This window comes from Patella vulgata, chromosome 3, assembly GCF_932274485.2.
Source record: "Patella vulgata chromosome 3, xgPatVulg1.2, whole genome shotgun sequence".
In the NCBI taxonomy this organism is placed as follows: Eukaryota; Metazoa; Mollusca; class Gastropoda; family Patellidae; genus Patella; species Patella vulgata.
Genome location: NC_065881.2, coordinates 13,928,618 through 14,072,796, shown reverse-complemented (window position 1 = coordinate 14,072,796; position 144,179 = coordinate 13,928,618). Strand labels below are relative to the sequence as shown.

The 144,179-nt window shown below is 38.7% G+C and overlaps 1 protein-coding gene across 1 annotated transcript; it reads right to left on the bottom strand.

The window, feature by feature from the left end:
* Window positions 1–38,286: 38,286 nt before the first annotated feature.
* On the bottom strand, window positions 38,287–139,971 carry LOC126816195 (octopamine receptor beta-2R). The gene is made up of 3 exons (XM_050542462.2): window positions 139,116–139,971; window positions 94,903–94,960; window positions 38,287–41,430 (listed from the first exon to the last, which is right to left on the bottom strand). The coding sequence occupies exon 3, from the start codon at window positions 41,291–41,293 to the stop codon at window positions 40,157–40,159; it is 1,137 nt and encodes a 378-aa protein (XP_050398419.1). The 5' UTR covers window positions 41,294–41,430; window positions 94,903–94,960; window positions 139,116–139,971; the 3' UTR covers window positions 38,287–40,156.
* Between the last annotated feature and the right edge of the window lie 4,208 nt (window positions 139,972–144,179).

Below are 144,179 nucleotides of genomic sequence, written 5' to 3'. Positions count from 1 at the left end.
TTCCCCGAGAAATGATTGCGGATCTTGGACTACCAAGAATTATAGCTAATTAGGATATCAATTAGCATGATTGAGCTCATCAACGAAACCTTTGCACAAATATCCATCACATTCTCAGTATTAAACCCTTTGTACAAGCAATGATGCATAAATCTCCTTCGGCTCCTGGGCTATCAATTTGATTAAACATACATTATGCAAGAGCTAAATCTGCCAATTGCAGGTCTTTCTTTAGGGCTGAAATGTTATATAAACGATTTAGACATTAATTAACTTATTCAGACCATAATCAACTGTCGATGGCATCGCCAGCCTACAATATTTACTGGATTAGAACCTGTTCTGCTGCTTCTGATTAAATCAAAAAATGGATAATCGAGACTGTGTATTTTTTTTTATCGTACCGACTTTAGTAATGATGACCGAGGCTAGGTCCAAAATCTATCGCTAAATACTCGGTTCGGTTCAGGGTTGATCAATTTGACTGAAATTTTCAGCAAATTCCCTTTACATTATCTAGTTTTTAACTATTATAGTGAGAACTACCAGCTTTTATCTAATTTCCCACAATGTATCTGTAATATAAAGATCTATACCTCGTTTCGTTTTTTTATACTTTCGATGGCCTACACTACATGAAGATTTGACCGGTTGTACTGGGAGGTCGCGTCATGGATAGTACAAGTGGATTTTGAGCCGAAGACGTCAGACATTGATTAATCAATCAGTTTTGGCGTTTCCAGTAGTTTACCCACAGTTCCGTGCATCGCACGTCACGAACTCGCCGTAACAGACCGTTTCATTGGCTAATCACTCACTTCAACCAGAACTCCGGTAATATAACAACTCTTTCAGATCCTAGTGGAGTAAAGACAAGTAAAACGAAATTGTGAACTATAAAAAACGAAACGAATTAAGATCTGTGTTCTAATCAGATCGGATAATTACAAGACTACTTGATTTATGTAACGTTTGGACCATGGATTCAACCTCCACTGTTTTCGGTTAAATGTAAGATCAAGATTGGTTATGTTGAAGGTTAGTTGGTCCTGCAGCCTGGGTTAGTGTAGTTGGGTCGAGATTGGTTATGTTAAAGGTAACTTGACTCTGCAGTCGAGGTTAATTGGTTATGTGAAAGGTAAGGTGGGCTGTCCCTGCAGCCTGGGTTAGGGTAGTATGACTGAGATCGGTTATTTTAAAGGTGAGTCGGCCCCACAGTGTGGGTCAGGGTAGTTGGGTCGAAGTGCTAAAGGTGAGTCGAGCCTGCATTCTTGAGTATGCCAGGTATATCAGATATCAGTACGATATCAAAATCAGAGAAGCAATTTAATCAAATCATTCTAGAAAAGGACTTACTAAATGGATCAAAGCAATTTTTTGTGAACAGTATGTTAACACATAAGTGATTAATTCAAGACAATGCGAGAAGGTTTAGAGCCTGTACACAGTCTATACATCAGTATCTGGTGTGTCCACCGCCGGTGTCTGTGCTTGGGGTGGACCAGACGATTGGTGAACGCCATTGGCGCATTCCATCGTTTGTGTTTGGTCTCGGTATGACGTTATTAAATCTCCTCTGAATTTCATCACAAAGCTGTTCAATCGGGTTTAAGTCCGGACTTAGGGCTGGCCAGTGCATAACGTTGACACCGTTCTGCTGTAGAAAGTCCCGAGTAACTCTGGCGATGTGGGCACGGATGTTGTCATGCTGGAAAACGTTGTTTCGATGAAGTGCGAAATGTGGTATGACGTTCGGTCTTAAGAGCTTGATCGATGTAGCACACTGCTGTGATGCCGCCTCCTCTCCCTGGACCAAGATTTTGGAACACCACAGGACTTACTCTCTGGTTCAGGCCGATTCCACCCCATCCCGTTATGCTTGGACCTCCCCAAGTGTCTCGTTCCATGTCACATTGGTCAGAATAACGCCGGCCACGTCGACGCCATATTCTGGTCCTGTCATCTGCAGTTGATACGCAATACCGACTCTCATCTGTGAACAAAACAGTTCTCCATTGCATGTGTCGCCAGTTCTGGTGTTGTTGGGCAATGGACAAACTGTAGACGTTCACGTCGATGGCGAGGGTGCGGATTGGTCCACGGTAAGATCTACGGCAATGGATGTTCTCTCTGGTGAGACGTCGGCGCACTGTATGGGTACTGATGGGTCTTCCGTGTGTTCCCACTGTCTGACGTGCTGTCTGAGATGCCTGTGTGAAGGGATTCTGTAGATGGTCCGAACACTGACCTGGCAGTGATTGGCAACGGCTTGGGCAGTATGGCCAGCGTCGAGTCTTACAAGCACCTGGTTCCTCTGAGCTGTCATGAGTCGTGGCATGCTGCTGACGTTATAGTGTGAATGATTCAACCAGGTATGGGAGGGGGTGCTTTTTATAGGGCTATAGTCCCGGTGAACAGCACGTGCAGCACGAGTTACATGAAAATCATGGAGAACACATTACCATCTCAGAAGGCTGGTTGCGTTTTTGAGAACATTTCCTGGGTTCAATTCTGTGTTTGGGAAGGAGCCTTATTGCTCAGGTAAAGTTGGAGATGTGGTCACACATATACAATAAAAACATTTGGCAAGTTTTATGCAACGCGTCTATTCACAGTAACATACCAACCTGGCGTTTCTTTTGCTGCTTAGTAAATAAACTAAAGGTATTTAGGTAGGTAGCCGAAATGAAATGAAATGAAATGGGGTTTAACGTCCTACTGTTCTGCTCCTATACTGGGCTAATGAAGACGGGCATACGCCATACAGTGTGCTATGAGGGAAATTTTGCCCGGACAGCGGCACTACGGCCTACTCTTATATCGAATTCCAACTGTCAAGGGATCTTTTACGTGCATTCCAATGTATACACGGGACCTCTGTTTTTCGTCCCATCCGAACGACTAGACAGCTGTCCTTGTCAGGCCCTCCGTCCTGCATCACTGACAAGGGGAAACCACGCCGGAAATCTGGATGAACTTTCTCGGCCACTAATGGTATTTAGGTAGGTAGCCAACTAATTTAAAGAACACATAAAACGACCATAAAAAGGTGCTATGTACTTAAACGTAACGCGCCAATCAATCAGATTAAGTCCTTAATCGGAAACTGAAAGAGTATATTTGAGCGTCTGACGCATAAATTCTAATAATATATCGAATAGTCGAATAATTTTGATAAGGATTTTATGTAAAGTGTATGTAGAAAATATTAGTTTCAAGTACATACAACTTTTATATGGTTATTTTATGTGCTCTTTAAGGAAATGAAATGAAATGAAGTTTAGCGTCATACTTTTCTGCACCGAATAGGCTAATGAAGACGGGCATAGGCTTATCTGCTTTTAGAGAATTTATCACGGACACCCATGTTTCCACATACTTGCACGCCGGGTTCGCTCTCGGTGTTGGCCGAGAAAGTTCTTGGGATTTTCCTGGTGTAATTTCCTCTTGTCAGTGGTGGTAGGCAGAGAGCCTGACAGCGGTCTAGTCGTTTGGATGGGACGTTTATTTGAGAAGTGAAATGGGATTTAACGTTCTAAACTACTGCTCCGACTGAGCTAACCAAGACGGGCATACGAAACACAGTTTGCTATGAGACACCGATTATATATTATATTTTTACTTTTTAAAAAAAAAAAAAAACGATTATTACTGTGTTCTCGTCAATTTTATCAGTTCTTGTATAAAATGTGTAGATTATTCATTTCTATTAAATTATCGAAGTCTGTCTTGTATCTGTTATGGTATATATGGCTTATTTTTGTCACTTGTGTAATATTACTGTCACTTAATGATATAATGTTATGTTCGACTTCTACACATAATTAACATAAATATTTATATATGTATGGCAAATAACAGATCAGTCTGTTTATAGGCGATGGATTGTCCTCATTTATTAAGCTCAGTTATGAAAACTCTTAGCATTGCTTGGGGACTGGGATTTCTGTTAATAAATTGATATATATTCTTACCAAAGGTGTTTTTTTCATACCCTTATTTCTTTTTATTTGCGTGTTTGTCAGATCAAATAACTATTCCATTTATTATATATAAACGGATAATGAAGATAGGCGTTCGCCAGGCAGTGTATTACGGGAGGACACTGTATCGGAATACCACTCTTCGTCGAATTCCTAGTGTCCAGATTTCTTTAACATAGACGTCTTCCATACCATCCGAATGACTATACATTGTTCCTTACCAGAGAGGACTCACGGTGGCCAAGTGAGTAAGACACTGACTCGCTAGCCTGGAGGACCCGACTTCGATCCCGGTGTTGGTCGAGAAGGTTCATTTCCGGTCTGGGTTCGCCTTGTCAGTGGTGCAGAACAGAGGGCCTGACAATGACAGCTGTCTGGTCGTTCGGATGGGACAAAAAACCGAGGACCCGTGTAAACATTGACGTGCACGTAAAAGATCCCTTGACAGTTGGAATTCGATATAAGGGTAGGCCGTAGTGGCGATGTCCAGGCCAAATTTCCTTCATAGGTCACTGTATAGCGTATATTCGTCTTCACGAAAAGAGAGAGAGAGGTGGGGTTTAACGTTCACTCGACTCAAACTAGGTCATTTCGGGACTAACATATGGTTCAATTTTATGTCTATAATTCGCTTGCGCGTAGGGGTCTTTAGCAGTGGGAGGAACCCGAAGAAAACCCACGAGGATGGACAGGTGACCCTACTCCTTGTCACGTACGACCGGGGAATCGAAAAGATGCCAGTTGACTAAATGACAGACCCCAAAAATTTGAAACGCACTAACAATAGCATTTTACTATTACACGCAGTTTAAGATGCTAGCAATCACGATATAAATTGTTAAAATATGCACATAAGAAAACAATAAGTAAATAAAAACAAATAGGCATATAAAATAATAATAATGCCAGCTATGATTTTTACAAGGTGCGAATTGCATATTACTTATTACATAACGTTACGTCATGACTCGCGGAAATTAATACGCCCAATTAATCAGGATATAGAGGAATATTGCAGAACATGTAATTGCGTGACAGGCGAGGCTATCAAAACGGCTACAATGTAAACAATACTGTTTGGAGACGAACAGTACTTTCACCGTTTTTAATACCTTAAATCACTGTCCAAAATTTTAGGGAAAATCCCAGATTAAACAAAGAGCTGTCAATTTGTTGTACTTGATTAAACGAGAAGAATAGGCACACTCTCTCAAAAGCTCAAGTATCAGAAGTCAATCAAGCAATGGCCAAGAGAGATTCATCAGGAGGTTGCTTCAGGAATATGTAGATACCATCATAAAACACTGTATGGCGTATGCCCGTCTTCATTAATTGGTGAATAAATGTTGGACGTTAAACACCATTCTATTTCATTTCAGGTTATTATAATGACATGTACTAGTTCCCAATTATATCAAATATTATCTCTTCTGACATGCTTGCCTCTGGATGTTCCGGAGTGGTTCCCTGCATTATCGGTGTTGCATTTTGTTGTGAGATCAGATAATTAATATATTGGTTTTGGCAGATGCTTCTTGGGTTCGCATTAGTGTCAAATAATTCCACCACAAGGTGGCATATTTTTCTCCTGTCAGACATGTTGTCGGATCAGTATCAATGTCACATACTACTATGACAAGCTTGATTGATATCTACATCAGCATGGAAAGCGCAACATATCGCAAATATTTTTCCTGTATCCTTGATTGATTTCAACGTGTACATGTGTTTCAAATAACAAAACGTTATCGCCTGTGGTGCACAACGGTTAGTGCTAAATGATAAGGCCAGCTCAATTTTTCATCATAGACCACGAGATGTAAACAGGGCTAGCGCTAATCCCAACCCTAACCCTGGACTTAGCCCAAGGCTTACCCTAACCCTAATCTACAATCTCGCTAACAATTACGTGCCCTAACCTTATTTACATCTCAGCGACCTTGACAAAAATTGAGTTAGCCTTAACAAATAGATTTAGCCGGTGCGAAGCACATAATGTACTACCAATAAGTGTGATTGTTAGTGGAGGTTAACGTACGTTTCTACACACGGTGATATCACAGAAGAGCCAGTCATGCTTGAAGGACATGTCTCGCTTGGGGTAGAACTGGAAGGATGAAATGGGAAATTCGCAACACTCTTCCCCGTATTTAAAGGCGCAATCATGCCTTTTGCTATGCACTGTCAGAACCAGTATTTGGCATTGTCAGGATCCGTTAATGCTCATTGTATATTATATGTATTTCCCGTTATTTATGCTTATAGATGAGTAATTGTATGATTTAGATTCAGTCAAATTATTTCATTCTGAGCGGAGTTATCGCCGTCTGAAGAACAGTGTAGTCTCGATTGATATTGCTACCGTTGTTACGATAATAAACAAAGTCTCGATTATCCATTTTTAAATTAAATCGTATTTAAATCTGTTGAAAATCAAAACCAGGTATCGAAACCACGACAGGGGTGACCGGCTAGCTGGAGCTCAAAGTGCGACACTCTAGATCATTAGGCCATCATATCCTCCTAAGAGGACACACTATGAGTAATCTTATATACACACGTACACCAATTATACAAACTCTTCGGATTAATACCGTGAACTACGATTTGATTTAAAACATGGAGCGACTGGATAATCCGGATCAATTATCTCCAAAGTAATGACCAGTAAGTCTGGATAATCTAGATCAATCATGTCCCATGTGACCTAAGTTTGTCTGGTTTATTTTCCTTCCGATAACTTTATAGGAGTGCTTATTATTGATTAATAAAGCTTAATCTGATTGGTGAGCAGAATCTAATGGTGGATTCATAACAACTAATCTGATTGGTTCCACTAGGGATTTACGTGATAAATGTTGCCGTCAAAAGACCGAAAGAATTACACTTAGATTCTCCTTAAGTCCACGAGGCTAGGGTTGGTTTAAATTTTATAGTAAGAGTGCGGACAAGGACACTCGAGCATGTTTGAGTATGTTATAATATCGGTTATTATAAGGATCTGTACTATACTCTTCAAAAAAGTAGGGGATATTCAGAAACAATACAAAACTGCGGAAATGCACTGCTGTTTTTATTAGAGGTAACCAGTGTATGTTAATAATAGGCCAATTGTCTACACATGAACATAAGCAGTTCATATGGGCGACTTATCTGACGGCTCCATTTCACTCGCAAAGAGATACACTGTGAAAAGTGAAAATGGACGTTTTTGATTTTTGTCTTAATAATGAGTAATTGCTCCACTTATCCTCAGACATTCAAAAATTCGTCGTGGCATGCTCCTAATCAACCGTCCAATCACAATTTGGGGCAATCTAACCACTGCCCTTGCAGTGCCACGGCAAATTCTTGCAGTGTTGTCGGTTGAATTCGACGAACACGTCTCCCGATCAAATTAAACGTAACCCACTAAAGCAAAGATACGCTAAACAGTAAATCTTATGCAAGAACAGGTAGGAAAGCAAACATGGATAGGATAAACCAGCAAGCGGCAGTTTTCATCAACCCTTCCTTCCTTGAAGTGTCAAATTTGACAATGAACCCCTCCCATGTGTATGGCGCTATTGCGTGTCGCACATGCAGCTCAGTAGTTCTGTTAGGGCGATAAGTTCTTCATCTGTGAACATACTCTCAAAGCATGTCAAGTGTCCATGACTATTTATCATATCACAACCTACATAGCTATTTGCATTTCAATATCCTCTACTTTTTTTGAAGAGTATATATTAAAGATACGTTATGTAAGAGCTAAATTTGCCAATTGCACATTTTTGTTTCGGTCCCAAACTTTATATAAATTATTAATTAGACATTTATTAACATGACAAGATCATAATCAACCCACTTGACTATCGGATGCTAGCAATTTTCAGTTATTGTCCATAATATCATATTTAATGTATTGGAGGTTAAATCTTTAATAAACAACAAACAGCAACCGGGAGGTAACATAGGTCTGCTGACGATGACCTATGCTACTTCCGGTTTATGGCTATACCAGTGCTACCCTGGGTCACCGCTAGGGTATAATATGATGAATTATGATTACATCAAATTATTGTCATAGATATATCGGTGTTAAGAAAAATTTGAACAACAATGTATACAGTAGATTTTCAGACATTCACAAATTCATGTTACAAATTCCCTCATAGCACGCTGGATTACTCCCTATTGTTTTCCTTATTATGTCTGCTGACCACAATAAATCTTAATTTTGTTATGGACACTCTCAAAGTAATCTGTTCCTACGCTTTTCGGTTTTTTTTTCGTTTTCGCAAAATAAACATGATATTTGCTATTGAGCTCTCTCAAAATAAACTACATGACAATTTATAATTGAGTAATATCGTTCTATTTTAAAATTGACTGTGGTTTGTATCACTGTAAATACACAAACGAACAGAACAAATTCACTTTTTAAATAAACCAACTGAACTGAAGCCGAAAAAAAAAACGTTCAAAAACTGTGTCCTAATGGATTCGTTTACAGTTGGTTAAATTAATTTACAAACTAAATCGAGAAATACAATCAAAGAAACTACAAGCACCTGTTTATCTGTTTTTATGTTATCCAGTTTTTCTTGTCATCCCTTGAGTCATCTCGCTTAATGATCATCTCGCGAGTAGCATGGATATAACTGCTTTCAAGATCAAAGGGAGGCAATCAAGCAGGAAATTCGATTATAATTCACATCAATGACTGCAACATTTCTGTTAGAATTACAATATGTCATGTTCTACGGCTTTAGTACATCAGAAGACAATCAAAAGCTAGAGGAAGACACAAAAGAGTTTTTCCTTGTTTTGCAATCGTCGTTTCCTTTACCACAAATTATTCATTTGTATTTCACGTTCCAGATGATTTCATCTCAGGAACAAAATAGCTTTATTTTTTATTTGCTCGTTTATGGAAACCATATTATTCTTCAAACGACATATTTGTTTGTTGCCGTTTCGGATGATTAACTTTTAAAAAAAAACACTTCAATTGTTGAAACACATTTTATTATTGTTTTAACGTTTTCGTGTTTCTACTATTAATATAAAGAATTTTAGCACCACGCTATTTATTTAAAGCGAGAATTTCATATTTTCTAAGAAAGTCAAAACATAATTATTTCTATGTCTTTTGCTCAATAGGTTATCAACTCACTATTATACGATCATAGGTGTCATTCTCACACTTAAATCTCAATTACACAGGAAATAACAACACAATTACCTCCCTTGTTTTCCTATTGAAAACAATGGTCAGCCATTTCCTCAACGTTGGAATTTGAAGTTGAAAATGATATTTTTGCCAATTTCTCAGCTGGCAATAGTGAATTATAGGATTAATAGGATTATTCTTTAACAAGGTCGGACTGTTTATTGATACCAACTATTTTAAGTCTTTATTTTAATAAATTTTAAAAATATAACTTAAAAATTTTAAATTTCCGCTTTAAAGGGTGCTCAAAGGGAGCTTTCAATGAACAAATGGTAAACTTGAGACACAACTGATAAATAAGGCACAACTATTCGAACACATCTGATCAATCAAACACAACTAATAAATCGAACACTAGTGATCAATACAAAACCACTGATCAATCGGGCACAACTATTCAATCGGGTACAACTATTAAATCAAACACAACTAAGTAATCGAACATAACTGATCAATCGAACACATCTAATCAATCGAACAAAACGAATCAATCGATCATACATAATCAATCGAACACGACTAATCAATCCGATCTAACTAATCGAACGGAACTAATCAATCAAGCACGACTGACCAATCGAGGCCGATTAATCAATCGAACATAACTAATCAATGCGCACGACTAACCAATCCGAAATAACTAATCGAACAAACTTGATCTGTGGAACACGACTAATCAATCCGATCTAACTAATCGAACGGAACTAATCAATCAAGCACGACTGACCAATCGAGGCCGATTAATCATTCGAACATAACTAATCAATGCGCACGACTAACCAATCCGAAATAACTAATCCAACAAACTTGATCTGTGGAACACGACTGGTCAATCGAACAGAATCAATCGGCCACAGCAGGACTACAAATGACAAAGTTATAAAAATAATGCGGGATTTTACTATCCCTAAGAAATACCCTAAACGCTGAAGCGCTGTACCGCATTAAAGGACTTTTAACTAACTTTAAGCCATATGGAACTTATTGGAAGAACAGGTTTTAATATGTAAAATAATTCACGGGTCCAGCTATGCGGTAAATTTACCGCGAGCATTTCGCTTTTCCACCTAAAGCAAGCGGATTCTTTTTCCTCGCTGTTTTTTTTCTATCCGCACTGATGACGCCAAACATCAGTCAGATGATCCGCCCTCTTTACTAACGACAGTTATTTTACAAGTGTGTTTTAAGGTTTCTTTTTGATATACAATGACGTTTTTATTTTGTATTTTACCAATTTTCAACTCCTTAAACATACATTATGCAAGAGCTAAATCTGCCTTTTGCAGGTACTTTCATTAGGCCTGAAATGTTATCTAAATTATTAATAAGACATTAATTAACTTATCCAGACCATAATGAACTCTTGATGGCATCGCTATCCTGCGATGTTTATTGGATTACGTTCCGATTTGCTGTTCGACTTCCATTCATAATTAAATCAAAAATGGATAATCGAGACTATGTTTTTTATCCTACCGACTTTAGTAATGATGATCGAGGCTAGTCCCAATATTCAGTCGCTAAAATCTCGGTTCAAAGTGGATCAATTTGACTGAAACTTTCAGCAAATTGCCTTCACATTATCTAGTTTTTAACTATTATAGTGAGAATTGCCAGCCAGATCTTTAACTAATGTCCCATAATGTATCTTTAAGTATAAATAATTCAGTTAAATCAACCTGCCCATAATGTCATATTTATTGTATTGAACAACAACATTTCTATCCTCACTGATGACACCAAACATCAATCAGCTTGGCCGCATGTTTTAACTTGTTTTTATCAAGACAAAATTAAGGGAGGGAGAAGATAACCCTCCCTCTCTTCTCACCGAGAGAATTTTATCACTTTGTTTTAAAGTGACATTCTGAACGTTTTACTATTTTCACTCATTTTCTTTTCATTATAATACGCCTTGATAATGTAAATAACTTAATTAAAGGAGCTAAGTCGCTAATATTTGGGACCTAGAAATTGACACAAATGGGTCGCAACGCATACAATAATGTAATATGAATGTATATACATTGATTTACATTCAAACCTTTATGTTTTTACTGTAATTTTTAATCAGTTAGGTTTGGCGAAATATGCCAGTATTCTCCATCGAATTTCAATCTCTAGCGTCTGGTTATTCCAGTCTACACCAATATTATTTATTGGGCTTGCTCTCAAGATAAGAATATAGCGTCACCGTTTGACATGACTTGTGGAATATGCCTAGCCTCGTTTTTCGAGCCCCTTATTACAAATAGCGCTGAAACGCATTATGGTACACGATTCGTGTACCAATTGTAAAATGTTTATTTTGTTTTAAATATTGGATATCAGAAGGCCATCTTTTCCCGGTAAGATCACAACATCAATGTTGATTTAAATTGATAAATAATTCGTTTTTTCAATGTCGAAGATTTTGGATGATATTGAGTTAGAGACTTAGCTACTTTAAATCAACCTGTCCATAACATCATGTATAAGATATTGGTCGTTAAATTTGTAATAAACAATAACAAACAACCACAATAACCAAATAAGGTGGCTTTTGAATGGTTTGCAAATGTGTACACAATTTCTCAATACACCTGTGTGATGTAGAACACGGAGCTACGAGTACGTGGTCATCGTTAGAAACTAATTACATTGCTACTGTGACCGCCATCCATTAAAAGCCATAGTATTCGAACTCCCCTTTATCTGAAACTGTTTAAAAAACTCATCCATTATTGATCGAAAATGACAAACTAGGTTCTTGATAAAAAAACCCAGAACAATCTGTACTTCTTTTAACACTAGGAAACCTTAACGGAGTGTAAACACGCCATTTTGTAAGACACCGTCATAAGATTAGATAGGCTTGGTTAATAATTAATCAATGAAAGAAACCCTAATAATTCACTTTCATACCACATGTATATCTATAAACCTTAAAATCATCGATTTTTTCAACCACGCGAATAACTCATAAAACAGACTATCAAGTGATGGAGCATGCGACGTTATTTGTTAATCGAGATTCATCCCCGCTTTTCCATTTCTAAATTACATCATTGAATGGCGACCTATTTTAATCAGTTTACATCTGTGCCACCGATGGTCTAGAGAGTTGATTATGGGGATTTTCAGTTGAATAATTGTTTAAATGATAGTTTATATAAGAATTGAGACCAAAATAAAGATCTGGATAGGCAGGTTTCGCTCTTACATATTCTGGGTTCCAATATTTTACTGTCTGATTCATACTTGCGACAGGGCTAATAAAATAAAGACGGGCATATGTCAGGCAAAGTGCTATGGTGGGCATATGTCAGGCAATGTGCTATGGGACAGCGGTTCTGTGGCCTACTCTTTATTTCAAATTCCGAAAGTTCATTTTCGGGCGTGGTTTCCCCTTGGTGCACATTGGCGTGCATGTAACAGATCCGTTAGCAGCTAGAATTCAATATAAGAGTAGGCCGTAGTGCTGTCTAGTCGTTCGGATGGGACGAAAAACCGAGGTCCCGTGTATACGCATTGGCGTGCACGTAAAAATATCCTTTGACAGTTGCAACTCGATATAAGAGTAGGCCGCAGTGCCGCTGTCCGGGTAAAATTTCCCTCATAGCACACTGCATGGCGTGTGCCCGTCTTCATTAGCCAAATCGGAGCCGAAAATTGGGACGTTAAACCCTCATTTCATTTCATTTATTTCAAATTCAAACTATCGAGGGTTCTTTTGAAACACGTCTGATACAGGCGAACCAAGCCAGAAAATCCCAACTTTCTCTGCCAACCCCGCTAGAGCCAAAACCAACAAGCCAGCGTTTTCCTCATTTAGACAACGCGGCTCCAAATATCTGAACATACAACAGCCCAATCCGAACAACTACAGCCTTCGTTGTCACTGCCATACCTTGCGTCCGGCACCATGGACAAGGGTCAGCCATGTTGGAAAATCACGATGAAATTTCTCGCCAGCACCTGTAGGTAAAGCCTGGCTCACAACCCGCCGCACGTGTTTGGACACGCACAGGTCGTAGGGTTTGGTAGCTCGCAAATCAGCCGCAAGAAACCGGGTGAATATTTTGTATGCGTAGGACCAAAAGTCTATAAGGCCAGTCTGCAAGTGACACGTAGGTCTCACGGACGGGTTTACTAAAGTTTTCAATGTAGACTGCCCACGCACGGGTCGTAGGGTTTCGTAGCTCACAGACCAGCCGCAAGAAACCAGGTGAAAATTTTGTATGCGCAGAACCAAAAAGTCTCTAAGGCCAGTCTGCGATCTTCTGCGGTGCCAGAGACAAGCAAGTGACGCGTACGTCTCAAGCACGGGTTTACTAAAATCCCCCACAGGCAGCCGATAGCATCACGTACGGCGGATGTGATCTAGGCTTTAGCAAGCCAACGTCGTACCCACAGAGCCACCGCAATCCCCCTTTCTGATGGATGTCGGTCATCTCGAAGAAGCAGTGCCCAGCAATAACCGTATGATCATCTAAAAATGACCTAAAGTCTAACGGCAACTAGACGAAAAAAATCCATTTCACTTGGTTCCATTTCGTGACTATCACCAGAATTGGTAGATTTCTCTTTATTGCATCAATGTTACAACTAAAATTCCTCAAGTGCTTTCCACACAATCAACAAGTAGAAAGAATTGCTGGAAGGTATTTGAAGAATCAAATTTAGCAGCACTTACAGCGATTAGAAATTTTTACAGATTCTTTGATCATGTCGGACAAACAACTCGTAGACATAATACTGTCTCGCTATGATACAGTTTTATTTAATCAATGAGATTTAAGGGTCACAAAGACCGCGTTATTTTCTAGTCCGTGCAGTAGTAGAGTAATGAGCCACAATGGCGTTCAATTTGAGGCTTATTATTTGAGTCTAAACGATAATTTCGTACTTGAAAATCTCTTCTTGAAGATAAAACAAACAATAGACGACATAAGAAATGAAATGAAATGTGCTTTGATGTTCTACTGTTCTGCTCCGACTGGGCTAGTCAAGACGGGGATCACGGTGACTAGGTGGGTAAGACGCTGGCTCGCTAGCCTGCAGGTCGGGGTACTCGATCCCTGGATTGGTCGAGAAAGTTCATCCAGATTTTCCGGCGTGGTTCCTTCTGGTCAGTCATGCAGGACGGAGGACCTGATAAGGACAGCCGTCTAGTTGTTCGGATGTGACGAAAAACCGACGTCCCGTGTACACATTGGCGTGCACGTAAAAGATCCCTTGACAGTTGGAATTCGATGTAAGAGTAGGCCGTAGTGCCGCTGTCCGGGCAAAATTTCCCTCATAGCACACTGTATGGCGTATGCCCGTCTTCATTAGCCTAGTTCGGAGCCAAACAGTAGGACGTTAAAACCCATTTGATTTGATTTCATTTGATGTCGCTAATGAAGACGGACATACGCCATACAGTCTACTGAGACGGAAATTTTGCCCCAAACATCGATGTTACGAAGAGTAACAGCTGTCAAGTGGTTTTTCTTTCGTGTACGCCAATCTATACAAGGGACCCAGGTTATTTGTTTCATTCTAACGACTATACGTCGTCCCTTGCCACGCCTTCAATCCTACACCACTGACAAGGAGAAACCACGCGGTGAGTAGTGAAGGGTATACTAATACCGGATACCACGTCACACTTATATTAACACGTACATCAATTATACAAAATGAAAAAAAAAACGCCACACAATTAACAGTAGGCCGCACTGCCGCTGTAGGATGTTAAACCTCCTGTCCTACTTTTAACATGAACATATTATAACAAGGAATTTTTAAATTGCATGTAGGGTAGAGGGAGTAAGTGTGTAAATTACCTGGTTATTCAAACTGAGCGATGGCATTCGTAATGGTCGTAGCGATATTAGCCGGGCAATATTGCTCTCATATCATACTGCATGGTGTATCCCCGTCTTCATTAGCCTTGTAGGTAGAAAACTGCGTGGACGTTAAACACCATTTCATTTAATTACTTTTAACATAGCATCTTTAAAGTACTTGCACAGAGAGAGAAAGAGAGAGAGGGATGGGGTTTAACGTACACTCGACCAGGTCATTTCGGGACTAACACATGGTTCAATTTTATTTCAATAATTCGTTTGCACGTATGGGTCTTTAGCCGTAGGAGGGACCCGAAGAAAATCCACGAGGTTGGACAGGCGACTCACGCACAACCGAGGAATTGAAACCCTATCAGGCGAATGGTGTAACAAGGTCTGCTATGGAGTCAAGTGACGTGGTTTCGATTCTCCGCTTGCATTTGACAAGGAGTAAGGTCGCCTGTCTAAGTTCCAACAGATAAAAGACCCGTACATAGTTGTATCGAGTGGACGTGAAACTCCATTTCTCTTTTCTTATGTCGATCAGTTGACCTTTCTAGGTTAACAATTCTAGACCTGGAAAGAAGATAAATGTCCATTGTTCTACAATAATATTATACGCTCATTTGTCCTTCAATGGGAAACCGCATATTTTGAAATGGATATGTCTTCGTCACCGAGACATTAATGCGACTGTTGTGCTATTACGGATTGATTGCGTCCACGTCTAAAGGGGTGAATTAGTCGCCGTTGGGTCTTCATCAACTTGCTAGAATTGTTGAGATTAATTATTGACACTAAGATGATTATAGGGTCGTTAAAGGCTAGCTTGTTGAACAGTGGTGTAAGGTAGTAGTGGCATGGAAAGGAACTGAAATGGGTTTATCGTCTTACTGTTCGCCACCAACCAGGACACCAACATGTACTCGCGAGATCAGTTCTTGGCGCCAACCGAACCACAAGACACGGTTCCTTGTGGGTCCACCTTTCTCGAGATGCACGGGTCTATCAATGAGTGTCGAGCCCACCCTTTTACACTAGAAGACGTATGATCGCATGATGCTTTCTCCGGTTTCCTCCCATATCCTAAGACCCCAACGCGGAAACGAATTATACAACTAAAATTGAACCATATGTTCATCATGAAATCACTGAGTTTGTGTGAGTGGACGATAAACTTCATTTCTTCTCTCGGGCTGTGTTCGGACAGACTAGTACCCGGAATCAACATTAACGCGTTTTACGACCTTTACTTAAAATATATAATTTGATTATGATCTGATTCAAGGGTTCACGAATCTGTGACGACCTCTCTCAATCTACTGACCGATTTCCTACAATTAATGAAATAACTAGGAAATAACGTCCGCTTCCAACGTGGTAAAAACATATTACCTGTTACATATATACAAAACTTATCAATCCCATGTCTATTGATCAGACAGCTAGTCTAATTCGCCGGTGATGGCGTCGGTGTCAAGATTGTCTGATCCGCATAAAAGACATATGTCACAGTTTGTAATTGTATTAACGCGATTTATAGGTTCCTAATTCTAAATCGCCTGATTTATTCTTCGCTGCGGATTAAACGTTCTTTCAGTCATGTTATTACGATGTAGAATTGACTCAACTAAGGTTCAGAGAAAGAGAGAGAGAGCGATAGAGAGATAATGAAATGGAGTTTAACGGCCTACCTACGGTTCTGCAAAGACAATGCTAATGAATATGGCCATATTCTATTCAGTGTGTTATGAGACACACTGTGCTCCGACATCGTCACTACGGCCTACTCTTACATCGAATTCCAACTGAACCTCATTTTTTGTCAGGGAGTGAGTGGGGGGGGGGAGAGGGCAGTGGGAAGAGAGAGAGATAGTTGTTTTAGAGTTTACCCGTTACTCGGCACAAATCAAATTCAAATACAGGAAAGGATTGTATTGTCTCTAAAGGAGTATTAGAATGGAATGGGATTTATCGTATCGGCCATGAAATATTTCGGCCATATTGAGACTAACCGACTAAGAGAAGAGAAATTTGCCCGCCATCTGTTCGTTGAATTCCAACAGTGACGGATTCATTTGGACACACCAAAACAGAACCTAATATAAATCTGAAAGGTTCGAACCCGGGACATTCAACTCATGAATCCAGTTCTATTACAGAGGTGTAAGATGATAACTGGGTGACGATGTAATGACGTTTGAACCACGTGTCGCCTGTCCAACCTTGTGGGTTTTCTCCGGGCCGTCCTGTTTCCTCCCACTGCTAAAGACCCCTACGCGCAAGTTTGTGTCGAGTGGACGTTAAGCCCCATTTCTCTCTCTCTCTCTCTCTGTATCTCTCTATATCTCTCTTGAAACACGTGGGCTAAGATCACAGAGGTTAAGTATGCACTAAGTGGTGCTAATAAGAGCCATGGTTTTAATGTCGCTGGCCGTAAATATTGTCGGTGTTTAGGTACCTTATTTTACAGTTTAGTATCGTCGCAAAATTGATGTGCCTGTTATATATTATATATTTGGGAGCAGCATACTCGTTTTAGTTTCTGGGCCCTCTATTTCAGTGCTGAGCTTTTCTCTGATTTACATTATGTATCAGGTGGAGAACGCTAGATCGGCGACGGTCCTACACATTTTAGCACAAATTTCGTCAAAGTCTCGAGATGGAAACAGGGCTAGCGCTAATCCTAACCCTGGGCAAAGCCTAACTCTTACCCTAACGAAGAATCCACATATGACGTCATATGTGCAGGACCGTATCCGATCTAGCCTTCTCCGTATCAGGTAGCACCATGATCGTTTCATAGCTTAGGTCCTCTAAAGGTCACAAATCCGGCCCTGGGGCATAATCGTCAACAAAGGCGGGTAATATAGATATATTTAAGGATAGTAGGAACGCGTAACATCACAGAGTTATCTGCAGTTGGGATCTTAATACAGTTACAAGACGATTAGTGTCAAGTAGAATTCAATATGGTAGATATCATCTCGTGTAACCTTTTAATATGATCGTATCCACAATGGACTGGGTATTATTATGAAATGTGTTAGCTCCTAATTATATCAGATATAATCCCCATTGACGTGCTTACCTTTGTATATTACAATTTGGTTTGTCCCCTCCTTGGCAGTGGTGCAGAGGGAAATGAAATGAAATGGGGTTTAACGTCCTACTGTTCTGCTCCGAACTGAACTAATAAAGACGGGCATACGCCATACAGTGTGCTATGAGTGAAATTTTGCCCGGACAGCGGCGCTACGACCTACTCTTATATCGAATTCCAAGTCCAAGGGATCTTTTACGTGCACGCCAATCTGTACACGGGACCTCGGTCTTTCGTCACATCCGAACGACAAGACAGCTGTGCTTGTCAGGCCCTCGGTCCTGCATCACTTACAAGGGGGAACCACGCCGGAAAATCTGGATGAACTTGTTCCGCTATATTATAATGCAGGGATCGAACACCCGGCCTCCAGGCTAGCGAGCCAGCGTCTTACCCACTTAGCCACCGTGACTCTCTGGTGCAGAGGGTCTGAGAAGAACAGTTTTCTGGTTGTTTGGATGGGACGATGGAATTCGTAATTTCCGCAACAGCACTGTCCGGGCAAAATGAATCTCATACCACACTGGTGCGAGACAATGTATAGTCCTTCAGATGGGACGAAAAACTGTACACAATGGCGTGCACGTTAAAGATCCCTTGACAGTTGGAAGTCGATATAACAGTAGGTCGTAAAGCCGCTGTAGGATGTTAAACCTCCTGTCCTTCTTTTAACATGAACATATTATAACAAGGATTGTTTAAATTGCAATGTAAGTGTGTAAATTGATTGGTTATTCGGATTGGGCGATGGAATTCGTAATGGTCGTAGCGATATTAGCCGGGCAATATTGCTCTCATATCATACTGCATGGTGTATCCCCGTCTTCATTAGCCTTGTAGGTAGAAAACCCGTGGACGTTAAACACCATTTCATTTAATTACTTTTAACATAGCATCTTTAAAGTACTTGCACAGTCGTAACTCTCTAAGGCCCGTTTTCCATGGTTGTGTTTCCGGGGTCGGACCAATGCAAATGTAATGGAACCGTTTCCATGTAACCGGACAGAACGTGTGCGTAAACGCGTACATGGAAAACGGAACTAACTCGGACATGTGTTTCCTTTGAAGCCATGAAAAATTCACTTCCGGTATGACAATATATTAATCACTTCCGGTATGACAATATATTTATCCCACACCTTCTTGTTCAAATGTCTTTTCGGTCATCTTGTTATCGCATGAACGGATTCATAATCCTGGAATTTCATTAGTCCTTACTCATTCCAGTAATCAATGGCGTAACAAATCGGGATTGATTAAGAAAACCCTTTTTCTGGTGGGAAATTTGCAAATATGTGTTTTAATTGTAACAATCCCTTAGGACCCCATTTTGGCTCGATCGCTACACCCCGGCTCTCATCATTTGATTGGATACATACAAGTATATATAACACATCACGGTGTATATTACAGCTCATAATAGATTAGTTTAATGTATTGTAATACACCAGAGAAATTTAAATTCATTTACTGGACAGTTCTGACCTTCTTGTGACCTTCTTGTGACCTCTATAAAGCAACAAATTACATAGTAGATGGGGCTCATCACTAGGGAGAGACTGGTCAGTCGAGATACGAGGATAATAATGGAGTCTTGTCACTAGGGAAAGATTGGTCAATCGGGATAGGAGTATAAATATAGGACACAGCTCACCAAATATTCCTAATATTCCTACGCCGTCACGAATGTAGGGCGAAAGTTATATTTAATCCTTCTCTCCCTTTCCCTTTTCCCATGGCGATTTTTATTGCCTTTTGGTGTAGAATCGAAGAAAAGGGTTTGAAAATACATATTCTGTCAGGTTTTGGTGAATATCCATGATTTTGAGGCGGAACGATACAAGAGTTGAGGGGTTGGTTAGGTTGAAATGTAGGGTTGAAAATTGCATGTTTACTTGTCTATTTCCAGCATGTGTATCTCAAGTTTTTCATGAAGAACCTCATACGTGCTTTTAGGCAAGAGGTTGTCACATGTTGCTCCATCTGTGGTAGAAAGCGTTCTACTCAATAAACTTTGGGAAAAAGTTAGAGCCGGTCTAATTTTTCTAACATTAAAGTCAATGGAGAAATGTTAGTGATCTGTGACCATGTAAAAGTAATTCCTATGCTGTTTACATCAGCAAACCCTGATGAATACCAGCCACGTTCAAATGTCGAACTTCACTTGTTTGATAGAGTAACGCGTCTATCGTCGAAATGATCTCTGTGTTAAAATTATTTTTGGAAGGTGTTAAACCAGTTCTATCAAATATGTGGTGATGACTGACACCACACCAACATTGTCCTTTAACAAGCTTCCGGCGTGGTTCCCCCTTGTCAGTGATGCAGGACGGAGGGCCTGGCAAGAACAGCTGTCTAGTCCTTCGGCTGATACGAAAAACCGAGGTCGTGTATACATTGGAATGCACGTAAAAGATCCCTTGGCAATTGGAATTCGATATAAGAGTAGGCGATAGTGCCGCTGCTCGGGCAAAATTTCCCTCATAGCACACTGTATGGCGTATGCCCGTCTTCATTAGCCCAGTTTAGAAGCAGAACAGTAGGACGTTAAACCCCATTTCATTTCATTTCCTTTAACAAGCTTGGGATCAAATCAACGTCACTTGACTAACTTACAGACCTTGTGGTCTAATCCACATGCTTTAGTCCACTCGACCCAATCTCCTTAAAATTTACAGTTGGACACATTATCACTTGGTCTGGGATAGATTTTTGCAGTTTAGTCATGAATGTAATCGAAACCGGAAATAACATATTTATATCAATATTAACCGAACATGCCCGAGACATTATAATACCATGTATAAAAGCAGACGATATTGTTACAGTCCTAAAGACAGATAAAACACGTTCTATGTATCTGATCAAATGACAAAGTCGTCTAGTGCACGATTGCATAATTTTTAAGACAGTAAGTGACAGCGAAAACACCCTAGATTACAGAATAGACAATGACAGAAAAAATATCCGATTCCTTAAAGCCCCAAGATAATAATGCCCGCCTGGGTAGGATGGCGGGAATTCTGCTTAGGGTCATTCGATTTTTTAAATCCAACGTTAGACCTTCACGGAGCTGTAGATGGATACCCTTTTCGTAGTTTTATGTTATATAGGAATGTTGTACACATGACAATCTTGATTGTATTCTCATCCCGGCACGTCGCATCCTTAACATCCTTTATTGTCATCTACGAACGCCGTACACCTAACTAACAATCTTTGTTTTTAATCTATGAACGTCGTACACGTGACATTGTTTATTGTCAATTAGGAAGCTGTACACCTAATGGTCTTTATTATCACCTATAGAAACGTCGTACTCCTACTAAAGACCTTCAGGTGCCACGATGAAGTTGGCCCACTAACCTCGAGATGGGTGTAAAACTATCCTCGATAGTTGTAATTGGTGTGTGTGTGTGTGTGTGTGGGGGGGGGGGGGTGTCTAGTGGTTTAACGCTACAAGGAGTGGGTTCGCCTGTCCATCCTTGTGGGTATTAACTCCCGAGTTTTCTGGTTTTCTCCCACCGCTAAAGATGCATACGCGTGGGCAAGTAATTGAAATTGCATTGAACCATGTGTTAATCCCGAAATGACATAGTTTGTGTCGAATGAACGTTAAATCTCTCTCTCTCATTCTCTCTCTCTCTCTCTCTCTCTCTCCGTGTATGTGAAGAGTATTTCGGGGCAAACGAAGGGATTAAACAAACATTCCCTTTCATTTTGTATAATTTTGTAATGAGTCTGTGTTGGTAATATTTATAAGTGAAGCCAAACAAAGTGACTAGTTGTAGTTTCATTGATACCCAACCACTGAGTGATTACATTGCAGGAATTGTCAATAGTGTGGTGTGGTTTTGTTAGTTAGTTAGTGGGTGGCCATTACTGTCGACTATAGATCTATTATCAATGTTATAAGCGACCTTGTTATTCTAATCTCCACATGCCGACGGTCGGTCTCTTATCAATGTTCGACACACCAGACGGAATTATCGCATGTAAATTGTGATTTTGTCTTGAGCTGGAAACTAGTTAAGTTTCTGGCATGTCATCTGTGTTATATACAGCGATGTTTTTAATAGTATGCACAGGAGGACCGCACTTCACACAAAAAAAAACGAAAAGAAGACAAGCGTGCGGACAAGACACACACTAATCAGATATGGCAAGCAATAAACAACAAATATCAGATCAAGTTAATGGAAATGAAATGAAATGAAATGGAGTTTAACGTCCTACTGTTCTGTTTCGACTAGGGTAATGAAGACGGGCTTACGCCATACAGTGTGCTATGAGGGAAATTTTATCCGGGTAGCAGCGCTACGACCTACTCTTATATCGAATTTCAAATGCCATGGGATCTTTTACGGGCACGCCCACGTGTACACGTGAATCTCGTCTTTGTCCAATACCAACGACTATACGTTGTCCCTTGCCAGGCGGGGGGGGGGGGGGGATGGCCGAATAGTTAGCATGTACGCGCTGTATAATAAGGTCTGTCATCGAGTCGACTGGTGTGGTTTCGATTCCCCGGTTGTACATGACAAGGAGTAGGATCGCCTAGTCTGTGTCGAGTGGACGTTAACCCCCCATCCCCCCCCCCTTGCCTGGCCCACATTCGATGAACTTTCTCGGCCAACCGTGAATCCCTGCAAGCAATAAGCATCAAATATCTAATCGCCCTGTACAGTCCCTGGCCAGTAATGATACAGGTTTCACTCAGAATAAAAATAAACCCAACAAAACACTGGCACGTGTATTCCAATGTCTTTTCACGTAATAATCAGTATTTGTTAATATTAAAATATGATTAAGATATGAAATGGAGTTATAAATCCTACTTTGCTGCACCAAATGGAATAATGAATAAAATGCCATGCTTTGTTCTATGAGGAACATTTTGAATGGACAAAGAAAGCTCGCGAGGGTTCGTTTCCGTGCTCGCCAACGTGTACACAGTGCAGAGAGGTTGGGGGGTGTTTCTGGAAACAGCACACTCTGTCCCTTGAGTTCCGGGGTTGCCAATTAACGCTTTCGTAGATGCCTCTACTACAATCTAATCCTTGGGAGGTATTTAGGGATTGAGCACATCAAAAAACACAACACAATTTATATGGAAAACAATCACTGGTTTATACACATATAGCACGACGTTTCGACAAGCATCTTCTAAAACTGCATAGAACCATGTAATCCTTGAGTGACATTTAGTGATTTTGTGATTTAGCACATTAAAAAACATACCACAATTTATATGGAATACAATCAATGGTTTATACACATATAGCACGACGTTTCGACACGATACTTGAAAACGATAAGAGAATACTTGTGCTATATGTGTATAAGCCAGTGATTGTTTTCCATATAAATTGTGTTGTCTTTTTTTCCTACTACAATCATTAGCTCATACTAAATTTACGCTGCCTACAGTTAGCTCCGCTTGAGAACAGGTGCTAGGCTAGTTCACCGACATTTAAAGTCCTAAATCGACGATTTTACTCGAAAACACTAAGTACACGTCAAGAATTTTTTTTAAGTATTTATTCTGCTCCTCTTTAATAAAATTGACAAAAAATATTTAGTCTTTGTGTGTATGACAGATGTGAAACGGGGATGAACCGCATTACAAAACAGTATACTATTTTGTGGATATGGCGACCATTTCGAGCAGAGATCTATTCTCGAAGTATGTTGTAGATGGATCTCTATGCGCAGAATATCATTACCTCTGGGATTTAGCTGCCAATGCACTCAGTCCAATCGCCGCTAAAGAACCGAAGATTAATAAACGCTTTATTCTTTTTGATCTGGGACACTATTATCTTTTCTGCGAATTGTCCTAATCGCCAAACATTCCACATCAACACATGGCGGTCGTTGATGCGGTTTTTCCACTCACCTCTGTCTGCCCCTGTGTTAATTATTGAGTGATCTAAAAGCTTTAATACCAACAGCTATATATTACTCCCGTTTATGGCTAGGACTTGGATCGCACTCTAAGTCTGTGTTTACTTTTTGTAAAAGTTTCCAATTGATTGAATGTTTTCACTCACACCGGAAATGGACGTAAGAAGATTGTGTCTCGAGTAGGCCATTATCGGGAGAGTAAAGTTTCTGGGAGGATATTGCATTCAACATCTTAAACACACGAACCATGAGGACAACGCTAGATAGGAGACGGTCTAGCACATATAACGTCACATGTGGATTGTGGGTTAGGGTTAGAGCTGGGGTTAGCGCTGGCCCTATTTACATCCCGAGACCTTGACGAAATCTGCAAGCCTTAACACAGCAACTTATAATTCCATTTTCGAAAAATAAAAATCTGAAAGACATCTTTGTGCACAGTAAATTAAACTAAAAATAAGAATCAACTAGATATCAGAATCCCTAGCCCTAACCCGGGAATAATGGAAAAAAAAAATTATTAGGAAACACACTAATGTGGCTCTTACCTAAGATTCTTAAATTTATTCTTTTTTCTTCAGAAACAAAAATACTAAAAAAAACACTAGCACTACCCAAGGAAGGCCATAGGCGTCACCAGCACCTAAAACAGAGAAACCAACTTTGTATATAAATTTATGTATTTATGTAGTTTTATAAAAACTAGGAAATATCAAGAACTACATTTTCGTCATCCTAGGTCAGTGCTTATGTGGATAACTACCCCCCCCCCCCAAATTCTTAAACCTAACTCACAATCCACATATGACGTAATATGTGCTAGACCGTCTCAAATGTCTGGCTTCATAGGGTCAAAAGCCGCTCGTATGACCTCTGACGGGACCTTCCCCTACAACTGGCCAGATAGATCTGTATTTTAATCAGACTGACGTTGTCCCTTGTCAGATCCCCTGCCATGCACCACTGTAAACAGAGCGGTAGCTAACATTTCTCGGAGTCCTCCAACTACTGATATAATTGGACTATAACTGAGAGCGGAAGTCTCTCTTTCTCCCCCCCCCCTCTCTTCTCTTAGTTACCCGTGGGAATCAGGCTCTCCAGTGACGACTATCCCGTGAACCACATATGAATATCTCTCTCCCTCTCTCCCTTCCTCTCTCTCTTAGATACCCGTGGGAATCAGGCATTACAGTGACCACTATCCCGTGAACCACAGATGAATATACCTCTCCCTCTCTCTCTCTCTCTCCCTCTCTCTCTTAGATACCCGTGGGAATCAGGCTTTACAGTGACCACTATCCCGTGAACCACATATGAATATCTCTCTCCCTCTCTCCCTCCCTCTCTCTCTTAGATACCCGTGGGAATCAGGCTTTACAGTGACCACTATCCCGTGAACCACAGATGAATATCTATCAATATTTTAAGATATACCAAATTGCCCATGGGCATCTTAAGGACTAATTGATCTTAAGTGGTTTCTATTTATAATTAGGTGATAATTTTATTAAGAATGCGCAAAACAATATCCAGGTCTATAGGCTACAGGAAAAGAACTCGGTCAAAACTCACAATAATTCGGTCATTTTTATATATATGATACGTAAACATGTATACCAATACGGATTTCATATATACACCATAGAAAATAGGGTTTAACTTCCTACTTGTCTGTTCACCGACTTGGCTCATGAAGACGGACATACGCCATATAGTGTGTTATATTGGCGTGCACGTAAAGAGAACCATTGGCAGAATATACCGTAGCCTCGCTTTTCTGGAAAACGTTCCCTCGTCACACACTGTATGCCCTGCCTTGATTAACCCAGTGCAGATCAGTGGGACGTCAAACCACATTAAAATTTCACTTCATTTTTCAATTGTTAGCTAAACGGATCTGGCTAGTATTCTAGAGAGAGAGAGAGAGAGAGAGAGAGAGAGAAACTGGGTCATTTTGGGACTAATCTATGGTTCAATTTTATTTCAATATTTCGCCATGTCACTCGATTCAATGAAAGACCTTATGATGCACGAGTTAACCATTCGGCCACTCAACCCCACTAGTATTCTAGAAATTTGAATAAAACCAAGATTCAAACACATGCCAACACCGTGATCGAACACGGGACCTCAACAACGTCTTACTCATTGAGTCATTAAGATTTAAAACATATTCATCAGTCCATTATCTATTAACAATTATTACCACCAAAAAACAATGAGGAACCACCATTAATTATCGCTTCGTTGCATCAGTGTGATAAATAGAGGGCGGTGAAGCGATTGCATTCAATGTAAAAACGTATATTTCTACCATTTCTAATCATTATTTCAGTGGATATGTCAATCTAACGGTATTGTAGTTGACACTATGTCTCTCATACGGAATTTTAGTTGACACTGTATCCCTCTAATGGTATTTTAATTGACACTATGTCAATTTAACGGTATTTTAGTTGATAATATGTCACTTTATCGGTATTGTAGTTGATACTATGCCACTCTAAGGGTATTTTAGTTGATACTTTCCCACTTTAATGGTACTTTAGTGCTCTCTAATGATATTTTAATTGACACTATGTCAATTTAACGGTATTTTAATTGACATTATGTCACTTTAACGGTATTGTAGTTGATACTATGCCACGCTAAGGGTATTTTAGTTGATATTATGTCACTTTAGTGGTATTTTAGTTGGCACTATGACACTTTAACGGTATTTTAGTTGACACTGTATCCCTCTAACGGTATTGTAGTTGACACTATGTCTCTTTAATGGTATTTTAGTTGACACTATGTCTCTCTAACCTAACGACACTATGTCACTCTAACGGTATTGTAGTTGACACCATGTCTTTCTAACCTACTGTAGTTGACACTGTGTCCCTGTAATGGTATTTTAATTGACATTATTGCAATTTAACGGTATTTTAGTTGATAATATGTCACTTTAACGGTATTGTAGTTGATACTATGCCACTCTAAGGGTATTTTAGTTGATACTATGTCACTCTAACGGTATTTTAGTTGACACTATGTCTCTTTAACGGCACTTTAACTGACACTGTGTCCCTCTAAGGGTATTTCTGTTCATATTATGTCTCTGTAACGGTATTTTAGTAGATACTATGTCTTTCTGATGATGTTTTATTTAATAATATGTCGCTTTAATGGTATTTTAGCAGCTGATAGGTCTCTTTAATAGTATTTTGCGTGTTAATAGGTCTCTTTAACGGTATTTTAGTTGTTGGTAGGTCTCTTTAACGGTATTTTAGTTGTTGATAGGTCTCTTTAACGGTATGTAGTTGCTGATGTGGCTATTCAGTGGTATTTTAGTTGACAAAGTTGATAATATGTCAGTTTAATGAGATCAATATCAACGAATAATCAATAAGTTTAACAAAAGTGTCTATATATAGAGGAGGAAATATCATTATAAACTCACTAGAGATAAACGATTCATATAACTTTTTACAAGCTGCATCACATGAAAGAGATAATGCCATTCGATCTAATTGAGACTCCATGATGAAACAGAATCAAAGCATGGAAATCAAGGTGTGGTGTTCTAGCAAATACAATACATATGTGATGTCATCCTTTGGTGGTGTTGCGTCAAGTCGTATGGTTTCGATCCTACAGTTGTACATGACAAGGTGTGGGGTGCGCGTGATATCAGAAGGTCCGTCATTGAGTCAAGTGGCGAGGTTTCGATTCCCCGCTTGTACGTGACAAGGAGTAGTAGGGTCGTCAGTCTAACCTCGTATGTTTTTGTCTGGGTCAGTGATTCTCAACCAGTGTGATCGACTTACCATGTTTTTATTTTGCAAAATTCAGATATTTTTCGTATATATTTAACCAGGTATGCCCCTAATTTTTCATGTGTTCCAAGGTGTGCCGTTGGCAAAAAAAGGTTGAGAACCACTGGTCTGGATCCTCCGGTTTCACCCCACAGCTAAAGATATTGAACCGTGTGTTAGTAGCCATAATGACCCGGTTTCTCTCCCCTTTGACGTTGCCATGCATGACAATCACACAATATTTAAATATTGCAATGCACGTGCCTGTATTTTGTATGGTTTAATGGTCGAGAGCAAGACATTGAGTAATATATTGATACTGCACGAGGCGTTAACCGAGTGTTGTTTCAATATATTACGCAATGTCTTTAGCTCGAGACTATTAAACAACGTAAAATACAGACACGTGCTTTTCAATGAAATACGTCGCGCGAGTCCAATATTTTACCTAGTATAGATAATGTACTATTCACAAGTTGCCTGTACATTATTGGAAATAATAGTAAGCCAACATCAAAGAATGACGTCACATCTCCATTTTAAAAGTTGTTTAATGGTCTCGACCAAGACACTGCGTAATATATTGAAGCAGCACTCGGGACTAATGTTATCATCCCAATTTGGTGACGATCAGCAATAGTTCTATTCAACCATTCCTTGTAATGTTTTAAAGAAAAGAAGCCGACCTTAAGTGTAATCCGACCAGAATAACACCACTGAAAAACAAAAATGCCATCAACAAATATCCTTGAAAATATAAGAAATACAAGGAAACCATTAACATACTGGGCTACAATATCGATCCACAGCTCGTGTTTACAATTTATAGAAATATGCATTTGATACAGCATAGATTTTCATCGGAGGCCTGCGCAAATGAAAATGAAATGAGCCTGAATTACTCCTCTTCATCGAAAAGGTGCTTTCCCCTCCAACAGCAATCGCGAAACAGAGACATCGATTTTAGCGAGCCAGCGTCTTACTCATTATCAACGGCGGCTCCCATAGTCTACTTAACTCTGCACAGGCGATATTTATTGCGCTTTGGCGATTTTGTAGAGTTGAGCTAATTTTTCGTCTCATCCGAATGACCACGTATACTCTAATGGTGTTACTACATTCTTCACACGTAGAACTCGCTACTTTGAGAATTGATCGCGGCCTTGACTGGTTGAAATATTGAAAAATCAGTATCATCTTTTTGTAATGGTGTTCCAATCCGGTTTTATTTTCTTTGAAAAAATAAAACATCTTAGATTTTATCAAACGGAAGCAGAATAAACTCGTCTCAAAATAATGTTTTCGGCTAAAATCTTTGATAAAAGAATTAAAATGTCGGTCGATTAGCTTCATGTCTGTTATCAAGCGGTGCTAATTGTAGACAGCCATCGTAACCTTAGTATGGTATTACTTTTGACAAGGTGGTAACCAGACTTGATAATTCGTTTCGACCAACGTCAGAATTGTATATGGATAGTAAAAATATTTGATGTGGAGTACAAGATGTAGCTTATAACAGGCTAACGTGTTACACAACCATTACTATAAATATTGTACAACATCAAAAACACTACATTATTATTATAACATTTACCTATAATATACAATGACCCCAGGGGGTTAAAGGTCAGATAACGCGCACCTGTAATTAGCCTAGTGACCTTTTACTTGACTACCTGTTACAGACTAGTTAATATAAAGCATGTGTTACCATACAACGTATTGTTAACATATTGTACTGTTAACATCGATATTTAACTCCGTATCTGTTAACGGGACCATTACTGTTATTAAGTGCAGGAGGACCACGCAAACTGACAATACAAACCTGGGAACATGACACACAAATTACTGACATTGATACAGGACGACGGGCCTGGTGTGTTTGAAATAGCTTTATTTAACGTCCGCTTCAACCGAATGGGACGTAGTGCCTGTGACCGAGCCTAATTCCTCTCATAGCACGATATATAGCGTGTGCCCGTCCTCGTTAGTCCAGTTGGTGAAGAAAAGTAGTACGTTAAACCCCATTTCATTTCATTTTTATACGCCCACATTGAAATGTGGTCGTATATTGTCACTCAGTCCGGCGTTCGCGATTATTTGTATACGTTCTAGATGCTAAAGTTAATATCCGATTCATTTTAAATTTATACACAGTGTTTAAGGTCATCAGACGAAGAGGTCTTTGATTTTCAACGATTTCACATAATTACTGCCAGAGTTATGGCCCTTGATCGCTTTGCAAAATATTGTGGATGCTTGAGAGACCATTCATCTGATTTATATTTATACATGTTTACGTTAATATATAATCGTTTCGATTGACTTTAGGTTGATACACGGAGTTTAAGATCTTGAGACGAACAAGTACATTGATTTTCAATGATTTTTGATAACTTGAACAGCTAAATCCATGATATAAAATGTTTTGTGTACTAAACGTTAGCATGGGATACATTCTAATGATTTTCTGACAATTATTTAATGAGTTGTTACTCTTAAACAGATTTTAGTCTATTATAAATGTTTCATTACCAACAAAAGCAAAAATATGCGACAACTTTTGTTGGTGAAGGGACGATTTAGATGCTGTGAGGGTATGTTTCGTTTTCTGGCAACCTATCTTTAACTTAGATGAGAGTCTTTCTCTTACAATATATTATATTCCAATCTGATTCGTTTTTATAGTTCAAAATTTCGTTTTACTTGTCTTTACTACACTAGGATCTGGAAGTGTTGTTATCATTGACGTGTTCTGGATGGTGTGAGGGATTAGCCAATGAAACGATCTGTTACGGCGAGCTTTGGGCGTGTTTTGCACGGAACTGTGGGTAATCCACTAGTAACATCAATGCTGATGTGTTAATCAAATGTCTGACGTCATGGGGTCAAAAACCTCTGACGCGACCTATCGCCACAACCTGTCAGATCTTCATGTAGTGTAGGCCATCAAAAGTATAAAAAAACGAAACGAAATGTAGATCTGTATTTTAACCCGATTGATTATATTCCTTCATATGCTATGATATATTTCAAATTATTGACGAATAAATATTACTCCGATGCACGACGTAATAATAAAATTGAATATGCAACCATTGTCCAATCAAAACAAAAAGGAAAGAAAAAAAAATGTCAACTTATCCATTTTTTTCGTCACGTAAAGTCTGTTTTTATTTGAAACTTTTGATAATATTGTGAAACATTCGAATCGATAGGGTGATACATATGGCGTTGATCGTTTGTTGTATAGAGATTGTCACCACTACCAGTAGACAATGTGTCGTTTGCTACCCGACATATGACGACGCTAAGACATAAAATTTATATTAAAGCCACCACAGCGCTTAAAATGTCAATATCGTGTTTATTAAATTTCTTTGAGTGACGGATTTGTCGATGGTGTTCCACCACATATACACGGATTTATTATTAGTATTCATACAACAAGTGAAACGCCTAAGATATTTTTGTTGCTAATCACCGATAAAAAACCGACCAGGCGTGGATTTAAGGTAGGCGGAGGGAGAGGTGGGGTGGGGGCGTACCTCTCATGTAAGCGCACCTAAGGTTAAAAAAAAAATATAAAAAAAATAACCAAATCAATGACAATCATAATAAAATATGACAAGAACTTTATGTCAACTTGAATGAAACTGCTTCCTGTCGAACAATTTTATAGGCGGTACGATCTATCTTCTACCAGGGCGATCAGTGTTATATGTTGACATCGATTGTGGGGTTGGATTTGGAGCCGCCCCCTCCCTATTCACAGCTTCTAGTTCCAGCACCGTATAGCAATAAAAATTAAATGAAATCGTGGTTTAACGTCCTGTTGTTCTGCTCCGACTGGGCCAATGATGACAAGCATACGCCATACAGCGGGATTTTCCGGCGTGGACTCCCCTTGTCAGCAGTTCAGGACGAAGGGCCCGACAAGAACAGCTGTCTAGTCATTCGGATGGGACGAAACCCCGCGGTTCCGTTCACACATTGACGTGCACGTAAAAGATCCCTTGGCAGTTGGAACTCGATTAGCCGTAGCACTATTAGCCGTAGCACTTTTGTCCGGGCAAAATTCACTCATAGCACACTGTATGGCGTATGTCCGTCTTCATTAGCCCATTAGGAATATAACAGTAGGACGTTAAACTCCATTTCATTTCATTTCATTTCTTCCGTGCACTCTTTGTAAGCCAAGCGGAAAAGAGTTCTTGACACCTGCCAGTTGAGTAGGCGGATATTGCAAGGTGTGTGTTACATGGTGAAGGTTCATTATGCTATTAGCAACGAACAAGAAAACAGGATACACTTCGGGTATAATAGTTTTATTATTAGGAACATAGATATAGGTATATCACTTCCTCCTCGGTGCCTCAGTGAGTAAGACGTTGGCTCGCTCACCTGGAGGTTCCTTGTTCGATCCCTGCGTTCAACGCGATTTTCCGGCGTGGTTTTCTCAGCTGTGGGTCGAAAGGCCTGGCAAGAGACAGCGTATAGTCCAATGGGATGAAGAACCGAGGTCCCTTATACAGGTGCGAAACTGCCAGGTCTTGAGAGACGGTCTACGGAGTCCAAAAACGTAGTTTCGAGTCCCGGCGTTTACGCAACAAGGAGTGGGATGACCTGTTAAACCTCGTAGGGTGGGTAAGACGCTGGCTTGCTAGCCTGGAGGTCGGGTGTTCGATCCCTGCATTGGCCGAGAAAGTTCATCCAGATTTTCTGGCGTGGTTTCCCCTTGCCAGTGATGCAGGACAGAGGGCCTGACAAGGGTAGCTGTCTAGTCGTTCGGATGGGACGAAACCAAGGTCCCATGAATACATTGGCGTACAAGTAAAATATCCCGTGGCAGTTGGAATTCGTTAGAACAGTTGACCATAGTCCCGCTGCCCAGGCAAAATTTCACCCATAGCACACTGTATGGCATATGTCCGTCTTCATTATCCTGGTCGGAGCAGAACAGTAGGACGTTAAACCTCATTTCATTTCATTTCATCTCATCTAAAAAGAGCAACGGAACATTGAATACACTTTTGTATCGTCACAAGACCAAGTTTATAAATTCAGATGGATGACCTCGTGCTAGATAAACATAATACAATATAAAAAAATACACAAAAAGCTATGACAAAATGGATTTATTTCAGTTTTCACAGAAATAATTAAACAAACAATAAAAACAACGTAGTACACAAAAACATATGGCGTCATAAATCACGTGGTATAATATATCACATGACCTGTTACTTTCAGAAAATAGTATCCTCTGTTTAGTTTCGTATTTTTAAACTTGTCTACAACATTGTAACAACATTATGTATTATGTCTTAATATAAAACATATGTGCTTTGTGTTTATTTAACTAATTTACACGTGCATACATCAGCAGTAATATTATATATATATATATATATATATATATATATATATATATATATAGTTTAAATATCATCTTAGAAGAGAGGGGAGCGTTAGGGACTATACACATCTATAATATATTGGCCACAATCTTGAAAACGTCATGTCTGCGGTTAAAATATAAAAATAAATATCACGACTTAAAGTAGACTGGATAACCTGCTCTAAATGACGTTATGACGTCGCGGTCTGACGTATAGACCACGTTATCCAGTCTCGTCTGAAAGTAGCCCTGGATGAAATAAATATAATTAAATTCACTGTTTGGTTCATGCTAAATATTTAAGTGTCTTCGTCCCGTATGAACAAACTTCTTAATTATATATGAAATTACCCCTTAATTACGTATGAAATTACCCCCAATAGTAGGTCCACTGTACATTGCCGTAAAAGAGATGAGGTGAACAATTTCGACAGATATGGCATACTTTCACCCCCATTGTAGGAATCATGCATCACGTAGCTTGGTGCAATTAGCTTCCGTTTTGGCATTTCATGATGTCCAAGTTTGTGATGAGTCGAAGAGAGATTTTCATTTGTAAGTTGGAAAATTAAATTGGACATTTGTATATAATTAATTCGGTTGTCCAAACGGGACACATTCATTTTAATATTTAATATGACTCAGACAGTAAATTACACTACATTCAAAATAACCTTAGACACATTTAGTTTTCGGAAATCAAACTTTGAGACAAAGCAATTTAAACTGAAATCGCCAGAATATCAAATTTAGCACGATAAGACTATACAGTTGTTTCGGTCGTATATTAATTAAATTGCATGACAAATTTGGAGACAGACTTGTCTATCGATCGTCGAATCACACATATTTTCAGATTGATTATGAGTTAACATATAGTGGTTTTAACGGAGTTCAGCTGACGCTCGTGTAAAATGACATGCTCTATGTAGGCCAGAATAGAACGGGATTGCCACATGAGTATTTGGACAATGGTTTGTGGGCTGTGTCCACTGGGTAAACAATAAGCCACTGGGTTGGATAAAAATACTTCCAAAAACAGTTAATAGATATTGGTCCGACCTAGTTGGTGATGGGTGCCGGGACCGGTTTTAACGCGACGTTCGTTACAGAGACTAGCCTGGAGACTGACTGATTGCTTGTTTCTGTGGTGGGCCAATTTGTAAATACGGTGATCACATGTGCACAGACACGATTATTTTGGAACTTGTGATTTAATTATGGGACGTTTTGGCATAAAAAAAACAATTCTTCTGTAAAACAAAGAAGAAGTTCTGGATTGTTTGCTTGCGATGTCACCGTAGAGCAGGGGGGGGGGGGCGTAAATCACAAGCAGTAGTAGTAATAACAACAGTAGATCCGTGGTACGACACCATTAAACCATAAGTGCATGGCTACGGCCTACGCCGTAGAGTAAACAAAGGCTGAAATTGCATGGCTACGGAATTTCCCGTATCGTTTTTAACAGTTTGAATTTACCGCGCTAAAGGTGGTTCCACGGGAAGTCCACTTTGGACGCCATTGTCTAAATCCAGCATCGACGTCCTGGCAATGTTTTGAGTAAAATTTCTGTAACTTTTCGCGAATTTTCACCGATTTAGGACATGATTTGTACAGTATCCCATTCATAGTTGCCAAGGAATACTGCTGGAGTTGGATTACGCTACAGCGTGTGTATTTTTGTGGGTTTTTTTTTACGAAACATAGCGGTTTTTTGTCCGTTTTTTGCTTCACGTAGAAATCGTAGATATTTGTGCTGCAGTTAAGTGTGTTTGATCATAATTTTTGGTTTGATGACTGTACAAAATGTAGTAGTGACTCGGATGATGATGTCGCCTGTCTAACCTCGTGGGTTTTCTTCGGTTTTTCCGGTATCCTCCCACTGCTGTTTCAAAGTTATTGAATATTTTCAAAAAAAAAATAATTCTGTATTGTGTACCAAAGAGATGCCTCTGAAAGCAGCATACTTCATTTCTAACATTCTGCATCAATAAATATTTTTCTATTGCACTAAGAAGTGGGAACTTTTTTCCCCCTGATTTCCAGTTGTCAATTCTACCTCCACCTACATTCATGTAAAAAATATTTCTCTTACTTTCTTTACAGATTCAGAAAGCCCTTTTTATACTCTTTCTAAATATATATATATATACTTTGTAAGGTTTGTCATTGTTAGAAAATACTTTTTTCCTCTTTTTTGTATTTAGCACCAATTTCCGTCGCAATGCCGGGAATTAGGCTTATGCACGAAAGGGGTTTGGGAACAAAAAATGGCTATGCACTTATGGGTTAAAACATGGGGCTCTCGGATAATACATCAAAAGGGAAAACATAGATACTATTTTGAATTCCATATTTTAATTTGAGTCCAACTTGATTTGATGAAAAACAATAGATGGACCCAATTACATATATAAAGAACATGAACCCTTGCACTGGCGAACCCAGGGTCACATATAGGAAGAGTCTGAAACATTATTGGTGCAAGTGTGATTCGGTAATAAAATTTAACCTTACCCACTATGTCTTATGCAGTACTATCATTCTATTCGTTTTCACTGACATCCACCGTTATATTACATTTGTTCAATCTGATTAAAACACAGATCTTATTTCGTTTCGTTTTAATACTTCAAAATTTCGTTTTACTTGTCTTTACTACACTAGGATCTAGAAGAGTTGTTATATGACCCGCGTTCTGCTTGGTGTGAGGGATTAGCCAATGAAATGGTCTGTTACGGCGAGTATTTGGGTATCCCACTCGAAACATCAACAAGCTGATTGGTTAATCAAATGCCTGACGTCATGTGGTCAAAACCCGCTAGTATGACCCCTGACGCGGCCTGCAATTGTAACCGGTGAGATCTTCATTTAGTGGAGGTCATCGAAAGTATATAAAAAAAAAACGAAACGAAATATAGATCTGTATTTTAATCAGATTGGTATTTGTCTTGTTTTAGTGTTGATCTACGTAGGTAACAAAATGGCAACCAAGACACCACTTTATATCAGCTGTCTGTGCCAATTGAAACAGTGTAATTAACTTAAATGAATTATAACATCTATGGCAGAAATCTTGGCACAAACAATTTATATATTTAGCACTAGTATAATTACATAATAAAATATATCACATGTTTTCTTTATTAATATAAAAAGCAACATTTATTTAAATGTAGTCATTACAACCCTTTTTTTATTTTGACATTTCCATCTTCTTTAAACGGACCGGGTAGAACAATACAACAGTTTGTCTCTATATATAGACAGGGGCCTTGTTTAAAAAAGAAAACGGTTTTTAAATGTAGTCACTACAACCCCTTTTTTAATTTCACATTTCACTTTCTTACGAGGCTAGTTGGAGAATCCAACAGGGTGTATCTAAATCCCAAGTACTTGAATAATAATGGTCAGCCTCATGCAAGTTGTGTCGGAAACATCAGTGCGCGATGACACCCTATGTGGAATCGAATATTACACCCACGGTAGCCATTCGAAACTAGCATCCCTATTCGTCTGCGATATGACCATCAGTCGTTGCGGACGTTAAGCTTCACGAAAGAACGCACGAACACCATTTTTCTAAATGCTCTAATTACCGCGTTCTTTATTATATAGATCCCAAGCGAATAAACATTGCTACCATTATGTGAAACAGTACGCCTCCCCGCTTTCCGTGACGCCCACCCCCAACATATAATTATTTTAATACAAACATATTTATCCTATATTTCCAGGTAACTAATTTGTATTTGAATGTTTTGATTGCTTTGTCTACTTCTACTTTCTTTTTATCTATACTACACGTTATTATCACCGGTCGTGTCGTGTGGTGAAATGTAATTGTTATAACGTTCAAAAACAATTTCATCATTCGGAGACAGACATAACTTAATTTCTTTACGATTTCTAACACAGAAATCACGGGTATATTATTTAAGATTCTGACATTTTTTAGCGAGTATAAATCAACATTTTAACACGATACCAGTAAACACAGCAGGAAGATATTGAATAAATTTTAAAGATAGTCTCTTGCAGTTTACTTCATCAGGTTTTTTTCCCCTGCTTTGCTGCCATAAATGTTGTTTGCTTATCAGAGATAACGTAGATTGGACCAACACGTGTGTTCAATCGGGTACAATATATACTTTTGATGAGTATGGTTAACTACTTATTTATTATAAACTGTGTTTAAATTAACTCTGGTGTGTTATTTTTTTGTGTGTTTTTGTAAACGTATCTATGATACCCATCTTAATGAACTTTCACTGCACATGAACTAATAACTGACGAGGAAATTGAAACTGATGAATTTGGTCACGCGGTGTAATGTAAAACAATTTATTGGATGTTTATTGCTGACATTTTTGACAGCAGGAACTAAGTTCAGTTAGGTGAAGTTTAAGGTAATGGTAGTGTTAAACATCGTCGCATGCCAGAGATAATGGTAAGGTAAAAACATCATCGCACGCCGAGACAATTGCGGTTTAAGGTAATGTATTGATCACCATCGTTGGTAAGGTAAAATGCATCATAGCACGTCCGGACAATTGAGGTTTAAAGTACTGTAGTGATCACAATTGTCGCAGGCCAGAATTATAGGAAAGGTAATAATCATCATCGCACGCCCAGACAATTGCGGTTTAAGGTAAAAAGTAGTGATCACCATCGTCGCAAGCCATTATTTTTTTTTACTTTCATTACAGTAATAATCATCAATTCAATCCTATTTAAATTGTATGTAAGGAAGTAAATTATATTACTGATATCCGTAGTAACAGTCATGGGGAAAATATGGCTGTGCAATATTTAAGGATCTATTATGCATGTCACATAAAATCATTAATACAATTCTAACAACATGGAATTAATTTATCATATAAATTTCTCTTATACTCATTTGTGGACGCTTGAAACTGTTGTAACAATTGTAGGAAAACTATGTCTGTGCAGGACATTTTGGGTAATATCAGGAAGTATTATAAATATTATGCACAGGGCCGTAACTAGCTCAGAGCAACGACGGGGGGGGGGGGCGGGAAGTGTTCTCAGGGGTGCTGTAAAATTGACGGACAATGTATATCTAATTTGTTGATGGTCGACAATTTTTTCACAGGGGAATTGAGGGGGGGGGGGCTAGACTTTTTGCAGGGGGTGTGGTTTAGGGCGAACCATGCGCCCCCCCCCCCCCCAGTTACCTAGTTACGGGCCTAGTTATGCATGTTATATGAAATCATTAATACAATATTATCAACATGGAATTAAATTAATATAAAAATCTAAGAATAATTATAGTAAATAATGCACGCTTGTAATAATCGTGACAGTTGTTGGCAAATTATGTATGTTCAGGATTTATTTTGGGTATTATAATATGATATAAATTAGCTACATAATATTTTGACATTTGGCAATAGGAGAGGTTGGGTGAAATTGTCCTATAAAATCCCCTGACCTTCATCGCTGGATAATTGCGAAACGTGGTTGTGGACCAATGCTATCGCAGGATTAGGTTTCTAGATACAATAATCAAGTCCGTTTGCCTGGAGTGAAAGAGATAGAGAGAGAGAAATGGCGTTTATTGTCGCGTATGGTCGACTCGACACAAACTAGGTCATTTCGGGACTAACGTACGGTTCAATTTTATTTCAATAATTCGCTTGCGCTTAGTGGTCATTAGCAGTGGAAGGAAACCGGGGGACCCGAAGAAAATCCACGAGATTGGACAGGCGACCCTACTCCTTGTCACGTACAAGCGGTGAATCGAAATTATGCCACTTGACTCAATGAGAGACCTAATGTTGCAACGCACACGCGTCAACCATTCGCCCCCCCCCAATCCCCTTAGGATATGTTATCCAGTGATGGAGGACAGATGAATTTGGACTTAATGAAACCCTAAGCATAATAGTGGATTAATCTATTATAATATTGGGACCAATCAATGACATATTTAAATAAAAACTTGATGCCTTTTACAAAATACTTTTTAAATACAATAGATCTCTCTCTCTCTCTCTCTTTCCAGCAAACACACAATCATCAACATATTATGCAAAATAGCAAGGTAGAAAAACAACAAATGGATCGAATCTGTCCCCAGACAACTAAGCTAAACCTTACCCCAACCCTCGTTCATTGCACTTTGTGCGTGGTGGACAGATTCTGGCATCCAAACAATAAGCACACTATAAAATTGTTTAGCTAAAGCAATTACCCGCAGCTCTATTACAAGTCCAAAGTAAAATATATCTGTGTTTATCGGTCAATTTTTTGTTCGAACCAAAATCGCTAACACTAAAGTTTTTTTTTCTCTTATTTCCCCAGACGCTTTAACACGGGCTTGGAGTAATTTTTTTCCAAACAAATTGCAACACTGAAATTATTTTTATTATTTTCAAGAACAATTCTCAGTAATGAAGCTAGAAATAGACCATAGAACCAGCACGACCGTCCCTATTGTTTTTGGCCAAGTAACCGTAATCACAGAATTTATTTTTCGGGCCTATATTGAACATATTGCTACATTGTAATCCCTTGTTGTATAAAGGTGTCTGGCTAACACGAATTAAACCGGTACCGTTACATAATTCAATTTTATTCAAATCTAAATATTATTTCGCTCTCTTTTTTTTTGTTTCGTGCGATTTTAATATTGAGAGTTGAATCAAACAGGGCCCCTATTCATGAAGATTTAAACTGAAATATTTTAAGAATCCTGATAGCCCATTGGCTGATAACTCGAATCATAGGACAAATTTTATTTCTTGACCAATTAAAAGGCTCCATTCTTAAACTACCCTAGTTTAAAATGTTCATGAATAAGGCCCCCTTGGTATATATCAGATTGATCAATAACATGATTCGAGAAACAAACACTATATATTATATATCTATATATTATGTATATTATATTTATCCGGGATATTTACGACAAAGAGGTCCGTATGTGGTTCGTTTCTCTCGTGTCGTTATAAGCAGTATTTAGCGCCTGGGTAGTCGGGTCCATCATATCACAATGCGATCTATCCAGTCTTAAAAGTTTCTTAAAAGCTGTTCTGAAATCGCGGTTAAAGTAAGCATAAAGTATGGGGTTTAAGCACGAATTGAAGTAACCAATCCAAAATAATATGCTACCCAAGATAGGAGGGTACGGACAGTCTTCTTTACACATGGAGGTTATCACATACCACGAGAAAAATGGTAAAAAGCAGAGAATAAAGGCGCCCATGATTACCCCCAGAGTTTTAGCGGCTTTATGTTCACGTTTCATCCTCTTCCGTTCGAATCTATGCACGTCACGTTCTTGTATCGAGCCGTTACTATGGTTACGTTCACTATGGCTATACTGCATATACACGGCGTTTGATTGGATAAACTTCTCTTGCTTACGTGCTTCCATATAAATTTTGGCATAGACGAACACCATGATAGTGCATGGAATCCAGAATGACACACAAGATGAGACACCGGCGTAGACTCGATTAACTATAAACAAACAAGCATTATGATCCCTTTCTAAAGCCATATAGTTCTGCTTGGTCGTGTAAAGCTGCGACTGGATAGGTATGTATGAAATCAAAATCGAGGCCACCCACGTGATTGTCAACATGACCGCTACTCTAGTTTTGGTCATTTTAGTTTCGTATTGTAAAGGGTGCAGAATGGCTATATATCGATCCATACTAATACAGCACAAATGGAGAATAGATGCAGTACTGAATAACACGTCATTAGCATTAAAGATATCACACATCACCCGCCCAAATACCCACTTTTCGCTTATCTCATTACTTGCGTTGAACGGCATTACCAAGATGGCGACTAAGAGATCAGCGAAGGCTAAGGACACAATGAAGTAATTAGTAATGACACGCAAGCGTTCGAACTTCATCACGCTCGTAATTACTAACAGGTTACCGAACACAGCTCCGAACATAATAGCCACCATCGCCACGCCCTTTAATACCAATAAAAACGTCTCTAACGAACTATTCACTTTCTCCGTCTCATCTTCGGGCTGGGTCCAATTCATCGTTGTGTTCACAATTTCAGTTACATCCATCGTAAGAAGTTTTATTTTGTAGTATTAAAAAAGAAATCAGATCGGCGGAAACAAATCCGAATGCGATACACAGGATTTACACTAAACCAAAATGTCCATGCTGATGATTAATCGGGCATCTGTCTTTTCAACTATTCCTGAAAAGATAAAATAATATATCTATTTAGCAAAAGCAAATTATAATTTGTAGTTCTTTGGATTCATGGCCCACACCCAATTCCTGTGTGTGATGTTTTGTTATTAAAGTGACATTATGGAAGGATAGATAAAGAGCTGGCAGTTCCTTCGTATAAAAGTTAATGTAATGGGAATTATCAAGACCATAATCAGATCTCGATGCCATCGTTAGCCTGTGATATTTAGTGGATATAAATACCTTTTAAAGACGAATGATTTAACGCAAAAATGGATAATCGAGACTGTGTTTATTATCGCACAAACGGTAGTTACGACGTTCGAGGCTAGCCTAAAACTGAATCGCTAATACCACGATTCAGAATGAAGCAATTTGACTGAAATTAGTTTTTATCTTGAATAAATGGTAGTCATAATTTTTTAATTCCCGAAGTTATCAATGTTTGTAGTTTTGACAAGATGTGTGCATTGATTATAAGCAGCGTATTGGTCATTTGAGTCTTGGCCTCGTTTCTCCATTTCTTAAATTGAATCATGACCGAACCGTTCTTATCTACTTAAGATCAAAGCCATCCGATGGCATCGAGAGTTGTTCATGGTCCTGTCATGTTAATAACTGTCTAATTAATAGTTTATAACATTTACGGTCCAGAGAAAGACCTGCATGCAATAGGCAGATTTAGCTCTTGCATGATACATGTTTAAATCACGGAAAGTTTAATATTTGTTGTATCCCCCACAGACGACATGAACAAGTCAGTGCGTATGTACGTATCGTCTTTATTATTCCATTGAATCTAATTGCCGGGATATTATCTACCATTAATGGTTTGATTATGTTTTCTTTATCACATATTAGATGATCAATTTACAAATAACGGCTGGTGGCTATAAATAATAAAACCTCCAAATGATCGCTATTGGGGGTTAACAGTTGTAATTACCAATTAAGTTTTTTTTATCAGATATAAATTATAAATTTGGGTACATTTTTTTAAAAAAAAATGACATTCGATCGCTTTTGTTGTGTGGGGATTACCAATTCTTATATTACCCGATCTGTATTGGGGGGGGGGGGGGCGGAGAATGATTAGCACATGCGCGCTGTATCATAAGGTCTGTTATTGAGTCAATTGGTTTGGTTTCGATTCCCGGTTGTACGTGACAAGGAGTAGGATCGCCTGTCGAACCTCGTGGGTTTTCTTTGGGTCCTCCGGTTTCCTCCCACTGCTAAAGACCCCTACGCGCAAACGAATTATTGAAATAAATTATCGTTAGTCCCGAAATGACTTAGTTTGTGTATAGTGAACTTTACCCCCCACCCCTCTCTCTCTCTCTCTCTCTCTCTCTCTGTCTCTCTCTTGTATTTGGTTGTTCATTTTCAATGAATTTAAAATAGGGGATATCATCTCTTGACATTTACAATATATATGGAGTCACTTCCGGTTACAGGTCTTTATACCTCGACAAATATCATTTATCTAAATTTATCTGTTTTGCTATCATGAATTATTGTAAACCATTGTATATATTTAACATAACATGAATATATTACAAATGACAATTACGAAGAAGATAAATAGTTTTTGGAAAGGGGTCAACGGCTAATGGTTGGGTAATATGGCTGCTAAAGAGCACCCTTCTCCTGTGTTTCCCAGATTGAGCCATGGATAGTGATTGCGGAGAAGACTAGAATACGTGCCCAGCCATTCGACTAAAAGTCGATGTCCACTAAGGCCCTGGTCCACTAACAAGGAGTTCCCGAATTCGTTCTGATTTCCGGAGTGGTTTTCCCTTGCTAGTCGGATAGTCGGTGTACTCATGTCCCGTAAAACAACTCTTGAGGGTTGGAATTCGAAATAAGAGTAAGGAACAATTTCATTCATAGCACACTGTATGGGGTCGTACTCGTTAGCCCAGTCTGAGCAGAACAGTAGGACGTTACACCCCCCTCCCCCTCTTCTAACAGCAAGGGAGTAATTAATATGTGATCTAATAATCTTTTATTGTACGGTTATCAAGAGGCTATTTATACCTGGATAACACTTAACGTTAGTAAGTAAAACACGGGAGCAAACAACAATAATAAGATACCGTGAATTCCTGTAGATGAAATATATACTACTATTAACATGCACTTGTAAATATCTTCCTTAAAACATGCATTAGCCATACATCGTAAACATAATGAATGATCCGCCACCTCAAACCAAGCCAGGGTCAAACATCAGACAGATTTCTCTTTACTTCATGTACGACCCAATTTATATATACATTAGCTCCGTTTGAGAACAGACACTAAGCTAATTGACCGACATTTTGCTTACTAATTCGACGATTTTAGCCGAAAACACTAAAGTAGACTTCGAGAATTTTGGGAAGTATTTGTGCCTTTTCCAATTAATTTAATTTGAAAATGTTTAATTAGTCTTTTTGTGCATAGCAGATGTGAACCTGCGTAGGACCGCATTACAAAACAATATACAATATTGTTGTATATGGCGACCATTTAGGGCAGAGATCTATTCTCAAAGTAGAGTAGATGAATCTGTGTGCAGAACGGCAGATTCCCTTTAACCTCATGTACGACTCCATACGAAAAATACACGGTCCACAATTATTCTCCTTTTGAAAACAGACACGAAGCAAACTGACCGACATTTTGCTCACTAAATCGACGATTTTAGTTGAAAGCTCTAAAGCAAACTTCGAGAATTTAGGGAAGTGTTGACCATGCTTCCAATTAAAAGAACTGAAAATGTGTATTTAGTATTTTTGTGTAAGAAAGATGTAACACGGGCTAGAACCGCATAGTTTTTCAACATGGCGGTCATTCAGCGCAGATATCTATTCGCAAAGTAGACAGTTCACCGTGTGCAGAATGGAACGACCCATCAACAATCAACATGCTTTAGGTTAGACTTCCAACAGATGTATGTTATATCTCATCTAGTATATATCAACACGGACTCATTAATCGGATACACTCACAAAACACACCCACACACGTGTAAATAATTCCCTTGTCAATCAAAATTCTAACCATCACGTTCAACAAAACACAGCATCCATAGTTTGGCATGACAAGATGTATAACTACCATCTCTAAGGGAGAAGCATTGTTGGTGGTCAATATTGATTTTCTCGTTTTTTTAGAATGGCTCTAACTTTTTTGCCAAACTTCGGTTGGGGTTGTTGAACGCTTTCTACCACAAATGGAGCAACACGTGGCAACGTCTTGCTCAAACCATATGAGATTTAGAATGCAAATCTTGAGATACACAAACTGAAAGTAGTATACTAGTCAAAATGCAACTATCCGCCCAACATTTCAACCTAACCAACCTCTTAACTCGGTTATCCTTTCACTCACCATAATCTGACAGACCATGTAAATGCGAACACATGTTTCTAAGTCTACACCAACATGTCTACAAGCATCCGCCATGCAATTCGGATATAACGGATATGAATACTAGTGATCAACGAAATGTGAGGAATTAAGATTGGCCTAATAAAGGTACTTACACTTAAGTTCCAAAGCGCTTCATTTTAAAAAGATTGATTTACACTTACTGTACATATACCATTCTCTATTCTCTAACTTATCGGTGTATACACGGCACAGCACCAGGCTATCTATGTAATTTAATTCATAAAAACTCTGCATCTAGACCACCCCGTTCTAGGGCCTGTTTCATGAAATTTTAACTAAGATAAAATCCAAATTTTAGTAATTGATTGGATACTATTAGACTGATTTTAATGCTTAGCCAATCAAAATTGAAGTATCTTCTCAAATTTTGATTTTAACTTTAGTTAAGATTTCGAGAAACAGTGTTTATTAACAGTTCCAAAGTATAACCTGAAAACTTTTGGCTGCAGATCATTTGCCTACAATGCTGCAGATACACGGAACTCTCTGTCACTACATCTACGGACAGTCCCATCCATCACTAAGCGTCTTTAAACAAAAACTCAAAACTTACTTGTTTCAGTGTTCATATTTATAACTGTTTCCTGTAAACTTTGTTAGCACTTTGAGCAAACAATACTGTTTGGATTCTAGCGCTTTATAAGAACTCTTATTATTATTATTATTATTATTATAAGTAAAGCCTTCTGGAAATGCCTCTACTTGCAAATTGAACCAGGACGTAAGCTTTAATTGTAGTATTTTAACGAGAATCTTCGCCTATTATCTACAGAAAGAACAATGTAACATACGTATAGGGTTCGCTCAGCTTGAAACTCAAAACTCATTACTTTATTTTTTTAAACCCTATTTAATTATCAATTTAAGAACAACATTACAATGTTTACTTAATCTGTTATTCCATCTAAATGTTAAATATATGATAACAATCTTGTGTAGGATACATGAGGTCTTCGTGACAAGACATACATTTATAAACACCTTTGTGTTGAGATAATTAGTATCTGAAAACCGGTATTTATATCTATGTATTCATCTGTATTGTTAATCTAACCATCGACCTATACTTCAATTACTAATACATGTTTATGAAATATGATAAGGTTCGTTTTTGGGTTAGCTTGTTATCAACATTCTAGAATGCATATATTGTGATCAGCAGAACAGTCAGTATACATACACCACAAAACAACAAAGGCTTACCACAATTAAGTATTTCGTAATTTAAGTATGACTGTATTTTTTTGTATAGTCTGTTTATTTATTATATTTTTTTAGTTTTCAGGGGGACATTCAATATACATACCCACCCAAAACAACACAGGCCTTAACATAATTATTATATATCCTCAAGTTAATGTTTAAGTAATTAGTAATTTAAGTATGGTTGTATTTTTTGTATTGTATGTTTAGTCTTTTGTTACCTGTTGGTTGGATTATGGAGCAGGAATCTGATATATGTCTATTATTTTCATGACATGGTTCAGTCTATAATTAGATAGTACAGGTAGAAGCTGCATAACACACCACGGCCAGTCCAATCATTAAAATACTTATATTTTATTATTCCTAGATCCTGGATAAGAGGGGTTTTTTTGTCAATAGCGCCCCAAGTATTATAAAAGGTGATTGACAAGGAAAGATCATACTAAACCTAGGCTGGCTGTCTACAATTAGCACCGGTTGAGAACAGACACTAAGTCCTAAATCGACGATTTTAGTCGAAAACACTAAGTATACTTCGAGGATTTTTAACGTATTTATTCTGCTTCCATTTAATAAAATAAAAAAAAGATTGTTTAGTCTTTGTGTGTATGACAGATGTGAAACGGAGTAGAAACGCATTACAAAACAGTATGCGAATTTTTGGATATGGCGGCCATTTAGGGCAGAGATCTATTTTCGAAATAGATGTATCTCTGTGTACAGAGATTTGCTACACATATTTAAAATGTAAATGGTTCAATAACAAACTGTAAGAATTTATGGATAATTGAAATTTTGACTAAAATGGTCTTTTTACAATCGGCAATGGCGGTTTCTTTTTGTGAATCTTACATTTCTATAATTTTATCATTGACGTACATTGAACATAGTGTTACAACCATACAGCACAGCATAACGTCGTGGATAATGTACTTTGTGCAGTGTGTTAAAAAGTTACAAGCAGAGCAGAGCGTCGTTATTGGCGTACCTTGTACAATATGTTACAACGTGACATATCACATCTTTCTTAAACATAATTACATAGCGTCGTTTTTAACGTACTTTGTACAGAATGTCACAAGGCTACATGATGTATGTTATCACGTTACAGCAGAGAAGCACGTCGGTTTTAACGTACTTTGTACACAATATCACCAGACTACTGCATACATACTATTTCCACGTTACAGCAGAGAAGCAAAGTCGTTATTGACGTACTTTGTACAAATTGTTACAACGTTTCAAAGCAGAGCGTCGTTATTAACGTACTTTGTACAAAATGCTACTAGTTACAAAGCAGAGCAACACAATGTTACTAGAGTGGAAGCTCTTTATTATTACATTACCTTGAATTGCGTCGAATGATTTTCTGGATGATACAGATAGCGAAAATCTAATACACCGATAAAAAAACACGACCGCTGTTAGTTCTTTGTTGGAACAACAAAACATATCTACGTACCTGCTTTACGAAGATGTCAGCAGAATCGTCCAGATAATCTAAATAAGACCCAAACAATCTTCCGTATATAAACAATAAAATTTGGTGCACGAAGATGGCGTCCGAAGAACCACACGGATCAACACTTAATATTATGACCCCAAACAATCTTTCGTACATAGAAACACTTGGTGTACGAAGATGGTGTCCGAAGAACCACACAGATCAATACGTAATATGACCCCGAACAATCTTTCGAATATGAACAATAATACTTGGTGTACGAAGATGGTGATGAGCTGATAATTCAATCAACAAAGAAAGAAAAACTTTGTCTATGATGAAAAACATGGTAAAAATGATGAAGTGACGACAGGTATAACAGACAGAACCATCCAGCTTCTGTTAAACCAATCTAAATCTCTTTCTACTGCCCCCATCTCTTAGCTAGCTCAACCTTCACAGTAAATAATTAACCCAACATAAATAACACTAATATATTCTAATAATAGATACCATTCATTGTCAGACTAGTACACTAGATCCTTCTCCCACGTATTGAAACAGGATGTACTTCGCCTGAGCCACGTGCATCCAATATAATTTGAAGGTTCCCTATATGATCTGAATGGCTTTTGAAGATCCGATACGATCCAAATGGCTTTTGAAGGTTGTGGAACGATCTAAATGGATTTTGACGGATACGATACGATCCGAATGGATTTTGAAGGTTCTCATACGATCCTAATGGATTTTCAAAGACCCGATACGATCCGAATGGATTTTGAAGGTTGCAATACAATCCGAACGGTTTTTGAACCTTCCGATACGATCCGAATGGATTTTGAAAGTTCCAATACGATCCGAATTGATTTCGAAAGTACCGATACGATCTGAATGGATTTTGAAGATTCTGATACGATCCGAATGGATTTTGAAGTTTTGAAGGTTCAGATATTATATACCATTCATTGTCAGACTGAAAATTCTACACACGATTCTACTCCCACGTATTGAAATAGTATATACGCCATCCCAGCCAAAGGCACCCGATACGATCCACATGGATCTTTAAGGTTGCTTTACGACCCGTGCGGATTGTTAATGTTCCGATAACATATACCCTTCATTGTCAGAATGAAATACTACACACGTTTCTAATCCCACCTGTTGAAATAGTATACACTCCCAGTGTTGGGGGGTTGGATGGCCGAATGGTTAGCACGCGCGTGCTGTATCATACGGTCTGTCATTGAGTCAACTGGCGGGGTTTCGATTCCCCGGTTGTACGTGACAAGGAGTAGGGTCGCCTGTCCAACCTCGTGGTTTTTCTCCGGGTCCTCCGGTTTCCTCCCACTGCTAAAGACCCGTACGCGCAAGCGAATTATTGAAATTGAACCATGTGTTAGTCCCGAAATGACCTAGTTTGTGTCTAGTGAACGTTAAACCCCATTTCTCTATCTCTCTCTCTCTCCCGGTGTCGGATTTAGAATAAGAGAGCCCCGCCCACGATCATCGCCTTGAAAATGGTTGCCAAGCCTGTAGGTAAAATCGGCGCTGTATACACTCTCCTAGCCTGATTCACCCGATGCTGCAGTTGCCTATACTATCCAAATGATTAATATTTGGTCTGTATGGTGTCATATTTGTCCGATCCGAAACGAATAGCACAATCTACAAATCTCCATCTGTGAATTCCAATATACGGATCCGACTTTGCGTACTTGTAGGTCTAACAGCTCCGATCAGATAAATATGAACCGAACCGAATTTTTTTAAAAAAATAGGACCACCAAGGTCAAGCAGGTAACACTAGTTTGTGCTTAATGCAGGCGTGTGGTCGAAATGTCGGATATACTTTTAAACATATACTTTTAAATAACACTATTTATATTTATAGTATCAGCTCCTCTCATGTTCATGCGCAATATAATTTTTTAAAAAGAATCCCACCTCCAATCTACCATAAATAAAGAGGAATCGTGGTTTATGAAATAACAAATTTCCTGTTGGTGTCATCCTACACAAATTTCTGTTTTGTTTACAGAAAAAAAAAACGGAGACCTTTTCCCATATCCGATGTCAGAGATGCACTGATAAAATACTAGATATAGCTCTATTATTGGTATCCCACACAATTTATACTTAATTTTTTATTTCAACTTATTTCATAGGTGTTTATTAGTTCTAAAACGGGATAAGAATGACATCAAACAGCACAAATTAGCTTTGTGTAATACGAATAGAATTGCTTCAAACAATGTTGTGTATTGATATTAAAAAATAAACAATATTGTGGATGTATAGTATTGTTAGAACTAATGATTTAATTTGTCGATATTAATGATTTGCCTTAGGGATTAACGTCCACTTCCACAGAGGGTGGTATCAAAGACAAGTTTTCTCATTTTTTAAATTATTGTTTTAGTATAATCAGCGCATGTGTTTTTTTTCTGTCGGAGGAATCTTGATTATCCGGAGTAACCCCACGCGGCTGAGAAGGCGCCCCCTCTCTCCAGGCCACATACGCTCACACAAGGGATCGACACCCCGACCACAAGCCAGAGGTGACCGACGAACTGGAGTACGATGCGCCACAGGCTTTTTTTTGTCTTGCAGGTAAATTTATTCACAAAATATACAAAAAGACATAATTCATTCTACAACAATAATAATCAAAGGATATTAAAGATACATTATGGGAGATTAGATAAAGAGCTGACAGTTCTCCCTATAATAGTTAAAAACTAGATAATGTAAAGGCAATTTGCTGAAAATTTCAGTCAAATTGATCCACTATGAACCGAGATTTTAGCGATTGGATTCTCGGCCTAGACTCGATCATCATTAGTAAAGTTGGTACGATAAAAAAAAACATAGTCTCGATTATCCAATTCATGATTAATTTAAGATAGAAAGTGGAGCAGCAAATGGTATCCTAATCCAGTAAACATCACAGGCTAGCGATGACATAGAGAGTTGATTATGGTCTGGATACGTTAATTAATTTCTAATTATTAATTTAGATAATATTTCAGGCTTAAAGAAAGACCTGCAATAGGCAGATTTAGATCTTGCATAATGTATGTTTAAACAGTTAAAAAAAGAAAATTAAACCATAGTTGAGAATATGATTATTTTGTTTAAACATTTATCATAATAATGTCTAATGAAAGTCGAAATTATATTAGCTGTCTTGCTAAAATCACGTTTAAGATGGTCTCATTTGAAAACCGGGAGCCACGGTGGCTAGGTGGTTAAGACGCTGGCTCACTAGCCTGGATGTCGGGTGTTCGATCCCTGCATTGGCCGAGAAAGTTCATCCTGATTTTCCGACGTGGTTTCCCCTTGTCAGGGGTGCAGAACGGAGGGCCTGACAAGGACAGCTGTCTAGTCCTTCGGATGAGACGAAAAACCGAGGTCCCGTGTATACATTAGAATGCACGTAAAAGATCCCTTGGCAGTTGGAATTCGATATAAGAGTAGGCGATAGTGCCGCTGCCCGGGCAAAATTTCCCTCATAGCACACTGTATGGCGTATGCTCGTCTTCATTAGCCCTGTATAGGAGCAGAACAGTATGACGTTAAACCCCATTTCATTTCATTTGAAAACCTATTCCAAATCGTAGAGCGTTTAGCTCTATACAAAATTGAAAATCTCTTTTAAATAACTTCGAAACACATGGGTCTCAATAGAGGGAAACTGCGAAAATTGCCGAAGGTATCGAAGAACATTATCCACAAATACAGATATGTACTCTAGACCACTGAGTCATCCCAACCCAATGAAGAGGTTTCTTCCTATTTGCAGTTTGTGAAGGACGATGTGATGTATACAGGAAGTTCACAATGTATGATCCAATTCGCCTGTACTCAATATTTCCGGGGCATACCTTATAATACAGCGCGCATGTGCTAACCATTCGGCCATCCAACCCCCCTCAGATAATAGAACTAACGGGTTTTGTAATTAGTCATGACATACCAGAAGTCAAGATATATCATAAACAGTATTCAAAACAACTTCTTTAATATAAAATATGCCATATAAATAACCCTATTAGTGATATATTTAACGCTGAAAGCCATTAACTAAAGATGATTAATGTTAATTATTGTATCACGATGTTCCGCTAATAAACACCGAAATATGCTTTAAAACTTCATTACTAATAAACAACTTTCAGTTTACAATACAAGGCTCATTACACACACTTTATAAAAGACATGGAGTCACATTTCACGATAAGGAGGCGCATTACAATTTTTTTCTACTAAATCAATTCTCGTTCAAAACTTCTAAATAAAACAGTAGCTGTTTTTCCATAAGTATGTCCAATAGTTTATTTACAATATAAAGGTTCATTACAAATCTCCACAAAAAGAAATGAAATGAAATAGTGTTTAATCTCCTGCTGTTCTGCTCCGAACTGGGCTAATGAAGACGGGCATACGCCATAGAGTTTGAGTACGGTCTACTCTTAAACCGAATTCTAACTGTCAAGTGATCTTTTCCGTGCAAGCCAATGTGTACACGGGACCTCGGTTTTTCGTCCCATCCGAACGACCAGACAGCTGTCCTTGTCCTCGACAAAAAGAAAGTGTATTAAGAACCTATACAAAGAGAAAACGCGTTCAAACCATTCACGATAAAAAGGAGCAATTAAACCCATTCGTAATAAAAAGGCTTATTAACAACTTTCTCGGTAAGAAAACCTTCCACAATCAATCAGAAGGCACATTAAAACACCCAGAATAAAAAAGACTCATTATTTAAAGCTTCCACGTTACGAAAACCTTTGAACGGTCATTAAAACGTTCAAAATAAGAATTCTCTTAAAAAAATCCCAAAAAACTTTGACAATAAGCAAGCATGTTACAAAGCTTCCCAATGAAAAGACCCATTTGAAACATCCACAATAAGAAGGCCCATAAAAAAGACACAATAAGAAGACCTACCAAAACATTCCACAATATGAAGGCGATATACAATATTCTACAATAAAAACACGAACAATAAAAATAAGCTCATTAAAAGCTTCCACAAGAAAGTGCAGTGTATACTTTTACGATAAGAGAGAGAGAGAGAGAGAGAGAGAGAGAGAGAGAGAAATGGGGTTTAACGTCCATTCGACACAAACTAGGTCATTTCGGGACTAACACATGGTTCAATTTTATTTCAATCATTCGCTTGCGCGTAGGGGTCTTTAGCAGTGTGAGGAAACCGGAAGACCCGGAGAAAACCCACGAGGTTGGACAGGCGACGCTACTCCTTGTCACGTACAACCGGAGAATCGAAACCCCGCCAGTTGATTACGATAAGAACTTCTATGATAAATCTCTCTGCAATACGAAGGTTGATTAGAGGTTTCCACCATTAGAAAGTGTGTTTAAACGAAATGTTTATATTAAAGCGGAAATTGCAAATTTTTAAGTTATATTTTTAAAATTTATTAAAATAAAGCCTGAAAATAGATGGTATCCATAAACAGTCCTACCTTGTAAAAGAATAATCCTATTAATCCTATAATTCACTATTGCCAGCTGAGAAATTGGCAAAAATATCATTTTCCTCTTCATTTTCAAACGTTTGAAAAAAGCTACTCCATGGTGGAGAATAGAAAACAAGGGAGGTAATTGTGTTATTATTTCCTGGGTAAATGAGTTTTAAGTGTGAGAATGACACCTAATTTTGTGTTGACAACCTATTGAGCAAAAGACATAGAAATAATTACGTTTTGACTTTCTTAGAAAATTTGCAATTTCCGCTTTAAGAAGGATCATTATAAACATTAGCAATAAGACCACTTCTACAGTGAGAGGGCACATTAAATAAGTTTACAATAACAAGACAATTAAAAGGCAAGCTCGTCGAAAACCTTCCAAATAAAAAGTCCATTCAAAAGCTTCCCAATACAAAGCTCCAATTAAAACCTCTACAATCAGGAGGCTCTTTAAGAATTCCACATTAAGAATGCCTTAAATAAACACCCACAATAAAAAAAAACACCTTAACAATAAGAAGGTTCACTAAAATGTCCACACTAAAACTGTGTTATTGGCGCCTACACAAGACAGAGTGGGTGTAGGATTTCTATAACACATATATACCACTTCTCACATGAGAAGGTCAAATAGCTAATTCACATTTAATTTTACTGTGGTATATCACCAAGGTGTATTAACTGGTAGATCATGAAGAATACATCCTGGCAAATTTCATTAATTCCTGGATAACTTCCAGATCGACCATTTAACCGACAACTAAAAAATGTATGGAATACATCAAAGGTCTACACCCATTAAATATGCCGTCCACCTGACGAATTGTGGGGGCATGATCAAATCACAGGTAATTATCATCATACATGTAGAAATAACAGCTTCTAACAAAAGTAGTTTGTCATGAACAGTTGTCTTCAGCTTTGATTTAAAGGATGAGTAGCTCTATTCATTGTAAGATTGAAATAGACGGAAATGGGTCTATGTTCGGTGAAATACGTGAAAGGGCCAAACTGAACAACAGCCGTTTACACCTGCTTAGTCCATTCTACACGTGTTTTTATTATCATTGTGTCGTTTGTGTATAAGCTTACTAATTACTTCCGTATTGTCTTATACGCCATTTTGCTCTTTATCCATTACAAATGTCGGCCGAAACCATAGGAAACACGACTCGTGTACTGATTATAAAGTGTTCATTGTATCTTAAACATTGGATATTATGATCCCATATTTTCATGACAAAACAACAACATTAATACTGATCAATTTGCTTTTAAATTTCGATTATTATGCAAAATATTGAGCATTACATGTTGCCGGGTGGAAAATCATACGCTGATTTAACAGAGAGAGAGAGAGAGAGAGAGAGAGAGAGAGAGAGAGATTGGGTTTAACGTCCACTCGACACAAACTAGGTCATTTCGGGACTAACATATGGTTTAATTTTATTTCAATAATTCGTTTGCGCGTAGGGGTCTTTAGCAGTGGGAGGAAACCGGGGGACCCGGAGAAAACCCACGAGGTTGGACAGGCGACCCTACCCCTTGTCACGTACAACCGGGGATTCGAAACCACGCCAGTTGACTCAATGACAGGCCGTATGATACAGCACGCACGTGCTAACCATTCGGCCATCAACATCTGCTCGACACAAACTAGATCATTTCGGGACTAACATATGATTCAATTTATTTCAATAATTCACTTGTGCGTAGAGGTCTTTAGCAATGGTAGGAAACCGGAGGACCCGGCGAAAACCCACCCTACTCCTGGTCACGTATAACCGGGGAATCGAAACCAGGCCAGTTGACTCAATGACTGACCTAATGATACAGACCTAACCATTCGGCCATCCAACCCATCGGCATGAAGGCTTAAAGGAGAAGACCAACGATTTTCAACATGGATTTCATAAATTTTAAATATATATTCCGAAGTAATCCCAACCGTCCCCCACCGTTTCACAAATTTCAAATATATATATTTAGAGATTATTCCCCCTCCCTGTAACAGACGAAAAAAAGTTTGGTAAGCGACTTAGTCATTTTGATTATAACCGGAAGTGATGTGATGAAATGGGGTTTAACATCCTACTGTTCTGCTCCTATACTGGGCTAATGAAGACGGGCATACACCATACAGTGTGCTATGAGGGAAATTTTGCCCGGGCAGCGGCACTATCGCCTACTGTTATATCGAATTCCAACTGCCAAGGGATCTTTTACGTGCATTCCAATGTTTACACGGGACCTTTGTTTTTCGTCTCATCCGAAGGACTAGACAGCTGTCCTTGTCAGGCCCTCTGTCCTGCATCACTGACAAGGGGAAACCACGTCGGAAAATCGGGATGAACTTTCTCGGCCAATGCAGGGATCGAACACCCGACCTCCAGGGTAGCGAGCCAGCCCCTTACCCACCTAGCCACCGTGGCTGCCCCGGAAGTGATGTAATTGATTCAACATGTTCGTTGGTCCCTACAGTAAACATATAGTAGTGGTTATATTGCAAACATGGTTTGGTATTTTATATGTCATTACTTAAATTATCGAGAGATTTGATAAGGGAAATCCAGATCAGAGATAGGTTGCCAGGCAACGAAACATACGCCCACAGTGGCTAAATCGTCCGTGCGGTCGACAAGGGTTGTCGCATATTTAATCCATTGTAGGTAATTAGGGGCCTTTACAAGACAGTTCCATACAGATCAGATTATAATTTTTGCCGTTTGAGGTTTCACAAGGTTCTACAAATTGAAACAAGGGTCTCAACTCTGGAAGTAATCTACAGTAATTGTTAAAATTTGATGATAACTTTCATCAATCGAGCATTAACAAGGTTGAACAAAGTGAAACAAGGGCAATAACTCTAGACGTTATAAACAAAAATTATTTAAATTAAAAAGGCTTCTTCATCTCACTAATGTAAACAACATATATCAATTTTACAACAATTGGACGATAACGTTTAGCGTTAGAGCGTTCACAAGAAATTGTGGACGATGGACGGACGGACGGGGGCGACGGCAATATACGTCCACATTTCTATGTGGGCGTATAAAAACAGTTTAAATTATTCCCTTATGTTTAAATTAGTTCCTAGTTTATCGTAACTTAGAATATCCTGTTACGTTTATAGAAATAATTTGAAGATTACGAAAGAGATGAGAAAATTAGGCCAAACACAGTTTTTAATAGAGTAACCGAAACTTGATCGGTTGATATTTTGAGAACATCAGGTGATTTTAAAGATGCCGTATGCAAATAAATGAAATGGGGTTTAAAAGATGCCGTATGCAAGAGCTACATCTGCATATTGCAGGTCTTTATTTTGGCCTCGGGAGCCACGTAGGCTCAATTAAGGGCCTTGGGGTGACATGACGTGGCGCTTGCGGTTTCAATCCCTGGTGTGAGCGTATGTGGCTTGGCGATAGGGGTATTCTGGTTTTCTCCCCAGAGGAAATACCCATGCCTGCGCATGTGCTAAGATAATAAAAGTAAGACAACTTGTCTGTGATTTCACCCTCGGTAGAAGCGGAGGTTAAACACTAATTGAAGAAAAGGAACGATGACTCAGCGAGTAAGACGTTCGTTCGCTAACCTGGAGGTCCCATGTTCGATCCCTGCGTTGGCCGAGAAAAGTTCATCCGGATTTATCGGTGTGGTTCCCTCTTGCCAGTGGTGCTAGACAAACGGCCTGGCAAGAGACAAGGTGTAGTAGTTCGGATGGGACGAAAAACCAAAGTCCCGTCTAGACATTGACGTACGCCCAAACGATCCCTTGGCAGTTTAAATTCGATATTAGAGTGAACCGTAGCGCGGCTGTCCGGGTAAAGTTTTCCTTATATCACACTGTTTGGCGTATGCCCGTCTTCTTTAGCTAAGTCAGAGCAGAACTGTAGGACATTAAACGCCATTGCATTTCATCTCATTTCACTTGGCCTCAAATGTTATATGAATGACATGACGATTTATCCACATGACAAGCCCCCTGATCAACTTTCAATACATTCATTTTGCATTATGTATTTTTGAACAATTATAGCAAGAATGATCAGCTCTTTATCTAAATCTTACATAATATATATTTAATATAACTATTATAGCAAGAACGGTCAGCGCTTTATCTAAACCTTACATAATGCAGTTTTAACATAACTCTTATAGCAAGAACGACCAGCTCTTTATCTAAATCTTACATAAAGCATCTTTAATATAACTGTTATACTCTATTTCTAAAACTTACATAATATATCTTCAATATAACTATTCTAGCAAGAACGGCCAGCTCTTTATCTAAATCTTGGTGGGGGGGGGGGGAATGGTTAGCGCGTGCGTGCTGTATCATACGGCATGTCATTGAGTCAACTGGCGTGGTTTCGAATACCCGGTTGTACGTGACAAGGAGTAGGGTCGCCTCTCCAACCTCGTGGGTTTTCTCCGGGTCCTCCGGTTTCCTCCCACTGCTAAAATTATAGAAATAAAATTAAAACCATATGTTAGTCCCGAAATGACCTAGTTTGTGTCGAATGGACGTTAAACCCCATTTCTCTCTCTCTCTTTATCTAAATCTTACACAAAGCATCTTGAATATAACTGTTATAGCAAAAACAACCAGCTATTTATCTACATTTTACATCTTTAATATAACTATTATAGCAAGAACGATCAGCTCTTTATCTAAATCTTACATAATGCATCTTAAAAGTGTGTATATTTTTGATTCTCTGATTAAGTGGATTAAACGTGTTTCCGTTTAGCCTACAATTAATTTTAATCTGGGAAGAGAAAAAAATAGGCCACAATAAATTCTTACTAGATTATCTATCAGAGACTTGATCGGTTGATATTTCGAGAACATAATATGATGAATTTAAGGCGTTTATTATTTTAAAGATCTATAGGGCTTAGTGAAGCTCAGACTCTTTAATTGAATGGATTATAAAATATTTACCTGTAATTACCTACAATTACTTTTTTTCTGGGATACAAATTACTTTGTTAGGATTTGGCTGATAAAATAAATAGAAATAAAAAGGAAATTTAAAGTGGGTATACGTCTTTGCAAACCATAATAATTTGTTGTCATAATTCGACTTTTAATCTTACTAATTATCGGATTTGGCTGATAAAATAAGTAGAACTAATTTGAAAAGGGAAACTTAAAGTGAGCATACGTCTTTGCAAGCCATAATAATTGGCCAAAATTCGAATTTTAATCTTACTAATTATCGGATTTGTTTTTTAATTAAGAACTTTAAATATCTTTCTAGTTACCCTCCAGAAATGTATAATATTATGTTTGTTATTCACTGTCTGTGCATATTTCCGAAATTGTTTACTGTAAACATAAGATTTAGCTAAAAATAAAACACACTTATATGGATATACTACTTCTGAATTTATTAACATGCTACGTTTCGATACACATACAGATATCGTTTTCAAGTGTATCGAAACGTAGCACGTTAATAAATTCAGAAGTAGTATATCCATATATGGATATACTACTTCTGAATTTATTAACATGCTACATATACTACTTCTGAATTTATTAACATGCTACGTTTCGATACACATACAGATATCGTTTTCAAGTGTATCGAAACGTAGCATGTTAATAAATTCAGAAGTAGTATATCCATATAAGTGTGTTTTATTTTTAGTGAAATCTATTTCTATATGTCTTATAAGGATTAAGATTTAGCTATTTATTTTTATATTATGTTTGGAGAGAACGTACGTACATAGGCCTTTACCTGTTGTTCAATACAAATCCCTGCATTGGCCGAGAAAGTTCATCCAGATTTTCCAGCGTGGTTTCCCCTTGTCAGTGATGCAGGACGGAGGGCCCGACAAGGACAGCTGTCTAGTCCTTCGTATCAGACGAAAAACCGAGGTCCCGTGTATACATTGGAATGCACGTAAAAGATCCCTTGGCAGTTGGAATTCGATATAAGAGTAGGCGATAGTGCCGCTGCCCGGGCAAAATTTCCCTCATAGCATACTGTATGGCGTATGCCCGTCTTCATTAGCCCAGTATAGGAGCAGAACAGTATGACGTTAAACCCCATTTCATTTAATTTTGTAAAAACGTTTTAGAGTGTTGTCTGCTCGACACAAAGAGTCAGTTTCCTGAACAGACCATCTGGACGTAAAAGACTACAAATCGGTTTATTGAAGCGTGTCATCAAATTTGTGTTGATTTTAAAACGAAATAATAAACTCGACCAAACCAGACACATAAACTTAATTTTCATGTCCGAAGTAAAGAAAAAATCTCTCAGGTGGAAAACGCCTTTCAACATCACTTTACTTGGCTGGGATATTCATTAAATCTATCTAGATTTTATCTAAGTATCATACAAATGAACCGTGGCAAAAATCAGTGCAATCCTTCTATACAGTATAAAATGTTATTTATGTATTAGATAAGACAGTTTATATGGCACGTTTGAAATTAATAATCACTATCCGCAAGTGTCTGGGTTGTATCCAGGTTATGCAGGGTTTGCATTGTCCACTTGGAGCCACGGTTGTTAAGTGAGAAAGTAATTGACTTAATAAGCAGAACGTCCGTGGTCAGTGGTGCAGGACGCAGGACAGTGGGGTTGTCAAGGAGCATCATTTAAAAATCCGGAGAGGGAGAGGGGGGAGGGGGTAACGTCCACTCGACAAAAACTAGGTCATTTCCTGACTAACTTGGTTCAATTTTATTTCATTATTTCGCCGGCGCGTAGGGGTCTTTAGCAGTGTGTGTGTGTGTGTGGGGAGGGATACCGGAGAAAACCCACTGGGTTGGACAAGCGACCTTACTGCTAGAATCACCGAGGTATTGTATACACGGTGTCGTGCACGTAAAATAACCCTTGCCAATTAACATTCAACGAAGAGTAGATGAAACGCCGTTGCCAGGCGACGATACCACCATAGAACACTGTCCATAGAACACTGTCGGGCGTTTTTCCCCGTCTTTTCCTTTTATTCCACCATCAAATGGTTAGAAAAACTGCAACCAGTCGCAAAAGCCACTGGAAACTGCTGTGGATAATCACAGACTAGTTTTAGAAACATGTTGCCCGGGGTTTTTCCAACTGTTCAGCTTTTATTGGTCGTCACTAGTCGGAGATAATTCAGTTAAAACTAATTTATAACTATTCATCTTTTGTCAGAAAATCCTACAATACACAAATCATAAAGAACTCACGCAAAAAGTCCCACGGTGTAAGCCGTGCTTCAGCAGTATTTTTATTGCCCGTGAGAATCGATTTGGCTCGATTTTATTATCATCACAAGTTTTTACGTTTATCTTATGAAACTGACTTCAAAATTAATAATGGCTAAAACGGGTTAAAACACTTATAATTTAAGTGCTTACAAAATATGAGATAATGTCTGAGTGAATTTGATTTAGTATAACTCCGGGTATAAAAAAAGATACTAAATGCAAATATAGTTTTTCAGACGCATGAATATATGTTCGGGAATAATAGTATTTATATACCACAACGACGCAATATCGAGAGAATATATGATTAAAGTATATGTACGTCATTTGGGGAATTGGAAAATCCGTTTCAAAATACAAGTGCACTATATTGTGAATGTTGAATCTCTTAAAGCAATACCATACTAAATATGGCTAATGGCTTTCAGTATTCATACAGATATGACGAATTGAAATTTCAAAAGATTGGACATACTCTGCTGAAGATATCAATATATAATCTCCGCTATAATCTTTTAGTGGCCCCTCTTTTTGAAATAAAATGGGGTTTAACATCCTACCGTTCTGCTCCTACTGGACTAATGAAGATGGGCATACGCAATACAGTGTGTTATGATAGAAATGTTGCCAGGACAACGGAGGTAAGGTCTGCTCTTATTTAACGAATTTACGCGAATGACTAGACAGCTGCTGTCCTTGTCAGTCCCTCAGGCCTGCACCACTGACAAGGGGGAACCACGCCCGGAAAATCTGGATGCATTTCTCGGACAATACAGGGATCGAACTGTTGATATTTTGATATGTTTTTAAATTATATGTATGTTAAAAATAAATTTGAGTAGAGTTTAGCGTGGTAAATCTGAAATTTTCTGAAAAATGTAAATGACGAACAGACGCTTTAAGGGAAATCTCGATTTTATATTATAACATACACATAACCCAACTGGAGAGAGATCAACGGCCCTCGTCCAGTCACTCGATCCCCTCCCTCATTCTAGCATGATTCCCCCTGGTCAGTGATGCAACATTTGTGATCTGGCAAATAGACAATGTATAGCCGTTCGGATGGGACGAAAACGAGGTTCCAAGTACACACTGAAATTTGAAATAATAGTTGTGCAGCTGTACGGACAAAATGTCCCCCATAGCATAGTGTATCGCGTATGTCCGTCTCCATTAGCCCGGTCGATGAGGAACAGTAGGACGTTAAACTTCATTTCATTTCATTTCATATCGATCTAGGTTTAATACAGATAGAACATTACCCCCCTTCGAAACTGACAAAAGTCAAGTTACATCCATTCAAACCAGTTCATAAAATGTAGAAAAATCAATTTATGAGGAAAAGCAAGAAGACTCGTCAAATGTCTGTATTCAATATAATCGCACTTTTGTATATCATGTTTGAGAGCACTGCATTGTCTACAAACTTAAATCCCATTTCATTTCATTTCGATCCTAGCCTAATACAGATAGCAGAGAAACATTAACCCCCCCCCCCCCCTCCTCCTCACACACACACACACACACATCCCCTAGTCTAGTAACATTGATCCCATCCAGTTTATAAAATGTAAAAATATCATAGCACTCCTTCTGTAGTTCATGTTTGAGAGCAATGAACTGTCTATTAATTCCATTGATTGGATACAATTAAATCAGATACAAATTCGCGAAAATAAACCAAATATCATTTTTTAATCATGATAATAATCGATCCTAACAGGAAAGAGATTAATATCAAAGCAAAAAAGAATATATCAGTCAAGAATATATATTCCTAGACAAGTCCGATACTAAATACACATCAATCGATCGGAAAACATATTAAGACACCCGAGCAAGATGTATATGTTACCAGAAACGATAATATCTTTTCGAGATACATCATTGGAAGTTCTATATTGTCAATCTTCAAAATTTAATTTAGCCGCCATTATAAGAAATAAAGAATATTTACAACATAATGCATGATGTACGCCTAAGATATCAACCTCGCACCTTAATGGAAATGAAATGGCGCTTAAGGTCCTTCTGGGCTAATGGAGACGGGCATACGCCATACAGTGTGCTCTAAGGCGCTATGGCCCACTCTTACATCGATTTTCAACTGTCAAGGGATCTTTAACGTGCACGCTAATGTGTACACACGGGACCTCGGTTTTTCGTCTCATCCGACCGACTATCCGTTGGCCCTCGGTCCTACACCACTGACAAAGAGGAACCTCGTCGGAAAATCCCGATGAACTTTCTCGGGCCAATGCCTTTCTCACTGAGCCACCGTGGCTCCTGCATCTCAATAGAGGGTTGGGGGGGGGGCCTATGTAATAAGTTTAAGGAATCGGGGTCTGTAATTGTAATTTTCTTGGTCATTAGAAATGTCGCACAGATCATCTATTTATACTCGATTAAACATTTAATACAGCGACAAGGTGGTTTTGAATGGATGAAATGGGTTTTAACTTCCTGAGAGAGGCAGAGACAGACAGACACAGAGACACAGAGAGAGGAATTGTATCATAAGGTCTGTCATTGAGTCAACTGGTTTCGATTCTCCGGTTGTACGTGACAAGGAGTACGGTCGTCTGTCCAACCTCGTGGGTTTTCTCCGGGTCCTTCAGTTTCCTCCCACTGCTAAAGACCCCTACGCACAAGTGAATTATTAAAATAACATTGAACCATTTGTTAGTTCTGAAACGTTTCTCGGCCAACACCGGTACAGAACCCAGGATATTCAGAGCTTTTCTCCCTGAGGCACAACGGCTCCTAATCGACAAAGTAAAATTCTCTCAAAAATAAACTGATCAAAAAACTATTTAGAATGTCCACGAAATGTCAGTCAACAAATAAAAGGATAAACGTAAAAGGGTTGTATGTTATTTAGGGACAAGTATTTGTTCCGTAATGAGGCGTAAAACAAGATCAAGGGAGCTAATCCCTCGCTCAGTTGTTAGAATAGACTTGAACAATAGGTGGATTAGCCGGGCTTTAGTGAACAACCTGCCTACCGAGTCTCGTCTTAATGTTATATTAGTACATTACTGATACGGTTTATACGGCCATAAAAATACCATCTTTAATTCACATCGACTCAACTCTAAACCCAATACAATTATACCCGCATAAAGACATTTAGTTTATGTCATGGTAGTAAGTTAGTGGACTAAGACACGGGTCAGGGAACTCTTCGCCTAACTTTACAAAATAAAATGTAATGGGGTTTAACGTCCTACTCTTCTGCACCGAATAGGCGAATACAGACGGCCATAGCTACACAGTGTGTTATGTGGGGTTATATTGCTTGGACAGCGGCGCCTACTCTGGTATCGAATCCCAACTGTCATTGGTTCTTTTAAGTGTACGTCAATGTGTAGACGGGATCTCGGTTTGTTATCCCATGCGAACGACTATACGTCGTCCTGCACCAGTCCCACCGGGTGAACCAAGCCAGAAAAACCCGATGAACTTTCTCGGCTAACTCAGGGATCAAACATGAGACCGAAAGGTTAGGGAACTAACGCCTTACTACTAACTGGGCTACCGTGGCTCCAAACTTTCAAATACAGAGAGAGAGAGAGAGATAGAGAGATGGGGTTTAAAGTCCACTTGTCACAAACTAGGTCATTTCGGGACTAACATATGGTTTAATTTTATTTCAATAATTCGCTTGCGCGTAGGGGTCTTTAGCAGTGGGAGGAAACCGGAGGACCCGGAGAAAACCCACGAGGTTGGACAGGCGACCCTACTCCTTGTCACGTACAACCGGGGATTCGAAACCACGCCAGTCGACTCAATGACAGACTTTATGATACAGCGCGCCCACGCTAACCATTGAGCCATCAACCCCCACCACCTCTTTCAAATACAAGACAATAAGATGCATAATTTGGGCATAAAATATGTTATATTACGTTGTATCATCCCATCTTCATTAGCCCAGTCGGAGCGGAACAGTAGGACGTTAAACCCCATTTCATTTATTTCATTTACATTGTATCATAATTTTAGTATAATCAATTCGACTATTAGTGACGTGCATAGTTTGCTGTCACCGGACATGGAAAGAGATGCTATCAGTAGTGTGTTACATAATATAGACTATGGTGATAAATTTTAAGACGTAAAGTCATTGGCATCGTTATATTCAGTTGGATGCTCTGATGTATCACCTTTATTAGATATATTAAATTTTGGATCACTGATGCACACATATCACACTGCAGTAACCATCAATCTAGAACCAGTATCTGGGTGAAATTAATATGTTTTAAATGTCTTATCAAGCTTTGTCATGTAGACGTTTTCCTCATTGGAATGAGGAACTGATCGAGTGACTTAAAGTAAAACCAGGAGGGAAAAATAGGGTTTAATGTCACACGACATTAGAACCAGTATCTGAGTGAAATTAATGCGTTTTAAATGTCTTATCAAGCTTAATCATGTAGACGTTTTCCTCATTGCAATGAGGAACTGATCGAGTGACTTAAAGTAAAGGTCGAAATGGGGTTTAACGTCACACGACAGTAACCATCATTCTAAAACTAGTATCTGAGTATAGTGGGCTGAAATTAATATGTTTTTAAATGTTTTAACAAGCTTAATCATGCAATGTGTGGAAATGATCGAGAGACTTTATGTAGAAAGGGGCAATTTGGGTTTAATGGCCACTAACAATAATACATACAGGAGGACCAAAGGGCCGAGGAAAAACCCACCATGGGTAGCATTGGGAGCCGTAATGACAACCAGGAACTGTATTGAAATGAAATGAAGTAAAGGCCCTACTTGTCTGCACCAGTCATACAATGTGGGTGATATTTTACTCGGACACGGAGGTGAACTGGGTACCCTTATCCCAATTTCCAAATTCCAGGCGATCTTTAACGTAACGTGCTGTCAATGGTATACACGTGACATCGGTTGTCATCTCATCCCAAAGACTGGGCGCCATTTTTTGAAAAGCCAACCGTCTTGCATCACTGACAGAAAAACCAGACTAGACAAATCCACATGAAATTTATCTCAGCCAACACCGGGATCGAAACCCCGGCCGCTCGTTAGTAAGCCAGTGTCATACTCATAAAACAACCACTGACATGGTGAACCCAAACTCGAAACTAAAAGATGAGGAGTAAAGCTTGGCCAACTCTAGAATTGAAACCGTGATCCTTGGTTAGTAAGTCAGCTTCATGCTAATCGATTCACCACTTTAATATCAGGACGTCAAGTTGCAGCCCAATCTGCATCCCCATTAATCCAGCCCTGCCACTGACGTGAGGAACAGAAGCTAAAACACGAAGAGCAAAACTTGGACAACGCCGCCAGACAACCCGTGGTTAGTAAATGAGCTTCGTGTTCATCGAGCCCTTTCACTGCCAAGAGACACCAAGCTGGATAAAAAACGAACAGCAAAACTTGGCAACACCCATGACCTCTTGTTAGTAAGCCAGCGACCTAATATATCTCAGTCATTTCTGGTATAAAAGAAACCCATGATATAATCATGTTTATTTCCTCCCAAGCAACACGTTTGGGGGTAATTTCCTGACATGGAAAACACGATATCCAAATCAATATTTAACGTTTAAATTACAACTAACCAGACCAGGAAAAAAATCAAATTTCACTTAAATATTGAAGGATGATTTCAGTAGCTGTCGATAAAGTTTTAAACAAAATTAAATTTTCTACAAATAGCAAACATTAATATCAATGTATACAGATAGACGTAGCTGATATGTTTAGATTAAATCAACTGGCGTGGTTTCGAATCCCCGGTTTTACGTGACAAGGAGTAGGGTCGCCTGTCCAACCTCGTGGGTTTTCTCCGGATCCTCTTGTTTCCTCCCACTGCTAAAGACCCCTTCGCGCAAGCAAATTATTGAAATAAACTTAAAACCATATGTTAGCCCCGAAATGACCTAGTTTGTGTCGAGTGGACGTTAAACCCCATTTCTCTCTGTCTCTCTCTCTCGATTAATATTATAATCTATGATTGATGAGAGGGAATCACGGTGGCCCAAATAGTGAGACGTTGGATCGCTAATTCGGATTTTAATGGGATTTGTCAGTGTGCCCCTCCCCCCTCCCCTTGTCAGTGATGCAGGAAAGAGGTCTTGGCAAGCGATAACGTGTAATCATTCAGATGGGACGAAAGATCTAGTTCCCGTGTCACATTGGCTGTTTGCTTTTTCGACTTAAACTACAAGCTAATTCTGGTACATATTCGTGTGTTAATGCCCAAATAAAGTCGGAAAAGGTACACAAATTGGTTAAAGGAAACTCTATAGAAGATGACTGGAGAGGGAAGATAACTATAGTAACAAACCGTTATTTGAATGTAAAAATAATTTCAACTAAGGCATTATTGAAAATTGTAATATACGGTTAATTTCCGGTTTTGTAAAAGAAATATCTCTATCGAAGATAATACTAGAACATATTTTTTTCTGCCCAAGGCTGTTATTTGAATGTAAAATTTACGTAAGCTATGACATTTCTGAAACTCATAATATACTGTTATTTTTTTTTAAAAATTATCTATATCTAAGGCAAAAAGCATACCATATTTTATTTCTGCTCTAGGCTATTAGTATTATGTGAATGTAGGGATATTAGTTGAATGTAAAATTAATTTTAGCTATAGAATTTCTGAAAATCATAATATACTGTAAAAAGTTTTTAAAATATTCGTATCTAAAGTAATTCGATTCTAGACAATATTGTTATTTCTGCCCCAGGTTGTTTTTTGAATATAAAAATAATGCTAGCTATGACATTTCTGAAATTATATACTATTCAAAAAAAGTAGGGGATATTTGATTTTTAAGTGTTATTAAAGTCACCTAATGAAACTGACGAAGAAACAAATGACAAAATGAAATGAAGTTCACATTCATCGATTTATTCCAAATGATCGTTAGACTAAGTAAGGCACAGACTGACCATTATAAGGGTAAAATGATACCCGGGGTCAAACAGCAAAGTTACCACAGCATCACAACCAAGTCAGTAACGGGTAAATCCTCCTCTGTTTGCCAAACAAGCATTGATCCGACGTGGCATACTCCTAATGAGACGTCTAAGGTCATTTTGGTCCAGATTGTCCCATTCCTGTTGCAACGCAGCAGCAAGTTCTTGGACATTGGCAGGACGTTGTTGACGTTGACGTAACCTCTGTCCAAGCATGTCCCAGACATGCTCGATGAGGGAGAGGTCGGGACTCAGTGCTGGCCAAGGTAATGTGGTGATGTTCTGTTGTTGGAGGTAACCTGTAACGATCCTGGCCCTGTGACATCTTGCGTTGTCATCCTGGAAGATGAAACGGCGGCCATGACGTCGTGCGAACGGCACAACATGGACTGCCAAGATGTTGTCCCGGTAGTACTGGCCTGTAACACGCCCTGCAACAACATGTAAAGCCGTTCTTCCAGCAACAGTGATGCCTCCCCACACCATAACAGAACCACCCCCAAATCGATCATGTCTGATGACGTTAACGTCTTGGAAGCGCTCGTTTCGACGACGCCACACCCTCCTACGTCTGTCCAAAAAATCAACAGTGAACCTTGACTCATCTGAAAACATCACATTGCTCCAGCGTCGATTATCCCAGAGTTGACGATCCCTACACCAACGACGTCTTGCCTGAATGTGATGATCTCTCAAACAAGGGATCACGCGAGGACGTCGGGCGCGAAGGTGACCCCTATGCAGTCGATTCCGAGTCGTCTGGCCACTCACTCTCACACCAGTGTCTGTTTGAAGACGAGCGCTGATCTGATTTGCTGTGATGACACGGTTTCTCTAGGCCAAGGTACGGATAAATCGATCCTGGGCTTGAGTTGTCGCCCTTGGTCGACCTGAGCGTGGTCTGTCCTGTACAGATGGTGTATCACGGTATCTGGACCATAGCCTGCTTATGACAGACTGAGAAACATTCATCGTCCGCGCCACAACCGCCTGTGTTGTGCCGATCTGTAACATGCCAAGGGCACGTATCCTTTCATTTTGGGTAAGCCGACGCATATCAAAATTTGTTTTCTGGTCACTAAAACAATTAAACTGATGTTTCCACCCTGGAATTCAATGCCACAATGACTGTAACATTCAAAGTCAGAGTCGTGCAAATCTTGGGTTGGACCCCCATGATGATCCCAAGCATCACCTGCATTCCATGCGGTAGCTATTGGTGCGTTTGGGCGTCACATGTAACTGGAAATGTTTCTTCTGTTAGGTTCTATAGTGACTTTTTTCGTAGTCATTTGCATATTTTAGTATTATGCCCCCAAAATCAAATATCCCCTACTTTTTTTGAATAGTATAATATACTGTAAATCTAAAAAAAAACAAAACCTATCTCGGAAAGCAATTCTAGACCATATTTTTATTTCTGCCCCGGGGCTGGTGTTTGAATGTAAAATAATTTAAGCTATGACATTTCTGGAAATCATAAGATTATACTGTTAAATTTAACAAAAAAGAAAAAAAAATCTGTATCTAAAGCATGTCTAACAAAGTATCTCAAAGGAAATTCTAGACCATATTTTTATTTCTGCACCGGGGCTGGTGTTTGAATGTAAAATAATTTAAGCTATGACATTTCTGAAAATCCTAAGCTATACTGTTAAATTTAAAAATATCTAAAGCATCTCTTAAAAAAAGTATATCAAGGGCAATTCTAGACCATATTTTTATTTCTGTCCCGGGGCTATTGTTTGAAAGTAAATAATTTAAGCTATGGCATTTCTGAAAATAATAAGATATACTGTTAAATTTAACAAAAAAAATCTGTATCTAAAGCATTTCTAAAAAAAAAGTATCTCAAGGGCAATTCTAGACCATATTTTTTTTTCTGTCCCGGGGCTATTGTTTGAAAGTAAATAATTTAAGCGATGGTATTTCTGAAAATCATAAGGTATATTGTTATCTTTTTTAGAAAAAAAAGGAATCTGTATCTAAAGCATTTCTAGACTATATCTTTATTTCTGCCCCAGGCTATTCTGTGAATGTAGGGATATTAGAAGAGATATTGGCTGTTAAGATGGTCGAGTCATTCATGAGTGAAGGGTGAACTGATGAAGGATTGCAGGATGAAACATAATCTGAACACCAGTAATATCAAGACGGCGATGAGGCTGATTGCATCTGTGGCTTTACTCCGTCAATAATTGGGTTTTCGTATTAGATATTGTAACAGATTGTTTCTTTATTTGAATAACATGACAGACTGACCGCTTTCACTAAAACAAACATGACTACTCGAGATGCTACACTAGTAGGAACAAATGAAAGTAGATTAAAAATCCTCGTCAACACCAAGTGGGTTGGATTAAAACATTACCAAACTGGCCACTTTTAGCAGGCTAAATCGGAATTAGAGAGTAAGTGATAAATGGGGTTTTTAAGGTCTACTCGACAGAATTTAGGTCATTTCGTGACTAAAATATGGTTCAATAATTCGTTTGCTTGTAGGGGTCTTTAGCAATGGGAGGAAACCGGAGAAAACCCACGTACAACCGGGGAATCGAAACCACGCCAGTTAAGTCAATGACAGACCTTATGATACAACGCGCACGCGCTAACCATCAGTATTCACTGGTGTCTACTGATAAGTTCATAGCTGTGTTTTTCTTTATTTAGTTTGAGTCATTCAATATGTCTGTGACTAGGCCCTGGCTACCATGGTTTTATTTTGCAAAATTCAAATGTTTATCATATATATTTAGTCAGGTGTGTCTCTATTTTTCATGTGTTTTAAGGTGTGTCGTTATCAAAAATAGTTTGAGAACCACTGCCTTAAGTGATTAAAACATGTAAGGCGATCCACCTGGTAAGGGTAAATCGTGTTGAAAAATTTCGAGCTCTCGCGGCCAACCCAGGGATCAGGAGTCTGGGGTTGATGAGTCGGTGTCTTATTTGCCGAACCCTTGGCTTTTGGGAGGGGGGGGGGAGATGAGTTTATCTGACTGTAAATGGTATTCTATGTTGGTCAAATCTGATATGTATGAAATGGTGTCGCGTGTCTGGGTTTTCTTCTTCGATTCACTTTTGATGGGCACTCCACGTTAACAAATTAGAGGTTTTTTTATTGGAATGTGTACGGTACTCTATTGATGGGCACTGCACGTTAACAAATTACCAAGATTGAATTTTTTATTGGAATGTGTACGGTACTCTAACTTGGTCAAATGTGATTGGTGTTATTTTAAACATAGTCAATGTTAAAGTCGGTTATTTGTCAGACTGGGTTGATACTATCAGTAGATGTTACTGGTGAGAGGGTATGTCAGTCGACAGAATAGAATGGTTAATGATAGACGATATTGCTTGGTCCTAGATCGATGCTCAGACTATCAAGTCAATTCACCCACGGGTTAGAAGGGTCAGAACGGGCCTATTCAAACTTAGTTGTATGATTTATAGTAACATCTAAAAGTCACCAAGGTAACTCATATAACTTGTTTTACGACTGGATGTTAGAAGGAGAAGAGCATATATAAACAGACTCGGTCTCTATTCAACGTTGTAATATCTCAACCAATATTCCAGATACGTTATAAGATTATCCGAATACCAGCTAGATTAATTTTCCATCTAAATGAAGTTTTATGTTTAATTTTATATTTAATAGATTTCACATATAATTTTATATTTAATAGATTTCACATATATTTTTATATTTAATAGATTTCACGTATAATTTTATATTTATTGGATTTCTCATATAATTTTATATTTAATGGATTTCTCATATAATTTAATATTTAATAGATTTCACATATAATTTTATTTCAGAGAATAAACTTTCCGTTTAGTTCTGAATGAAAACTGATTGAATGAAATGAAATGGGCTTAACGACAAATTAACGAAAATACATTCTTAGAATGGTCCATCCCTTAATCAAGTTAGGCGAAAACATGGCTTCTAAAAATATATTTTTTTTGGCTTGGGGTATCTCCTTGCGAATACAAAGTTTTCAGAGGAATTTGAAGCAAATTTTTGATAGATTAATTAGTTTGAATATGTTTTAGTCCAAATATATCATCAAATCACACAGTTGTTACGCGGGAGGGCCCCTTTAAATCTGAGTTATTTATAAATTGATAACAGCAGTTATAGTCTGATCAAACGGCGGTAGGTACCGATCGTAAAGTATCGCTTGTTTCCGCCAATTGTACCCTCGCCTCTTAAACTCAAATCATAATAAAAACTATAAAACCGTCAAATTTAATGTATTTATATACTAAACTATTCGAAAATTGTCTACTTATAAACAATTTATTTCAACAAAATAAAGGCTAAATTAATATTTACAGGACGGTTGTTATGTGAAGTATCTGTTATAGTCCGCAATAGATTGTCAAAGATCAAATGTAATGTACTTACACACTAAACTATTCGACAATTGTCTACTTATAAACAATTTATTACAACAAAAAAAGACTAAATTAATATTTACAGGGAGGTTTCTGGGTGAAGTATCTATTATCGCCAAAGATCAAATTTAGATTGTCGAAGATCAAATTTATCTGACCAAAAGTCCTATGAATAATAAGTAAACAGTTCCATTAGGCTGTCAAAAACAGAATGTTACTGGAGATATCAATAACTCGAGACTACATTGATATTAATGAATGGATGTTTGTCAGGCAATCCTAAGTTTCAGAAGGAAATAAACAGGGGATTAAGTTCATTACATTTGTACACGTTCCAACAGAATTTGGCAATGATCATTTTTAGTTGGATTGAATCTCGGGCTCTTTTATTCCGTTAATGTCAACCCACAATCCCTTCCAGAAATATTTTCTGGTGTGGTTTCCTATGGTCAGTGGTGCAGGACAGCTGTCTAGACGTTCGGATGAGACGAGAACGTTGACGTGCACGTAAAAGATCCCTTGGCGGATTGAATTCGATGTAAGCGTAGACCGCTGTCCGGGCAAAATTTCCTTCATAGCACACTGTATGGCGTATGCCCGTCTTCATTAATCCAATCGGAGCAGAACAGTAGGATGTTAAACCATTTGATTTCCTCATGAGACAAACAAAAAGTAGAAAATTTAAAGCTTATAATTAAATCTGTCTGAACTGCTTAACTTTAACGTATTTCTTATCTGCCCTTCTCTAATCGCCTGTTAAAGCAAAAAACGTAGGACGTTCAACCCCATATCATTTCTTTTCTATAAACTACCCACATCCACACCAACCAGAGACGTGACAGTTGACCATAAAAGACTGATGTGAATTAATAAATTATGCAGATCGGATAGATTGGAGATTTTATAATCTGTAAAGTGTTTTATTATTAAATAGACAACCGTGGATCGACTAGATATGTCTTGCCTGAAAGCTGAAGTATGGCGATAAGGACCTACATGTTTTCTAGTGTCGAGTGCCAATTCTCACTAACCTACCGAGGAATGAAGTAGTACAATGAATATTTGACAAGTGCCAATTCTGGATAACATGCTGAGATAATGGAGGTTAACGTCCTACTTTTCTGCTCCAGCCGGGATAACGACGACGTGCATATGCCGTGTTATGAGTGACAATTTGGCCACCTAAGGTAAAAGCGTACTGTACATACTTTTGACTGTGGAATAGTCAACTTGTGGTAAAATCGTTCATACTTTTGACGGTGAAATAATCAATGCGTGGTAAAGGCGTACATACTTTTGACTGTGAAATAGTCAACTTTAAGTAAAAGCGTACATACCTTTGGCTGTAATAGTTAACTTGGAGTAAACGCGTACATACTTTTGACTGTGAAAAGTGTGCATACATACTTTTGACTGTTAAACTATACATACGTTTAAGCTTGCAGTAGAATAGTACACTGACTTTGTTGTTAGCGCATTAAACACTTAAATATCTTTACTTTTGATATACCTTCGACTTTGAAATACATTAAAAGTGTACATACTTTTGACTGTTAAATTGTACACACTTTTAAATTCGTTGACTTTGTTATAAGCGCAGTAAACACTTAAATACCTTTACTTTTGATATACTTACTACTTTTAGATACATTAAAAGCGTGCAAATTTTGACTTTGAGATATTTGCTGTAAAAGCGTACACGTGACTTAAAGTTTGGGGTATTTGCAGTAAAGGTGTGTATAGTTTTTAACGTTTGAAATAAATGTGCGTTAAAAGCGTATTATATTTACACTTTGAGATATATGTATTGGTGAATATTAATATGGTTTGCCCGCTTCTTTAAGAGAGCTGACGAGCTTCGATATGGTTGACTACAATATAATCTAATAAACACGCATGTTCAGGGCATTACATGGCGAATAGACTCAATAACCTCGACTACATGTAGATCAACAGATTGGTCAGTAACAGTCTTACAGTTGCATTGTCCGTCTAGAAGATCGTGTCTTCCATGTTCGCGTTTTCGGAGCGTTTCCTCCGGTTACATCGAAACAGTCCCATTAAATTCCATCTCTTCTATCTTAGTGTTCTATTGTATGTCTAAAAGATCGTGTCATTCTTTCTTGGTGTTCTATTGTCCGCCTAGAAGACCCCGTCTATTCAGTCGAACTTTAATATCAACATATAAAGTGTATTCAATAAGCTTCAACCACTCATCGCCCTTTTATTGCCCTTAAAACGCCTTTCTCTAACCTCAACAGTGTGAAATATACTTCATATTGCTAGTCCTTGCCTTTATTCCATAGATAAACACTCTTAGTTTTTATTATGTTGTGGTCACTTGAGAGTACAGCTTATTGGCCACATATTGATATTTATTAGTCGAAATGAAACAGAAAGGGCTTTAGTGGTATTAATGCAGTACATATTAGTTATTTTTTATAATCAGTTTTTCTTTTACGTACCCGCAAGCAAAGCTTTTATCCTTAAATTATTATATTGCTGAAATCACACCGGGAACATTAAACAAATTAAACACACACCCACGCATAAATTATAAATTTTCCTTTACTTTAACGGACGTTTCGCCTGTTTAACTGTTTTTAGGTTAAATTGAGTTTCTAACTCAGTATTATCCATAATAGTAGAAATTAAAAACACAAATTATATTTCAATATAGATCTATTTCAATCAATATCGATATTGTTATCTTACCGTGAAAATATGGAATCCTATAAATTTAAGACATAATAAATATCATTAAATCAGAGCCATTTGTAATGGACAAAGAAAAGCATACCCCACAAGAAAATGCGGAAGTAACTAAAAATTGCTCATTCCCAATAACAGGCACAAGCAACTGCCTTTTCAGTTTGACTGTTTACGTATTCCACCGAACATCATTGATTGATTAGAAATTGGAGTCAATATGTTTACAAAAGTGAATACAAATCACTTTATATACATTCATATTTACATTATTATGTGCCTTTAGAACCATTTTCATCTATTTTAAGGTTTCAAAGAATACAGCTATACACGCTTTAAACATGTTCGTCTATTTTAAAGTTCAAAAGAATACAGCTATACACACTTTAAACACTTTTGTCTATTTTATAGTTAAAAAAAATAGATCTATACATCCTTTAAACATTTTCGTCTATTTTAAAGTTCAAAAGAATACAGCTATACCCCCTTTAAACATGTCAGTCTATTTTAAAGTTCCAAAGAATACACCCTTTAACACATATCTTAATGTCTACCTTTTTTTAAAACAACCTATTAATAAAGACACTTCCTGTGCGCGAGCACCTGTCATGGCCAGGGTATCTTTTTCAAACATGTCTAATGTCTAATGTTATTTTTCAATAACAACACTATTCTTCTGCTTGACTCGGGACACAAAACGTCTCGATTTATTCCCAAAGAAAAAAAAAATTCATTATAGGGCGGAGCTCATTTTTCAATTTATTTTAATATAAAATGTTTAGAAATTGATATGCAGTGAAGCGGGGATATATCCGGTATGGGATTTATTAAGGCTACAAAGAATGCTTTTGGATCAAGATGTTATTCATCTTCCTTTATGAGAAATGACTAACATGGAGTAGAAAATAATTACTTATTTCATAATATAAGAAGGAGTGTCCTATAGTCGACTTATCATTTTATTTTCTTGATAATTTAAAAAAAAAGATATCATGTGAAAAAAAAGTTGCAAATTATACGCTTACGCCGTACAGATCATATTTTCTCTAGTCATGCAGGTGCATTATTTTGATATCAATTTTTATTTTAATTTAGACATATATAAATAGTTTGTGGCACAGCGACGTGCATAATTGACTTTTTTTTGTTGATAATTTTTTTTTAAAAAAAATGTCATGTGAAAAAAAAGTTCCAAATTATACGCTTACGCCGTGCAGATCATATTTTCTCTAGTCATGCGGATGCATTAATTTTGACATCTATTTTTGTATTAATTTAGACTAATTACACAGTTCGTGGCACAGCGGGTTGCGTGATTGATAGCCAATAACCCAATTACAATTGTCTTTTCTTCTTTCCAGATTAATATAACACGCAGACAGTTGTAGCAATACAGATTATATTTCACGGAAGACTGACCTGCTATGTTCCTTGTCGTAGATTTAAGAATGTTTAGGAAGAAAACAATGAAGGCGGGCTGAAAACGGACATACGGCGTATAATATCTTATGAGGTAACATTTTGCCCGTACAGCGGAGTTTTATTTACAACGGACGATAGGGTCATCCCATATTATTGACTATATGTTTTTGCTTACCAGGTGGGTGGTTGGATGGCCGAATGGTTAGCACGTGAGCATAGTATCATGAGGCCTGTCATTGAGTCAATTGGCGTGATTTCGAAACCTCGGTTGTACGTGACAAGGAGTAGGGTCGCCTGTCCAACCTCGTGCGCATGCAAATTATTGAAATGAAATTAATCCATATGTTAGTCCCGAAATGACCTAGTTTGTGTCGAGTTAAGCCCCATCTCTCTCTCTCTCTGCTTGCCAGATCTGCCGTTATGAACTAGTCAGGTGAAACCAGGATCTAGGGTCGAACCCGAGGCCCCCCTAGTTAGCGAGCAAGCACTGCACTCGCCGTACTCACTGTCAGGTAAAACAAGGATCTAGGGTCGAACCCGAGACTTCCTAATTAGCGAGCAAGCACTGTACTCACTTACTCGCCTCAACTCGAGACAGGAAACAAAATGAATTCTCTATCAGGATAGAATACAGATTTCGATTTGGCGTTGTTCCCTTGTCGGTGGTGCTGGACGGAAGGCCGTGTAAGGCACAACGTAAGCCCTATAGTCGTTTGTATGGGACAAAACATTGGCGTGCACGTAAAATATCTCTTGACAGTTGGAATTCGATATAAGAGTAGGCCGTAGCGTCGCTGTCCGGGCAAAATTGCCTTCATAGTACACCGTATGGCGTATGCCCGTCCCGTCGTTATTAGCAGTTGGAATTCGATATAAGAGTAGGCCGTAGCGCCGCTGTCTGGGCAAAATTGCCCTCATAGTACACCGTATGGCGTATGCCCGTCCCGTCTTTATTAGCCAAGTCGGAACAGTGGGTAATTAAACCCAATTTCATTTAATTGCATCCCTACTTACTGATATATCGCTGATGTCCGGGCAAAATTGCCCTCATAGCAGACCGGTAGGCGAATGTCTGTCTATATTAGCCAAGTCGGAGCAGAACAGTAGGTATAGTTAACCCCAATTTCATTTCATTTCATCCCTACTTACTGATGTTTCGATGTATCATTGTTTCCGTGATAGATGGATATAATTGTCTGTGAATTCATATCACGTATTAGTCATCACAGACACGACAGTAATTATAATTTCAATGACATTAACAACTCTCTTTAAGCGTGTTAAATTCCTTTTTGAGCTAAATATGTCATTCAATCACTTCCTCAATCTGTACTAATACGAAATCTTTCTTGAGCTAAATGTGTCATCCAGAGAGAGAGAGAAAAAATGGGGTTTAAAGTCCACTCGACACAAACTAGGTCATTTCGGGACTAACACATGGTTCAATTTTATTTTTATAATTCGCTTGCGCGTAGGGGTCTTTAGCAGTGGGGGGGGGGGAACCGGAGGACCCGGAGAAAACCCACGAGGTTGGACAGGCGACCTTACTCCTTGTCACGTACAACCGGGGATTCGAAATCACGCCAATGACAGACCTTATGATACAGCACGCACGTGCTAACCATTCGACCATCCAACCCCACTGCGCTGTAGACAAATGATGAAAATGAAATTAAATGGGGTTTAACGTCCTACTGTTCTGCTCCCACTGGACTAATGGAGACGCGTGCGCGTAAAATAACAAGGTCTTTCATTGAGTCAAGTGGTGTGGTTTCAATCGCCTGTCCACCTTCGTGGCTTTTCTCCTGGTGATCCAGTTTACCTCAACCGCTAGACACCATATGTTAGTCCCCAAATAACGATTGCCCTCTCTCTCTCTCTCTCTCTCTCTCTGGTTATCGACGATGAATACACCCATCAAACCGTCAAAAGGTATCTTGATTTTTTTAATAGATATTTTATATAATGTATTATCTCCGTTGACAGATGTATCATGTATCGTTAATAACCGAATAATTACAGTGTAGGTATAAATAATTTGAAATACATTTCTTCTTTTGTCAAACCCGTAATTATTTCTCAGAGCTCAAAAATGTTTAAATACAATTTCGCAGATGTTATTTATGTACTTAGATGCACTTAAATCAGTCAATTTACTTTGTAAGTACATGTAGATATTTGAGAACACTGGCTAAGCTAAAAAAAAAACGAAATGTAATGGAGTTTAACGTCCAACTGTTTTGTACTGACTGTTCTAATGAAGACAGGTATGTGCCATACTGTGTGCTATGAGGGCAATTTTGCCCGGACAATAGCAAGAGGTATTTTACGTGCACGCCGATAAGTACACGGGACCTCGGTTTTTCGTCCACAGTAACTTCAGTACTGGACTAACCATTAAGCAAAATAACCAATTGGGACACCACAAAATGTCTGTTTTGTCAGATGCCAATAAATTTAAAATATTTGATTTAGAAATGAAGAATTTTTAATCAATTTTTCATTGTTTTTGTCTTTTCATATTGTTACCTGTTTTGTCGCAATTAATAATAAGGTTTATACAATCCCAGAAAAACACTTTTAAGTGTTTATGGCCATTGTGGGTTTTAATCCTGTACTAATTAAGCAAAACCTCACGTCGTTCATTCATTCAGAACAAATGGCGCTCGACAGCATAGAAAACCTGAAGTCAAGAGAGAGAGAGAGAGAGAGAGAGAGAGAGAGAGAGAGAGGGTTTAACGTCCACTCGACACAAATTAGGTCATTTTGGGAATAATATATGGTTCAATTTTATTATAATAATTCGCTTGCGCGTAGGGAGTCTTTAGCACTGGGGGCAAACCGGAGGACCCGGATAAAACCCACGAGGTTGGACAGGCGACTCTACTCCTTGTCACGTACAACCGTGGCTTCGAAACCACGCCAGTTGACTCAATGACAGACCTTATGATACCGCACGCACGTGCTAACCATTCGGCCATCCAACCCCCTTGAACCTGAAGTCGGGAATTGATTTGGCAATATTTATTATAATATAGTTATGTTTTTATTGTGGACGTTTATGGATATGATTAAAATGTTGGAGGTTTAGCTCTTTAATGAGTTTGTTGTCCATGCACTAAACATTCGCCTCATGCAAAGCTTACCAATTAAGTTTTTTGTCTTTTCTAATGAGATGTAGAGAAACCATGTCGTCTTTAATTTCACGAAACACCGGGAAAAAGAACTCAATAATAAAACTTTTCAATTTCAAGAAAAAAAATCCGCACTCCTTTCATAGAAAACCCAGTTAAAGTAATATGTGCATTAAATTTCTCGAAAACCATGAAAAAAGGGTGAACCAAAAAAATGTAGCTGTCTTGCATTGAGCCGTATTGTAATTGCGCTTGAACGAACACAGAATGACAAAAATGAAGGGATTCTTTATCATAACATATATAGATATCTTGAAATTGATCCGTATTGTTCATGTGCACGAATTCTAAAGAATATACAACGAACGAAATAATCTTAGTATGAATAGAAATCTATATTCCGTCTCGCTGACATCAATAAAATCGTTATCTCTTTTCGAAATGAATACATACATTCTGACCACAAACGATGAATAATTAAACATCTAGATTTCCGTCATATTTCCGTCATATTTCTTTATTTCTTTATAACAAACTAGTGAAACAAGAGGAGTTAATGGCATAAAAACAATCCACTGATTTCCTATCGATTTTGCTTCGTTATTGTTTTTTCTTTGCTTTTCAACATCGATACAGCTTTAAAGAGGGCAACGGTTCATTATATTTATCGTTTATAGATTTGGGGTAATTGACATAATTCTGTGACAGGAAATGAAATGGGGTTTAACGTCCTACTGTTCTGCTCCAACTGGGCTAATGAAGACAGGAATAAGCCATACAGTGTGCTATGAGGAAAATTTTGCCAGGACAACGGGTCTACGGCCTACTCTTATATCGAATTCAAACTGTCGAGGCAGCTTTTACGTGTACGCCAATGTGAACACAGGACCTCGGGTTTTCGTCCCATCCGAATAACTAGACAGCTGTCCTTGCCAGGCCCTACGCCCTGCAACACTGACAAGGGGAAATCACGCTGGAAAATCCCGATAAACTTTCTCGGTCAATACCGGGAGCGAACCTGCGATCTCCAGGCTAGTCAGCCAGCGTCTTACTCACTTAGCCACCGTGGCTCCCACAACGAGAAACCCAACTGGAATATTAACTGGAAACTTCTCATTCAGTCAGAACTACAACATGTCCTCAAAGCATCATATTTGAAACAACAAACTATAGTATGATGAAGCGATACTGGACATGTAGTCATGCTAGTTCCTAGAGAATCTAGAATATTATGAGAGAGAGAGAGAGAGAGAGAGAGAGAAGGAGATAGAGAGGAAGGGAGGGTGGGATTACATCATTCTATACATATCTAGTTTTAATAGTTTTAGTTCAGTATAAGTCATTGTAAAGTCGATATTAATTTAATTTAATATAATAAGTCATTATTAAGTCAATAGCTAGGCTTTTGGCACGCGGAATTTTTCCCATCCGTATCACGTATCCGTATCAATGTAGCTTTAGAGTTTTGGCAGATTTTCGTGTCGCGTACGTATGCGTCGCTGAGCTGAGCTTAGTTCTATTACAGTATGATGGCAGAGTGTCTAGCCTACAATTACCAAGAGGGAGCGAAGTCGCTCGACCGTCGCTGAGCTATTAAAATCTTTTTTTGGTTTCATTAAAGTATTATTTCAGAAAGTTTATACCCTTACCATATTATAAAATCATTTACAGATTGGCAAGGTCCCCCCCCTCCCTCTAAATTTAGCACGTAGACAGATAGACAGGAAAAGTATGGAAATTCCGAGAAAAAAATAATCGTTACATTCCAATCTTTATCATGGTTAAAATCACATCAAACATATATATATATATATACACCTTCGTGGTCTAGCATACACATAGATTCAAAAAAACGCTAAGATATAATATTTCAGCATCTAGAAATATAGCGGAAAAGACGGTGAAAAGACGACAATGTTATACGGAACTTTTCCGTATGAAAGCTGTTCTATGCGTGCTGCCGTATCCGTGTGCCGTATCACGTATGGGAAATACACACACATTGATGACGTCACATACACAATCTATACGGATACGAGATGCGGACCAGGAATTTACGCTTGCCAAAAGTCTCTAATATCTCATCCCGGTGTCCCTTATCGTATCCCGGTGTCCCTTATCTTATCCCGGTGTCCCTTATCTTAAAGAATCTCAACTATCAACATATTACAACTCAATCTGTCAACACTTTGAATGTATTACAAGTCGTTCTAAAATAACAAGTGTACATATATTGGTTAATGAATGATATATTAATTATACAGAAGTAGGTATATATTTTATAGTGTGGTACATGTAAATGTAGGTGAATACAGGTATATTGATCCGCGCACCTGCTGGAAACACACGTATATACTTTATTAAATATGAACCAGATAGAATTATGCCAGTCATACTGTCATTAACTATAAGTAACGTGAATTATATTACAAATGTAGACTATTGCTAGTATTTATATATATTAATTATCGATCTCTACAATCGTGACATTTATACATTACTCTGCATAATAATTTAATAAATACGCACATGTACGTGTGTTGTGTATTGATGTCTTGTCAACAGAGCTGGCGCTTGCATTTTTCACAAATAACGTTAATGTGTATGTGAGGGATGGGAGAGAGAGAGAGAGAGAGAGAGAGAGAGAGAGATGGGGTTTAACATCCAATCGACACAAACTAAACCATTTCGGGACCAACATATGGTTTAATTTTATTTTATTAATTAATAGTGGTCTTTAACTGTGGGGAAAACTGGAGCACCCGGGGAAAACCTACGCGGTTGGAGAGGGAGGGAGGCACTATCACACGGTACAATTTTTATTTCAATAATTCACTAGCTCGAAACGGTCATAAACTATGGGAGGAGAGAGAGAGAGAGAGAGAGAGAGAGAGATCGGGACAGAATAGTAGGGCGCTAAAGCCCATTTCATTTCATAATTTTGTAGCCTCGACCACCAACTGCAGTATCAAATATCAAATTAAAAAGATTACTACTGTAAATTGAATGGCGATTACAGAATTTTATGCAAGTTACGTGACCGTAAGGATGTAAACATTATTTTGAGACCAATGAATTAAACTATACGTCGAGCGAAATCTTCAATTGGTTTCTTAGCAGACTGATGGTCAATTATTCCACAAATCAAGATGAAGCGAACCGTGTAAATACTGTGCTAAAATGCATTGAAAAAAACATTGAGCTCATGTGGTGATTTCATGCTGCCATGGTTGGACGTGATGGTGAACGTTTACTGCGTGTACGTTTTTAAACAGAAAATTCGTATTTAAGTTCAATTATTCCACATGAAAAGTACCTAAAACAGATGAATAATGAGGCGAAGCGAGCACCTTATTATGGTAAATTACATTGAAACAATATACAGTCGATTTCACTGTGTCGTAGTTGGACGTAAATGTGATCCATTCTTACGTTATTTCCCTGAAAAGTCAGTAACCATAAATCGTCCATTGAATTGGTATCAAACTGTGGGGATTCGCAGCCATGCCAACAAATAGCACACTGCATTATAACTTATTCCCGTCTTCATTAGCCCCATTTCATTCCATTTGCATCAAGTTGTATACTTAAGATATAATATTAAAAGGGGTTTAACAGGGTACATTTTATTAAATGTCTAGTTAAGCATCAACTATATAAAAGTAGGCCTGTAATATATAAACTTTATATTGAATAATGGGGGCACAAAACAAAACAACATTTAAAGGGACAATAACACTCTTGCTGGCTTGAAAGCTCCAGAAAATAAAAAATAGCCTTATTCTAAGTACTAGATGTTTAAGTGTCCTACCTGTTGAGTAAATTATCCATTACATCCTATTTTACTTGTCCAGAGGGTTCGAAAATATTTTTAAATCGAAGTTGAGTAAATTATCCATTACATCCTATTTTACTTGTCCAGAGGGTTCGAAAATATTTTTAAATCGAAGTTTCATTTGAAAAGGTTTACGTTAGACGTTTCAAACCATTATGTTGAATTTTTCAAAATTTTTAAATAAGGTGTGTTAAGATGAAATTTGTATCATCAATCAATTGAAATATTCTAAAATAGTACAATTTGTTTACCAGAATAAAGATTGGGACATATTATTCAGTTACAACAAGAGTGGTATTGAGCCTTTAAACCATGGTAGAATCTGAGCAGTAGTTCGGTCTTAAAGATACATTCCCCACTCAAGTATTTATAGAGTCGTTATTTACAATCTAAATATGGCTAATTTGGTATAGTGGAGGCACCCAATCATACTAGAACAATCTTATCGTAGTTCTTTAGAAGTTCACGCAAGTGAATAATTAATATGTTACAGTTTTGTAAGTTATTAATGAATATACCCTTGATTGGTTTAATTCTATTTAACCTTGTCGTAAATGAATAAAACAACAATATATGTCAGGCCTCCTGGGAGTGGTAATTTCCACGTATAAGTAATACCTCGACCATTATCTGGTTTTAATAATTCAAAAGTCCCCCGGATGTTATTTAACGGGCTAGAACTCTGTCAATCAAGTACAGCTATGTCGGTATGTCGGTTACGATTTTGCTATACAATGGTTTAGCAGTGATGTGTATCGAGTAGTTTTCATTAATAGTCTCAGAAATTGCTACCATTTTAGCGGCTGTATAGACATGGTTTCAAATTGATGCTTATTACCAAAAATATTTAAGAAATACGTTTTAACAGTGATGTACCCGCGTTGTTTCATTAACAGTCTCAAAGATTGCCACCATTCTAGAGACTGCAAACATTGAGGAAATATATGTTGCTCGGTTGTTATATAAATGATGGTAGGGGTGTAACGTAACGTTGCTTAATTTGCATTATACAAACAGTTTCATAAATTGATATGCGGCTGTATGGATATGTTTTCAGATCGATGGTTTTCACCAACATTCTTGAGGAAGTATATCTTTTAACAGTCACGAGTTCGGTTGGTATACAATTATCGCTTAATTTACATTATGCCAACAGTATTTTAAAACAATGTGCGGCTGTATGGATGTTTTTAAATCAATGAATATGATCAGAAATCTCGAGGAAATATATCTTTTTACGAAGGCTTGAATGTCGTCAGTTTGGTTCTTATAAAATGCCGTTAGAGACGAGAAGATAGTAATGACTGCAGTGAACTAACTGTGGACAGAGTGTGCCTAAACCTCATATTAAACACAATGGTTTTAACTTAACGTGTCTTTACGTGTTTACAAGGCTTTATTAATCGATGTAATAGCACTAGAGCACCACACAAACCGTACGGCATTCTACACTAGTTTAATATCTCTAACAATAATTGTCCTAAATACTACAATAAGCCAAGGAAATCTGTATTTTTAGAACAATCATTAGACTGTCTAATATCACTGGAATCCATGCTTTACACATCGACAAGGAAATTACAAACCGAATACATCCTATAAAGGGTCTAGTAACATACTTGGCAAAAGATGAATTAGTGTAACAATAATGGTTGTACCGCGTAGTGTCGAAGTCAGATAATAAAAGAGGACAGAAACGTAAACCCAATGTGCAAACGTATCATCCGAAAACCTAGCAAAACATTACTGGTCAGCTCCAGGCTTGGTAAATATTGGGATTCTTCTCGGGGAAGGCCTCGGTATATTATAATATACCCTTCAAAAAAAAGAAACGCACGGTGACATTTCGGGGTCGGTATACCCTTGCCTCATTGCAACAGCTACCGCGACTCATCGCTGAACCAAACTTTTCTCCAGCGTTGCTGTGGCCATACCCCGTGTGTCTGAACCCGGATTTGACGGTGTCTGGCCCGTAATCCGGTTTCACGTAGGCGGACTGTCTGGTCTGAGCTCCTACGCCGTCCAGGAATTGCCACTGCAGTAAATGTCGCTCTTGTGAACCGTTTCCGCAAATGACGTAACCGGATGTGACAATCTAGGGCAGGTGAGGTCACTTTTGTTTGGCCTGAGCTTGGTCCGTCACTTGTTGAACTTCGCTGTCGGTACCTAACCCAAAGGCGAGAGATGGTACCCAGGGAAACATTCAACAGCCTGGCTACATCTGTCTGCGATTCATCTGTTTGTAATCGTCTGATAGCGTTGTTGCGTTAGTCTTCATTCAGATGTGGTATCACTTGCCTCGTTGAGTGTTTACATGTACAACTGATATTGAAACCGAGGACCCCGGAATTTTAAAGGCCTTAGATTTGGGTTCCATTTGAAAAGCTTGCGAAGTTGTTAAACTCATGTGTCTTGGTGCAATCAAGCGAAAACAAATTTCGGCAAAAAGTATGACCAGTCACAATTAGTGATCCTATATTTAAAATCAATAATGAATTTCTTTTATCCTTACATAATGACATTAAAAACAAGTAAGATTTATGAAAACAACGATCCCGTTGTGGTTTGTCTGTGTAGTTTTCTTTGGGTGGGTGTGATGCGATTCCCCCGCCCTTACTGGTAACTATATGTTTATTCAGCGAATGATGCCTTCGTTAAATAAATATCATATTCTTTTAGACCAACCTAGTATTTATCTCTGGTAAGACGCTGGCTCGCTAGCCTGGAGGTCGGGTGTTCGATCTCGGCATTTGCCGAGAAAGTTCATCCAGATTTTCTGGCGTGGTTCTCCCTTGTCAGTGATGTAGGACGGAGGGCCTGACAAGGACAGCTGTCTAGTCGTTTGGATGGAACGAAAAAAACGAGATCCCGTGTACACATGGGCATGCACGTAAAAGATCCCTTGGCAGTTGGAATTCGATATAAGATTAGGCCATAGTGCCGCTGCCCGGGCAAAATTTCCCTCATAGCACAATGTATGGCGTATGCCCGTCTTCATTAGCCCAGTTCGGAGCAAAACAGTAGGACGTTAGACCTCATTTCATTTCATTTATTTATCTCTGCCCGCCAAGGTTTGTGATTTTGATTACGCTCATGAAATAACGTGATGTATGTAGGGAAATGAAAATAATATGTCGTCTGTGATGTTCTGCCTTTTGTTAATTCGGTCAGAAAGTCAAATGATATGTTCATTCTTTGGGGAATTTAACAACAATAACATTACAAAGCCAATTAGCAAGACGCACTGGGATGTACGGAAAGAAATTTAATTGAAATGCGGGGATAAATGAAATTGGATAAAGTTTCCACAGCAGCTGGCCTCATTTTATAAAAAATCAAATCCCATGTCTCGAAATTATATCAGGGAATATAAACAGGTCAATAGAATCCAGCTTAGTAAAGAAATAACTCGTGTGTAGGCTGATTGGATTTGAAAACCTAATTGAAACTTTACTCTATTCGAATTCCAGCTGTCAAAAATTATTTTTCGTGGATGTCAGCGAGCTGTTTGAACTAGAGAGGGGGCGAGGGGTAAAAGAAATGAAGTTTAACGTCCTACTGTTCTTCTCCGACTCGACTAATGGACACCGGGCTACCCCATACAGTGTGCTATGATTGACCTATTTAACGGACAGCAGCGTTACAGCCTACTCTTATATCGAATTTTAACTGCCAAGGGGTCTCTATTTTTTTTCTTTCCATACGAACTACTAGATAGCCACCGTGGCTCTCTGGACTGGAACTAGAAAGCCGAGTAAAATTGACACAATACAACCATAGTCAAGGATGAATATTGCGTATGAAATGAAATTGGGTTCAACGTCTTATTGTGCTGCTCCAACTGGGCAAATGATAGGATGCTCTAGATCTAACGCGCTAACCGATCAGCCTTTGTCATTTTCTTCAGACTTCTCGGTCTGGCCGAGTGCTCTATCGCATACGCTCTAGTTGATAAGGTATGTTATCTGTATAAGAAAGAGCCTGGTTTGTAATATAGGGGACAAGTATCATCCTCCGGTTTCATACCACTTCCATAGACCTTTACCCGCAATTGAATTATTGAAATAATATGCCGTATGTTAGAGATCAAGTGTGTTATGAGGGATATTTCGCGCGGGCAGTTGCCATTCCACCTACTGTCCTTATAATTCCAACTGTCACAATTTTCTTTACCTGCGTGCTACTTTCGACCCACCCGAAGGGCTAGTCGCTATGCCTTGCCAGATCTCCCGTCTGTCACCACTAACAATGGGAATCAACACTAAAACAATCCTTAGGAACTGGGCAGTGTTTGCTTGAAGTTAAACTCCATCAATCTACCATTTGAGCAACCCGTCTTCATTAACCCAGTCGGAGCAGAACAGTAGGACGTTAATTAAACTACATTTCATTTCATTTCCATTCGAGCAATCGAGAGTTATTGGCACATGAAGCGTTTACTGTAAAGTTTCTGATTTTTGTCTCAAACGTAACAATTCATTCCCGAATGATCAGGTTCGGTGAGATGTGTAACCATGCCACAAAAACACAGATTATATATTTTTGTGTCTAATTATATCCGTAAAATTGGTCAAATTCTCGGGATTAAAAAACATCGTGTTGCGGATGAAAGACACACCGAGGAAGCTAACGACGAGGAAAATGATTATATATTGTCGAGGGACAGAGACGCAATCACGGAGTAGACATTGTTAGTTATGCCTGAAGAATAGACACGGGGGAAGTCTTGGGAGAGTTCTTAATAGAAATAATGTCAGAGGCTGTGTGAGCAGAATTAGTTAAACAAAATGGCATCGGTGTTTTTCTTCAGTAGTATCATTTAGAGGTGAGGATACGGTGACTTCGTGGGTAAGACGTTGGCTGTGTGAACAGAATTAGTTAAACAAAATCGCGTCGGTGTTTTTCTTCAGTATAGTCTCATTTCGAGGTGGGAGTTAGACGTTGGCTCGCTAACCTGCAGGTCCCGCGGCGATTTTCCGCCGTGGTTGGACAGAGAGCCTGACAAGAAACAACAATTATAGTCGTTCGGACGGGACAAAACAGCATAGCGTACACGTAAGTTAAGCCCTGGCAGTTAGTATTCAGTATAAAAGTAGGTCGGGGAGAGAGAGAGAGAGAGAGAGAGAGAGAGAGAGCAATAGGACTTAACATCCACTCAACAAATTCGGGACTATTATGTGTACGGAGGGGTCTTTAGCAGTGGGAGGAACCGGGAAAACCCCACAAGGTTAGCCAGACAGTCTACCCTTTGTCACGTATACGTGTTGGGCCTGTAGTTAAGGACGGGAAACATAGTTTAGTCGTTCAAGCGTGTACGTACGAGAACCTTTAGTATTTGGAATTCGACGAGGAGTAGACGAAAACGAATCTGCCCGCGCAAAGTCTCCCTTATAGCACACTCCGTAGCTTCCCGGAGGTCCCAGAGAAAACCCACGAGGTTGGAAGGCCACCCTACTTCTTGTCACGTACAACCGGGGATTCGAAACCACGCCAGTTGACTCAATGACAGGCGTTATGATACAGCGCGCAAGTGCTAACACCCCCCCCCCCCCGCCATAAGAACGTTAAATCATATTTCAGTTGTCCAAAAAGGAGATGTTTATCTTACACCTTCCATATACGTAAAAGTTCGCTGTTGTTGGTTTTTATTGCTTTACAGCGGCAGTCAATCATGTTTATGTTGTTATATTGAAAGAGAAATAAAAGCTATTGGTCTAACTGCTGTTGCCGTGTCGTAAAAATAATAAATATTATCTATTTGTCTAACTGTGTCGTAAAACTGTGCCGTGTCGTAAAACTAAATTAAGAAATATTGTGTATTGGTCTAACTGTTGTTGCCGTGTCGTGAAACTAAACTAAGAAATAGTATGTATTGGTCAAACCCTTCGTGTGTCGTTAAACTGAAATAAGAAAACATACCTATTGGAGTAAGTGTTGTTGTCGTGTTGTAAAAAAAAACCATGTAAGTGTAATAAGCCATGTAAATTGAGAATGGATAATAGTTGATAAGAAGAGTCGTAACCCCATTCATATTTTAGTCTCCTTGATGATCGTTTATTCTCATAACAATGATCGCAACATGGCCGAAATTATAACAAGTTTATGTCTTGAGTATCTATGAAGAGAGCGATTAATTTCATTGAGCCTAATCGTATGGTCTTGGGTTATTGTCCTTTTATTACTCTGGCGTTGCTTTTTGTGGACGAGTTGATATGCCACTGGTGGTGTTTTATATGCTATCAGAGACCATTACAGACCATCAGAGAAGATACCGACCTCGATAACAACCATGACACGAAGCGGAAAATCGCGAGTAATTGAAACAACATTGACATTAGGTTTTAAGTATTGAATGGTGGACTAACATGTTATGATAAGTCTTTAACAACATACATACCTGATGTGTCGTAGATTGTTCTTTAAGGATCAATGTAACTTTAATGAGAGAGAGACAGTTTAACTCCATTCAATAAAGACTAGGTCATTTCGGCTCTAACACATGGTACCATTTTTATTTTAAAATTTTGCTTGCTCGTAACGATCGTAAACTGTGGGAGGAAACAGAATTACTCGGAGGAAGAGAGATAGAAATGGGGTTTAACGTCCACTCGATACAAACTAGCTAATTTCTGGACTAACATATGGGTAAATTTTTATTTCAATAATTCGCTTGCGCGTAGGGGTCTTTAGCAGTGGGAGGAAACCGGAGGGCCCGGAGAAAACCCACGAGGTTGGAAGGCCACCCTACTTCTTGTCACATACAACCGGGGAATCGAAACCACGCCATCTGACTCAGTGACAGATCTTATGATACAACGCGCACGCGCAAACCATTCGGCCATCTAAGCCCCCTACTCGGAGGAAGCCAAAGAGGTTAGACAGTTATCCCTCTCCTAGTCACGTTCAGTGTCGTTTAAATTCACATTTGGTAGCCACAGCTCGGTGTGTATTCAAATATGAATGTAATTTTATGTAACAAAAACGTCCACACCCCCACCCCCAACTACAAAAATTCACGAACCGCTCACCCCCCTCCCTAACGACAAAAATTCATGAACCTCTGGTAACTACCTTCTTGGCGAAAGGAACCAAGATCGTTGGGAGATACACCTATATTTCCAGTTTCTTCAAAATCGGATTAACCTTTATTACCTGTAGAGCATCAACAAACAAATTGTGGACGGACAAGGACGACGACGACAATATACGCCCACATGAAAATATGGGCGTATAAAAACGCCCATCCCTGTCCCTAACGACAAAAATCCATGAACCTCTGGAAACCATCTTGTTGGCGGATGAATACCGATGACATCAGAAATTAAAGATACATTATGGGAGATTAGATAACGAACTGGCAGTTCTCACTATAATAGTTAAAAACTAGATAATGTAAAGGCAATTTGCTGTTAATTTCAGTCAAATTGATCCACTCTGAACCGAGAATTTAGCGACTGAATTTTCGGTCTAGCCTCGATCATCATTACCAAAGTAGGTACAATAAAAAACATAGTCTCGATTATCGATTTCATGATTAAATCATAATGAATGTTTAGTAGTAAACCGGTTCCCAATCCAATAAATATCGCAGGCTAACAATGGTATCGAGAGTTGATTATGGCCTGGATAAGTTAATTAATGTCTAATTAATAATTTATATAACATTTCAGGTCTAAAAAAGACCTGCAATAGACAGAATTAGCTCTTGCATAATGTATGTTTAAGCTCTGTCGAGGTATATTGGATATCATTGGCGATGTCATCATGAACTTTTGAACGTGATTGATTTGATTCCAAATGACTTTCCTATCTTTTCTTGTAAAAAATAATACTTTCATTTTGAAATAAATGCTTTATCAACTACCCGAATTGAATATTTTTGTCCTTCTTAAAGATCAAATCAAAAAAATAAAATGTGAAAATGATTTCAGCAATCAAGTAACTGCTTGGACAAGCAAAGGAATTGGATAATAAAAAGTATGAAGAAACACATCCAGATTTCCCATGTTGCCGGTTTTCATACGTCGTAAAGTTGTCTATCCTTTTATAAAACATTCAAAATCTCACTAAATCTATTCCTCATACGCATGTTCCGAATCATTAAATACCGCACGTGCCGTGATTTATTCGACAGGCGGTACTGTTTGGCGCGTATTTGGACATAATTTCCATCATAAGAGATTTGTTTGGCTATGTTCAGGAGCAAAAGAAAAAACCGGTAATGAATGGAGATTATTGAAAGGAAGTCAAGCACTGAAGACTTAGTCTCCCTGGGAATTAAAATGGTTTGGTAATAAAATGATATGTCGAATCTAATTTGAAAGTGCATTGCGTCTGCGATACAGAAAGCGTTAGATTATTTCAAGATGAATCTGCTAATAATGTTAAAGATTTATTTCTGTTTCCATCAATGAATTTCTGCGATACTGTAGCTTAATCGTAAATGGGTTTATGGCCTATTTTTGTGCTCAATCCATCATATTTTAACTTAGAATCAATATGATCAAGTTAGTGTTTTCATAAATCAAATTATTTTTGCATGTTTATCTGTTATCGATAATGATTTATATCTAAGACGTTTTTTGTGTGTTTTTTAAACAGCAGTGTTATTCGTGATCAGGGGCGGATTGGGGCGCCCTCTTTTACTGACCGCGGAGCCCGGATGGGGGGTGGGGAGGGCTCTCCCCCTGGACAATTTTGAAAAATGAACCGCAAATATGCGATTTGGTGGCATTTCTGTTTATAATCTCTGTCATAAATCGATTAATTTAGGCCAAAACCCCGACCTGCAAGTAATTTACAACCATGAACCTGTGAAATTACCATATCATCATATTATTAATTAACATATTATCATTGTATCGTCAAGAGTCAAGAGAATTTAACTGTTTAAAAAATGGGACTAGTTGAGAAAATTTTGACCATTTGAATAACCAGTTAGGAATATTGAATAAGTAGGAATATTTTCATTGGAAGATGTCCCATTTTGTTGCCGGGAGCGCTAGTTGATTCCTCCTGTGATGGAAGGCCACGAGACACATTTGTACAGAGTATCGCATTTGTACAGAGTATCGGCAGACGTTTCTGGCGTATACCCACAAACAGGGTGCAGGTGACTTAATAATTAGTAAATTTGCGGGCGACAGTGTCGAGTGAATCCGATGAAATTTCGGATGAATCCACATTGCAGGATTCCAAATTCCTGCCCACATCCAACACACCTGGTCCAGAAAGTCTATTATACCAGCCCATTCCAGACTCCAGTGATGGCGTGGCGTCCCTTTAAAGCCACCGGCCACATACAACATGACCATCATCGCTCCATGGCCGGTCCAACCCCCCCCCCCCATATAATGTTCAGCAGAATAAGGTTTTTTAGACGAATTGGACAAAATTATTTTTTTCATTTTTTGTCCGACCAGCCCTTCGGGCGATCACCCCCCGATGGTCCAATCCGCCCCTGTTCGTGATTGAGATTGGGAAACAGGCTTAGTATGTGTAAAACTCCTCTCCCTGAAAAGCCTTAGTGGCTGGTATATACATAATGACGCTAAAGCATAAATGTTGGCCATATAATAATTACAGAGAGAGAGAGAGAGAGAGAGAGACCTAGGTCACTCTGAATAACACAGGTCGTTATTTCAATGATTCGCTTGTGCGTTGCGGTCATTAACAGTGGGAGAGAGAGAGGGGAATGGGGTTTAACGTCCACTCGACACAAACTAGGTCATTTCGGGACTAACATATGGTTTAATTTTATTTCAATAATTCGCTTGTGCGTAGCGGGGTTTAGCAGTGGGAGGAAACCGCAGGACCGGATAAAACCCATGAGGTTGGACAGGCGACCCTACTCCTTGTCACGTACATCCGGGGAATCGAAACCACACCAGTTGACTCAATGACAGACTTTATGATATAGCGCGCACACGCTAACCATTTAGCCCCCCCCCCCCTTGATTAACCGTAGGAGGAAACCGGATGACATATCCTACGCTCAAAACGACGTCACTTGACTCAGTGGTAGACATTATGACCTACCCCCCCCCCTCCGCCCCCCCCCCCCCACACACATCTTATTAATTACAAAAGAAAACCATTGCAAAGGGAATTAACATCATTGGAAATGTTTTATCCATGTAAATGCATGCCCGAGAGGATTAGTTGAACCACGCGGTACTTGTAAAACGAAAAACAGCAAACCTTTTAAATAATTGTGCACAATCTTTTCGCTCTTGCAAATACAATTATTTAAAGTAGCCAAGTCTTTAACTCATTAGGCCTATCATCCAAAGTCTTCGACATCCATTGACAGTTGTAATTCGATATAAAAGTAGGCCATAGTTTCGCTGTCCTGGCAAAATTTCCCTCATAGCACACTGTATGGCATATGCCCATCTTCATTAGCCCAGTTCGGAGCAAAACAGTAGGACGTTAAACCCCATTTCATTTCATTTCCAACCTGATGATTTTCCCTTGTCAGCCTGCTCTCTCAATTATTGAACAGCAATCTGGGATATTCATATAATTACAAGGACTGGGCTGTGAACTGACTTTAATAATACTTCTGTGGATACTATCCGATACATCTACATCAGTCTTGATCAGTAGATGTCAATATTCTACAGATTTATCACCCATCAACCGAGACTCAACAATCGTCAAAAGTCAAGGTCAATGAGTCGGCCATCGATTGACCTTCAAACGCCATGTCAATTGTCTCTATATGCTGTGGTATATAAGACCCTACTTACTGCATATCGTATTTACATACTGGACCAGTAGCTTTGGCATCTAAGAATTGTAATCTATACGTCAGATTATATATCACTAATGAAATAAAGAGTAGATGGTTGCGCGTATTCCCCTCGCCAGCCGTGCGTTAAACCCCATCGGGGGTTGGATGGCCGAATGGTTAGCACGTGCGCGTTGTATCATTGAGTCAACTGGCGTGGTTTCGATTCCCCGGTTGTACGTGGCAAGGAATAGTGTCGCCTGTACAATCTCGTGGGTTTTATCCAGGTCCTCCGCCCCCCCCCCCCCCCCGCCACTGCTAAAGACCCCTACGTGCAAGCGAATTACTGAAAAAATAAATTGAACCATGTGTTAGTGCCGAAATGACTTAGTTTGTGTCGAGTGGACGTTAAACCCATTTCTCTCTCTTTCTCTCAGTCAAAGCAGAATAACAGTGGGTTAAACCCCATTTCATTTATTTTCATTTTTTTTTTTCATGTTATTTTCATTTTTGTACATGTTTTACATTGTTTTGCCGTGTACACATATCATATGAACGACAGCTTTCGACTCAATACTGACGATTCTGTATAATACAGCACCTGCTAGTGTTAATGTATATTTAACAGTTTTAATATGTGGTTAAAACTGTAACAAACTGGAGCCACGGCGGCTAAGTGGGTAAGACGCTAGCACGGAGGTCGGGTGTTCGATCTCTGCATTGGCCGAGAAAGTTCATCGGGATTTTTCGACGTGGTTTCCACTTGTCAGAGGTACAGGACGGAGGGCCTGTCTAGTCGTTCGGGTGGTACGAAAAACCGAGGTCCCGTGTTTACATTGGCATACACGTAAAAGATTCCTTGGTAGTTGGAATTCGATATAAGTAGGCCATTGTGGCGATACCCGATCAAAATTTCCCTCATAACATACTGTATGGCGTATGTTCGTCTTCATTAGCCCAGTCGGAGCAGTTTCGATTCCCAGGTTGTACGTGACAAGGAGTAGGGTCGCCTGTCCAACCTCGTGGGTTTTCTCCGGGTCCTCCGGTTTCCTCCCACTGAGGGGGGTTGGATGACCGAATGGTTAGCACATGCGTGCTGTATCATAAGACCTGTCATTGAGTCAACTGGTGTGGTTTCGAATCCCCGGTTGTACGTGACAAGGAGTAGGGTCGCCTGTCCAGCCAGTTGACTCAATGACAGCCCTTATGATACATCTCGCACGTGCTAACCATTCGGCCATCCAACCCCCGCCACGTGATAGAATAGTCTCATGATATTGTCACATAGAATGTAGCGCCATAGCAAGCATGTTTCCTTCTTCACTAACTCTATTCATATTATCTAAGCCTTCCACTTGGCATTTATGTTACAAATAAACCGTACACACTTATTAAGCTTTGCACTTCAAAGTTCAATTCTATTGGTACCAATTAAACAAATTCAAGCTTACCTTCAGATTCAATGGGGCCTGCTATTTATAAATCCAAAAGTTGTTTTTGGTCTCATTCCTGCAAGAAATATAAACTTGGATTATAATAGTTGCCAAGCATTTGAAGTAAGTAAAGGTTAAAGGACAATATTGGTGTCAATCATTATCACATATGTGATAGAACTGGTTAAACACGTTCCAAATATAATTTTAACACAGAGATCATTGCTACGATAGATGCGTAATCAATGTTTCAACAATTGGAAGTGACGAACGCAAAAGGAAAACACGAGTTATCCCTCTATATAACTGACTGAAGTGACGAGTGATAACAGATACATGGGCGAATTTCTGCTCACTAATAATTCCTTCGAAGACTAAAAGTTGTTATATGAGACTGTAAGAGGTTATCCGACAATTTAAAAAAGTAATTGAATGTCATTAGATAAGAGAACACGAAAGAAAAATGGGATAATGACTGACACCAATATTGTCCTTTAATTGTCCAATATGAAACCTTGTCACGATAAACATGTTAACTGATTAATGATGAACGGTCAAGCAGATCTAGATTTCGTTTCTATTTTTATACTTTCGTTGGCCTGAATTACTTGAAGATCTGACCAGTTGTAGTGAAACATTTGATTAACCCACCCGCTTGGTGTTTTAAGTGTTCTACCCACAGGTCCGTGCACCGCACGCCAAGAATTCGCCACAATAGACCGTTTCATTGGCTATAATCCTTCACATCAACCAAAACGCGGGTTAAACAACAACTCTTTCAGATCCTAGTGTAGTGAAGGCAAGTAAAACGAAATTATGAAGTATTAAAAACGAAACGAAATAGGATCCATGTTTTAATCAGATTCGTGAACTGTTCAATATGTAACATTGTCGCTCTAAATATTGTATCTGCTTGACGGTGTCCAGCGTAACACAAAGCACTCATGGACCCGAGAAACTGAAATGAAATGCGGTCGAATGCCGTATGTGTCTGCACCAGCGGAGCTAAGGGGAATTTCCAATTGGAAGTATCAAGTATTCATCCACCTTCACACCCACGTTACACGGGGCCTCGACCTTTAACCCAGTTTTAATGATTAACATTAATCTATGACGCTTACTGAAATGAAATGGGGTTTAACGTCCTACTGTTCTGCTCCGACTGGGATAATGAAGACAGGCATACACCATACAGTGTGCTATGAGGGAAATTTCCCCGGGCAGCGGCCATATGGCCTACTCTTATATAGAATTCCAACTGCCAAGGGATCTTTTACGTGCATGCCAATGTATACACGGGACCTCGGTTTTTCGTTTCATCCGGACGCTTACTGGCGTGAATCATAATAAAACATCAATCAATCGAATCAGGTTCATGTCGCTTTCACTAGTATCAATATAAAGGTCTACATGTATATCGACTTATATCCACTCATGTCTCAAAATATCAATACATAAACATGTACTATGAAGTGCAGTTTGAATATCCGAGTGAATGGTATTGATAAAATGGAGATTGGGTTGCGGAATGGTTTAACGAGTGGGGTTTATATCACAAGGTCTGCCGTTGAGGTCTGTCTAACCTCGTGGGTTTTCTCTGAGTCCTCCGGTTTTCCCCCACTGCTAAAGAGCCCTACCAGCAAGGTCTGTCATGGAGGCCTGTCCAACCTCGTGAGTTTTCTCCGAGTCCTCCGGTTTCCCCCACTGCTAAAGACCCCTATGCACAAGCGAATTATTGAAATAAAATTGAACCATGTGTTAGTTCCGAAATTACCTAGTTTGTGTCGAGTGGACGTTAAATCTAGTGGTTTCGGGGCAAGGAGTAGGGTATTTGGCGTTCCACCGTATGTCTTTCTCTGAACCACTTATTAGACCCGAAATGACCTAGTCTGTGTGATGTGGCCGTTACCCTCTCTCTCTCTCTCTCTCTCTCTCTCTCTCTCAATAAAATGTAAATGCACTTTAACCCCTGAAGACGCACATTAAAGGCAGGCATCAGAATGAAGAAGTGAAGTAGTCTAAACTCAATTTTATTTGTGGTGTCATCACATAACATTTTTAATCTAGAGGTACTGGTAAAAAAAAACAAGGGTCATTGCAGCCCATGCATATCTTAACAAACTATCCATAGAAGCTGTCGGGAGCCATTCGTAGATACCCATTGAATGAATCAGATCACGCACAGTGTATAGCCTAAACTCGATCACAAGATCGGTTGTGTCAAATGAAATCTGCTTTGTTAGAGAGGAGAGAGAGAAATGGGGTTTAACGTCCACTCGACACAAACTAGATTCATTTCGGAACTAACATGTGGTTTAATTTTATTTCAATAATTCGCTTGCGCGTAGGACTCTTTAGCAGTGGGAGAAAACCGGAGGACTCGGAGAAAACCCACGAGGTTTGACAGGCAACCCAAATCCTTGTCACGTACAACCGGGGCAGGAATCGGAACCACGCTAGTTGACTCAATGACAGATAGATCTCATGATACAGAGCGTACACACTAACCATTTGACCATCTAACGTGTCTAAGAGGAGATCAAAGATACAAATCGACCAACGGGGTGATGTTCCGGGCAAAATATCCCTCAAAGCACACTGTAAGGCATATGTCGGTCTTCATTATCTCATAAATGTTGGACGCTAAACCCAGTTTCATATCATTTACTATGGGCAAAATATCCCTCAAAGCACACTGTAAGGCATATGTCGGTCTTCATTATCCCATAAATGTTGGACGTTAAACCAAGTTTCATATCATTTACTATTGAGAGAATCAGAACCAGTGTATAGCCTAACCTCAATCAGATGATTGGCGGTGTCAAATGAAATCCGCTTTGTGTCTAAGAGGGATGTTAAACATACAACACGATCAACAGGGTAATCAGAATAAAGTCAACAAACGTGGTTATTTTAATAAAATATCACAAACAGTTTATAATCGGAATTAGGAGCCACTGTTAGTCTGTACAGGAATTACAATGTTTTCGTCTCGGCTTAACACATACGCCAATTGACAAAACTAGTTGTATGTCAATAAGCTTTCAATGTTTTTCTGATATTGAAATAATAAAAATATTTTCATTAAAATATTTGATCTCCATTTTCATTTTTCAGACAGTATTAAATTTTCCACGACTTAATCCAGGCTATTTGGCTAATATTGGAATAAGAAAAACATTTCCTTAAATTCCTTGATCCTTATTTGTATATTTCTGAGAGTATCCAATTCTTTCATTTCCACGAATTAATCCATTCTAAAATATACTCAAGTGACTTATAGTTTAGAATTCAATAAAGTTGTAAGCAAAAACTAAATATCAACTAAAGATACCTGTACTCAGCGAAAAGCCTGTGGTTTGTATTAGTGTTTAACGTCCGCTGCCATCAAAGGTTTATATCGCAGACAAGTTGCCTTATTTTCATTTTTACTATCTAAGCGCACGCGCGGGGGTCTTTCCCGTGCAAGGAAACCAGTATAAACCCACTAGATTGAGAAGGTGCCTCTATCTCTTAAGTCACGTAAGCTTGCACTATGGATCGAAATCACGACCACAAGTCGAACCCTAGTTTTCAATCACATACCAACGACTAAACGCTGGTCCTTACCAGATCCTATAGCCCTGTCCAACTGGCTATCCTATATACTGGAAAACACCGAAAAACACCGGGAAAACACCGGAAAACTACCGGAAAACACCATGTTATACTGAATACCAGAAAACACCAGAAAAACACTAAATACCGGAAAACACACTAAATACCGGAAACCACCCTAAATAGGTAACCCGGAGAAGGGCTATACTATAAACCGGAAACTAACCCTAACCCTAACCCAGGCACACAGAGGACCAGGCTCCCGGTTTAGGGTGCAAGTCTCCGGGTTACCTATTCAGGATATTTTCCGGTATTTAGTGTGTTTTCCGGTATTTAGTGTTTTCCGGTTGTTTTCCGGTGTTTTCCGGTTGTTTTCCGGTGTTTTCCGGTATTTTCCGGTATATAGTATTGCCGCTGCCGAACTGACAAGGGAAAACCATGTCAGGATAGCGAGTCAGTGTCTTACTGACTCCCTTTAACCTATCAACAATATTATTGTCGTTTAGTTCTCAGCGTGAACATTCCGGTGATAACAGATCACCAATAAAAATCTAACACTAAATATATACCCTCATAAACTCCAACTCAATATGCCAGGTAATTCCAGGTATCAAATATATAATTAGTAATTAATGACACACCTGTATTTATGATACGTCTCTAATTAATCAGGTATATTAATATTGATTGGACATAATTATGGGTAAACAGGTATGCAGTGGAAGCACCAAGATAATTATAGACCAAGACGATACTGAAAACACCGGTTAAATAATTAATACTTATTTACCTAATGATTTTTTTTTATAAATCCAAACTTGATGCACTCCGGACTTTAAAACTGCAATATAAGACACAGCCAGGGTTTCGGGTAGCTATAACGTTAATTGGTTGTTTTTATATACCCAAACTTGATGCACTGCATATTTAACAAATTACAATACAAGTAATTTGAAAATACTTATTCATCTACATGTACGCATCTTATCGTAGCAACGATCTCTGTGTTAAAAAAATATATTTGGAACGTGTTTAATCAGTTCTATTACATTTGTGATAATGGCCGACACCAATATTGTTCTTTAAACAGTCAGGCAACCAAGCAAGCGCATCTCATTAAGTTTTTCATATTTTCACCAATGAAATGAAATGAAATGGGGTTTAACGTCCTAATCCGACTGGGCTAATGAAGACGGGACTACCAATGAAGTAAGTATCACAAATAATAAACATTTGCCTATATTTTTCTGTTAGCTATTAAAAGAAAAGAAAAGAATGTCGTTATTTGTGATATAACTGAGAGAGAGAGAGAGAGAGAGAGAGAGAGATGGGGTTTAACATCCACTCGATACAAACTAGGTCATTTCGGGACTAGACTAACATGGTTCAATTTTATTTCTATAATTCGCTTGCGCGTAGGGATCTTTAGCAGTGGGAGGAAACCGGAGGTCCCGGAGAAAACCCACGAGGTTGCACAGGCGACCCTACTCCAATCCCGGTGGAAGCAGACGTTAAACCACCAGCTACCTCTGGTTCTGCTGTACTATGTTGCAACTTGGGATTGCATGAATATCAGAATGGTCATTTTGTTTTATGCTTTTGAATTATAACGAGAATAAAAAAAAAAGTTGTGGACTCAGATAAACAGAATTAATCGCTATTTACAATCCATGAACAAAGTCAAACCGAAGTAATCCCCCTCTCTCTCCCTCCCTCCCACACACTTCATAATTAATTCCATATAAATGAAATGAAATGAAATGGGTTTAACGTCCTACTGTTCTGCTCCTAAACTGGGCTAATGAAGACGGGCATACGCCATACAGTGTGCTATGAGGGAAATTTTGCCCGGGCAGCGGCACTACGGCCTACTCTTATATAGAATTCCAACTGCCAAGGGATCTTTTACGTGCACGCCAATGTGTACACGGGACCTCGGTTTTTCGTCCCATCCGAATGACTAGACAGCTGTCCTTGTCAGACCCCCCGTCCTGCATCACTGACAAGGGGAAACCACACTGGAAAATCTGGATGAACTTTCTCGGCCAATGCGGGGATCGAACACCCGACCTCCAGGCCAGCGTCTTACCCACTTAGCCACGTGATCCCCAGAGGGTTAGAATCATCTCACTCCCCTAAATAGTTCATTAATTAATTCAATACAAAGTTCCACGCCAACAAAATAAATGTGCAGTGAGTTAGCAGTTCGGCTGTTGAACCGACCACCACATATAGGTCAAGTAGAGAGGAATTAATTATATCAATAACTTTAGGATATCACCTTACAACTTTACGGAAATCAAATCGTTCCCCGATTTAGAAATAAGACCTATACTACTATCACTAAATGCAAACCTATTTAGTTTCTGAAATGCGTTTTCAGGCGACAAATACTTCCGTTCTGGAACACAAATCAATTTTTCTCAAAAGAATTTTAAATTGCACATCACGCAATGCACGCACTGTTTTCTATTAAATTATACCAGATTGGCTGACGAATCACAACGTTGCTCAAAATGTCAAAACAGTTTTTACGATTCAAAAGCCATCGTGCTAATGACTGCAATTATTTTGAATTGCTTTTACATGGCAATTGTGTGGAGCCCGTCACCCCTCGGATTTCAATCGGAAAGTGTAGAGGTAAAAGGCTAGTACAACACGACAATCAATTATTCTAAATATATGTTTTGTGAGAGAGATTTTATGTCTTTTCTCGGAAAAAGAAATAAAAGTGTAAATTCGACTATTTCTATGTTTTCTGATTTCCATCACAATTTTGTGTACATTAAAATAACAGAACGGCTAAATTATGGCTTCTATAGTTGACTTTAGACCATACAAATAACCAGGGAAAATAGCAACAACGATTTAAATCTATTTCCAGTATGTTGATAATGGTTAGTCAATTCAATATGTATGTGTCATTCCGGCAACAAACACTATTATTATTAACAAATGACTTTAAACGTTAAACGCGTAGCAGGCTTATGTTTTCCAAACATCCAATTCCAATTTGGGAATGATGCAATTTGTTTGTTAATAAAAAAAAAGTTGATGAAATATTCCGTGATACCACAACAGCGAAAGGAATTCACTTTATTGGCGTGGGACAATGTCTAGTCCATTTGCGTGCACGTAAAATAGCCCTTGACAGTTGGACAGTTGGAATTCTAAATAAGAGTAGTCCTTGAAAACGTTTTCCCTCACAGCACACTGTATGGCGTAATATTTCCCCACATAGCGTAGACTGTCTGTCGTGATATTTTCTATCATAGCACACTGTACTGACAACTCGTAAGTAAATTTATTTCAGAAAGAGAGAGAGAAATGGGGTTTAACGTCCACTAGACACAAACTAGGTCATTTCGGGACTAACATAATAATAATAATATGGTTTAATTTTATTTCAATAATTCGCTTGCGCATAGGGGGTCTTTACCAGTGGGAGGAAACCAGGGGACCCGGAGAAAACCCACGAGGTTGGTCAGGTGACCCTACTTCTTGTCACGCCCAACCGGGGATTCGAAACCACGCAAGTTGACATGGCTTTATGATACAGCGCGCACGTGCTAACCATTCGGCCATCCAACCCTTCATTTCAGAATGAACTACATTTACTGCTGTCAAACGCATCCTTCGCATCCTTGCTACTGTAACCAGTATTATATAACACTCACGGTTATAGCCCATTGTCTAAATCAGATGCCCATTGATGAAGTCACCAAGATGAAATTATTGTTATAAATGGAAGAAACAGTTTCAAATATTTAAGCTTGTGATGTATCTTACTATAAGCATTAATAACCATGAGTGGGGTCGAACCCCAAATGAATGAGTGAGAGAAAAAAATGGGGTTGAACGTCCACTCAACAAAAATTAGGTCATTTTGGGACTAACACATGGTTCGATTTTTTAAAAATGATTCGCTTGCGCGTACGGGTCTTATGACAGACCTTATGAAACAACGCGCACGCGCTAGCGATCCCGACATCCACCCCACTCCCCCATAAATGAATGAAATAAGGTTTAATGTCCTTCCTTTAACTGGGCAAATGAAAACTGAAATACCCCATACGATGCGAATGCACACTGCCAAGGGATCTTTTACGTGCATGTCAATGTGAACACATGACACCGATTTTTCGTCCCATCCGAACAAAAGTCCTTACAGTCTACATCACACATGGTTGATTACTAAAGCACCTGCTGATAAAACTAGCAATAACAAAACAGGTGATATATATATAAACAGAGATATGTATTTTAATCAGCATCTAAATATAAGATGACATAACCTAGTAAGTTTTATTACCAAAGAGTTCAACAAATTAGCTATAAATTACAGTTAATAACGTTTATTTATGTAAAAGCACTCATCTAGGTTAATTTTGTAGGGTCGTCGTCTCTTCTCTACGTTTATGTGTTTAAAGCGAGAGAGGGAGAGAGAAATGGGGTTTAACGTCCATTCGACACAAAATAGGTCATTTCGGGACTAACACATGGTTCAATTTTATTTCAATAATTTAGCAGTTTGAGGACCCGGAGAAAACCCACGAGGTTGGACAGGCGACCCTACTCCTTGCCACGTTCAACTGGGGAATCGAAACCACGCCAGTTGACTCAATGACAGACCTTATGATACAGCCCGCACGCGCTAACTATGTTTATAGCAGCTATGCAGGGTAGTAGTGGTGAATATGTTTAGACCAAGGGCGAGGGAGGGTGTGGTCGAGCGGTTGAAACTATACATGGGGGCGGGGGTGCCCGTGAGGCTGACAAGATGACAAGTCAAGTGTGTCTAGTCAATTAGCGTGGTTTCGATTCCGCGGTTGTACATGACAAGGAGTAGAGTCGCCTGTCCAACCTCGTGGGTATTCTCCGGGTCCTCCGGTTTCCTCCCACTGCTAAAGACCCCTACGCGCAAGCAAATTAGTGAAATAAAATTAAAACCGTGTGTAAGTCCCGAAATGACCTAGTTTGTGTCGAGTGGACGTTAAACCCCATTTCTCTCTCTCTCTCTCTCTCCCTCTCTCTCTCTCTCTCTCTCTCTCTCTATAAAGCATGAGCTGTTTGTGTCGAGTGGACATTAAAACCCATCTCTCTCTCTCTCTCTCTCTCTCTCTCTATACAGCATGAGCTGTTTGTGTCGAGTGGACATTAACCCCCCCCTCTCTCTCTCTCTCTCTCTCCCTCTCTCTCTCCCTCTCTCTCTCGCTTGCACACACAAAAATTATCTGTTTCACCCTTGTCGGCCGTGTTATCCATATCTCAAAATGTGATCTCCGAATACAACTGGATAGCTTTTATTTTAAAAAAAATATTTTTTTTAATCAGTAACCATTTTAACCGGAAAGAATGATTGTGTGTCTACATGTCTGGCACAGTATATGGCCTCTAATTACTGCCATTCCATCATTCAACTACAGATCCGAAGCGTGTTGTTTTGTGGGTTTTTTACTGATTCTAGTCTACCGTTTATTACAGCATTTAAATACAAAATCACGCTAATATCAAACTCAATTTGGTATGGTTTGGTAATATTGGATTTATATTCGATTGATTTGAACATTCGTGACCTTTAAAGGAGCTAAATCGCTAATATTTAGGAGCTACAAATTGACACAAATGGGTCGCAACATGGGTCTCATGTCTATAACAACTGAAGAGCCCCGGCGAAGAACGATCTAAGTCACTTTTTCAACGAACCCCAGTTAATGGCGCCATCTGGTAGCAAATTGTATAAGTGTTCTGTGGAGCAATCAATTTCAGGTAAAAACGATGGGAGTCACATCGAACAAAGGCCCTTCTGAAATGGCCTCCCGGACAAATACAAGTCCATCGTACCCCTTATTTCACCTTAATTTGGCTGAAAAATTGAAGTCAGTTGTTGTACTGGTAATTATGATTCGTATTAAACATCATTTTAAAGTTGTAATTAAACCCATTCGTTGTTCTGTTCGCGTCAAGCATTCTGTTTTGCCTTTTATGCGAAAAAACAAAAATGTGACTTAAATCGTTCTTCCCCTGGACCTTCAACTGATACCATGGTAGTAATGTCTCTGTCCGGATATCGTGCACAGTGTATGTTATGCTCTTATTCATGAAGAAGCTTGAAACTGCTATCCTTCCATGCGGCTACAATCTTCTGTACTACATGTATTGTTCTTTAATTTAGTTTACTCAGCAGACTGTGTAAGAAGTGAATATTTTACCCCAGGAGAAACTGATCTGTTATCATTAGTTGTTCTCTCTCACAGGGAATCGTCTTCAACTGTCTTACAACACAAACAGTTATATAATCAATATGATAGAACATTGTCCCTCGGCAAAACAACCATCGTCAATTTAACACACAGAGTTTAATAACAGTCGACCATTTACACATTAAACAGGAATGAGAGAGAGAGAGAGAGAGAGAGAGAGAGAGAGAGAGAGAGAGAGAAATGGGGTTTAACGTCCACTCGACACAAACTAGGTCATTTCGGGCCTAACATATGGTTTAATTTTATTTACATAATTCGCTTGCGCGTAGGGGTCTTTAAGGGTGGGAGGAAAACGGAGGTTGGACAGGCGACCCTACTCCTTGTCACGCACAACCGAGGTTTAACGTCCTCGTTTTCTGTACCAATCGTGCTGTTGAAGACGGGCATAGGCTATGCAGAGTGCTACGAGTGACATTTTTCCAGGACAGCGGTACTACGGTCTACTCTTATATCAATTTTGGGAGATGGATGACCGAATGTGTAGCACGTGCGCGCTGCATCATAAGGTCTGTCATTGAGTTTCGATACCCCGGTTGTATGTGACAATGATTTGGGTTGCCTGGCCAACCTCGTGGGTTTTCTCCGGGGCCTCCGGTTTTCTCTCACGGCTAACATAACCATATGTTATGACGTAGTTTGTGTAGAGTGGACGCTAAACCCCATGTCTTACTCACTGAGCAGCCGTGGCTCTCGGTGAATTATAAAATATGATTGGAGAGTAATCATATTCAAAATAACACGTGTTTTGGAGCCACGGTGGCTCGGTGTGTATTTCTTGTGGTTGTATATTATGTATGCATGACTCCCCCATCGCTATGACAACATGTATATTTATCCGAGACGAATCCTTCGAATTTTCTTAACTATTACGTTACTTATTCTTATTTTTATTTCTCCTATTTGATTTTATCTTTTTGATGCTTTTTTTTGGGGGGGGGGGGGCATGGCCGAATGGTTAGCGCGTGTGCGCTGCATCGTAAGGTCTGTCATTGAGTCAACTGACGTGGTTTCGATTCCCCGGTTGTACGTGACAAGGAATTGGGTCGCCTGTCCAACCTCGTTGGTTTTACCCAGGTCCTCCGGTTTCCCCCCACTTCTAAAGACCCACACGAGCAAGCGAATTATTGAAAAAAAACACAAAAAAACTATATGTTAGTCCCGAAATGACCTAGTTTGTGTCGAGTGTACGTTAAACCCCATTTTTCTCTCTTTCTCCCTCTTTCTTACACGAAAGAAATGTTTGACAAAACAATACGGAAGTGACAATCGATAAGAATATTTTTTAAAATTCTGTATTCATTAAGAGCTTTGTCCAAACGTAGTACAATCATTCCCCCCAAAATAACAGTTTATATACAATTTATTTTTTAATTGGAAAATTCTGTTTTATCTCGCCGCAGTTCTTTGATCCTTAATGAAAATCAAAGGAATTGGACATACAATCGATCTCCGAGATTTACATGAATTTTAAAAACTATCTTCAATCGTAAAAAAATGATTAAATACGTTGTTTGATGTGTGTAGCTGTTCCAAGAAACGCTATCTTTAATATAAAATTTTTCTCCTATTATTGCTTCATCAATTAATCGAAGACGACCTTTATACGTCCCTCGAAATCTCTACTTTCGATTTGAGAAATCTGACCACGTGTCAAAGGATCACGCAGATTAGTAGTGTGCGGGGTAAATAATGACACGACACGAAAACAGATCAGAGACGTCTTATGTTCAAGCATGGAATCTCATGAAAGCCAATTATACATTGAGTGCTTCTCAAGCCGCGGGAACAGCGCCAGAATCAAGATGGACCCAATTAGGAGAATTACTCAATCGAGTAATGCTATTATTGGCTCGCTAGAGCTGGAATTTAACACGACAAACATTTGTCCCGACTGCTGGTTTATTTCACATCAAAAACATATTTTAGAAAATTGAAATCAACTTTAAAGGGGCATGCCGTTAAAGATATAAGCATATCTAACTACTATTCGTCGGTAACCACGGTGGCTTAGGGAGTAAGACGTTGACTCGCTAACCTGGAGGTCCCGTGTTCGATCCCTGCGTTGGCCTAGAATGTTCATCAGGTTTTCCGGTGTCGTTCAACCTTGTCAGTGAGATCTCGTGCACCCATTGACGTGCACGTAAAAGATTCCTTGACAGTTGGGATTCGATATAAGAGTAGGTCGAAGTGCCGGGCAATATTTTCCTCCTAGCCCACTGCATGGCGTATATTCGTCTTCATTATCCCAGTTGGTGCAGAATAGTTGGATGTTAAACCCCATTTCATTTCTTAATTCAAAACAATGAAGTCATTTTGACATGGTGTACGGAGAGCTATTAACTTCACTTTAAGAGGTTGTGGGGGGGGGGGGGGGGTAGTGGCCGACTGGTTAGCACGTGCGCGCTGTATCATAAGGTCTGTCATCGAGTCAACTGGCGTGGTTTCGATTCCCCGGTTGTACGTGACAAGGAGTAGGGTTGCCTGTCCAACCTCGTGGAACTTCTCCGGATCTTCCGGTTTCCTCCCACTGCTAAAGACCCCTACGCGCAAGCAAATTATTGAAATAAAATTGAACCATATGTTAGTCCCGAAATGACCTAGTTTGTGTCGAGTGGACGTTAACCCCTCTCTCTCTCTCTCTCTCTCTCTCTTTAAGAGTACAAATACGTGTATATAACATGGAATCGGTTGTCGGATCTCACGAACATGTAGAACCTGAAGTTATTACAGTCTAGACTAAAACTTATATCTAAAACCGATTTCTTATGCAAATAATGTATTTTTTCTGAGTTATCGTTTTATAACTTCACATCAAGAAAATAGATATTTTACTCAGTTTGTTCGGGAAGATTAAATAACAAGATAATGGAGATAGGTAATTCACTCAGTTTCATAGAGAATAGATAGGTAATTCACTCAGTAGGCAGAACATTAATCGCCCCCTAGCGGTTGGAAATCGAAATGAGACCTAAAGAGAAATTGCGTTTAACGTCCACTCGACATAAACTCGATCATTCCGGGACTAAAACGCTTCATTTTTTTTTCAATAATTCGCTTGCGCGTAGGGGTCTTTTGGGAGGACCCGGAGAAAACCAACGAGATTGGACAGACAGACGTCACCTACAAGCCGGGAATCGAAACCACGCCAATTGACTCAATGACAGACCTTATGATCCAACGCGCAAGGGTTAACCACTCGGCCAGCCACCCCCCCCCCCCCCCCCCAGAGTGTGACTGACGACGATTAATACACTGCTGTTCCATTAGTTGCGTTACACCAGAAAAATAAGCCGGTAAACCCGATTATTTTATTTATTGTATATTGCCCTTGTAATCGATATATTCCCAGAGTACATTATAAAGTGCAACATTCTACATTTAGAATGAGATAAATCTGTCGAAACAAGATAATGTTTTTCATTTGGTTCAAAAATAAACGCAAATGAAAATTAAATTAAATCGATAGTGTTGGCCAAGAACGTTCATTTTGTTCTTCCGACGTGGTTTCCCCGTATGTGAGAGATGCTGAACTGAGGGCTTGTCCAGGGAGAATGTATAGTCGTTTCTATGGGACGAAACACTGACGTAAAGGTGGTCAGAAACCGAGATTGTCGGAATTCGGTATAAGAGTAGACCGTAGCGCCGCTGTACGGGCACAATTTCCCTCATAGCACACTGTATAACGTATGCCCGTCTTCATTTGCCTTGTCACGGGTGTTGGGTGGCGAAATGATTAACGCGTGCGAGTTGGATTTTGAGGTCTGTCATTGGGTCAAGTGGCGTGGTTTAGGGTCACCTGTCAAACCTCGTAGGTTTTCTCCGGGATCCCCAGTTTCCTCCAACTGATAACAAAAACCTGTGTGCAAGTGAATTATTGAAATTAAAATTGAACCATATGTCAATCTCGAAATGACCTAGTTTGTATCGAATGGACGTTAAACCCCTTTTCTCTATCATGTTATTGGGATTTTTCTGCGTGGTATTTGTCAGTGGAGCAGGATGGACGGGCCTGGCAAGGTCAACTGTCTAGTGGGTTCGGGAATCTGAGGTCTCGTGTACACATTGACGTGCACGTAAAAGACCCCTTAGCAGTTGAAATTCGGTATAAGAGTAGGCCGTAGTACCGCATAGCACACTGGCGTATGCCCGTCTTCATTAGCCCAGTTGGATCAAAAATGTAGGACGTTAAACCCCATTTCTTTTCATTGTATTTCATTTTATTCTGTCCTGAAACTTACAGCATTAATTTCCGATAATACAGCCACTTTAAGCCTGTGTCCACCATTGATAAAACACAGTCAGACCTATGTAAAATATTTAAACAAAATCAATTAAACCGTCTCTTGGACGAGAAAAACAACTAATAGACTGACAATTACGTGAGAATATAAATACGTTTCAATCAAGTGAGTCTGATTTTATTTGGAAAAAGATAGGGACGGAAATAGATTGGTATATTAATATTTCATGAGTATTATTCCACGAGTTAAGAATAGGGTTAATGGAGGGCGGTTATTTCTGTTACGTTTGTTATTTTATTTCTGGGATGTTTGGTTTGTTTCCGATCAAAACAATATGGTTATTCATTATTAATGCCACTATCCATATGATCAGTTTTCCTTGACGTAATTGTCGCGGTCTACTGATTTTTGCGGCTTGGTGGCGTGCACGTAAAAGAACCTTTGTCAGTGGGAATTCGAAGTATTATTTAATTAACAACACAGTGTATAGCGTATACCGAGTCGACGTTAAATAGTAGGACGTTAAATCCAGTTTTATTTCTGTTTTTGATTATGCGGTAAAAGATAAAAGCTAAGGTCCATTGTGGATTTCGCCATAGGTCACAAGATGTAAATAGAGTTAGGGCACGTGATTGTTGACGACATTGTAGGCTAGGACTACGGATAGCAATCTGCAATGGGACTTAGCGTTTAGCCCTCTCGCCTGTTCTTCACACAGCGAGAACGTAAAAACGAAGTATTAATAAAATACACAAGGGCTGTACCCACTGTGGTTATCTTCTACAATCCGCTGGGCTGCGGTGACTCAGTAAGAAATGTTCCCGCTAACCAGGGGTCCGGGTTCGTTAATGAGAGCTTCCATTGGTACAGAATGGAAGACCTGACAATCGCAGCGTCTAGCCATGTAGACTGGATAACGTGCTCTAATACGTCAGATTCGCTCCTACGTCACTCCTTTTCTGATTCAGAATAGCGCAGTGACGTAGAAACTAGCCTGACGGCATTTAGAGCAGGTTATCCAGTCTACTAACCATCCGGATAATAAACATAGGGCCAGAATATTATATTGGCCCAGTTTGAGACTGCAAAAATACAATCAAATTACCTTCTAGGTGTGATGCGTTACGATAGGTTTGTCCCTATTGAGTCCACGATCTGCTACGTACAGAAGGGTTCGGATACGTTTCGATATGATCAACACGATTACTAGGACTGACCTCGATATGTGATGATAAAACCTGATAGGATCATCACGATTACTCCACAATTAAAACCAAGATTTCAATCGTAGCACGAATCTTGATAGTGGGAACGTACCATTAGCAGTTCATGCTGTAGAGAGAGAGAGAGAAATGGGGTTTAACGTCCACTCGACACAAACTAGGTCATTTCGGGACTAACATACGGTTTTAGTTTTATTTCAATAATTTGCTTGCGCATAGGGGTCTTTAGCAGTGGGAGGTAACCGGAGGACCCAGAGGAAACCCACGAGGTTGGACAGGCGACCCTACTCCTTGTCACGTACAACCGGGGATTCGAAATCACGCCAGTCGAATCAATGACAGGCCTTATGATACAGCGCGCGCGTGCTAACCATTCGGCCATCCACCCCACCCCTCCTTTTCTGTAGACAATACAGTACAAATAAATAGTGACATATAATACACTGAGTGGTTGTTTTCTCTCATTTAATATAAACAAACAGAATGCTAAATATAGAATTTAAAACATAAAAATCTGGTAATATGAACCCTATGACGTCTGTGTATAATATAGTACCATATCTTACATGTGATTTATATTATTATTATTGTTCTTATTTACATATCATAGCAGGTCCGACTTAACATCATGTCAGGGCCATATGGGCAAAGCAGGGTAGTGGGCTCCCTACCCACTCACGAGAATACATGAAATTTAATAAGAAATGAGGTGGGGTTTAATGTTCTACTATTCTGCTCCTTCTCGGCTAATGTAAGAGGTCACAGGAATGAGAGAGAGAGAGAGAGAGAGAGAGAGAGAGAGAGATGGGGGGGGGGTTACGTCCACTCGAGGTTCAATTTTATTTCAATAATTCGCTTGCGCGTAGGTGTCTTTAGCAGTGGGAGGAATCCGGACGACCGGAAGAAAACCCACTTGGTTGGACAAGCAACCCTACTCCTTGTCAGGTACGACCAGGGAATCAAAACTGAAGACAGACCTTATGATACAACGCGCACGCACTAACCATTCGGCCATCCAACCTCCGATCTTTATATGACCTTAACCTATATCAGACATAGTTTAACGTTGGCCCGCTTCGCTCTTGGGGTCCCGGGCAACTGCCCAGCGTGCCCATGTGTTAAGGCAGTCCTGTATAGTTTTTTTGATATATATATGCATGTAGTCCATATAGGTATAAAACAGGTTATTCACTGAATATCAGGGTCATGTTGTGACTTTCAGGCACTCAAAGAAATTACATATATGTTTTCAATTAACTAGCAACGAAACACCATCTGACATGGATTTATAAACTTTCAAAGTAAGACTATTCACCGAGATGGGGGTTAACGTCCTACTTATGGTGATCGAGAAAAAAGCAATGCAGTGGGCTTGTGAAGAACATTTGCCATGGCACCGGCAGTTTCTCATGCTTTATTAAAGGTTTATTGTAGGAGTACGCCAACTTCACATGGAATAAATCGGTTTATTGTTCCATTGGAAAGACTAGGCCTTTTCCTCGAGAAACTGTCTCGAATAACTCAGTGTTAGCTAGCTGTTTCTTCTCCCGTTTGACAAAGACAAGGATATGATTACTTCTAACCACCGAGGAAATATTCAAATCAAGGAGAAGGTCAAGGCCGATTAGTGAGATTCGACCGGTTGCAAAGGAACTATGATCGTTACCGTCGGGTGCCTATTACTCTGTGTGTGGGAATTTCCTTTCATCCCCATCTGGCCTGCATAATAATATCGACTCTACCAAAGATGTCTGTGACACAGTATGTTGTCCCTGTTATCCAGCCTGTATCTGTATATCGGACATCTCCAGATGAGACAGTTTGACGTCACCACATCTGGAATCAGACTACTAATTCCCTGGCCTATAACAGGTTTCTGATAACAATACTGGACCGTCTCGATTTGATTTTCTACATTTAGTCCAATGAATCTATATTTGTAAGTGATTTCCTTAATTCCTGTCTGTTAAACTTCCTGATCCGTCCAACATGTCTTCATTAGACCAGTCGGTGCAAAAAGGTAGACCGTTCAACCCCCTTTCATTTCATGATCCTTCCGTTTTCACCCGAGTCTTGCAGCAAAATGTCAATTAAAGTCCTCTTCGTCGATTCTGGACTAAAATGGTATCGAAAATAGTCATGCAAAGGGCAGGAAAACGAAAATTGTTGTAATTAGATGTCCTTGTCTTCATTAACTAAGGAAGTACAGAACAGTAGGACGTTAAACCCCATTGGATTTGTAGATCAAGTATTAGTCTACATTGAGGGCCAGTGACCTGCTCGAGATTGCTCGTTACGTGATCAATTTGTCTCTTATATCCACGCGTTAGACTGATCAGTTTTGTGTGTCAACGAGTATTTTCCTGATTGTCAAGTTCACATCCGGTAATCTACCATTATAGGATGATGTATGTATGACCTTCCTGAACCTTGTCAGCCAATACAGACAAAATGAAATGAAATGGGGTTCAACGTTCTACTGTTCTGCTCCGACTGGGCTAATGAAGACGGGCATACGCCATACAGTGTGCTGGGGAGGGGGTGTTTTGCCGGGACAGCGGTGATGTGGCGCTACGTATCGAATTCCAACTGTCAAAGACCTTTTAAGTACAATGTGTACACGATTACTTGTTTTTTTTTGTATCCCATCCGAACGACTATACGTTGTCTCTTGCCAGGTCCTGCACCACTTTCCGGTGTGGTTTCCCCTTGTCAGTGGTGCAGGACGGAGGGCCTGACAAGGACAGCTGTTTAGTCATTCGGGATGGAACGAAAAAAACGAGTACCCGTGTATACATTGGCGTGCACGTAAATGATCCCTTGGCAGTTGGAATTCGATATAGGAGTAGTTCATAGTGCCGCCGTCCGGGCAAAATTTCCCTCATAGCACACTGTACGGTGTGTGTCCGTCTTCATTAGCCCAATTGGAGTAGTAGGACGTTAAACCCCATTTCATTTCATTTCTCCTGTACCCCAATATAGACAGGAGGGGTTGGGTTGCCGAATGGTTAGCACGTGCGCGCTGTATCATAAGACCTGTCATTGAGTCAACTGGCGTGGTTTTGAATCCCCGGTTGCCTGTCCAACCTCGTGGGTTTTCTCCAGGTCCTCCGGTTTCCTCCCACAGTTAAAGACCCCTACGCGCAAGCGAATTATTGAAATAAATTTAAATCATGTATTAGTCCCGAAATGACCTAGTTTGTGTCGGGTGTACGTTAAACTCCATCCCTCTCTCTCACTCTCTCTCTCTCTCTCTCTCTCTCTCTCGCACTGTCTGTCTGATTGGACTAATGAGTAATAATATATTTGTGTGTGTGATTTGTTTTATTTAATCCAAACAGCGATTGTCTCATTTATAAGTCGACAACCTCAAAATGTAGGACAACCACAACAGTGTATTGATGACCCCCTTGGGCGAACCTGAACCACATCAATGCATCAATAACTGACTGAATGAAATTAATTTTCCAACTAACAAACGTGAGATTGTTTCTCAAATGAGATTTCGTAACTAGGCATTTAGTTAATGTCAATTCCATGCACTATTGTGGAGTAATGCATTCAGCATATTTTTAACCTCGATTTGGGTGCGAGAAAAACAAGGGCAGCATTGTTGTACCATGTGTGAAAACCTGTATTCAGTCACATATACAAACCCAAGTCCAGAACACCCGGTGTCACCTTTCTTTATAAATCAGATGAAATGAAATGGGGTTTAACGTCCACAAGACCAGAACGCCTGAAACCACGTTTCCTTATAAATCAGATGAAATGAAATGGGGATTTAGGTCCTATTTTCCTCCGTCGATCTGCATAATGACGATGGACATGCAATGAGGGACATTTTAGCCAGAGAGCGCCATTTCGGCATACTCGTCATTAAATTCCATCTGTGAAGGGTTCACCAACGACTAAACGCATTTTAATGAAGATTAAAATGAAAGGAAACAGGGGATTGGGCCGAAGGGCCGGTCGGAGAAAAAATTAAAAAAAATAATTTTGTCCAATTTGTCTAAAAAAAACTTTTCTGCTGAACATTATATAGGGGTGGGGGGGGGCATGTATTGGACCGGCCTTGGAGCGATGATGATCATGTTGTATGTGGCCGGTGGCTTTAATGGGCCGCCACGCCATCACTGGAGTCTGGAATGGGCTGGTATAATAGACTTCCTGGGCCGGTTGTGCTGGGTGTGGGCGGGAATTCGGAATCCTGCAATGGGGATTCCGAATTTCATCCGAAAATTTCATCGGATTCACCCGACACTGTCGCCCGCAAATTTACTAATTATTATGTCATCTGCACCCTGTTTGTGGGGATACGCCAGAAACGTCTGCCGATGGTTCGTAACTCAGCAAAATTTGATGACAGCTGATAGGAAATAAATTTAATTGGGGATTTAAAGCCCTACTTTTATACATCAATCGGGATAATGAAACGCCATGCAGAGTGTTATGAGGGCAAATTTGTCAGGACAGCAGCAGCGTTAAAGTCTATTTGTCAATAAATTAATCTAGAGAACCAATATGTATCTAAGTGAACAATTTTGTTTCTTGCAAAAGCCAATTTGATTTTGATGACTAGACACGAATGAGTATTCAGTGGTAAGGAAAGGTAGCATAGTATGGAAAGGGAGTGAAATAAGGAAAGGGAGCATAGTAAGGAAAGGGAGTGGGTAAGGAAAGGGTTGTGGTAAGGAAAGTGAGCATGTAAGGTTAGAGAGCGTGGTAAGGCAGTGGGCGTGGTAAGAAAAGGAAGGGAGCAGGGAAATGGAACGTGGTAAGGAAAGGAAGCATAGTAAGGAAATGGAGCATAGGAAAGGGGGCGTAGTAAGGACAGGGAGCATTTTCAGGAAACGGAGCATGGTAAGGAAATGGAGTATGGTAAGGGAAACGGAGCATGGTAAGGAAATGGAGTATGGTAGGGAAACGGAGTATGGTAAGGAAACGGGGCGTGGTAAGGAAACGGAGCGTAGTAATTATATGAGTGTGGTAATGAAATGGTCTCTTGTCAGTCGGTTGGGACGAAAAACCCAGGTCTAGTGCCGCTATCTGGACAAAGTTTCCCACACAGCACACCGCATGAAGAAGTGTTCTCGTTTCAATTAGCCATCTTGATGCAGCAAAGTAGGAAGTTAAACCCTAATAAGTCGTTTTATACTAACAGTGTTTCACCAGATCTAGAAAGAACACACAGAACAGCCGTTTCACCAGATCTTATAAAATGTAGCCTGCAGAATAATCTTTTCAATATTTAATAAAAATCAAATTATTATTGAGTTTTCCACGCCTCTACATGGTCATATTATTGGTATATTATGAAATGACTGGATTGTTACAAACTAAGTCTACAGCAGCTGTAGATGACAAGATGCCGACATCATTAAAAATTATTATGAAAAACTTGAGTTGATCGATAATTTTATTACGGTAACAATAACTTCAGTCGACTTTACCCCGTGATATAAAATATTACTTGATAAATACTCTTTGCTATTGATTTCAACGTTTGTTACATTTTGAAAACATTTTGGAAACATTTTGAAAGCTGTCAAATCCGGTTATTTTTAGTACATAATTGAACTGAAATTTCAGATAAATATAAAGACTTTAAGATGAGAGAGAGAGAGAGAGAGAGAGAGAGAGAGAGAGAGAGAGAGGGGGTTTAACATCCAGTCGACACAAACTAGGTCATTTCAGGAGAGAAAGAGAGAGAGAGAGAGAGAGAGAGGGTTTAACGTCCAGTCGACACAAACTAGGTCATTTCAGGACTAAAATATGGTTTAATTTTATTTCAATAATTTACTTGCGCGTAGGGGTCTTTAGCAGGACCCGGAGAAAACCCACGAGGTTGGACAGGCGACCATATAAAGATTTTAAGCAATAGTAGTATCTCACTCGCCCAAGTGTAATCTACAAAAATAATTGCACATACCGCCCCAAAACTCAATCTGATTAAAATACAGATTTATATTTCGTTTCGTTTTTTATACCTTCGATGGCCTACATTGCATGACGATCTGACCAGTTGTTTTTGGATGTCGCGTCAGAGGTCATACGAGCGACTTTTAACCCTATGACGTCAGGCATTTGATCAACCAATCAGCATTGATGTTTCTAGTGGATTACACGCAGTTCCGTTCACCTCACGCCAAAAGCTCGACGTAACAGACCGTTTCATTGGCTAATCCCTAACATCATCCAGAACACTTCAATGATAACAACTCTCCCTAGTGTAGTAAAGACAAGTAATACGAAATTTTGAACTACATGTATAAAAAAACGAAACGAAATAGGATGAAATGAAATGAAATGGGGTTTAACGTCCTACTGTTTTGCTCCTAAACTGGGCTAATGAAGACGGCGAAATAGGATGTGTGTTTTAATCCGATTGCCCCAAAATTGAGCAAAAAATACTAAAAATCAGCAACACTTGGCAGATTTGACATAGATTATATATACAATCGATTTACAATATCCCCAATATAACTTTACATGTATAGATGTATAGTCATATCACCTCTAACTTATGTTAGTCACGAAATGACCTAGTGTGTGTTAAATCACCCCGTTCCCGCTCTCTCTCTCTCCCTCTCCATCGAAATTGAAATGAAATGAAATGGAGTTTAACGTCCTACTTTTCTGCTCCTAACCTGGGCTAATGAAGACGGGCATACGCCATACAGTGTGCTATGAGGGAAATTTTGCCCGGACAGCGGCACTACGGCCCACTCTTATATCGAATACCAACTGCCAAGGGATCTTTTACGTGCACGCCAATGTGTACACGGGACCTGGGTTTCTCGTCCCATCCGAACGACTAGACAGCTTTCCTTGTCAGCCCCTCCGTCCTGCATCACTGACAAGGGAGAACCACCCTCTCCATCGAATCCCAAATGTAGCATTATTTCCATTGCAAATAAACATGTACACTAGACATTGGTGTTTCATTCAGTTTGAACATCTAGGCACTATTCCGTGTTAGGCCTTCCTTAGATTCAGATATTCAAGGTAATTAACGATTCTACTGGAGCCAAGCTGATTAATCTATTTGTTAAGGTCAGCTCAATTTTTGTCAAGTTCGTTGATATGTAAATAAGGTTAGACCCCGTGATTGTTGGGGAGATTGTTGGTTAGGGTGATCCATGACGAAAAATTGAGCTGGCCTTGTCATTTAGCATTAACCGTCCAAGCTCGCTTTTAATCTATTTATATGCCTTGAACAGAGTATAAAAATCGTGCACAGAAAACTGTCTAGCGATCTAACCTCTTTAAACTTTTATAAATGAGTCCAACTTCTGTTTTACATAGTTAATTAGATTCGCTCTCTATTTACATATTATTTAAAGGGACTATCTTGGATAATTACATAGTATGTTTAAAGGGACTATCCTAGAATAATACATAATATTATGTTTAAAGGGACTGTCATTGATAAACACATAGTGTGTTTAAAGGGACTATGGTAGGAATTGTAGTGGATAAAACTGTTTCGTTATGTAGGAAAGTTACATAAATATTTTGTAATATAATGGGTTCGTTATGAGTGAAATTCATTAAAAACGTCTGTAATAGAACTATTTCGTTATATGTGAACGTTTCATGCAATCGTTTGTAATAATATGAACTGGTTAATTTATATTTCGACTTTCGAAAGCTCTGTGATATCATAACAACCCATATGTGGGTTCACTGTGCGCCATATTATTGCATGGTCAGAACATGTCCATTGTCCATGGGGAAGCTGGATGGCCGAATGGTTGGCACGTGCGCGCTATATCATAAGATCTGTCATTGAGTCACGATTCCCCGGTTGTACGTGACAAGGAGTAGGGTCGGCTGTCCTACCTCGTAGGTTTTCTCCGAATCCTCCGGTTTTCTCCCATTGCTAAAGAACCCCATACGCAAGCGAATTAGTGAAATAAAATTGAACCATGTGTTAGTCCCGAAATGACCCAGTTTGTGTCGAGTGGACGTTAAAACCCACCCCTCTCTCTCTCTCTCACTCTCTCTCTCTCTCTCGCTCCTTCTCTCTCTCTTAGAAAGCTTGCATATGTCGAGGTAATTCTGTGCCACCTCAGATAAAGCGATGAATATTTCATAGCATTGATGTGAATCATAGTAGTTAAGGCTACTGGCGTGTTATACTCAATGAAAAAGAGCTTCTATAACAATATTAATGATAAAAACAATGTAATGCTGTTCATGTGAAGTAGCAATGTTGTTTTTAACCCGCATAACTCAAATTATTTCCAATCTTTAAATAAAGTACATGTATAAACATGAAATGGCGTTTAACGTCCTACTGTTCTGCTCCGACTGGACTAATCAAGGTAGGCATACGTCATGCTGTGTGCTATGAGGGAAATTTTGCCCGGACAGCGTCGCCACTGTCTACTCTTATATCGAATTCGAACAGCAAAGGGATCGTTTACGTGCACGCCAATGTGTACACCGGGCCCCGTTTTTTTCTTACCATCGGTCCTGCACCACTGACAAGAGGGACTACCCCGGGAAATTCCGATGAACCCTCTCGGCCTACACCGAGATCGAAGACCTGACCTCCACATTAAGGAGCCAAAGTCTTACTCACTGAGCCACCGGGGCCATTTACAGTTTACTGTATCAGAAAACCAATGACATGTTATCAAAAAATTTTTGAAAACATCACTTCTTAAAGAGCACATAAAATGACATATAAAATTTTTTCTACTTAAAGGATAGTGTTTTCTACATAAAAATCTGATCAAAATTATTCAATTTCTCGATTAAAGACTTCTTCCAGCTGATTGGTGCGTGACGTTTAATTCCATAGCAGTTTTATGTTCTCTTTAAGAAATAAATTGGCTACCAAAATGATTTGTGTTTACATTTTACGATGTTAGCGATGTGCTTAATATAACAATAAAACTTAAACTGCTAGAATTTATAGTGTATATTCATATCTAGCAATTAAGACGATTAAATGCAAGCTACCTCAACTGGTATAAGTTATTGCTACACTTTTAAAGATGCATTACGTAAGGGCAAAATCAAACTTCACTCAGAATAAAGTAGATGGCTGAAATTATCAACATATTCATATATATATAAATATGGAATTGTTGATGTAAAATTGAACCATATGTTAGTCCCGAGTTAGTTTGTGTCTAGTAGACAACAGGCAAAAGGAAACCACTTTAAAACAAAAAACGCGAGGTACTTTCTCGACCAGCCCCACTAACTCCATTTTGCTAATGAATCAAATGTCAAGATGCACTGGCAAACCCCTTCAGGTGCCCTGTGCGTTGAACAAATTAGTAAGTAAACACACACAGCTGTCGTAAGTATTCATATCGATAATAAAATCTATAAAATTGTTAGATGTTGATGTGATAAAATAGCTACATTTTCCTTTTGAAGTTATTAAAAAAAAAAAAACCTTTTCGCACTAAGGCCAAGATAATTTAATACCTAGTTTTCCAGGCCTTGTTTAATTGATAACCGACTCGCTGTTAAAATTTCTAAGCTTAAATATATTTTTCTTCTTCTTCTATTGGTGTTTATTGTCCGCTTCCACCGATAGTGATATCGCAGTCTTCTTCTTTTTCTATTGGTGTTTATTGTCCGCTTCCACCGATTGTGATATCGCAGATAAGTTGTCTCACTGCACCACTGACAAGAGGGAAACCCACTGGAAAATCCTAATGAACTTACTCGTCCAACTAAGGTATCGAACACATGACCTTCACCTCCTCCAATTTAACGAACCAACGTCTTACTCACTGAGCCAAAACGGCTCTTATTTTCGTACCCTTTTTAATACATATAAAAATATCAAGTCACTGCTTACAGGAGGGTGGGGGTGTAACACGTACGCGTTGCGTCATAAGGCCTGGTCGTGTTAACGTCAAAAGTAATAAGTTCGCCTGGCCAACTTCGTGGTATTTCTCTGGGTTCTCCGATTTCGTTCCACTGCTAAAGACCCATAAGCGCAGCCGAATTATTGAAATGACCTAGTTTGTGTCGAGTCTCTCCCTCTCTCTCTCTCCTCTCTCTCTCTTTCTCTCTCGCTTACGGGGGGTGGGGGTGGCTTAATGGTTAGCGGATGCTCGCTGTATCTTAAAGTCTGTCATTGAGTCAACTGGCGTGGTTTCGATTCCTCGGTTGTACGTGACAAGGAGTAGGGTGGCCTGTCCAACATCGTGGGTTTTCTTCGGGTCCTCCGGTTTCCTCCCACTGCTAAAGACCCCTACATGCAAGCGAATTATTGAAATAAAATAGAAACATATGTTAGTACCGAAATGACCTAGTTTGTGTCGAGTGGACGTTAAATCCAGCTCGCTCTCTCTCTCTCTCTCTCCCTCTCTCCCTCTCTCGCTTACACCTTGTTCACGGTGTTTTAAATATTGTCGTTAAATATGAAATGATTTGAGATATAGTATTGTGCCTAGCTTCAGCGTATGTAATTTGATCTTCCTCGTGGGATTTCAACCAATATCCAAATCATACACCTTGAATACTAAACAAAACATTTATCATAAAGCCCATTCAAAAAGTTTAAATAAAACCCTTACAAATAATATAATATTATATTTGTACACGGCGAACAAAAACGGAATGTTCCTCGTCGTTTCAAATTCTCCTGCACATTTTAAATCGTTGATGCAGAATGAGCGAGAACAATGTAAGCTATATATAGCATTCGGGAGAGGAAGATATTAATAAAATATTAAAATCGACTTTCTATAAGTAGCAAGCGTATGTTCCTCTCTAATAAATAAGTTATAAGGAGTGAGTATGAATGCGTTGAGAACATTATTTGAGTGCAGGTCAATGAAAAATCAATGGAAACAGCAGTACAGCCTTTTAACATCGACATGAAACTTAATTAGTTGAAGTTAAATGCGTTATATTTTAAATTATCACATGTATAATGCTTTATACACTATACACGCCAGAGAGAGATAGAGAGTGTGGGTGTGTGTGGGTGTGTGGGTGTGTGTGTGTGTGTGTGAGAGAGAGAGAGAGAGAGAGAGAGAGAGAGAGAGAGAGGGTTAATGTCTACTAGACACAAACTAGGTCATTTTTGGACTTTATTCTGAGTGAAGGTTATAAGTGTACATAATGCATCGTTAATAGTGCATCAAATGAAATGGGGTTTAACGTTCTGCCCCTAAGCTGGGCTAATGAAGACGGACATACGCCATACAGTGTGCTATGAGGGAAATTTTGCCCGGGCAGCGGCACTATCGCCTACTCTTATATCGAATTCCAACTGCCAAGGGATCTTTTACGTGCATTCCAATCTATACACGGGACCTCGGTTTTTCGTCTCATCCGAAGGACTAGACAGCTGTCCTTGTCAGGCCTTCCGCCCTGCATCACTGACAAGGGGGAACCAAGCCGGAAAAAATAGTGCATCAATAACATAGGTTTCAGTTTAATTTCAATAATCCGCTTGTCCGAAGGCGTCTTTGGCAATGGGAGGAAACCGGAGAGAGAGAGAGAGAGGGAGAGACAGAGGGGGAGAGAGAGAGAGAGAGAGATTTAACATCTACTAGACACAAACTAGCTCATTTATCTCATTTCGGGGTTCTATTTAATTTCAATAATTTGCTTGCGGTTAGGGATCTTTAGCAGTGGGAGTAAACCTGAAGACAGGCGACCACTTTCCTTGCCACGTACAAGTTGATACAAATCAAAGTCGTGTTTTACTATAAGATTTAGTAAACCACATTGCTATATATTGTACTAGAAAAATGCCCGGCTTCGCTCGGGGGTCATAACTCCGAAAACGGAAGTGGTAGACTAACGCCACCTGGCCTATGTTACTCCCCGGTCCGAGCTACCCCTATACCCCAAATTTCAGACTCGGGGCAGACCTAGTGTAGCCGTCAGCCTTGTCGTTGGTCAGAGAGAGATGAGGTTTAACGTCCACTCGACACAAACACGGTCATTTCGCATTAAACCCCAAGTATTTGATCCTCACGCCGGTTGACTCAATGACGGATCTTATGACCCCCCCCCCCCCCTTTGCGCTTTGAGGGACAGCGGTACTACGGCCTACTCTTATATCGAATTCTAACTGTCAAGGGATCTTTTACGTGCACGCCAATGTGTACACGGGACCTGTGTTTCTCGTCCCATTCGAACGACTAAACAGCTGTACTTGTCAGGCCGTCCGTCCTCCATCACTGACAAGAGGGAACCACGCCGGAACATCTGGATGAACTTTCTCGGCCAATGCAGGAATCGAACACCCGACCTCCAGGCTAGCGATCCAACTTCTTACTCACTTACACTTAGCCACGTGACCCCCCCCCCCCCCGTTAGTAAATAGTACCCTAGTAAGATGGATGTGATATTATCTTGTTCCCCTGTGTTAGTAAATAGGGCCCTGGAACAAGACAACATCATCCATCTTACTGATATCCGGTATATATTAAAAAATAAAATAAAAACCATACATACAACTGTTATTAATAAAGTTGATGTGTTTCACTTCCATTAAAACCAGCTATTCATTTACTGAACTGGACAGCAATAGAGGCAATAGAACTTTACAAAACGAACATCAAAAAATCACATATTCAATATGCGGGACCGAACTGAACGGGGATGAAGACAAGGGCTACATCAACCCGTTACTTAACCAGCTATTTGATGTGGTTGAACTGAACAAGACTGGATGTAAGGATCTACATTAATTGGTTAGATCTATTTGATAAGGCCAACTTCAGTTTCGGTCAAAAGCCACAGGATGTAAACAGGGCTAGCGCTAATCCCAACCCTAACCCGAACCCTTGACCTAGTCCTAACGCTTACCCTAACCCTAACCTACAATCTCACCAACAATCACGTGCCCTAACCTAATATTTGTATCTTAGCCACCTTAACGAAAATTGAGTTGGCCTTTAACAAATAGATCTAGCCACTTTAACTGATATGCTACCTATCCCTCTATTTAAGCAAACAAACAAACAATAATCGCCCTACAAAAGATAAGAATGAACACGGAATTTGGGACTACGGCTGATACAACGTGAGTTTTCATCCGTGTCTTTAATTCAATTCCTCACGTGAACGTGGTTTGTAATTCTATCTTTTCAATTTTTTAAATATTACATCCGCATTCCTTGCACATGATGGTTATTCTATATATATAATGTATTACCCCCCCCCCCCCCACAATAAAAAAAATGAAAATACGTTATTAATTATTTCTTCATTCTCACATACATTAAATTATAAGCTGCCCTTAATTGAACGATGACTAGTCGTTCGGATGAGACGAAAAACCGAGGTTCCCAATGGCGCGCTCGTAAAATATCCCTTTAACAGTTGGAATTCGTTATATACGAGTAGGCCGGGTACAATTTCCTTTGTAGCACACTGTAGGGCGCATTCCCGTCTCCATTAGCCTAGTCAGAGCAGAACAGTAGGATGTTAAACCCCGAGCATTTCATTTATTGCACTTTGATCCTAACCCCTATTTATTTTTTATTTATTTTTTTTTTATCACCACCGTGGTTTTATCAAATAATGAAGTGTTTTAATTAGGTAAGGATGATTAACTAACAAGGCGACTGTAGACTATTAGCTAATTAATAATATAGAGTTCTTCTAATTAGCTTGTTATTCAACACAGGTCTACTTTATTCACATCTTGTTTACAAGTTAACACAAGTACTTGGCAGATGTTTTTAAAAGCCTTCCATTATAACGTTTTTTTAGATTGTAATATTTTTTCTATATTTATGAATTTAATCCAATACAACACAAGTAGTTGGCAGATGTCTTAAAAGAAACTTCCATTAAAACGTTTGAGATTTCAAATTTTTAGATTGTAACATTTTTCTATATTAATGATAATTATGGTCCATCAAATAATGCCGGAATGGATTTAATCTAATACAACAAAATGTTATCCAGTCTGTTGCTCATAGGTTTGGGCGCACTCCAGAGACTCTGGGCACCGCGGGGACTCTATATGGGAGGGTGGGGGGCACCCCAGAGACCCTCAGTGTGCCGAAATAAATTACCTAACAAACATATAAGTAAAATAATATGAATAATAATCTGAGTTTGTTGGAAAAGAAATATAGGTTGGGTCCTCATATTATTTCTTTGAGAGAGAGAGAGAGAGAGAGAGAGAGAGAGAGAGATTTAACGCACACTCGACACAAACTAGGTCATTTCGTGACTAACATAAGTTAAAGGGGATATGACTATACGTCTATACATGTAAAGATATATTGAGAATATTGGAAATCGATTGTATATAAAATCTATGTCAAATCTGCCATGTGTTGCTGATTTTTAGTCTTTTAATCTCAATTTTGGGTCAGTGCAATTATATTTTTGTGGTTTTCTAGGGGGTCAAAGGGGGCGGGGGATGGTCGAGCTTTCTCGGCCAATCCACTGTTAAAGACCATTACGCGCAAGCTAATTATTAAAATATATTTGAACCATATGTCTCTCTGGTTTGACCTTTAATCTATTTTAAAACAACTGCTTGGGAAATCTCATGTACAACTCAAGTTAAACAGATGATGGTAAACATGAATTATTTAAGTGTTGTTTTCTGCTGACAAAAAAATTTAATAAAGAAAACACAGCCATTCTAGAGTTACGGTTCCGGGGAGAAAATAGAACAGAATTACGGCATGACTGTGAAATTTTAGCTTCTTTTACATAACACGTGTTCACTATAAATTAGGACATGTCTATTGGTTTAAATTGTTTCAAGATTTAAACTGGGGTGAGTGTTTTTCCAATAGAGAGAGAGAGAGAGAGATAGGGAGAAAGAGAGAGGGAGAGAGAGAGGGTGGGGTTTGACGTCCACTCGACAAATTAGGTCATTTCGGGACTAACACATGGTTCAATTTTATTTCAATAACTTTCGCTTGCGCGTAGGGGTCTTTAGAAGTGGGAGGAAACTGGAGGTCCCGGAGGAAACCCACGAGGTTGGACAGGCCACCCTACTCCTTGTCACGTACAATCGGGGAATCGAAACCACGCCAGTTGAGACAATGACAGACTTTGTGATACAGCACGCACGTGCTAACCATTCGACCATCCAGCTCCCCCATGGACAATGGACATGTTCTGACCATGCAGTAATAACGCCCACACGAGTCATTATGATATCACAGGGTTTTCGAAAGTCGAAATATAAATTAACCAGTTTATATTATTACAAACGATTGCATGAAACGTTCACATATAACGAAATAGTTTTATTACAGACGTTTTTAGTGAGTTTCACTCATAACGAACCCATTTTATTACAAACTCGAAACTCCGCCAGTTGACTCAATGACAGACCGTACGCTAACCATTCGGCCATCCAAGCCCCCCTATTCCTAAGACGGGTACGATTTTGAAATTATATACGAAATAATACCCACACATTACTCTGTGTTTAATTGTTGCAGTCCTATATCAATAACGTTACTATGCATACTATACGATCTCACTAAAGCCATAACGATCTTCGCTTACGAAAATGCACCAGAAATTATTCATACTTGAAAAAAAAAACAGTGGGATATAACGAAATTATACTCACAAGTTACTCTGTGTTCTAGTTTCCTGTCCTATATCACTAACGTTACAGTGCATACTATACGACCTAATTTAACACATACGTTCTTCTCTTACGAAAATGCACCAAAAAACTTGAAAAATATGACACTTAAAATAAAATAAGTAATTTGGATAAGTCAATATCAATAAACTTATAGATTTTATAGCGTGTATATATATCAGTTTAGTACAATTTTCAGTATTATGCGTTTTTTCACTATAAAACCAGAATTATGCGTAACGAATTCTATACGCCCAAAATAATAAACGATCTTAATACTTTTTCATTGATTATATTAAACCGTAAACAAGCTTCTTTTTATATCCAACTGGTTTTAATTAATACGTGAAATAATAAGAATATTTTTCGAGTTTTATATTAAAATACTGGTTTAAAAGGGTGTATGATAATTTCAAACATTATACCAAAAACATTTGATCTATTAAACCCCAATCTTATTCTGTCTGGTATAAAGGATTCAAATATCTATGTGTTCGGTTTATGAGCGAAATCTGTTCCTTGTTTTGATTTTCGGTGTTATTAAACTCATCTGACTTCTCGCCATTTTGAAGTTTGAATCCATCAATGTGGGATTAGGCAGAGATTAAATCCCCGCCATTAAACTGAGGAATGTCGATCGTATTAAGGCTAGGCGACGCAACAAAGCGAATCAATTCAATCGAAAAAGAGAATGTCATTTTTATTTCTGACTGAAAATGGAACTTGTAAAACAGTTTAATTGATTTTAACTCAATACTCTTTATTAAGGCCAGGCGACTCAGCAAAGCGAGTCAATTTAACCGAAAATGAAAATGTCATTTTTATTTATAATTGAAAATGAAACTTGTAAAACAGTTTAATTGATTTAAACTCAATACGCATGTGTTGTTCATAACGACGGTTAGCCACTTATTCGAAGTTAATCCAAGTTTACCTTCTCAACCATGGAAATAAATCATAAAATAACATTGTCATATTAAACATACATTTTGTAAGTGGAAAATCTTTATTTTGTGTTCAAATGTTATATAAACTATTATTTAGACATTTATTAACATGACAAGCTTATAACCAACTCCAGTCTTTTTCGCTCAGAATAAAGTAATTTGAATGAGATTTTCAATATATTCAGTTTGCATCCACTAATGGATACTAATCAGAGAGAGGGAGAGAGAGAGAGAGGGAGAGGGAGAGGGAGAGAGAGAGAGAGAGAAAGAGAGATAGGGGCGTTAACGTCCACTCGACACAAACTAGAGAGAGGTTTAACGCCACTCGGCACAAACTAGGTCATTTCGGGACTATCATATGGTTCAATTTTATTTCAATAATTCACTTGCGGTTGTGGGTTTTTAGCACTGGGCGGAGGACCCGGAGAAAACCCACCAGGTTGGATAGGCGACCCTACTATTTGTCACGCTCAAGCGGGAATCGAAACCACGCCACGTGGCTCAATGACTTACCTTGTGATTTCATGCACACGCGTTAAACCACTAGACCCTGCTCTCATGAATAGCTGGAAAAAGGTTGCAATTCAATGCAAGGCAACAGAATAATCTTATTTCGGGACTGACATAATATTGCATTCCGCAACCCACTAAATCATTAGCTCTTTAGTTGTTGTAGAAACATGAGAACTTTGCAAAAATCAACGAAATGGGGCGGGTCAACCTTCATATCGTCACGTAGGCCCAACAACCATTGAAGCGAAACAACAACTGAATTGGATAAAGGCGGCTGATTTATAAGTCATTAGAAAATTCACAAGAAAAAAAAACCAAAAAAAACCACCAAAAAAACACATTTTAATCGATTTCTCCGCTATAAGATATTTTCGGGGGCTATTTACTCAATAAATTATTTATTATTATAGTGGTGGTAAGGAATTGGATCCAGCCATTCTGCAAATACTTAAAACAATATAGTATGTCAAACATGTACTGACATTCCTACAAAAACTGTTATTAATAAAACCAAAACCATAAGGACTTCGTAATACGGGTCTATTTACCCTAAAACCAAGCCTGGGCATAAGGTACCTGTTACAGACTTTTTCAAGTACAAATTACCACAAACAGTATATATACAAGCCTAGGCATTTTAAACCACCTGTTACAGGCATATGTCATTTTTTGTCTGTTTTCAAAATGGAGAGAACTATCCACGTTCGGGAAAAATCGGAAGGCCTCGATAATTTCCGGAATTTTCCGCAAGTCGTCACAAAATTTTGTAATATGCCAATTTGAAGGCATCGGTGTGTTACTTATTCCTACCAAGTTTCAACTTGACACGTCAAATAGCGACGGAGATACGACATCTTGAATGTCGAGAAAATGATGAAGAAAACTTATATTCCTAATTGAGCGAATTTCCGAATTTCAAAAAACCGTCAGTCGGAGCCCATAATATGGGATTCGTCCAAAGAATCCAAAAATGAAAATCTGAAGAGGATCTGTTGGCGAAGCACGGTTTCTGGTGTTTTGGGGTTCCGTGAAAATTTCGAGAATTTGACTTCCGATAACACGATATCACGCTTACACTTGTATAGCCAAACACTTTTATATATAATAAAAATTTACTCCCATGTAAAATCTTCACTTTACTTCATTCTGACATACATTAAATCATATAAGCTAGCTGTCTGCCTTCTATGGGCGTCTTCAGATATTAATAATGTATACAAAATATTACAAATACGATACATGTATACATTCTTAGAACAATAGATTCCCATGACAATGGATTATAAATATTATTAGGTTACGTACAACAAAAGGTTCAAAGTATATAATACATAACATGACATTAATTTACATTGTCTTCCTGGTGTAGTTTGACAATAGCTAATATAGGACAAATGAGATGAAATAAAAGTTCATAGACCAATTATGTAGTCTGGCAACAAAAAACTTAACCTTTCATTAATTTACATAGTCTTCCTGGTATAGTTTGACGATAGAACAATACATGTGAAGCGATGAATTAAATGTCAATAGATCAATTGTGTAATTTGACTGTAAACTTAACATTTTATTAGCATTAATATTTAATATATTTGATTATAGGAAAATAAATATATACAGGGTTTGAAATCTCCTTAGAATTACATTATGCAAGAGCCAAATCTGCCTATTGCAGGTCTTTCTTTAGGCCTGAAATGTTATCTAAATTATTAATTAGACATTAATTAATTTATCCAGACCATAATCAACTCTCGGTGGCATCGCTACATTCTAATTTGCTGTTCGACTTCCATTCATAATTAAATCAAAAAATGGATAATCGAGACTGTGTTTTATCCTAATGATGATGATCGAGGCTAGCCCCAATATTCAATCGCTAAAATCTCGGTTCATAGTGGATCAATTTGACTGAAATTTTCAGCAAATTGCCTTTACATTTTCTAGTTTTTGAGTATTATAGTGAGAACTGCCAGCTCTTTATCTAGTCTCGTGTAAATACATATATTAAGATTTATTAATATATTATTAGAATATTAACAATTATATGTTGTGTTATAATTTGTGTCTGACACAAGCTGTGACTACATATTTATTATTACGTTGGTGGTATGAAATTTGATACATCCTAATATATAAAACATTATTAAACTACAAACTTCTGTTGAAAACTTTAATTAAATCTAATAGTTTTTATAGGCCTAATTGTATGGTGGCTGAAAGCGTCCATTTAGATCGTCGTGTTTCTAGATGCAACACAAGAGTCGCCGTTAAGCCAGCACGACGAAAGAGGCGACGATCAGCGACTTTTTCGTCGTACTGGCTTAAAGACGACCCGCGACTTTCACAACACAGGAGTCGACGTTAAGCCAGCACGGCGAAAAAGGCGCCGAAAAGGGTGCCGATTACTTTACGATATCGGAGCCCTTTTCGGCGCCCTTTCCGTCGTGCGAGCTTAACGGTGAAGATCTGGACCCTTATTCACGAAAACTTAAACTAAGATACAATCGAAATTTTAAGAAATACTGCAATTCGATTGGCTGAACAATATGCAAATTGGATATATGCAAACTGATTTTACTGGTCAGCCAATCGAATTGCAGTATTTCTTAAAATTTCGATTGTATCTTAGTTTAAGTTTTCGTGAATAAGGGCCCTGAATGCACGCTTTCAGCCACCATATAATTGTCATTCAAAAATAACATCATAACATGAGTCTATTTATCCTATAAATTTACTTATTATTACGTTGGTGGCAAGAATTCTGATACATCCTCGTGTGTTAAATATACTTCACACTACAAGTTTCAGTTGAAAAGTTTAATTATATCTAATATTTTTTGTAGGCTTTAATAATTGTCAGTCCAATTATACATTAACAAACGGCGTAGGATGTATCCCACGGCGATTATTGCTATCTCTTTATTTACTGTACAGCGATCAGTAGGGGGGTGTTACATGGGCTGTTATATATATTTACTGTACAGCGATCAGTAGAGGGTTGTTACATGGGATGTTATGAAATAACACTTCACATACTTCTCGGATGAAAAGGGTTTACTCGTCTTTATATGAGAGAGAGAGAAAGAGGGGGAGAGAGAGAGAGATAGGGGCACCCCAGAGACTCACATTGTCGAAATGATTTACATGACAAATATAAAAGTAAACTAATATGAATAATAACCCGAATTTGTTCGAAAAACATATAAGTTGAGCCCTCATATTATTTCTTTGAGAGAGAGAGAGGGAGGGAGGGAGAGAGAGAGAGGGTCTTAAGGAGTGGGAGGAAACCGGACGACCTGGGGAAACCCATGAGTTTGGCCAGACGAGCCTACTCCTTGGCACATGCAAGCTGCGAGTCGAAATCATGCTACTTGACTTAACGACAGGCCTTAAGATCTAAGGGAAATTGTGCCCGGGCAGCGGCACAATGGCCTACTCTTATATCGAATTCCAACTGTCAAGGGGTCTTTTATGTGCACGCCAATGTATACACGGGATGTTTCATCCGAATGACTAGACAGCTGTCCTTGTCAGACCCTCCATCCTGCACCACTGACAAGGAGAGACCACGCCGGAAAATCCCGATGAACTTTCTTGGCCAATGAAGGGATCGAACACGCGATCTCCAGGCTAGCGAGCCAGAGTCTTACCCACTTAGTCACCGTGGTTCCCAGAGATATCTGTAAGTTTGTATTAACCAAAGGTCAGCATGTTTTTACATAATACCAGTACATGATGTAAATACCATCTACAAGATAAGCACAAAAATAAAACCTTGAACACTCTATGTACCAAGAGGGGGTGAATGGCCGAATGGTTAGCACGTGCGCGCTGTATCATTGAGTCAACTGGCGTGGTTTCGATTCTCCAGTTGTATGTGACAAGGATTAGGGTCGCCTGTCCAAACTCATGGGTTTTCTTCGGGTCCTCCGGTTTCCTCCCGCCGCCAAAAACCTCTGCGCGCAGGATTGAACCATCGAGTGGACGTTAAATCATCTCTCTCTCTCTCTCTCTCTCTCTCTCTCTCTCAGAAAATGTTTCTTTAGTTCACCATCTCACCAGTGGTATCAAAAACAGATAAATCAGTTACACAAAATGTGTTTCCGCTGAGTTCAATCTTTAAACCATATTAACATTTACCACGTGCATTAAGTTCAGTTTTCGCTGACGCATCTAACATACTTTAATGCCATATTCCTGCTTTAGTCGTCGGTATTTCTCGTTTTTATTTGTCTGATTTATGTTTTATATAAATATGCAATGTTCATTATGTGCTTGCTATAAATTTCTATCAACAAAATTCCATCATAGCATGATAACAAATTCTCTTAAATATAAATGTAATATAGTGTACATAATTTAATATAAACTATTTTCCCAACTTTTGAAAAGTGTATCCTACACATTAAGGATGCATTATGTAAGATTTGGATAAAGGGGTGTCTGTTTTTGATATAATAGTCTCACAATTGCTAATTCAAAATTAATATATTGAACATTTCATTCAAATTACGTTATTCTGAGCGAAGTTATCACTGTTTGAAGTTTTGACATAGATTGTTTATTATCGTAGCAATGTTACTTGCTAATCGAGACTTTATAAATTAAATCATAAAACTGTGACTGTATTGCAGTCCCTCTATATCTGCGCCTTTTGATGGCCTAGAGAGATGATATCAACATGCAATAGACAGATTTAACTCTTACATAATGCACCATTAAACTAACAATGCGCCATTTGTAGTTTGCACTAAAATATCAAATATATCAAGGCTTGATACATGCTACTCAATTTAAACTGCTTCCCCACCGCATTTAAACATGATACAACTTAACGATGTGTTATGACATAGTTATATCTGCCTTTTGCAGGTCTTTTTACTGGCTTCATGTGTTATATAGATTAGGAAGGCGGACCAGTCGTGCGGATGGTACGATAAGAGTGGGTCGTGGTGCCGTTGTCCGGATACAACTGCCCTCATATTCACTGGCTTCAAATTTTAGGAAGGAGGGCCTAGCAAGGACAGTGTCTAGTATTGCGGATGGTACGATATAAAAATAGGCTGTAGTTCCTCGTGTACACATTGGGGTGTAAGTAAAACATCCCTTGGTAGTTGGAATTTCTATATTTCTAAGAGTAAACCGTAACGTCACTGTCTTGGCAAAATTTCCCACATAACACACTGCACGGCGTAGGCTCGTCTTCATTATCCCAGTCGGTGCAGAACAGTAGGTCCCCATTGTATTTCATTGTACACTCTTATTTCGTTTCATAATTTTACAAAAGCAATACAAAAAGAAACTCCCACCATATTGTTAAAATAATATGGAAGACGATTACTATTTTAATTAAAGCCACGTTTCGTTGACGGTTCTCTCCATGATTTTACAATAACCATTACTAGAAGAAACCTCCACCATATCGTTAAAAATTAATTATTTGGGGAATTTTATTAGTTAGCTGTTTTTCTGTTTAAATATAATAAGTAGTCGAGTCAAAAACTTTGTATTTTTATCAACGATCTCTATAATCAACTAACCCATTTTACGCTCCGGTAAATCTTTTCTCGGCGTTCTAAATCAGATAACTTACTTGTAAAAATAATTTGACTTCCCAAGAGACTTAAGGTTGTTTTTTTCAACGGTTTTCGTAATGTTATAGTTAATTTAATTTAAATCAGAATAAACTGTGACACCAAATATACCTTTGTAATACACTTTAAAAATAATTTTTGACTTCCCATGAGACTTGAGGGTTTTTTTCCACGGTTTTCGTAATGTTATAGCTAATTTTATATAAATCAGATTAAACTGCGACACCAAATATACCTTCAAAAGGCAACACCTAGTAACTCATGTTTTTCTTATTTTGAGAAAATAAAGGAAAACGTAATGAATGAATATTAAACCCCAGCTTATCCATTGATTTGACTATTGAGTTACTAGGTTTTTCTGTGGGATACTATAGGCAAATGAAGGAAGTTGCTAGGTTGTGTCATGGGGGTAACTGCTTACAAAATCAAAAGATCGGAATATCTATACAACAGTAAGCACATAGCCTAGTAACTACAAATTTGGTCCTAACTCAATTTTGATAATAAAAAAAAGTGAGTTACTAGGATACCTTTGTAACATACACACAGCAACATTACTTCTCATTTTGTTAAATTGTCTAGCGTCTTTCTTTCATCTTTCGTCTATTTAATTTGACCTTTACGTGTTTTCCTCACCGTTGTATCTAACAGAGCATTTTAATGGTTAGCGGTTTGCTTTGTTCTTTCACAAATTTAATTTCGTGTTTTTTCGTCGAGTGCATATTGGGTTCCCTATTCACGACCGGTATTTCTCCAGGAGCATTTCTTACTGAGAAAGCGAGCGAGAGACGGGGTACAAGTCTGGTGGGCGATATCATTTGTCACAGTGAGAGAGAGGGAACGAGAGGGGAGGGAGAGAAGGGGAGAGATGGGAAGATGCAGACCATCTGGATCAATATTTCGCATATCTTCAGTTGAATAATTCGTTGCGCGTAGGGTTTTTTTTTTTGAGGTTGGCGGAAACCATATATTACGGTATATAAAAACTGATTACGATTACCCGTTCTCTTTACATTACGGTTATCTCGATTCTGACGCCAATTTAAGACGGATGTTGACAAGTTGCCAGTAGCCTGGACTATCAAGTTAAATTACACGTGTTGAGTTTTATAACTTTGGTCTTAATGGGAGTGTGGGGGAGGAGTATATTATACTTTGTTATCAGGGGAAAATTAAAATTAATTTTCGATCTGATTAAAACACAGAAACTAAATATAGATCTGTATTTTAATCAGATTGAGAGAGAGAGAGAGAGAGAGAGAGAGATGGGGTTTAACGTCCACTCAACACAAACTAGGTCATTTCGGGAATAACATATGTTTAATTTTATTTCAATAATTCGCTTGCGCGTATGGGTCTTTAACAGTGGGAGGAAACCGGAGGACCCGGAGAAAACCCACGAGGTTGAACAGGCAACCCTACTCCTTGTCACGTACATCCGGGGATTCGAAACCACGACAGTTGACTCAAGGACAGACCCTATGATACAGAGCACGCGTGCTAACCATTCGGCCATCAGATTGAAATAATTTTCAAAGTGTAATGGCGATTATTCTGATGTGAAGATTTAATGGTTCACCAAAGGTATATCACTTAATACCATAAACAAATTCCATGAATTGGAAATGCCATGAAATGGGGTCTAACGTCCTACTGTTCTGGTCCGACTGGGGTAATAAAGATGGACATACGCCATGCGGTGTGCTATAGGGGAAATTTTGACGGGATAGCTGCGCTACGGCCTACTCTTATATCGAATTCCAACTGCCAAGGGATCTTTTATAATATAACAAAAAATGCCAGCTCTTTATCTAATTTTTACATAATGTATCTTTAATATAACCATTATAGCAAAAACAACCACCTATTTATCTAAATCTTACATAACGTATCTTTAATATAACTATTATAGCAAAAACGACCAACTCTTTATCTAAATCTTACATAACGTATCTTTAATATAACTATTATAGCAAGAACAGCCAGCTCTTTATCTAAATCTTACATGACTTTGATATAACTATTATAGCAAAAACGACCAACTCTTTATATAAATCTTACATAATGTATCTTTAATATAACTATTATAGCACGAACGGGCGGCTCTTTATATAAATCTTACAAAATGTATCTTTAATATAACTATTATAGCAAAAACGACCAACTCTTTATATAAATCTTACATAATGCATCTTTAATATAACTATTATAGCAAAAACGACCAACTCTTTATCTAAATCTTACATAACGTATCTTTAATATAACTTATATAACAAGAACGACCAACTCTTTATATAAATCTTACATAATGTATCTTTAATATAACTATTATAGCAAAAACGACCAACTCTTTATCTAAATCTTACATAACGTATCTTTTATATAACTATTATAGCCAGAACAACCAACTCTCTATCTAAATCTTACATAATGCATCTTTAATATAACGTATATGGCAATAACGACCAACTCTTTATCTAAATCTAACATAGTGTATCTTTAATATAACTATTATAGCAAGAACAGCCAGCTCTTTATCTAAATCTTACATGACTTTGATATAACTATTATAGCAAAAACGACCAACTCTTTATATAAATCTTACATAATGTATCTTTAATATAACTATTATAGCACGAACGGGCGGCTCTTTATATAAATCTTACAAAATGTATCTTTAATATAACTATTATAGCCAGAACAACCAACTCTCTATCTAAATCTTACATAATGCATCTTTAATATAACTTATATAGCAATAACGACCAGCTCTTTATATAAATCTTTAAGGGAGTATAAACTGTGGATCTCTAAAGGAATATTAGTCTAAAATTGGTTCAGTTCCGATCAGTATTTACACAGACATAAGCAATTGAAAATTTGTCGACCACAACAGATGATTTAAACGGGATATGGTCGGAAAACAAACCAACGTCATTTATAAACGTTTTGGGGGGTTGGATGGCCGAATGGTTTGCACGTCCGTGCTGTATCATAAGGCCTGTCATTGAGTCAACTGGCGTGGTTTCGAATCCCCGCGGTTGTACGTGACAAGGAGTAAGGCCGCCTGTCCAACCTCGTGGGTTTTCGCCGGGTCCTCCGGTTTCCTCCCACTGCTAAAGACCCCCAAGCGCAAGCGAATTATCGAAATAAAATTGAACCATGTGTTAGTCCCGAAATGACCTAGTTTGTGTTGAGTGGACGTTAAACCCCATTTCTCTCTCTCTCTCCCTCCCTCTCTCTCTCTCTCTCTCTCTAAACGTCTCTAAAATCTGGAGACTTTCTGCTGTTGGTAATTTGATTTGATTTTCTTAATTAACTGTTAAATAATCAATACAATGACAATGACGAAAGGAGACATTAATCGAAATCCATGACTAGTTAGTTAACAATTTATAGTGTTATTAAATGCGATAATATTGAATTTAAATACAAGCAATGGATTGTTCCTGTTATTGAATTTAACATAAATATATTCATTACAACCAATGAATTGTCCCTAACTTTAATATATTTCATTACAATCAATGAATTGTCCCTGGTATTGAATATTGACTAAAATATATTTATAACAATAACATAATTGTTCCCGATGTTGAGAGGTAGAGAGAGAAATGGGGTTTAACGTCCACTCAACACAAACTAGGTCATTTCGGGACTAACATATGGTTTAATTTTATTTTAATAATTCGCTTGCGCGTAGGGGTCTTTAGCAGTGGGAGGAAACCGGAGGACCCGGAGAAAACCCACGAGGTTGAACAGGCAACCCTACTCCTTGTCACGTACAACCGGCGATTCGAAACCACGCCAGTTGACTCAATGACATGCCTTAGGACCCTCCTCCTGGTGTTGAATTTAAACTAGATATCCATTATAAATTAATATTGTTCCTGGATCCCGCCGTGTTCACTTCAAGTATATAAATAATTTACAGTTCCGTTTATTTTTGTTGCGTTTTATTACTATGAAATGAAATGGGGTTTAACGTCCTACTGTTCTGCTCCGACTTTTTTACTATGAAATTGTTATTTAATTATTATTAGTAGTAGTATTACGGCTTATTTATAGCGCGCACTTTCACATCTCATGTTCAGGGACACATTATACAAATTGACAATATGATCATAAAGCTAACTTTATGGCCATGTTAAAATGTGTTTAATATACCTAGTCAGTTAAACGCTTGTTTAAATCAATGTGTTTTAAGTTGTCTAATACAGAGATGTACAGTGTCTAGTCTTTCGGGTTGGACGTAAACACGCGTGCACGTAAAAGAACCCTTGATAGTTGGAATGTGATAAAAACTAGGCGGAAAACCACTGCCCGGGTAACATGTCTATCATAGTAATAGCCCGGTTGGTGCCATTATGACCACATTATGGCCGTTTTGACCCAGAAAAGTACGACGTTCAGCCTCATATCATTTTATTTGTTATTTGGAATATAAAGCTAACTGACCAACCTAGTTTTACGCCGTACACTTGTACAATAAAATCAACGTATTTTATTGCACAGTTATTGCTATAGTCATGGTTTCTATACCTACTGTAGTATAAATATATGTATATCTTATAGCATAGTTATAACTCTGGTCATGTTTTTTATACGTATCATAGTGGATATGTGTATATATATCTTATAGCCGTAAGGGGGGGGGTAGTGCGTGCGCGCTGTATCATAAGGTCTGTCATTGAGTCAACTGGCGTGGTTTCGAATCCCCGCGGTTGTACGTGACAAGGAGTAAGGCCGCCTGTCCAACCTCGTGGGTTTTCGCCGGGTCCTCCGGTTTCCTCCCATTGCTAAAGACCCCCAGGCGCAAGCGAATTATCGAAATAAAATTGAACCATGTGTTAGTCCCGAAATGACCTAGTTTGTGTTGAGTGGACGTTAAACCCAATCTCTCTCTCTCTCTCTCTCTCTCTCTCTCTCTCTCTAAACTGGAACATATGTTAGTCCCGAAATGACATAGTTTGTCTCTCTCTCTTTGTCCGGATAGCGTAGTTCCCACAGTCAATTGTTTGTTTTTTTTTTGGTTTTTTAAGTGTGCATTTCAAAGTGTAGACTCGTGAATCTCGATTGCTCGTCCCATTCGAACGACGATAACGCTTTTCTTGCGGGCGCCAAATGCTGACTAATGCGAAACCAGCTTGATAAATCTAAAAGTTTTTTCTCCACCCACGCCGGGATTCGAACATGGTCTATTCCAATCTGAGCCACATCTTTACATAAAATAACAGCAATATCTAGTCAGTGAACAAAAATTCTGTGAAAAAAAACCCCACAGTAGTAGCGGAATCAGTCTTGTGAAAACGCTGCAATGAAATGTGGTATGACTATGATGGTAAGCATAGCCTGCCTCGTGTATCAGATGTCAGTCATTTTCACAGAATTTTACGGTAAAACTGTGTCACTCCTATGTCTAAATTTAGAGACACATTGTTTCATTATATTAAAATGGTTTATTTTAAAACTGTATAAAGTTAAAAATAAATCTTATATCGTCTATAAATAATGCAGACCAGCCTTAACCGAGATCGTTCTAAAAAAATTTCACCAGAACATCGTGTCTAATAGTTATTTTAAAATAAAGTAGCTCACATGGTCTTGATAAAGAAGAATTTAAGAATTTCCAGATACTTTGTTTTAGAATCTCTGTAAGCGAATCGTTAATTCAATTATCGTTAATTTTATTGGTACTTTAGAAATTTTTATGGTAGTTTAGCCTGGCAGTAGGTCATGAAGATTCACAATATGTCAAGCAGAGCATACATGTATATGAGTGAGACATTATCCGATTTTTATATTTTCTTATTTTATTCATTTATTTTTGCTTTAACTTTTTAAAATTTATTTATTATTTTAGAGGGGACATGGGTTGGGGTACAGGTGGATACATCAGAATTGCAATCATGGATGGAGTTATGTGGCTGTCATGTCCGAATGTTCGGTATCTTGACTAATTGGTAGCTGGGGTAATGTTCCACCTAGATCCATACGCCACCGATGTCAAGCGAACAAGGAAAACTTTTTAAGTTTCCCTCAAATAGTTGTAAACACTAATACAATCTTAGGGTTAACCTATGCTTGGTGCTGTGTGTAGAATAACTATTTCCGTGGGCAATGAATCCTTATATTTAATTATTCTAAGACATAAAATAATAAAATACACTTTATAATTCTTTAACTCTTGGTGACTATACAAAAAAAAACAACAAAAAAGGACAAAGACTTGGAATAAAAGTTCAATATGTAAATACAATAATTTTATATATAAATACAACTTACCTTTGTGATGTGATTAAATAAATCCAATATCCAATATATTTAAAGGTTCAAAAAACAATTTAACACCGCGAGCAACAGCACAACAAATCTGGGTATCGACGAGAACTTTTATGTCGTCTTCGTTGTGCACAGCAGACGACTTGTGTGAGTTGTTTTCCCGCGCTTACTATCAAGTCTTTCTGACTACATCATTACGTATCTGTGGATCTGTCAGTAAAAATTATTAGCCTTATATATCACCTTAAGAAACGTCTATTTTAATTAAGGAATTGACGAAACGGTAAGATTGCCGACTAAATGTTCTTATACTTCTTTTTACAACTCCTCGAGGACGGATGGACATTTTTTATTGGTTACTAACGAACAATAGACACGAGCCATTATCATGACAAGTAATTCCTACTTCATGCAATTTCCGCGGTTAAATATTTTTTTTTCTTTGAATGAATATCACACGAATGCTGTCACACTGATAATTTTGACGTGTTTTTTTTTTAGCGATTCAACGAGTCCGACATCTTAAACTACAAAAAACAAACAAATTTTCTTCTCTTTAGAACTATTAAGAAATACAAACCAATAATTCACAAACATTTAGTATTATTTTTTTTTTTCTATTTCTTTGGTTTAACTGTCTCCTTTTTATTTTTTTGTTGGACGGATACGGAAGAATAAATCACAATTTTTGTTTTGTGTCACAAATCCTTAAAACATTATTTCAATCCTTTTCTGAAAATATTATACACACCGCTCTTGTCATTCATAATTTTAACACTGTTAACGGTTGTGTATCGTGTGGTCTACGTTAGTACTTAAGACTGAATCCAACTCCATGTAAAAGAAAAAACCAACAGCCGACTCGGCGAGCCAGTGAACATATGAATCGCACAAATACTGTACTGTACATTGATTCAATACCAGCGCACGTTCTACTCTTCGGCGATTTCTCTTACACTCCGTACAGCGCACACTGATAGATAAATACACGCGAAACAACTGTCGTGTTTTTTACTAGCAGTAAGTTGTTGCTTCATTGATTGGATTTAATAATAAGCATTCACCTACCAGTAAGTGGATTTCAACAAATGTTATATTTTCTTACAAAAATAATTATTTTTTGTCAGAAATACCTGCTCTACGTGTATACAGAATATAGTAACGGTCCACATGAGACGTAATCCGTACAGCAAATGTTCTCCATATAATGTTGGATATCCCCCAAGAGAGAAGTTCCCGTGTAGACATTAGCATGCATGTAATAGAACCCCTGGCAGTTGGAATTCGATATTTTCCTCATAGCACACTGTATGACGTATGTTCGCCTTCATTAGCCCAGTCAGAGCAGAACACTAGATCGTTAAACGCCAATTCAATTCATTCCATTTTCTAACTATCAATGTAACGTTGATGTCTTTGACTAAGCAACAACTAACTGTTATAAATATAAACATACGACACTAATAGATCAAAGTCATCAGTTTATATAATGTTTATTAGTTCATTAAAATTGCTAGTAATCAGACAGTAGTCATTAAGTAAGTGTTTTGTCACTAAGGTGTTAAAACTATGACTATTGAATGATATACACCAATATTGTCCAGGTTTGTGTATTCAATAGTGATGGGTGTTATAAATAGTCACGCTTTTACACCAGTAGTGACATCTTGTACAGCTAGTTACACACCTTCTAACCCCTTTCTATACAGCTAGTTACACACCTTCTAACCACTTTCTATACATACTACACATTAGTTCAGAAATGAAATGAAATGGGGTTTAACGTCCTACTGTTTGGCTCTGAACTGGGCTAATGAAGACGGGCATACGCCATACAGTGTGCGGAGAGGGGACTTTTGCCCGGACAGCGGCACTACGGCCAACTCTTATATCGAATTTCAACTCTCATGGGATCTTTTACGTGCACGCCATCCGAAAGACTAGACAGCTGTCCTTGTCAGGCCCTCCGTCCTGCATCGGGGGTTTGGATGGCCGAATGGTTAGCACGTGCGTGCTTTATCATAAGTCCTGTCATTGAGTCAACTGTCGTGGTTTCGAATCCCCGGTTGTACGTGACAAGGAGTAGGGACGCCTGTCCAAACTGGTGAGTTTTCTCCGGCTCCTCCGGTTTCCCCCCACTGCTAAAGACCCCTACGCGCAAGCGAATTATTGAAATAAAATTAAACCATATGTTAGTCCTGAAATGACCTATTTTGTGTCGAGTGGACGTTAAACACCATTTCTCCCCCTCCCTCCCGTCCTGCATCACTGACCATTAGTTTAGAATACTGACCACTTATATGATTTAATGACAAAATATGTCATTACTAAAAGGCCTAGCTTCATTAGTCAACGGTTTCAGCTTACTAGTCTACAGATACGAAACTGAACCGTTCTTGGACTGGTATTCCTTTCAGAGATTCTTCACTCCGTCAAATGACCACTAGAGACTGTTATTGTAATACGCGTATTGATATGTTAGCACGTGCGCGCTGTATCATAAGGCCTGTCATTGGGTTAACTGGCGTGGTTTCGAATCCCCGGTTGTACGTGACAAGGAGTAGGGTCGCCTGTCCAACCTCGTGGGGTTTTCTCATGGTCCTCCGGTTTCCTCCCACTGCTAAAGACCCTTACGCGCAAGCGAATTATTGAAATAAAAAATTAAACCATATGTTAGTACCGAAATGACCTAGTTTGTGCCGAGTGGACGTTAAACCCCATTTCTCTCTTTCTCTCTCGCTCTGTGAACTCGATACTGAATCGAATAGTTCGTACCATTTATCCCTCTCTCTATCTTTTGCGTATTGATATAATCCTTCCAACGCGTTTTTTTTCTTGTAGAATGTATAGTCATTCCATCTATCATGGGTGACTCGTGAGCACCAACTGTGCTGTACAGTCCCGGGCTTATAATCATACAAACTTCACTCAAAAGGAGTTTTTATTTTCCATTGTTTTACGACAGAAATAATACGACGGGTCTTGACTCCGGTCGTTCTCCAGAATGGCGATAGACTGTCAGTTGGCGTCATGAGTTAGAACTTCAAAACATACCACAATAAGGGCGATACTCCAGATATAGTCTCGCGAAGCGCTTTAAAAATAATAATGTCCAACAACGAGAACATTCTGCAGTACAAAGGGCTGAAACTCTACTCGAATAGTCAGTACAGGAGAACCATTTATTAAACATACATTATGCAAAAACTAAATATGTCTATTGCATGTCTTTCTTTAGGCCTGAAATGTTATCTAACTTATTAATTAGACATTAATTAACCTATCCAGACCATAATCAACTCTAGATGGCATTGCTAGCCTGTAAATTTTAGTGGATTATGAGCCGATTTACTGCATAACTTCCCTTCACGATTTAACCATTAAATGGATAATCGAGACTGTGCTGTTTATCGTACTTACTTTAGTGAGGATGATCGAGGCTAGGCGGAAATTTCAATCGCTTAGTTCTTGGTTCATAGTGGATCAATTAGAATGAAATTTTCAACAAATTGCCATTACATTATTTTTTTTTTAACTATTATAGTGAGAACTGCCAACTCGTTATCAAATCTCCCATAATGTATCTTTAATTAATGAATATATTAACATCTTGTACGGAACACCTGGGTATTTGTATTGTTATGTAAAGTGTCCCTATATGAAATGAAATGAAATGGGGTTTAACGTCCTACTGTTCTGCTCCTAACCTGGGCTAATGAAGACGGGCATACGCCATACAGTGTGCTATGAGGGAAATTTTGCCCGGACAGCGGCACTACGGCCTACTCTTATATCGAATTCCAACTGTCAAGGAATCTTTTACGTGCACGCCAATGTGTACACGGGACCTCGGTTTTTCGTCCCATCCGAACGACTAGACAGCTTTCCTTGTCAGCCCCTCCGTCCTGCATCACTGACAAGGGAGAACCACGCCGGAAAAACCGGATGAACTTTCTCGGCCAATGCAGGGATCGTCCCTATATGAATACGACATAATAATAATACTATTATTTCTTATTGATAGTGCACACAAACAAAGCATGTGCATTACATATTAAAAAACATACATACAAATAATAGGCAGATCCGCGTATAAGCATAACAATGAAACGGAGTTTAATTTATAATATGTAAATATTGAATAAATATTGTTAGAAAAAACAAATAAAAAAAAACCCAACAAAACAAATGGAGTTTGAATATGCATTATGTAATATTTAGATAAAGAGCTGTCATTTATCGCTATAACATATACAGTTAATTAAAAAAAGTAGATAATTGATGAAAATTTCAGTAAAATTATTTCATTCTGAGCTGAGTTATCGTCGTTGGAAGTACAGTGTAATCTCGATTATCATTGCTAGCGTTGTTACGATAATAAACAAAGTATCCATTTTAAAATCATTAACGGCTAATCATATTTAAATCTGTTGAAAATCAAAACCACCCGAAGTCCTAGACAGTTGATTATGGACTTAGCATGTAAATAAATGTCTAATTAATGATTTATTTTGAAGGCAAAGGAAATATCTGCATTAGCCAGATTTAGCTCTGCACCACACGACGCCACCGCCTAGTTTTATTTCTATTTCAAAGGATTCGTTTATGTGTACGCCAATGTGTACACGGAACCTCATTTTTTTCGTCCCATTCGAATGACTAGACGCTGAATCATGTCCGATTCGCCGTTCTACCTGCTTCCCTGACATTCTCGCGAAATTTCGTGTCCAACAACGGGAGCGAATAGGGGCCCGAATGTTAGCGAGCTAGCACCTTATTCGCTGAGCTACCGTTGCTCCAGCCCCTAATCAACCGGAAAGACAGGAGTTCATTCTGATTAGAATCTTAAAGTAGCTAAGTCTCTAACTCAATATTATCCAAAGTCTTCGACATTGAAAATACGGATTATTTGTCAAATTAAATCAACATTGATGTTGTGATCTTACCGGGAAAAGAGGGGCTTCTGATATTCAATATTTAAGACAAAATAAACATTTTACCATTGGTACATGAATAGTGTACAATAATGCGTTTCAGCACCATTTGTAACAAGAGACTCGAAGAACG

Excerpts from the sequence above, each read along its gene's own strand:
- LOC126816195 (XM_050542462.2), bottom strand. The coding sequence starts at position 41,293 with ATGGATGTAACTGAAATTGTGAACACAACGATGAATTGGACCCAGCCC.